At 38.1% G+C, this 120020-nt stretch overlaps 1 protein-coding gene across 1 annotated transcript; it reads left to right on the forward strand.

The window, feature by feature from the left end:
- Positions 1 to 1609: 1609 nt before the first annotated feature.
- Positions 1610 to 111867, forward strand: Efcab5 (EF-hand calcium binding domain 5). Its single transcript, XM_074046512.1, has 20 exons — positions 1610 to 2129; positions 13556 to 13712; positions 14783 to 14831; positions 16060 to 16130; positions 34976 to 35131; positions 65276 to 65375; positions 66956 to 67984; positions 68739 to 68816; positions 68916 to 69008; positions 71253 to 71467; positions 72598 to 72754; positions 77207 to 77496; positions 83025 to 83194; positions 83753 to 83981; positions 85512 to 85664; positions 91547 to 91650; positions 93936 to 94189; positions 95695 to 95972; positions 96630 to 96726; positions 111349 to 111867. Exons 1-20 carry the CDS (start codon positions 1747 to 1749, stop codon positions 111540 to 111542), a joined length of 4257 nt encoding a protein of 1418 aa, XP_073902613.1. The 5' UTR covers positions 1610 to 1746; the 3' UTR covers positions 111543 to 111867.
- The last annotated feature ends 8153 nt before the right edge of the window (positions 111868 to 120020 follow it).

Consider the following 120020-nt stretch of genomic DNA (forward strand, 5'->3'; position numbering starts at 1 on the left):
TTCCCCCTAAAAGTGGTTAATTTATTTGCCAATACAACTGAGAGGTGACAGAGAGCCTTATAGTACCCTCTTCACTTTCTCCTTATCAGATTTAAAAGAATTGGCCAAGGAGGAAATGAAAATGTGGATTATCCACTGTTTGACTTCAGATGTTCTATAGATGACAGGTTGCCTTTTCAAGGGTTTCTTCATTGAGTAATTTTTCTTTTGGGAAGAAAGATGGGTACTAGCTAGAAATGATTTATTCTTCAGAGTATTTGTTTTTCACATTTTAAATTTTTGTTTGTTTAGTTTTCTTATGGCTTTTTTTTGGGGGGGGTGGGTAGGGCAGGATCCAGGGTCTCTTTATGTAGCCCACGCTGGCCTCAAACTCTCACACCCTTCTTCCTCAGCTTCAAGTACTGGGATTAAGGAGTGTTTAAATGCCCAGTTTTAAAACAACTTTTTGAAGCAGCAAAACCTTTTTTTCAAATCTCTTCAATTATGTAAAATAAATTGAAGCGTAGCTGCTCTGGCCACAAAGGGTATAGAAGTTTAGAGTATTATGCTGCCCTCAGGACCCTGAGAAGCATAGTTCCAAAACTACCGCTCCACAACAGGAACTCTTACTATTGGTGATGGTGATACTGCATTTTTTGTTTTTGTTTTATTTTGACAGTACTGAGTTTTGAACTCAGGGCCTTGTACTTGCTAGGTAGATGCTCTACCAATTGAGCCATGCTTCCAACCTGGTGATGGGATATAAGTTGGTACTAACACTCTGGAAAATAATTGAACACTCTCATCAAATTGAAATTCTTATACTTAAGACCCTGTGTTTTAGTTTGTTTTTGCTGCTATAACAAAATACCAAAGACTGGGTAGCTTATAAAGAGTGTAAATTTGTTTCTTACAGTTACAGAGGCTGAAAAGTCTAAGATCAAGGTACTGGCAGGTTTGATGCCTAGTGAGGGCTCATTCTTTGCTTCCAAGATGGCATCTTGAATTCTGTGTCCTCTGGAGAAGAGAATACTGTGTCTTCGTGTGGCAGAAGAGATGGAAGGATAACAAAAGAGCTTAAGTAGTTCTCTCAGGCCCTTTTATAAGGATACTAATTCATCCTTGAGGACAGAGTCCTTGTGACTTCCCAAGGGCCCACCTCTTAGTACTATAGCATTGAATCTTAGGTTACAATATATGACACAAACATTCAAACCATAGCACTCTGAAATTAAGATCTTAGTAATAAAGCTGGATATGGTGGCACATGCCTGTCATTCCAGCTATGTGGGAAGCAAAAATAGGAAGATTGTGGTCTAGTGGATAACATCTGAAAAGACCCAAAACTACTTCATTTTGTCAGACTCTGTCACTTTCAGCTCATGGTATCCGAATGCACCATGTAAATGAATGTAAAACACTTGTTTGTAATAATATTCTAATGACCCAAACAATGTACGCACATGTGAATAAATGAATAATAAAAAACAGAAAAGAAATAATCCTCTACAGTTAATGTGGATTAAAATCTGCTTCTAATATTTCTTACATTTCATTTTTTTCCTCTTCTCAGAATTAAACCTGGAAGAGCAGCCAAACACCTCAACTGGTTCAGCTAAGGACTCTGATGCCAAAATCTCAGGAAATGTTGTGATTAGAAAACCTGCAAAAGTGATTTTTGGTTTAGATGAATCTGAACTGAAATCAAAGCTAGAGCAACCATGGAAGAAAAATCTTTTTGAAAGAGTGGAGGCAAGAGCCCAGGCAATGCAACAGAAAATAATAGAGAAGGATAATCTGAAGAAAGAGCTAGAAAAAAAGGCTGAAAAAAAACTCCCTAAGGATAGTTTGGCCAAAGAATGGTTTAATACTGAAAGCATGACACTGACTACCCGTGCATATTTGCTGGATAAGCTCCTACCCACCTTGGTTCCTGGGGTTGAAAAAATGTTAGTACAATTAGAAAAGAAGACTCTTTCAGCAAAAGCTGATATTCCAATCAAGTTTGACCCAATTAATTATTTGGGGGAATATTTAATGAGAAACAATCCTTATTATATTAAAGACCAAAGAATGTCTGGTTACCAAAGGGTAATGAAAGATGTCACAGAAGACCTGAAGATACATGTTCCCGATACTATCTGCAACAGGTACAAGTTAATCATATTTTCAATTGATGATCTATCTCCTTACATTGAAAAGCTAGCAGAACAATAATGTGAATACAAACAGGACTCAAAGTATTTATTGAGGGGTGGGGACAGTAGAGTGCTTGCCTAACAAGGTCAAGGCCCTGAGTTCAAACCCCAGTACCACCAAAAAAAAGGGTTTTGAATGGTTTATCTTTGCCCCGTTGGCTTGAGATGAAACTTTGTACTAAGTTCCTGGGTATTTTAGAGTGTATTTCTGGATTTTCCTATTCTTGTTCCATTGACTATTTCCCTTTCACACACTAATACTACACTGCATTAATTATTGAAGCTTTTAAATATATTTCAATTAATCTGACAGTGCTGGTGGCCACTATTCGGTCTTCTTTTTTTCTGATGTCTCCTGGCTAATCTTGTGTGTTTCCTTTTCTTATATGAACTTTAAAATTAACTTCTACTTGAAAAAAAAAAACGTGAGAGAGAAAACCAAAGCAAACAGAAGAATTTTTATAGGAATTTGATTATATTTACTAATTGACTTAAAAAACAAGCGTATTTTGTTTGGTTGGTTTTTGGTTTTTGATTTTGTGAGACAGGGATTCATTGTTTATCTTAGGCTGGCCTCAAACTGGCAATCCTTCTGCCTTATAACTGCTGGGTTATGAATACCTGGCTAATGAGCTTTAATAATGATAAGTATTTCTTTTTAAGAAGTTGTGTCTTTCCATTTGCTTGTCTCTTTTGTAAACATGTGTTGTCAGAGTTTTTAAAATGTACTTTTGCATTTCTCTTTTTAGATTTCTTAAAATTATTTTGTAAATTTTTGTTGCTATTGTAAGTGGGTCTTTCTTCTTTTATTGCGTTTTCTGTTTCAATGTAGTCTGAAGAGATGAAAGCTATCAATTTCTACATATTTTTGTTCACTGGTACCTTACTGAGTTCTCTTACGGTAAAATTTAGTTGCTGTATTGGAAAACAACCATTATTGTTTGCAAATTTTTCCTCTTTCCTTTTCAGTTTTTATACTTCTAACATCTTTTTCTTACCTAATTGTATTAGCTGTAGTGGCTATATGGGCATTCTTGTCTTGTTGACTACTTTAGTAAAAATGCTTCTTGTGTTACTGCTCCACCATGAATAGTTTCTTTTCTGTATTAGTTTTACTCCATTTGATTTTTAAAAACTTATTTTATCACAATAAAAACTCACATAAGTGCTCCAAAATAATAATGCCAATAAGTCTATTAATAATAAAGATACTAGGGCTGGGGGTCATAGCTCAAGTGGTAGAGTGACTGACTAGCAAGTGAGAGATCCTGAGTTCAAATCCCAGAACAACAACAACAACTATAATAACAAAGATGCCAAATGAGGGTTTAGTATTTATCTGAAGCTTTTTGGTCCTTAGAATATATCCCACTAAGTACATATAGTTGAAAAATGAAGCCATACAAAACCTGAAGAAATCTGGGTTTAAGTTCCTTTATATCAAAGAAAATATTTTTTGTCAGCATACAGAAGGCAGTGTCACTGAACTTAATAGATAGCTTAAGGAACATATCTGCTATGTTCTATTCTTATCGAGTAATATATTAGGTTGAACTTTGACATGTTTTCATAAAAATTATTTACAATTTGGGAACTGGAGTCAAGGCTATAAACCAATATCAAACCCTTCCTCCTGTAGGAGGCATGCGAATCTCAAGTGATACATAAAAGTCTGGGGATTTATCACTATCTGTGATAACAGTGGGAGTACTAGGACTCTGGTCTAGGTTCCATTGCCAACCAGTGACATGACACAAGAGGATTAGGTTGTTTCACTGATGTTTCTGAAACTGGAAGTTTGAATATTTAGGGTCATTTGAGGCTTGATAAGAACCTAAGTATCTATTGAAACAATACCATTATTAGGAATTTCATGAAAGGAGGTAAAGTAATCAAAGCTTTTGTTTACCTGGATTGTCAGGATTAGAGCTTCATCTGTCTCTGGCAAAACTCCAAGGTCTACATGTCAACATATGACAGTGTCAGGCATTTGTAGAATATTCAGAAGTCCTGAGGATGCTTTATAACTGCAGGCTCTACTCCCAATGTGTACAGATATAAAGCTTGTATACCCAGAAACCTTCATAAAAAGTCTTGCTTTTAAATTATTTGACTTATGTCATCCACTACAAAGCATTGGAGAAGTCCTTTCACTTTAGGAATGTTATCAAGACTTATGATAATATTTTAAAAAGTTGTTTGGACTTGATTCAAAAAGTTTCATCTATATGCTTCCCAGGACAAAAAGGATTCATTCATCTCTGGTCACTCACAGCAATAGGTAGAGAAAACACTCCTTACTTATTTGAAACAGTTTTTATAGTGGTAGCCATTTACTTGAAAAATACAATATGACTGCTATCTGTATGTTTTACATATGCAATATAATTTACTGCTTTTCATCTAGTTCTCGAAAGACGGGCATAGAATCAAAGTGAACTTTAATCCTTACATGCAAATTTATAAAACTGTAAAGGAGTTTAGGTTCATATCACTTGTTTTATATTTTCTTTTCCTTAGTACCTTTTTCTCTTTTTCTTTTCTTTCTAGCATTTTTTTGGTACCTTTTCATTTGACTCTGATTCCTCTAATACTTGGGAATGCATATTTAAAAGTGCTTACCACCTTACTGCTATGAATTGATAATGAAAAATATTTGCTCTTAAAATAAGATTACAAACTTTAATAGCCTGATTATGGCAGCAATTACACATATGTGGTAGAATCTGTAAAACTAGGCACCAAAGGGGTCAATTTTACTGTAAGATATCTTTTAAAATAAAGAATTTTAAACATTAAAAAGGAAAGGTTATTGATGTTAGAATTTCAGACTATTCCAAGAAGCAAGGTCTATGATGCTATAACTTTCCTCTCTTCTCTCCATTAGTCCTGACTCATAAGATCTTAAAATGAGAATTCAAATGAGTCATGAAATAGATCTTAGGGGCCTAACATAAGAAGTTGGATCTTGTATGATGCATACAGTACTGGCATGGTAATGATCTCTGATCTTTGAGTCTGTTCATTTCACAGTGACTATGGGATCTGTGTTGTACCTAGAGTTATTGTTTTTTTTTTGTCTTTATTAGCCTTATGCATTAATAGTGGAACATTTAATTCAGGAAGAGAAAGAATCATAAAGAAATGTTCCAACGAATTACTTTCTGTACCGCAGCTACATGAAAGGAAAGAGCAAGTCAGTATAAATGCTCAAGCATTAAAGATACACAAACCAAGTAAAATTTAAAGCGGGAGGGACAAAGGCCTTTATTTTATTTATTATAATCCTCTGTAGATTCATTTGAGTGCAGTGTTCAAGGAATGTATAAAGACTTCATACTATGTACCAAAATTCACCGTGTATGTTTCTATTGGGTTGTGGTATCTGAAAAAGGTTCTAAGATTTACATCAGAGTACTTACATTTTTCTAAAAACTTCTAAATGTCTAACATCCTTACAAGTTGCCAGCACTAGGACTTGGCAAGACAGAGGGTATATTTCATCCTTGATATGGGTTTTCCTCGGTTGCCAGGAGACAGTGGCTTCCTAGACAGCTGTCTGCTCACACTGCACACCAGCTGCCACCGCTTTACTGAGCCAAACCCTTGTGCTTACATTATGCTAGGAAATCCTGCTTTTCCACAGGTGATATTAGTAATATTAGTCACCTTGCCAATCTGCATTGAATATCAGATCTTAACAATCCAGTAAAGCAGATTATGCTAAAAGTGAGTGGAAATACTTTGTATAAAATTTGAATGACTATTATACCTAATAGTATATGGTTGGACTTTATCCAAACAAGTTCTAATTTTGTTCAGTCTGAAGCGTAATACTTTATATACCTTGGCTAGTTTAGTATGCACCTCTAAATGACATTCTGGGGTGTGTATGTGTGTGTCCCATTATTACTTAGAAATTCAATTACTTATGGACAGAGAAATTATAGTCTTCTTGGATGTTAGTCTAATATTCTATACCTCACCCTGCATCTTGATGTGAAATGAGTCTCTGGTCTGTTTTTTCAGTGGCATAGAACATTCCTAATGTTAAAGAGACAGAAGCAGAATCCAGAGTCAAGTTCTCTCCAGCTAGAGCTGGATACCTACCATAATGCCTGATAAGAGTAGAAACACCTAAGACTAACCAAGATGACCAGAAGATTTATTCTAAACTATCTAGTAACTGATACCCTTAAACAAAGATAGAATTTTCTTATGTGGGTTTTTTTGTGTTTGCCTGTTTTTTGGTTTTGTTTTTGTATTTTTGCAGTACTGGGACAGAACTCAGGGCCTTGCCCTTTACCACTTGAACCACACCCCTAGTCCTTTTATTTTTGAGATAGGGTCTCACTAGTTTTGCCTAGATTGGCCTCGAACTTGTGATCCTCTTGCCTCTGCCTCCCAAGTCACTGGGATTATAGGTATTAACCACCATGCCCAGCTAGAATTTGCTGGCCTTCTGGTTCTGGCCTTCTAATAGCAGAAGACCTTAATGTCCAGTTTTCTTTGCCTGAAACACCTTTCTGTTTGCTTCTTTAGCAGGCTAAAATCTCCTTGTCCTTCAAGAATCAGCTCAAGGTATCCCACTTCCTTGGGGATACCTTCTGTTACATCTGGTATGGATTAGGTACTCTTTCTATATATTCTTTAAGTACCTGTAGGCTCATGTCAGCCTTTAGCACACTGTCATATAGTTGTTATTTGCCTCCCCATATTCTCTTTGAAGACAAGAGCTGTTTTCCATCATGCCAATATTTGAAACTGGGAACGTGGTTGATGAATTGGGGCTCAACATGTTTTTTAGATGAACAAATTAATAAATTGGACTTATTGAGGAATCTTTACTCAATCAGTATGTATTGCTTATCTATTGAGAGTTCGCAATGTTGAGCTATATCTTATGAGAAAAAAATACAAAATTTGGTTCTTATCATAAAGAACTTATATAGTCCAATTGAGGAAATATAACTAAACCCAAATTTATTAAAAATGGTTGTCCATCTACATTCTCCCATGTTTCTCAGCCTCTTCTAGTGGGCTCCAATAAATGGAGCAATAGTCTTCTTCTAATTGTTTATATCCACTCTTGTCCTATTCCAGTCTATTCTTTACCTATAACTGCTGTGATTTTTCAAATAAAAGTATTCTTGGGCTGGGAGATATAACTCAGTGGTAGAGTGCTTATTTAGCATGCGTAAGTCCTTGGGTTCAAACACTAGCACTGAAAAATAAAATAAATAAAAAGATAATCTTATGTTGTTCCCCAGTGGAAACTTTTCAATCAGTATCTTTTACCCTTAGAATAAAGATCAAAGTCCTTAACTAGGACTATAAGCTCTTCCTTGTCTGACTTGGCTCTTAACTCTCTCGTCACACACTGTACTCCAGGCACACAGGATTTATTTCAGTTCTTCAAACATCCTGCGCTTCTTCCCACCTCAAAGTCTTTTCATATGCTATTCCCTCTACCTGCATCATTCTTATCCTACTAATCCGTTAGAGTTCAGCTCAAATACTACTTCAGTGTGAAATAGGGCATGTACTTTTGCTTATGTGTTCTCACAACATCATGTGTTCTTCCTTTTCGCACTAATCACGATTGAAATGGCTCTTTCCAAGCATGAGCTGTATCTGTCATGTTCACCACTGAACCACCAGCAATCCACACCATGTCTTACTACTGATGCTCAGTAAATATAGGCTAAATAAATTAATCTATTTCAATCTTTTTTTTTTGATTTTATGATGCAAGTTTTCTTTTTAAAAAATATTCTAGTTTTTGGGCTGGCGGAGTGGCTCAAGTGGTAGAGAACTTGCCTTATAAACGTGAGACCCTGAGTTCAAGCCCCAGTACTGGCAAAAAAAATTCTAGTTTTTAATATTTTTAGATACATAAGTTGTGTTTTTTGGGAGGTGGGAGTGAAGACAGGGTGTTGCTATGTAGCCAAGGCTGTCCTGGAACTCACTGTGTAGCCCAGATTGGCCTCAAACTTGCATAGATACATGCAATTATTATGAGATATGCCTTAATGCCTGATGACTGTAGGAAGGCTGCCTCATTTTCACACTTACCCTTAATTTGAAGTAATTGAATGTTAATTTAAAAATCTTTGGAATTAATCGACAGTATTTAATGAGGATGTTATGCTAAAGGATCTTTATGATTTCATAAAATTCCAAATAGGTCTAATAATTTGTTCAAATATAATGGATTAACTAATTATTTACATTTTTCTCAAGTCATTATATGTTATGTCAGGAGCCTCATTTTATAGTAAGATATCTGTAGAATAAATAAAATAAGAATTAAGTAAGTATAATTCAGCAGACACATGTCATGTATGGATTTTTTTTTTTTTTTGGAAAAACCCATCAAAGGAATAATATAGGCATGCTCCAGGAATGACAAGAAGTCTAGTTTAGCTTTGTGAAACTCAGACCACCAGAGCTTAAAAAGTAAACAAATAAACACTGAGTTACTAACTTGCCAGGAAGGGAATAAATTCCAGTGAAGCTTTCACTGAATAGTTTTTGGAGAGGGAAAATTCAGAGTTATTAATTGTTAGGAAGGGAGTTTTATGATGGTTATACTTACAAGAATTGAAAGCTGTAACACGATGAGAGAGAGTGAGTCCATAGGTCTGTACAGGATTGATTAAAACAAGTCCAATTGTTCAGCAGTCAAGGAAGAATCTTCATTTAGGTTCAGTAACAGTCTGGTGTATTCCAGGTTCGTGGCAAGTTGTCCACATAAGCTGTTAGAACTAGTTTTGATGAAATACAACATTCAATTTTGATATGACCTAAGCCAATGTTGCTGTAAGTGGAGGATTTTTCTTGTACAGCTTGAATGAATTAATGGATTTTGTCATTACTAGGGTAGAGAAGCATTTTTGCTTCTACTCTTTAATCATTGGACTTATACTATTTTTCTTAAAAAAAAAAACCTCAAAACACTTGTTCCTATGTAGAAGGTTTTATTAGTTAGCTTTTGCTACATAACAAAATATTTCCAAACTTAGTTGGTCAAAGTAATACTGTTCATTTGCTCATAATTTTCTAGGTTGGTAACTTTGGACTGAGTTCATAGTTCATCTCTACTTCCTGTGGTATACCAATTAGACTCACTCATACATTGCAGTAAATGGCAGTTGATGGCCTTAATCACTTTTCTAGTGGTTGGCTTACTATTTTCAAGAGCAATAGAGGTAACTAGATCATCCAGCAGTCTAGCCTAGGATCATTTCTAAGGTGTGGTAGAAGGGCCCAAGTTTGCCTGTTTGCTCACTGCCCATTGCAAGTCACATGGCCACAGGCAGACAAGGAATACAGAAACTGACTACCTCTTCATAGGAGAAGCTGTAAATCTACATTGCATACAAAGAGACATGAATATAGGAATGTAAAGAATCTGCTACCTTTTTTTTTCAACTAGTTTTGGGGATTGAACTAAGGGCCTTGCTTGCTGGGCAAGTGCTTTACCACTTTATCCATGTCCCAAGTCCTTTTACTTTTTTATGTTGTTTCAGATAGGGTCTCATGCTTTTGCCCAGACAAGCCTCCACCTCCTAAATAACTGGGATTACAGGCACACCTCACCTCCCTTGGCCTATGATCATTTCTATAATTGACCATACTGTCTATTTCCCTTCTTTCCAGTCCCTTTAAATGGGGATTTTTATTTATTTATTTATTTATTCTGCCATATTGGGGCTTGAACTCAGGGCCTTCACCTTGAGCCACTCCACCAGTCCTAGTTTTTTTGTGTGTGTGAGGGTTTTTCCAGATAGGGTCTTGCAAACTCTTTGCCTGTGGTGGCTTCGAACTGCAACCCTCCTGATCTCTGCTTCCTGAGTAGCTAGGATTAGAGGCGCAGCAACCATGCCCAGCTTAAATGGGGATTTACATTTAAAATATGCTTGTAGGTTATGTCTACCCTATACGGCCCAAAGTGAAGAGTGCTGGATGCTATAGAATTCTGTTGATTGATGTAAAAAAACATCCTCATGAAAAACTGCAGGCTACAGAAGAGAAATGTTACTCCCTGAGTGAGTGACATAATAAATTTAAAATCCGTTTGAATTACATTTGCGAGTCCATATACAATGGCTCTAAAGCACAAAATTAGATTTTGTTTCTAAATATGGGTATCAGAAAGTGGGAAGAAATGATGTCTGAGTTGAGACCTAAAGCATGTAGAAGATCTAGTCAGGCAAGAAAGAGAAAAGAAAACATTTTTAGCAAATGAAAATCTGATCAAAAACAATTTTGTGAATCTATTTTTGTGTCAAATGAGAATCTGGAGACACTCAATATTTATTACACCATATCGTTTACCTATCTGTTCTGCCACTAAAGCTTAAGCTTTATTTATAGCAGAATACATAGTAAGTGCCCAATAAATGTGTGAGTGAGTGACTGACTTGGTTAATGCAAAATGAGGAAACGCTGGATCTAAGACACAGGTATAGAATAGAGAGCTAAGTAGAAATGAAGATGAAAATTGAGGACAATGCTGTAGAGAGATTGGAAGAGAGTGAAAACAGCAAAGGGAGAAGCAGTGAAAAAGCAGAGTGAGAGACAGACAGAAGGGACTGGGTGGTCCAGCTGCTTAGTAGGTACATCAGAAGAACTTAGCACTTCCATTAAAATATGAATTAATCTTTCAGCAGTTCCAGCACAAGTTCTTCTGCACTGTGAAACTGCTTGCCTGCTTTTATTTTCAAACTGCAAGGTTTATTTTTGAAGGCTTATTTTCCTAGAGAATTCTGAAGGCCTTTTATGGGAATAACAGTAATGGTTTAGGTTCAGTAATTTCTTTTGAATTATTAGAGGTATCCAATTTACTAGTTCTTACTGAAAATCCTTTTGCATTTCAAAATTTGTCAGATTGGCTTAGTCTTACTTTGAAAGCTGAAGACCTGCCTCAAACATTGTCAAACAAAATATTACACTTGAAACTTGCAGCTCTTTTTATTGTTTTGAGCCATGTGATTTGATTTCAACCAAAATCGATTTTTTTAAGTACTAACAGGGATGATTATTATAGAAACAATTAAAATCACAATTTCCCTGCCAATTCTCAACCTGGATGATGCATATCTGGCTGTATACAAGGTAACTGTTAGGCTCAGGACTTCAGCAGGTGCTGTTAAAGCATTTGACTCTGGCTAGATCATGGCAATAGGCCAATATGTACTCCTAAACAGATTCCTCAAAAGTTTGGTCCAAGGCATCAGAATAACCTCGAAAACTTATTATAAATGCGTCTTCAAGGCTTCTACCCTAGTCCTGGGATCAGAATCCCTCCATACGATTTTTGTGGTCAAGGAAGAAAGAGACTCACAACTTTAAGGCATGTATCCAGCCTTGCCTTTTATAGTAGTATGTAGAGCAGCTTTTCAGGCTAGTCTTATTGCTTCTTTTTTTATTGTAAAGTGACAATTTTTAAAATTATTTAAATATATATATATTTATGGATATTGTGTGATGCTATGTTTTTAAATACAATGTAGAATAATTAAATCAAGCTAATTAACATATCTATTACCTCAAATAGTCATTTTGTGGTAAGAACATTTGAAATTTATACAATTAGCAATTTTGAAATATACAATATTATCGTTAGAAATATCGCAGCGCTGCCATGATCACAAATCAGACACATGCTCAAAAGCTGATAGATAAGGCAAAATTTACTTCTGCAGAAGGGCATGTGTGCCTCTGACCTAAGTCAGGCAAGCCAGCACGCACTCAGGGGCAGAAGGATGTCCCAGTTTTTTTCCCTTACACAGGACTGTTCTAAGGAGGGAGCTCGGGTTCACAGTCTTCACAGTCTTTGCCATTGACTAAGGCGAAGTTTAGGGGAGGGCAAAGGGGAAGAGCAGACATAATTGGCAAGAATAGACATGAGACTTAATTTGATTGGTATACCCAATGACAAAGAGATAACCTTATAAGGTGGGAATTTCTAGAATTCTGGGGAAACTGAGGCCTGAAATGACTGTTTGACCTAGAATGGCAGCACCAAGTATATAATTAATCTGTGGGCCAAGGGGACCTTGAAGCAGAGATTCCTCTGAACAATGATTATTATAAGACTAGCAGTTTGAGTTTTAGGATATCCAATGACAAACAATTCTCTCCTTAAAGGCAAACACTTTACAGCCAGGCAACATGCCACCGAGCACATAGACAACTGGGGAAATCAGCTAATAGCCATACAATGACAGACATATTCCACAGTGTGAATATTAGTGTGGGGAAGGAAGGGGTTCAAACCCATGAACCTGAAATTGAGTCTCTTGCTCTATCGACTTAGCAAACTCTTTGACAGACAAGATTCAATTTAGTTGATTCTCACATTATTAACTATTATTGTTGTGCAATAGATACTTTTTAAAAAACTTATTTCTCCTATCTAACTGATATTTTATACTATTTGAACATCTCCTCATTTCCCCCAACCCCAGCATCTGTAATCACCATTGTACTCTCTGCTTCTAAGAATCTGATTGTTTTATATTTCACATAAAAGTGAGAACATGTGGTATTTATCTTTCTGTGCCTGGGGTTATTTCTCTTAACCTAATTCTCCAGTTCTATCCATGTTGTCATAAAGGGGAGAATTCCTTCTTTCTAAAGGCTATATAGTATTCTGAGGTTCTGTATACCATATTTTCTTTCTTTATTCCATAGCGTGATTATTGTGAATAGTGCAGCAATGAACATATGAGTGAGGATAATTTTTGACAAATTGATTTCAAATCTTTTGGGTGAATACTGAAAAGTAGGATTGCTGGATCATATGTTGATTCTATTTTTATTTTTTTTCAGGAATCTCCACATAGTTTTCCATAATTACTGTGCTAATTAACATTCCCTTTTTTTTTTTTTGGTGGCACTAGGGTTTGAACTAACTAGGGTTTGAACATAGTGCTTACTAGGTACGGCACTCTACCACTTCAGTCATGCCCAACCCTCACCAATACTTCTTATGTTTAATATTTTAGTTGGGTAAAATAAGGTTCACCTTTATAAAAAGTCAAATAACAGTACAAAGCATCCCATGATGAATGACAAATTTAGTACGTGCTAGAGAAGGAGAGTTCACTTGAGACTTGCATTAAGAAAGATTTCATGGAGAAAAAGACAGGTACAAGTTTAAATGAGGCTCTGAACTCTTATATTCTGCCATCTAAACAATCTGAGCCAAATCCAAAAGTCTTTTTTTGTTTGTTTCTTTGTTTGCAATACTGGGGTTTGAATTCAGGACCTTGTGCTTGCTAGATAGTCACTTAACCACATGAACCATGACCCCAGCCTCAAATCCAAGGGTCTCAACTCAACATGTTTTCTATGTCTACATCCTTCAGAATATCCAAGATGAAAGCGAATGTTAAACAGAAAAGAAAACAAAGAGAATACATTCACACAGTCAAAACCAAGGTGGTTGGCATGAGGAAACACGCTCTAGAGGAACAGTTCGATGAATGGATTCTAGACCCCAAAGGAAAAATTCCTATGATAGTGGTAAGAAAGGGGAGCATAATGTGCGAAGGGTAGTGAGGTGAGTGGTAAGAGCGCAATTGTTAAAATACTGAGTGGAAATGCTAAAAGCTTTCCTTGGAATGAACTATCAAGTCATGAAAAAAAATGGAAGAAACTTAAATGCATGTTACTAAGGGGAAGAAGCCAATCTGAAAAGGCTTCATAGTGTGTGATTCCAACTATATGACATCCTGGAAAAGGGAAAAATATGGAGCTAGTAAAAAGATCCGTGGTTGCCAGGAGTAAGAACAGAGGGAAAGATGAATAAGGGGAGCCCAGAGGATTTTTAGGGCAGTGAAAAATCTGTAAGATATTATAATGGGTGGATACCTGTCAAAACCCGTAGAATATAGAACACCAAAATGACCTCTAATATAAACTATGGATTTGGCTGGTAACGATATGTTGATGTAGGTTTATCAGTTATAACGAATGTGCAATTCAAGGGCAGGATGTTGGTAGTGCAAGAGTTTGGGTGGGGAGGGGCAAGGGTATATGGGAAGGCTGTACTGTCTGCTCAGTGAACCTAAAACTTCTCTAAGGAAAATAAAATCTATTTTAAAAAATGGTCCAAAAACTGAAATTTTGTGTATAGTAATCAGAGAATGAGGAAGTATAGAGGATTCTCAGGATTGCCAAGGCAGTTGCCAAATGGGCCTTAGCTCCATCATGCCCAGTGTCAAAGGTTGCTAGAAATGCACCCTGGAGTAGACAAAACAGGATCACTTTTAGCCTCCCAGTCCTTCTCACAGAAGGCGGGGAATCAATGAGGACATACATGTGAAAGTACTTTATATACCCTGAAGTATTCTCTAAACTAAATAGGAATCATTACTATTTCTGTCCTTCAATTAGAAAGACTAACCAGTACTTAAATAGAAAGACCACAGATGGCTTTTACTCTAAAATACTAAATATGTGGTAATTGAGGTAATGCATGGCTTTTTTTTTTTGTCTCCTCTCCTCTCCTCTCCTTTCCCCTCTCCTTCCCACCTCTCTCTCTCTTTCCCTCCATCTCTCCTTCCTTTCTTTCCTTCCCTTCTGATTTGCAGATTCAGAATGCTATTCGTGATTTTTTTCAGAAGGCAAACTTAGACCTCCGTAAGTATGCCTATTATTTTAGTATTTTTGTTTTTATTTCTTTTTTGTGAGGAGAACACTGAATTCATATGATGAATCGATATTGAGATCTACATTACTGGAGCTCTTATAGATGAAACTAGGCTCTTCTTTTTTTAGACAGAGAATGTAGAAAAGCAGAGAAGTAATCAATCATCCTCAATCCTACTCTTGGTTCAGAAATTCTTTGAATTTTTTTTTTTTTTGGATGAAAGATACAGAAGAAGTGAGCCACTCCACCAGCCCAAGACAAAAGATCTATGTATCAGTGTACACAGACGTATATGGAAATGTATATAAAGGTGGCTGAAAGGATGATGACAAATGATAGTGGTTACTTCCAGGGCAGAGAGGAATGAGAATGCTGATGGGGAGTAGAGAAAAATGAGGATATTCATGTTCAGATATCATTTATGATGTTACCTCCTCTAACAATTTTCTGAAATGATGAAAATTCTTTGAATCTTTTACTTAAAGAACATTTAAGTAAAAGCTGATTTAAGAAATATTAAAAGCTGTGCACCAGTGGTTCACACCTGTAAATCCTAGCTACTCAGAGGCAAAGATCAGGAGGATCACAGTTCTAAGCCAGGAAATAAGGGGGTGGAGTGGGTGGTAAGGGAGGGGGTGGGGGCAGGGGGGAGAAATGAACCAAGCCTTGTATGCACATATGAATAATAAAAGAAAAAAAAAAGCCGGGAAATAGTTCAGGAGAGCCTATTTTGATAAAAACCCACCACAGAAAAAGGGCTGTAGAGTAGCTCAAGTAATAGAGTGCCTGCCTAGCAAGCATGAGACCCTGAGTTCAAACCCCAATGCTGCCAAAAAACAGCAAAAACAAAAAAAAGTTAAAGGCTAAAGCAAGTTTTTCAAATGAAAGTTTTTTATAGAGGGGTTTTGATTTAGGATCTGCTAGCCTAAATACTAGCATAAAGTATACGAATGTTTTCCAGCCTTTTATAGTATTGTACATATTTGTTTCTGCTTTATCCTGACCTACGTATTAAAAATATATGTTCATTCTTAGTATTTTGGTTGCTTGATTAAATAAAAATCAGGAAAAAAAACTGTAATATTCAGAATGTTACCTAACTATGGATACACACTAGTTAAGAACTAATTTTATGTTCTTCTCTTAAGTATAATGTAAATAAAAATATGAATGCATTACAACCAAACTAATTACAAATAATTTTTATTGCAAAATTAGAAGCACATTGGAAAGAATTGAGTATTATTGAATCAACGGAACCAGGACTGAATAAATTGGAATTTACGCAAGTAAGAGGTTACATTATTTAATATTTGAATCAAATTATTTTGCCAGTTTCAATTGTCTTTTGGTGGATGACACACATACATTAACTTAGAGTTGAGTTAAATGAAAGCATAAAACTTATTTTACTGATTCTAGGATGCATACTTTAAAATATGTTAAACCCTCTGAAATTAAACTACATCTTACAACAAAGACATCTTACAATTTCTTTCAGTTAGTGTCATTCATGATATGAAAATGTGAAAAACTTCCACTGACACCTTCTGGTAAGATCAAGAAAAAGCAGCATCTTACGTTCAAAGGAATCTGGTTGTATGAATAATAATGAGATATGAAACTTACAAAATGTTTCCTATAGCTTATGGGGCAGGCACTGTCCTAAGTTATCCATATATGAACTCAGGTAATCCTCTCAGCAACTTTTTTTTGTTTTTGGCAGCGCTGGGGTTTCAACTCAGGGCTTCATACTTACTAAACAGCTCTCTACCACTTGAGCCACTTTGCCAGCCCTGTATTTTGTGTTGGTTATTTTTCAAGATAGGGTCTCATGAGTTACTTGCCTAGGCTGGCTTCAAACCCCAATCCTCTTATCTCTGGCACCTGGCAATTTCCTAGTTTTTGTCCTATCCTTTGTATAATTTGTAACACTGCTACCACGAAGGTGAGGACAGACTGAAAATGGCTCTCTCCCCAGTTTTGGTCAAAACTATAAACAAATCCATTTTTCCATTTATACATGTGTGTGTGTATATTGCTTCTTTTTAATATGGGCTAGCATCCAGACCCAGAGTTAGACCTTATGACTAATGGCTCTGGTGACAGTGAGACATAGGACGTTTTAGTTTTAATTTGGAGACGTTTCCTTATAGATTTTGGGTCATGCCTAAAAATATCATTGTATATCCCATTTTTGCACTTAATCTCATCTCTTGATTGTTTCTCTATGCCAACAAATATTATTTAAAACATGATTTTTAAACTTTCTATTATGTTATAATTGTACTTTTACAAGAACTTGCAAAAATAGTACAGAGAGGTTCACATTACCCTTCAACCATTTTCCCAAAAAGTTGTATCTTGCAAAACTTTAGTATAATATCAAAACCAGAACATTAATATTGGTACAATGTATATATTGCTGTGCTTTTATCACCTGTGTAGATTTCTATAACCACCACCAAAATTAAGATATACAACTTTTCAGTACCAAAAGGTCTATTGGTAAAGAGGCATCTTACCAGTTTTGAGTGAAATGTAGAAACTTTACCTCCCTTTAAGCTGTTCTGTTACAGGAACTCCTAGCCATAAAGTCTGGCTGAACACTTGCCCATATCAAGAGAAAATGGACACACACACACACCCCACCACCACCACCACTACCCACACACATATATATTTACGAAAAAATGAATTTATTTACAATTTTAGCCAAAACTTGGAAGATAGAAATTCCTAATCTGTCTCCGCCTTACCCATAGTAGTGCTACAATTTACAAAAAAAGATAAAGCAAAAGTCAGGAAATAGGCAACTGTAGATCTAGTGTGGGCCCAGTTACTAGACTGGGAGATAATCTTTCTCCTGGGATATCAGTCTTTCTCCTGATAGCAGAGCTTTTGGGGTGGGCCATTTTCATTCCCAGCATGATATTTTCTGCAGGAATCCTAATTCCTGCCCCTTCCCCTTTACCATTTTTGATACTATTGACCTAAATATTTCCTGTATATACATCAAATCAGGCAGTGTGACACTTTTTGTTTCAACCATTAAGTTTAATTTAAAACACTCCAGAAGAGAAGGAGAATTGTTGTATTTACCTGTATTTTCTGCTCTTTTCAATTGTTCTTTCTTTCTGATATTTCACAAATTCCCTTTTATGTATTATATTTAGAGAACTTTCTTTAGCCATTTTTTTGAGTAGGTCTTTTCTTGGTTTTGTTACTGTTTTTGTCTGCTCCCATTGACATTTCTGAGTTGCCAGCTTCTCCAGGACGCAGTCTGAAATATGTGTAGCCAAAAGAAATCCATGGTACTTATCACTGTGTAATCCCTTTTGTCCTGAGCTCTCTGGCCAGTCTGTAATCGCCTAACATTCAGTCTTCAAGTTTGTTTTACATTTACTGTCTAGGGTTTTAGCTTAAGTAAGATGAGTAGGGAAACGTGCATCCACTCCATGTTGGTCCTTAAAATAGTGTAATGGAAGCCTAATTATTTTTATGGTTGTATCATTACATATTCATATCATTATTATTGGACATTTACTTTCTCATTATTCTCAATAAAATAAGATTGGCATTTGCATATAAATCTTTGTTTACAGCTTGCCATGGACGAATTGTATCCCATGATTCTGCTGGCACCCTGATTTGGATTTTCCAGCTTCCAGAACTGTGGGAAAATAAATTTCAGATGTTAAAGTTACCTAGTATATTATAATTTGTTATAGTAGCCTGACACAGCTCCAGTAATTTCTTTAGAATACATTCCCAGAAGTGGAATGACTAGGTCAAACATAAACATTGGGGGGTTTTGGTACCTATTGTCAAATGGTGCTGCTGCTTGCATCGATTTTTGCCATCAATGCACCATATTCCCACCAACAGCAGGCATTACTAAGTGCAAGAAACCTTAAGAAAGCTCTGCAACATTTTTCTATGTTAAAAATATCTTCTGTGAATCATTCATTCATATCCTTTTCTTATCTGACCTATTGATGTTTATTTTTTCTTATGGAGTTATAAATGCTTATTATATATTAAAGATATAATTTATGATCAGAAATTACATATTTTTTCAAGATTTCTCAATTGTTTAAAAATTTTAAAGGTGTTTTCTAATTTATAGAATTTTTTTTTGTGTGTGTGTGGTACTGAGGCTTAAACTCAGGGCCTACCCCTTAAGCCACTCTACCAACCTCCCCCCTTTCTTTTTTGTGATGGGTGTTTTTGAGATAGAATCTCACTAAACTATTTGCCTGGTATCGAATCTCCATCCTCTTGATCTCTGCCTCCTGAGTAGCTAGGCTTATAGGTGTGAGCCACTGGTGCCTGGCTAATTTATAGAAATTATTGTTAATTTTTTGCAACCAAATCTATAGATATTTTTTAAAGGGCTTTTCCATTGCTTCTATGCTTATGAGGTTCTTTCCTCCTCAAAATTGGTTAAATATTCACCTTTATTTCTGGCTCTTTTATACTTTTGAAAATTAATTTGAAAATGATATCAATAAATGGTTTGAGAAACTCTAGCTTGATTCTCCTCCTAAAATGGCTAGTCAAATATACCATTCTGTTTATTAAACAAACCCTTCTCTTCCAAGTAGTGAATTTTCCAAATGAAAATTTCTCTACATCATGATTTTCTTTCTCGCCAGTGGGGGGAAAAAAAATAGAACATTTTATAAAATTTAAATGACCAAAATTTTTCAGTGCCCATATAAATTCAGTTTTTCCAAAAAGAAGAATATTCTTTATGATATGAATTTTCTTGTGTATACATTTTAATGCATGATCTATTCTCCTTTTTATATCAGATAAATCAAAACCAGAAGAAGGTTTACTTTATTTTACAAACTCAGCTCCAAATAGCACATCACGATTTTGGGTTAAAGTTTTTTAATCATTCCCAGATTTATTAGAGAAAGGAATGAATAGGTAGATAAGCAGTGGATGAATTAGGGATGGTGAGAAAACCCTAGTTCTATGTGTTCTTATTATCTTGCCTTCCTTTAACAAAGCTGTTACCTTTTCATTGTCTTTCCATGTTTCTTTGGAAAGGCCATTTAATTTGTCAGACTGAAATGAAAAAAATAAGTCTTCATGTGACTTTGTTCAACTGAGAATAAATTTGTTCTAGAGTCCCTATTTTACTCACAAATTGCCAAAATAACATCACTGGAAGAATTTTTAAAATTAAGATAACTTAAAAAATGAGCTCCCATTTTTTTCTCCAATTTACAGAGTGAGAGAGAGAGAGAAAAGAAAAATTTTCTCTCTGTGTAAAATGTAATTTCTTCCATTCTTCCATGTGGTTGGAGACGTTTAAAAAAATCATACTCCCCAAATTCTAAGATGAATAATTTTCTTTTTACATTTCTAAAGTCAAGATGCATCTTTTGGATAAGCAATATTTTTCTTCTCTTCCCCAACTCCCAAAATCTGTTTTAAAGCCAATAGTCCATCTGATGATTGGTGGTTTTTTGTAATGGGAGGAGACTATATATATTTTATATGTGAATTACCTAATATAAAGTGACAAAAAAATTAAGATAATGGCTAAAAGAATAGCAGATAAATGAAAAAAGCAAACAAACAAAACTGAGCAGTTTTCAAGATTAAAAATGTTTTATCTTGAAACAAAGACTATTTTATATTTATAAATATTAAAATGTTATTTTTGTGAAATTTAAATTAATAAATATAACAAGACTGTCTTAAGCTTGATGAGCTTTTTGTACATTGTAATAGAATATATTTAAAAATGCGTTAGAAATATAAATGAACAAAAAGTGCACAATAATTACAGAGATATTAAAAACTGCTTTATTGAGATACATTCACAGTGTATTTCCTATGGCTGCTGTAACAAATTATCACAAATTTAGTGGCTTAAAACAACGGAAATTTATTCTCTAATAGTTGTGGAGGCCAGAAGTCCAAGATCAGTATCACTGGACCAAAGCCAAGGTGTTGGCAATTCCTCTGGAGGGTCTGTGGGAAAATTCACTCCTTGCCTTGTTCAGCTTCTAGTAGCTGTTGGTATTCATTACTTGTGGCAGTATCACCAGTCTCTATCTTTGTAGCCTCTCTTCTGTCTGAGAAATATCCCTCTTATATGGATACATCTGATTGCATTTAGGTCTCACCTAGATAATTCAGGGTAATCCTCCCATCTTAAAATCCTAATTTAATCACATCTACAAAGACTTCTTTCCCTTGTAAGCTACCATTTATAGATTCAGGGATTAAGTCCTCATATCTTTGAAGGTCATTAATTCAACCTACCACACATACCTTATACCCATTAAAAAGTGTACAGTTAAAGGACTTTTAGTTTATTTACAAAGTAGTGCAGCCATAAAAACAATTTTAGAACATTTCCACTACCTGAAAAAGTCCTGTACCCATTAGCAGTCACTCCCCATTTTCCTCCAAACTTCTAGCCCTAGGCAACCACTAATGTATTTTCTGTCACCATAGCTTTGCCTATTCAAGACATTTCATGTAAATGGAATCATGCAGTATGTAGTCTTTTAGACTTCTTGCACTTATAGTGTTTTCTGGGTTCATCAATATTTCAGTACCTAAGTTTTTATTGCCAAATAAAATGTTGCCAATCACATTCCTTTGTATGGATATGCTTTTTTAAAAAATTATTAGCATAAATTAATTGTACAAAGGGGTTTCATTGTGACATTTACAATGTGCACACAGTGTACTTTGATCAAATTCACCTCATCTATATTACTCTTTCTTAACCACCCTTCTGGACACACCACTTTTTATGGAACAATTCATTGGTTGATGGACATTTGGAATGTCCTCACTTTTTGAATATTGTGAATAAGTGCTGCTATGAACATTTGTGTATATGTTTTTACATAAGTATATGTTTTTATTTCTCTTGAGTATATACCTACGACTGGAATTTCTGGGTTATATGGTAGCCTTACCTTTTAAGAAACTACCAGACAATTTCCCACCATGGTTGTCCCATTTTTCATTCCTACCAGCAGTTTATGATGGTTCCACTTGCCCCACATCTTTGCCAACACTTGTTATTGTTATTCTTTGTGTTTTGTTTTGCTTGGCTTTGCTTTTTATTACAGCCACCTCATGGGTATGAAGTGGTAGCACACTGTAGATTAATTGGGTTTTGTTTTTTGTTTTTATGAGACAGGGTCTTGCTGTATAGCTCAGGCTGGCCTTGAACTTATGATCCTTTTGCTTCAGCCTCCTGTGTGCTGAGATTATGGGCAGGAAAAACCATACCTGGCTCTTTCATCATCTTGGAATGCATTTCCCTAATGGCTAAAATTATGCTGGATATCTTTTCATGTTCTTACTGGTCATTTGTATATCTTCTTTGGAAAAATGTTTATTCTTTGACCATTTTTCAACTGAGTTGCTTGCCTTTTGGTTACTGGATTGTAAAAGTTCTTACATTCAATCTCTTATCAAAAATATGATTTGCAAACATTTCTTCCCATTCTGTGGGGTTTTTCACTTTCTAAGTGGTATATTCTGAAGCACAAAAGTTTTTAATTTTGATGATGTCCAGTTTATTATTTTTCTTTTGTTGCTTTTGCTTTTGGTGTCATATCTCAGAAACCATTACCTAACACAGGTCATAAGGATATATATTCCTGTGTTTTCTTCTGACTGTTTTATAGTTTTAGCTGTTATATTTATATCTACTTAAGTCCTTAATCCGTTTTTAATTTTTTGTATGGTGTGAAGAAATAAAACTTTTTTAAAAGTTTGATTAATAAAAGATGTAAAAAACAAAGGATTATCATTAACAACCTGTTAGTAGTGCTGGCAGAGTCACTCAAGCAGTAAGAGCACCTGCCTAGCAAGCATGTGGCCCCGAGTTCGAACACCAGTGCCACAAAAGAAAAAAAAAAAGAACCTTTTAATAAGGTTTTATTGTATATATTGAATTTTAATCCCTACAGTGACCTCGTTCTAGTTTTATTTTTCAAAATTTATCAAAAATGGGCTAGCAAGAAAACTTTGTAAGTTCTAAAAAGTAGAAATCAAGCATGTTATTGACTCATTATTATGTAATAAAGCTGAAAAATAATAAACTTAAAATTAAGTCCAACTATTTGGAAATTTCAAAAATACTCTCCCTGCTGGGTGTGGCAGCTCATGTCTATAATCCTTGCTACTCAGGAGACAGATCAGGAGGATTGCAGCCCAGGGAAAAAGTACATGAGACCTTATCTTAACCAACAAAAGGTATGCAAGATTTGTAAGTAGGAGGATCATAATCCAGGCCAGCTTGAACATAAACACAAACCTTACTCCCTCTCCCAAAATAAAGTAGAAAGTGGTAGAGTGCCTACCTAGCAATTGCGAGTGCCTGAGTTCAAACCCAGTACCACTCTCAATAAACGTTGGATCAAAATCTTATTATCTAATTTTAGGAATGCTAGCAAATGTGCATTCAGATGAGAGATTACAGTCTTACAACTTTTAAAAGTAGGTTTTCAACAATTTTGGTGATTGTGTATCATGCTTTAGGTGTTGTTCTATGTTCTGTTACCATGAAATGCAACAGAGAACTCAGAGTCTTCCTTTTGCTTATCTTGTAGGTGATTTCATTTATTAACCCAGACACCTTGAAGTTCATGTTCAAAGTTTAAGTGGCTGAGAATGTAGATCAGTAGTAGTGCACTTGCCTCATATGGCTCAGTCCCTAGCACCTCAAAGAGTTTAAGTAGACTATGTCTTAGTGTGAGTATTTTATTTTTGAAATGTCTTTTATTTATTTTTTATTGTTGTGCTGGGGGTACATTGTGGCATTTACAAAGGTTCTTACAATATTTCAAATATATCATACTTGATTTCACCCCCTCCACCATTCTCCTTTATCCCCCTCTCCCCATTCCTGAAGCAGTTTCAACAGGTATCACTTTTCCATGTACATACACGTGTACACAGTATTTGTACTATATTCACCCTCCCACATCCTTTCCCCACCTCCTCCTCCCTCCCACTGATACCACCCCTCCCCCCCCAGGTAGGACCAGTCCCACCTCCTGTTCTCCAATTTTATAAATGAACAAAAAATGACTTTTTAAAAAAAACTCAGGGCCTACACCTTGAGCCACTCCCCCAGCCTCTTTTTTTGTGGGGTTTTTTGAGATAGGGTCTCACGAACTATATGCCCAGGGCTGGCTTCAAACCTCTTTCCTCCTGCTCTCTGCCTCCTGAGTAGCTAGGATTATAGGCGTGAGTCACTGGCACCCAATATCATTTTTGTTTGTTTAAGATAGCTACACAGGGAGTTTTCTTGTGACATTTCCCTATATATATATAATTTCCACATATATATATTTCCATATACATATAATAGCCCAAATTGGTTCATCTCCTCTATTTTTCTTCTTTCTATTTTAGACCCCTTCTTATGGTGGCTTCAACAGGTTTAAAAATTCTATATTCATTCTTGTTCACCTTGTTAACTTCCTTCTTTTACCCTCCCCCTCTCATATGTGACCTCCCCTTAGTGTGACCTGTTTTTCATAATATTACTGTATTTGTGTTAGGTCTATCTTCTACATATGAGAGAAAATATGTGGCTTTAGGTCTCTGAACCTGGATAACTTAAGATGATGTTCTCCAGTTTCATCCATTTACCTGCAAACGACAAAATTTCATTCTTTTTTGTGGCTGAGTAAAATACCACATTTTCTTAATCCATTCGTAAGTGGTGGGGCATCTTGGCTGTTTCCATAGCTTAATTATTGTGAATAAACATGGTGTGTGCAATAAACATGCAATAAACATGGGTGTGCCAGTGCTTTTATTGTAACCTGGCTCACATTCCTTTGGGTATATCCCTAGAAGAGGTATTGCTGAATCATATGGCAGGTCTATTTTTAGTTTTTTGTGGTTGTACTAGTTTACATTCCCACAAGCAGTGTATGAGGGTTCCTTTTCCCCACATCCTCACCAACAATTCTTGTTTGTGTTTTTATGGTAGCCATTCTAAGAAGAATGAGATGGAATCTTAACATGGTGTTGATGTGTATTTCCTTTATGGCCATGGATATGGATGTTGAGCATTTCTTCATGTGTTTTTTAGACATTTGGACTTCTTCTTTTGAAAAATCTCTGTACAGTTCATTTGCCCATTTCTTCATTGTGTCATTGATTTTTTGGGGGAGTTTAGTTTTTTGAACTCCCTGTATGTTCTGATTATTAGCCCCTTGTCAGATGTATATCTGGCAAAGATTTTCTTATTCTTGAATATGATATGTTCTTTTGATATTAAGGGTTTTTTTTCATTATAGGAAACTTTTTTTGAATAATGCCTTGGAATACATCTTCTATTTTCTTTTGGAGCTATCTATATCAGGCAAAGAAATTACCCATAGGTAATACTAAACTTGTCTTTCATGTTTATTACCTCTTTCTAATTTTATTAATGTCCTTTTCTTTTTTTTTTTTTTTGCATGTATTCACTATACAACTCAGGCTTAAGGTCAAGATATCCCACACAAGAGCCCCCAGTGGAGATACTATGCCATATATTTGTCCTTGTGATCATTTGTAAGAAGCAATGAAAGACCACTCTGGATGGAGTATGTTTAGAGAAAATGAAGTCATTGAGAAATAATATGGGGAAAAAAGAGAAATGAGAATGAGTGCTCACAGATGCCTCTATGTGCCTACCATTTTCCTAGGGTATCTGTTTTCTGATAGTTAAGTAAACACGTGATGATCTCTGTTGACTACAATCTTCCTCTCACTTTTCATTTGGTTTATTCTAGTAAATGAAGATCCAAAGTCACCATTTTAGAATATTTACTCCTAGTCTCTCAGTTATTAAGCACAGTGCAGTAATGCATTACAACAACAATTCATTGTTATATGGGTATTTATCTGCAGGAATTTGTATGTGTGTGTGTTCCCACATGGGTATGCATACATATGCTGGATGGGTCCAGGGTAGAATCAGGAAAGGAGAGAATCAACATATAAGCAAATTAAGGATGGACTTACACAATGACAAAGTAATGAGCAAGCATTACACATTATCATATTCATTCCTGGGGAGGGATGCATAGCAAAATAAAAATGAGACTTCAATGGGGCAGGTTTCATGTAGAAAACGCACCTGGTTTTCATGAGTTTTAAAGGTCTTCTTGCCGTACCTGTTTCCTTACTTCAAAAGGAACCTCAAGAACAATGTTTTAAACATTCATATGTTGGCAGAAACAATTAAAAATGTAGAGTGTATAAGTTAATTTGAGGGTTTTTGCTTTGTGTTATAAGTCAAGTATTTTGAAACGTAAGACGTTTTAAGAGCGTGTTCGGTTTGTTTTAAACTCAGAACACTTTGATCCCCTAAAGGCAACTCATTCCAGGAGATAAAACTTACCATAATCATTTTAATACTGGTGCAGAGTTGTGGAAATGTTGTGCTCCCTATATGCCTTTGAAAAGACAGATTTCATTTGCTCTCATTAGAAAAATTAACTAACTGCTTTGCCTTTTGTTGAGGCCAGGAGTAAAACAGGTTCAGATAGGTGGATTCTTACTGAAATTCTTCACTTTTTTGAAGGTACTAGGGGTTGAACTCAGGGCCTCACACTTGTTAGGCAGGCGCTGTACCACTTGAGTCATACCCACAAGCCCTTTTTGCATTGGTTATTTTTGAGATAGGGTCTTTCTTTATGCCAGGGCTGACCTGGACCCCAACTCTTCTATTTATACTTCTCGCATAGCTGGGATGACAGGCACATGCCATTATGCACAGCTCCTATTGGTTGAGATGGGGGCCTCATAAACTTTTTGCCTGGGTTGGGCTTGAATAATTATCTTCCCAGTCGTTGTCTCCTGAGTAGCTAGGATTACAGGGTTGAGCTACTACACCTGGTCTAATGTTGAGCCTTATAGAGATTCTACCTTTTCATTTAATTACCTGGTTGGTTAATTTGTTTATTAATGAAATAAAATCATTTCAAATGTACTTGCTTTATCCAAAAATCATTCATGAGATTATTGAAAATTTAGTTAACTTTTTAGGTAGAAGGGTTGTTTTTTATAGTCTGGATTTTTTTTGAGTTCTGCAAATTCCCTTGTTTTGAAAGAGTTTCCTGATAATGTGCTTCAAGAGAAGTCTAAAAAGAGAAACATGTCTAAATTTTTCTTGGTGCATTTTAAGACAATGGTTACATTGAGTTGCTAAAGTACTCATGATTTTTCATTTTTACTTTGTGGTTCTAGGGATTGAACCCAAGGTGTTATGCACATAAAGCATGCACTTTTACCACTGAGCTATATCCTCCAGTCCTCAGGATTTTTTTTTTTCCCTTGGTGGTACTGGGGTTTGAACTCAGGGCCTCATGCTTGCTAGGCAGGTGCTCTTCCTGCTTGAGGCACTCAACTAGCTCATTTTTGGTTGGGTATTTTTCGAGATAGGGTCTCATGAACTATTTGACAAGAGCTGGCTTCCAGCTGAAATCCTCCTAAGCTCTGCCCCCTGAGTAGCTGGGACTACAGGCATGAGCCACCAGTGCTCAGCACTTACACCCTTTTAGGTAGCTTTTTATTTTTGTTTTTCGTTTTTTCTGGCTGGGCAAAAAATAAGAGAAAAACATACAAGTTTTATATGGAATAGGAGCCTTCATAAGGAAAAAAAGACCCAAAGACACAGTTAGAATTGAACACTTATATACTAAATTGACAAAAGAATAGTAAATTGTGAGAAAGCAACTTAATTATGTGGGGAGGCTGGAATATAAGAATTATTTGAAGAAAGTCTGTATAGAATTCTCTCAATCTCAACTTCCTGTCCTTGATAATAAGAATGTTGCTTTCCTTGGATAGGGAAGACATCTTTCACATGGGAATTTCATCTTCAACTTTTAAGAAATGAAGGATCAAAGTGATCTTCCTGCTCGGTTTTTTTTGTGGTTGTTGTGGTTTTTTTTTTTTTTTTAAGTGCCTTTAACTCAAATTAGTTCTTATGCCAAAATATCATGTTTGGGGTGGTGTGTTCTGAACTCCTTCAAATGCATACCATAGAATAAGAACTTTCTATGTTTCTATGTTTACTAAGAGTGATTGTCCCAATTGAGTGGTAATGGATGGGGATGCCTTGGACACAGCCAAAGGCTGTAAACTATCCTTTACGGCAAAGGAAACAGGTACTTAGAGAGATAGTTTGTTATATGGAGCAGGATTACAACACAGCATGCTTCCAAATGAAGGTTTCCAGAAAATTCCTCTCTGGGATTATATCATCAGCATGGAACAAGGTATAAAGGGCCAAACCATCCTGGTTTGCCTGAGACTAAGATGTTTGCTGGAACATGGGAGTATCAGTGTTAAAGCCAGGAAAGTCCAAGCCAACGTGAGACAGTCGTCCACCCTGAGGAGTGTGCTTTGCCATAATTACATCGTTTCCTGACCTTATTGCCTATCTGATCATTAAGGAGATTCTGGCCACTTGTCTATCTGCTCACCAGAGACAAGTGAAAACAGCCCATCACATTTCTGCTTATTATTAGACTACAAAGTGAAGGTCAGTTTCTCAGAAGTATCCTGCAGTAGACCCAGGCTTTAGGTAGCCTGAGAAGTCACTCCTGAATTAAATAATGAACTAATGCAAAAGTAAAAATACTGTACAGCAGGATTCTGATGTTGACTTTTGATTCTACCACACTGAGGAACTGTTGTATCCTTTGGCAGGAGTAAACAAGGGCCATGCCTCTACCTGGATTCCCTTCTTGTTTTTATTTTGTGTGTGTGTGATTTGAACTCAGGGCTTCATGCTTGCAAAGCAGGTGCTCTACCACTTGAGCCTCACCACCAGTCCTGGATTCTCTTCTTTAGGACCCATTCTCTTCTTTCTCAGTGATGGCCCATTCTGAGATGGTCACTTCCTATGGGAATCTTACAGGTGAGGCCTTCAAATTGACATGATTCCAAGTTTAAATTTAAAGAGAAAGGCTTTGCCCAAAGATTCTCTTTAATATATTTTACTAAATCCAGGCTGTGCATTTTTCCCACAATGGGATTTATCTGATGGGGTTTCTATTCTGCCTCTAGTTCACTTTGTCTTGTATTTTTTTATTATTTTGTTGTGCTTATTTTGTTTTTCATGTGCTCTGAGCTGTGGCAGGGAAGGACAGGAGAAAGGAGAATGTACAGCTTTGGGGGAGGTTAGAGGCAATATGATGTGAAAATATATAAAGAGATCTTGGGAAGAAGTGAGAGAATTTTATGGCAAAGAAGTGGGAGAAAACAGGTGGACTATCTCCCAAGCTTACCTGTGCCTTCCCTAGGTTGTCTCCAATTGTAAGGAATAAGGAATACATAAATCAAGGCACTGCCTGATTGCAACTCCTATTGCCTGTATGACTTTGCTAGTGCTGCCATCACAAAGTTCCACAGATGAAGTGACTTAAATAACAGAAATTTAATCTCCCATACTTCTGTAGGCTGGAAGTCTGAGACAAGATGTTGGAGAGGTTGGTTTCTACTGAGTATCTTCCTCCTTGGTTTGTATATGGCTGTCTTCACATAATCTTCCCTCTGTTTGTGTCCAAATTTCCTCTTCATATAGGACACTAGCTATGTTAGATTAGAACCTACATCTAAAGACCTCGTTTTAATTTAATTACCTTTTTAAAGATCCTATCTCCAAATATAGTCACATTCTGAGGTGCTAATGGTTAGGCCCTCAACATATGAATTTTGGGGGAATACAACATAGCCCATAACACTACTGAAGTTATACTTCACTAGTAGAGGCAAAATTGTGTTTTAGTCTGCCACCTTTTATTATTACTGAATAAGAATGAGACTTTTGTTTAATTCATTTTTAAGCAAAGTTTTGAAAACTCAGAAGAGTTAAAGTGTATGACTGCTTGGTTAAGTATATAATTAGCAATATTTGTTTTGTTTTTTACAGTGTGGAGAACTAAGCCTAGGGCCTTGCATATGCCAGGCAAGAGTTCTACTCATGAACTATACCCCCAGACCTCAATAATTATTTTTTAAAGGTCTCTCTCTTTCTCTCTAAAACTAGAAAACTGATTTTTTTTTGTTATATGAACACACCATTTCTCAATGACAGATAACAAATATAATCTGTGTACTTTAATATTCTGTACTCCTTAATTACAGACTCTTTATAGCCTACCAAAAGCTTACAAATACAGTTTGGAAGTTTATATCTAAGGTAGATTATTTCCAAACATAGTTTTCTTCCTATTGCTCTTATAGCACCTATTTCATCAACTCTTCTGCATGTCTACAATTAAATAAGTGTGAATCTCAATGGCACAGAGCTGTAGAGTCTTAATAGCACCTACCAATGTAATAAATGTGACATTTACCACATTCTCAGCACTAAGTCAGAAAAGAGAGGCCCAGAATTCATTTCATTGGAACCTAGCACATAGAGATAACTTGGCTAAGTGCAATTTGCATGTTCAGCAACTCACAGAGCTGTTAAACTGAAGGATATCAGTATCAGTAGTTATAGTCTTAAATTAATCTAACCAATTATTTTGATTCATTACTTAGGAGGGTATGAAAACACAAAGGCTGTCAGGTATTTTCACTTTTTTCTGTTTTTACAAGACACTGGCAAATTTCTTTCCTTCTTTCCTCCTTTCCTCCCTTCCTCCCTGCCACCCATACGTCCTCCCTTTCTTCTTTTCCTCCTTCCTTCTTTTGGTGGTAGTAAGTGTTAAACTCAGGGCCTTGCACTTGCTAGGCAGACACTCTACCACCTCAACTACTCCTCCCAGAAAATTTCAGTAATTGTTTCATTTGGAATTTGATCTGTAGTTGATGTTGGCAACTGGCAGTCTTTATGTCATATAACCCAAACTTACAAAATAATTAGAATATGCACACTTAGAAAAACCATGTTATAAATCCAGAATGTTGAAGCGTCTCTCAATGAAAGGTTTTCAATGAACTTGATTCAATACCATTTCCATAGTTGGAAAATTCAGTGTTGATGTCAGTTCCCAAAAGCTAAATGTAAAACAGGGGGATTTTCCCCATGAACCAGTATTTCTTTTTCTCAGCAATATTGCCAGAAAATGTCAATTATTCAGTAATTCTATCATGTGAGTCATTTAGAAAAATACCTAATACTTAAACAAAACATTAAGATCAAACAGGATCTTGGGCTACTAAACTAATTAGGACCAGTTACCCCAGATCATCTAGTTCAGTGATTTCCAAACTTTAATAAGCATCAGAATCACCTACAGGACTTGTTTGAAAAAAAAATGCAGATTGTTGGACCCTAACCCCAGAGTTTCTGAATCAGTAAATGGGGTGGGGATGGGGACTTAAAAATGTACATTTCTGACATGTTCTCAACTGTTAGTTGGCTAGAGATCACACTTTGAGAATCACCGACCTCATGGGTTTTCCCCTTCTAAAGATATGTCAGTTGAGAGGACTATTTTATTCTTTTTTAAATTTTCTTTTTTCCAGGACCTTGAGTTCATACCACTTGAGCCACACTCCAGTCCTTTTGTTTGTCTTTAAGATAGGATCTCACTAACTTTTCCTGTGCTGGCCTTGAACTCAGGACTCTTGCTTCCAAGTAGCTGGAATTGGGTGTGCACCACCATGGCTGGCCAGAACTGTTTTACTCTATTGTTGCAGGAGAGCTCAGACAGAGACTGAGAGGGCAAGCACCAGAGCTTTTGGGAAGCAAGTTTATTAGGCAGGCATGCAGCAACTCAGCAGACTTGAGTCTAAAGGCCGAGCCCCAAGAACAAAGGGGGCTTTCCTTATACACCATTTAGAGCAGGTTACAGAAATGGGGAGTGGTACACCTTGTCCCGTACATAATCACATGTTAATTCATTGGCTACTTTAACTTCTGGGGCAAGGTAACTGTTCTCTGATGTCCAGGTAACATTCCCCAACTCTGGTTTTTCTTTGTTCCACTGTAGCACTCATTAATCTCCCTTCCCCCTCCCTGCCTTCCTGCCACACTCTAAAGAAAAATTTCTTGGCCAATTTCTTAAACTACCTCAAGAGTAGACAAGAAGAACAGCGGCTATACCCCAATCCCACCAAACAAACAAACAAAAACTAGGCATTTGTGGCTCACACTGGTAATCCCAGCTACTCAGAAGATAGAGGTCAGGAGAATCGAGGTTCAAAGCCAGCCTGGGCAAATATTTTGTGAGACCCTATCTCGAAGATACCTAACACAAAAGAGGGCCGGCAGACTGGTTCAAGTGGTAGAGCGTGAGACCTTGAGTTCAAACCCCAGTACCGCCCCCCCAAAAAAGGAGTGACTATGGAGAACTTATGATGAAATACCCAGGTTCTGTACATACACAGATCCTCACCACAACCTACTGAGGTAGCTACTATTATAATACTCATTTCACAAAGGAAGCAACATGGGAACTGGGATTTGAACCCAGATGGGCTCCAGAATGTGGATTCTTAACCTCAACACCACACTCCTTCTCCAGGCAATAGATAAGAACTTAACTGTGCTCATTGATCCATCAATAATAGTGAAAATTGGGTGATTTGGGCAACTAAGGGAACCAAATGTTTAGAAAAGCTCTTTTGCTGGTACTATACATTTTCCTCATTTGCTATCTAAGCCAGTTGAATGTTGACTTATTCTCATGGCTACAAGCCTAACGTATCTCTTACACAATACATTCTAAATGTGCCTAGGTGATTTTAATGAGGACATGAACTATCTACTTCAATAATTATGCATCAATGAAATATGCCAAAAACATATTAAAACAAATTACCAAAGCCACATATGGTGGTGCATGACTATCATCCCAGCACTCGAGTGGTTGAGGCAGGAGGATTACGAGTTCAAAGTCTAGCCTGGGCTACACATTGAGACCCTGTCTTAATTAATTAATTAAAACAAATTACTATTCTTTAGGAGCAAATTACTAAAATGGAACTTTTTAACCAAACATTACTTACATGCTAACTACAATAACCTGAAACCAGCTGAGTTTATGTAGCTGAAAATGACATGTGCATTATCCAAAGGATTTAGGAACAAATTAGAACATGGAACAGGGACTTGGAAAGCATCAAGACTCTTTCTCTCTGCTTTCTATTTCCTCTCTCCCTCTCCCCACTCCTTTTTCTTCTGACTGTCTCCGCATTCTCAGTTCAATAGAAGAACTTGACCACCACCTAACAAGTCAAATTAAAAGTTTACTTTTACTTTTTTTTTTTTTAATTTTGCTGGTACTAGAGTTTGAACCCAGGGCTTCACACTTGCTAGGCAGGTGCTCTCGCACTTGAGCCACTCCACCAGCCCTTTTTTGTGTGCATGAGCATTTTCAAGATAGCGTCTCAAAAACTATTTGCCCGGCCTGGCTTCAAACCAAGATCCTCCTGATCTCTGCTTCCTGAGTAGTTAGGATTATAGGTGAGAGCCACCGACATCCAGCTTAAGTTTACATCTGAAGAGTAGCAAATTATGTCATCTCAAAATATGCCACTATGGCACTGGGATTACTTGAAAAACAGAAGACTCAAGAAGAGCATTTTAATTTTCCCTTTTCTTCCTGAAAACAGGAGATAAAAGCTCCCATGTGAAAGATGCCCTCTCTGTACCAGGAAAAAAGGAAACATTCTTCCATGAGGAGTCTGTTGAGAGAATTCTATGCAAACAGACCTTGCTAAAATAATTCTTATCTTCCTTTAGGCTCCCTACATAATTCAGTTCCTTTTCCACAATTGCCTGTCTTTGTTCAACCTAATATGAAAGTGTATAGCTTTGGCCACTTCTTTGGGTCTTCATTTCCTTATGAGGGCTCCATGTCACATAAAACTTAAGAGTTTTAGACCTTTTTTTTGTTACCTTATCTCATACCAATTTAATTCTCCCTAAAAGGGGAGACATAAAGTTTTGTTTCTTCTCCTTACACATTCACAAGTCCAGTCCCACTCAGAGACCAACTGGCCACTCCTGACTCCTACTCCTACTACCCAGTTCCCAAAAAAGAATCCAAATGGCCTTGCTTAGGTTAAGTGTCCTCTCCTGGTCCAGTCATTTATGGTTATGGAAGAGGTGTCCTGCCATATATATTTAGTTACCTTTGTTCTAGCAGGGAAGAAAGTCATTGACTAACTGGGCTAACACTTCAAAAGTTTTCTGTTCAGAAACTCTTCAGTGCTTGATCATTTCTTTATCCTGGGTACATTCTTTTTATTTATTTATTTTTCTTTTGGCGGTACTGGGGTTTGAACTCAGGGCCTTGAGATTGCTAGATAGGTGCTGTACCCCACCTCTTTTTGCTTTGGTTATTTTTTGAGGGAGGGTCATGCTTTAGCCTGGGCAGGCTAGACTGTCATCCTCCCATTTACTCTTCCTTCTGGTGCTGGGATGACAGACACACTCAGCTTTTATTGGTTGAGATGGGGAAATCTCACAGTTTGCTTTGGCTGGCCTTGAACCAAGATCCTCACAATACAGAAATAACTGCTCATACATAAGAGGTGGGATGATAAAAGGTACAAGCCCCACATCAAAATTACAAAACATGTAGACATATTTGTTTACCTTCTAGGCTAGCAATCTCTAGCCTAGATTGCTTCTGGAGATTGCAGTTCAATCAGGATCAAGATAAATTGTCCAAGAGCATAGGTGTTTTCAGTCTTTACACTTAAAAAAAATCATAGACAAAGGATGCTTTATTGCAATTTCAGAAGACAAAACGAACAAAAACCACCCAGGATCCCCAATAATGAAATGTAGCCTGTCTTAGAACACACATGCTCTTATATTCCATATTCCAATAGAGAAACTTTATTCAATTTTTAGAACTTTTAATTTATAGGTAACATTTTAGGACTGCTGCTGTTTCGTGTTGTGAGAAAAGTCTACCCCTTTCAATGCTGACGTAAACCAGAAGGAAATTGTTCCAAAAATATCTAGTCCCACTGGTGCATTGGTCACCTTTCTCTGCAGTACAGTCTGTAGAGAGGCACTTACATGAAAATACTTTCAGTGCTAAGCAAATAACATGGAAGGAAACATTCTCAGCCGGTATAATTCATGGATTGAATCCTTGAGAAAGCCAAATAAAGGGCATGGTTTTAAGTCATCATTAATCCTATTTTTTGTCTGCAGTACATCTCTTCACACATTGCAGATTTGAAAAGTGAATTTTTTGAGGAATTCCTTAAGCACCTCTGCCACTGTGCAGGTGAATTCCGGGAAGTCATAAAAACTGACATGCGGAAACAGATGTTTGCTGAACTCTTCTTACACTGTGACCGTGGGAAGGTAGGTTAAGACCCTTAAAGCGTGACTCCTCACCCCATTTGTTAGGGTGAGGAGTCGTATCTGATTAAGTATCAATTACTTCTTCCAACTGCTATCACCTTTGCTCCACGTACTCGGTGCTCGTATCTTTCTTGTAGACCAGCAGCAGCCTGCAGACCACACCTCCAGTGGCACTGCGTTCCCAAATACGCAATTGGTTTCTAAATCTATCTTTTTCCATTGTTAAGTCAGAGGGTGCTCAAGCTTGTTGTTGCTTTCTCTCTTCTGTTGGTGGCTTCCTGCAGGAAAGAGCTGCTGGTAATAGGAAACCTACCACTTTTATTAAGCTGGGCCTTAACAAGAAGAATTTATATGAGAAGTGTTTCTAAGAATGAGGTTCCAGAACACCAAATGGACTTACAAAAGTAGATATGAACTTTACTGAACCATGTTTATGAACGTTATGTTTATTTATTTGTATCTCTGTGTTCCACAAAGGATTTAAGGAAACTCACAACAATAGAAAAAGAGAGAGAGGATACTGAATGGAGCTATAATTTAACTATAACAACCTAAATAGTTGTTGGGTGTTAGTTTACAAGTTTGAGTCTAACCTTCCTGGCAGTGAATATGAAATAAAAGAAACATGACCAAATACACCATCGACAATGTTTTTAAATACAAACTGGTACTAAAATAAGTAGTTCAAAGTACAACTAGGCATAATTGGGCATGGTGGTACATGCCTGTAATCTCAGCACTTGGGAGACTGAGGCAGAAGTTGTGAGTTTGAGACCAGCCTGAACTACACAGTAGTCTAAAAAAATTAAACAACAAAAACCCTTAAAATACAACCTAGTGTTTCTCCTGAAGGTAGCTATTAAAGGGACCCTATGTCATAAGGTGAACATCTTTTATGATGGACTTGCAATAAATGAATCAATGATCTTTTTGTTGTTGTTGTTGGTACTGGGGATTGAACTCAGGGCCTCATGCTTGCTAGCTAAATGCTCTACCACTTGAGCCACACTACCAGCCCTTTTATTTTTAGTTTATTTTTTTCAGATAGGATCTAGTGCTTTTGCCTGGGCAGCCTCTAACCACCATCCTCCTACTTCTACTTCCTGAGTATCTGGGATTACATATGTGTGCCACCACACTCAGTCTCTTGAATCAATGATTTTTTTAGGGCGAGTTCTTACAATTACTTTAAGTGTAGGCAAATGATACCACACCTAACTGCAAATGAAAAAAGAATTTTGGCTTTGTAGTGTTGTTTTTGAGACAGGGTCTCACTATGTAGCCCAGGCTGGCCTGAAACTCACAATTCTTCTGCCTCAGCCACCCTAGTGCTGGGATTACAATGAGGTGCCACCACACTGGGCTCCAGAAAAAGCAATTCTTAAAGGAACCAATATATTATAATCTAGGTTCTCAGATCCCTCCTAGTTTGGCTTCAATCAGAAATATATTCTGGAAAATCTGAAATGTCTGTGTGTCTTTCACACAGTCCTCCTTGAATATTGTTTCTTTTGACAAAGCTTGCCATAAATATTGGTTGACATAGGTGTCAAGATTTTACTCTCTCTTGCCAGGAGCCAGTGGCACACACCTGTAATCCTAGCTTCTCAGGAGGCAGAGATCAGGAGGATAACAGTTTGAAGCCAGCCTGGGATAATAGTTCATGAGACCCTATCTCTAAAAAACTCTTCACAAGAAAACGGGGGCTGCGGGGGGGGGGGGTGGAGTGGCTCAAGGTAAAGGTCCTGAGTTCAAGCCCCAATATGGCCAAAAAAAGACTTTACTCTCTCATAAAATGCCTAAAGGACAATTACTATTTGTTGGTAAACTGTGTGCCAGAGCAAACACAGGCGGATAGTATTTAAAGAAACCACTAGGAGTTTGCTTGTGCTCTTTGTTTTTCTTCCTATCATTCAAACTGTAATTATGTAGTGCTGATCTTGGAGGGAAGGGAGAGTTCAGAATAAAGAAATTAACTGGCAGGTGCCAGTGGCTCAAAGCTGTAATCCTAGCTACTCAGGAGGCAGAGATCAGGAGGGTCTCAGTTTGAGGCCAGCCTTGGGCAAATAGTACTTGAGACCCTATCTCGAAAAACCCCATCACAAGAAAGGGCTGGTGGAATGGCTGAAGTGGTAGAGCACTTGCCTAGCAAATGTGAGGTCCTGAATTCAAACTCTAGTACTGCCAAAAAAAAAAGTCAATTGGGTTTCTGGATGGATATTTTTTTTTCACTACTGAGGTTTTGAACTCAGGGCCTTGTGCTTGCAGGTTAGATGCTCTACCAATTGAGCCATGTCGCCAACCCTGTTTTGCTTTAGTTATTTTTCAGACAGGATCTGGCAATTTTGCCTAGGGCTAGCCTTGGACTTCAATCCTCCTACCAAAGTCTCCTACATAGCTGGGCTTACAGATATATACTACCACACCTATCTTGTTTGTTGAGATGTGGTCTCACTAACTTTTTGCCTGGGCTGGCCTTGAGCTTCAATCCTCCTCCCTGCCTGAGTAACTGGGATTACAAGCATGAACCACCATGCCTGGCCTTCAGAATGGATATTTTTAACCAATAGCTGAAAAAAGAGTTTGGAAAGCTTACAGTTTAAGCAGGCACTCTACCTCTTGAACCATGCCCCCAGCCTAAAGCCTGAACTCTAAATTGAAAATGCTGGGCTAATGAGAAAGACTAGGAAGAATGCAAAACATAGCATCAAAGCAGTATTTGTCTTACTGGGAAACTAGGACCAGCTGATGGCAGGGGTGGGGGGTGGAATCTGGAAAGTGTGTGACTATAACCTAGAGGCTGTCTGGGTCTCTAAATCAAGGTTAGTACCTGATTCCACATTCCTGGGCCCCAATCATTATTGGATGTTGAAGGCATCATTACAGACAATTGGAAATTACGAGCAGCAGGCATTTATGCTTCATTTTTGGATGCACTCAGAGACTGAAAGCTTATAGAGAAGTCCAAAAAAGAAGTGCCAGGAGGATGGGCCCCAAGGTTCTCCCACTCATTCCCATGGCCAGAGGAAAGGAGACAAGTGCTCCTAAAGCCCTTTGTGTGAAGGGGCACGGGTGTGTAGAGATGAAGGTGGCTGTAAAAGTTCTGGGAATATCTCCAGAAGACACCTGGGGTTGGAACGAGAAGAACCACAGGCTTAATAGGTAAATACTGAAACAAAACTTCCAAATGACTGAGCAAGACCATCTCCACATGCCCTTACTGTGGCTATCCCCACACTAGAGTCTTCTTTTTCTGATGACCCAACACCAGGTAAGCCCCCAAAGAAAAAGGGACAAAAGATATGAACACACAATTCATGGAATCACTATGTACTCAACAATGCACAGAAATATTCGTCAATGATAATACCTATCATATCACTCCTACTATGTAGGGATAGAGGAAAAACATTTCATTGAGTATTCCTGGTGAAAATTTGGTTGTAGTATTTAATAGTTGCATCTTTGTAAAGCAAATTTATTTAAAAAAATTTTTAAAAATTTAAATTTTTAAAATTTAATTTTAAAATTTTTTAATTTTAAAATTTTTAAAATTTAATTTTAAAATTTAAAAAAGCAATTTTATTAAAAAAATTTTTTTTTAAATAAAAGTGCATATGTTTCCACCAAGTGAGTCCATTCCTTAAAAAGAAAAACATCAGTGAATAAAAGTATATATGCAAGGATGATTCTTGTAGAATTGCTTATAAACGAGAGTGAGAGAGCGAGAGAGAGACAGAGAGAGAGAGAGAGAGAGAGAGAGAGAGAGAGGTATTAAGGGAACGCTTACCTATGTAGGGGGATGCTTCAAGAATTTTCATATAACTACAGGTTAGGATACCAGGTAGTCTTTATTTTTTTTTGTTTTGTTTTGTCATGGCCCTCCATTCTCCTGTCTCAGCTTCCTGAATGCTATGATTACAGGCATGCACCACCATACCTGACATCATGTAGTCTTTCACAGCATGACTAGGTCTATACCAGTCAACTTGGAGGATTTTTATACATTATTATTTAGTGGGAAAAAGTAAAATACAGAAAAATGTATATAATATGATCTCACTTTGTAAAACAAACAAAAAGAAAAGACATAGGTGTACATGTATAGCTACGCATTTGTGAATATGAGCCTTGAGAAATATTCATCATAAAACATGTGCGTAATTGGAATGAGGTTCAGAATCTACGAACTGGAGTCATCCTTGGAGATTTCTAAAAGCAAATCTTTTCTGAAATCCTTACTTAATTGGAGTTTTCAGAACTAGCAACACAGCATGAAATATCAATGTTAGCTATACTCTGAGAATTCTATAGAAAAATATCAGAGGGCTTGCTTTGTTGAGCTGGGAATGGTGATCTTATCAGTGTTAACCAGCTTCTGGAATCCATAGTTCCACCCACTAGATTCATGTTTTGACCAACTATGTGACAAATAGAAATTACAGTTAAAATGCAATATGTGAAAATAAAAACCTTCTACATGGGATTAGCATCAGGTTAGACACTGAAGAATAAAAAATGAAACAAACATGAAAACACAACAATAGAAACTATTCAAGCTGGCTGGGCATGGTGGTGTATGCCTGTAATCCCAGCAATTTAGAGGCCAAGGCAGGAGAATTTGAGGCTAGCCTGGACTACACAGCCAAGACCCTTTTTCAAAATAAAACAAAAACCTATTCAAATTGAATCTGAGAAAGGAAGAAAGAGAAAATGAAAATATGTGGATAATTTTGAAAGATTTCCCCCTCATTAAAAAAGGTTTTTTTAATGATAATCTACTTTTTGAAGCAAAATTAATAACACTAGTTTTTAAACCTCACAATAGAAGTGAAACGTATGAAAATAAGAGCAAAAATGATGAAGAGGAGAAAATGGAAGTAAGTTCCTTACATTAGGCATAGTGTTTCATAGTATTTCAAGGTAGACTGTGATTAAAGATACGTAAAGTCCAGAGCAATTACCAAAAAAGAGAGATAGCTGTTAAGCCAATTGTGGAAATAAAGTAGAATATTAAAATATAGTCAGTCCAAAAGAAGACAAGAAAAAAAATGGGACAAAGAAAAAACAAACAAGATGGTAGATTTAAATCTAACCATAGTGATAATTATATTAAGAACATATCATCTAAGCAGTCCACTCAAAAGAGATTATTTAGCTGGATAAAATGCAAGAACCAATATAAAGACACAGACGGGCAGTGGCTCACGTCTGTACTCCTAGCTACCCAGGAGACAGAGATCAGGAGGATCATGGTTCGAAGCCAGCCCAGAAAAATAGTTCTTGAAACCCTATCTTGAAAAAAACATCACAGGAAAAAAGGGCTGGTGGAGTGGTTCAAGGTGTCCTGAGTTTAAACCCAGTACTGCAAAAAAAAAAAAAAAAAAAAAAGTAGAGGATGGAAGTGCTACACCATGGCGACACTAATTCTGAGCAAGTAGGATTGACTGCTCTGATGTCAAAGGAGCTTTCAGAACAAGTAACATTAACAAGGATCACAGAGACAGTTCGTATTGATAAAGGAGTGATAAGAAGACATAATTCTAAATGTGCATGCACCTAACAGCAGAAACACAAAACGTAAAATGCACGAAGCAAAGATGACATGGAACTGCAGTTATAATTAAAGATTTATATATATATATATATATATATATATATAAAAAAAATATATATATATATATATATATATATATATTTTTTTTTTTTTTTTTTTTTGGTGGCACTGGTGTTTGAACTCAGGGCTTCATACTTCCTAGGCAGGCACTCTCCCACTTGAGCCACTCCGCCAGCCAATAATTACAGATTCAACACTAGTCTTTGAGCAACTGACAGAATGAGTAATCAGAAACTCAGTAAGGACATGAAAGCCTTGGACGCCATCATCAATGAACTCAGCTTAGACTATGACAGTCTACATTCTACTCAACCTCAGCAGAAAATCACAAGCACACTTGAAATGCTCATCCAGGTGATGATGTGTGATAACATGAGAGCATAGCTCAGCAAATGCAAAGAATTGAAACTGTGCTGGGCATGCTCACTGACTGAGGCAGAGCTAAGTTAGAGATCAGAGACAGAGGTAGATGAAAATCCCCAAGTACCTGACAATATAAAAATATATCTCTAGATTACCAAAAAAATAATCAGGAGAAATTTGGAAATATTTTTAACTGAATGGTAATTAACATACAATGTATTAAAATTGGAGGAGGGCAACTAAAATGGTACATAGAAATAGATATCTTTTAATACTTACAGAAGAGAACAAGAGTCAGACATGGTAGCTCACACCTGTAATCCTAGCACTTGGAGGACTGAGGTAGGAGGATGGAAAGTTCAATTACAGCCTGGGCTGCATAGTGAGACCCTACCTCAAAAAGAAAAGAAAAGAAAATTAGAGGGATCTAAGACCACTGGTCCTTAAGCTTTCATCTCAAGATGCTAGAAAAAGAACATCAGAACAAATAAATGAAAAGTAAGTAATATACAGGCAGAAATCAATGAAACAGAATACAAAAACAATAGTGAAAAATCAGTCCAAACAAAAGCTGGTTCTTTTTTTTTTAATTTTTATTTTTTTATTATTCATATATGCATACAATGCTTGGGTCATTTCTCCTTGCTGCCCCCACCCCCTCCCTTACCACCCACTCTGCCCCCTCCCTCTCCCCCCTACCCCCTCGATACCCAGCAGAAACTATTTTGCCCTTATCTCTAATTTTGTTGAAGAGAGAGTATAAGCAATAATAGGAAGGAACAAGGGGTTTTGCTAGTTGAGATAAGGATAGCTATACAGGGAGTTGACTCATATTAATTTCCTGTGCGTGTGTATTACCTTCTAGGTTAATTCTTTTTGATCTAACCTTTTCTCTAGTTCCTGGTCCCCTTCTCCTATTGGCCTCAGTTGCTTTTAAGGTATCTGCTTTAGTTTCTCTGCATTGAGGGCAACAAATGCTATCTAGTTTTTTAGGTGTCTTATCTATCCTCATATCTCCCTTGTGTGCACTAGCTTTTATCTTGTGATCAAAGTTCAATCCCCTTGTTGTGTTTGCTCTTGATCTAATGTCTGCATATGAGGGAGAACATATGATTTTTGGTCTTTTGGGCCAGGCTAACCTCACTCAGAATGATGTTCTCCAATTCCATCCATTTACCAGCAAATGATAACACTTCATTTTTCTTCATGGCTGCATAAAATTCCATTGTGTATAGATACCACATTTTCTTAATCCATTCGTCAGTAGTGGGGCATCTTGGCTATTTCCATAACTTGGCTATTGTGAATAGTGCTGCAATAAACATGGGTGTGCAGGTGCCTCTGGAGTAACCTGTGTCACAGTCTTTTCGGTATATCCCCAAGAGTGGTATTGCTGAATCAAATGGTAGATCAATGTCTAGCTTTTTAAGTAGCCTCCAAATTTTTTTCCAGAGTGGTTGTACTAGTTTACATTCCCACCAACAGTGTAAGAGAGTTCCTTTTTCCCCCCGCATCCTCGCCAACACCTGTTGGTGGTGGTGTTGCTGATGATGGCTATTCTAACAGGGGTGAGGTGGAATCTTAGTGTGGTTTTAATTTGCATTTCCTTTATTGCTAGAGATGGTGAGCATTTTTTCATGTGTTTTTTGGCCATTTGAATTTCTTCTTTTGAGAAAGTTCTGTTTAGTTCCCTTGCCCATTTCTTTATTGGCTCTTTAGTTTTGGGAGAATTTAGTTTTTTAAGTTTCCTATATATTCTGGTTATCAGTCCCTTGTCTGATGTGTAGCTGGCACGTATTTTCTCCCACTCTGTGGGTGTTCTCTTCAGTTTAGAGACCATTTCTTTCGATGAGCAGAAGATTTTTAGTTTTATGAAGTCCCATTTATCTATGCTATCTCTTAGTTGCTGTGCTGCTGGGGTTCCATTGAGAAAGTTCTTACCTGTACCTACTAACTCCAGAGTATTTCCTACTGTTTCCTGTATCAACTTTAAGAGTTTGTGGTCTGATATTAAGATCCTTGATCCATTTTGAGTTAATCTTGGTATAGGGTGATATACATGGATCTAGTTTCAGTTTTTTGCAGACTGCTAACCAGTTTTCCCAGCAGTTTTTGTTGAAGAGGCTGCTTTTTCTCCATCGTATATTTTCAGTGCCTTTGTCAGAGACAAGTTGGTTATAGTTGTGTGGCTTCATATCTGGGTCCTCTATTCTGTTCCACTGGTCTTCATGTCTGTTTTTGTGCCAGTACCATGCTGTTTTTATTGTTATTGCTTTGTAATATAGTTTGAAGTCAGGTATCGTGATACCTCCTGCATTGTTCTTTTGACTGAGTATTGCCTTGACTATTCATGGCCTCTTGTGTTTCCATATAAATTTCATGGTAGATTTTTCGATCTCTTTAATGAATGTCATTGGAATTTTGATGGGAATTGCATTAAACATGTAAATTACTTTTGGGAGTATAGACATTTTTACTATGTTGATTCTACCAATCCATGAGCATGGGACATCTCTCCACTTTCTATAGTCTTCTTCAGTCTCTTTCTTCAGAAATTTATAGTTTTCCATGTAGAGGTCGTTCACATCTTTTGTTAGGTTTGCATGTAGGTATTTGATTTTTTTTTGAGGCTATTGTAAATGGAATTCTTTTCATATATTCTTTTTCAGTTTGTTCATTATTGGTGTATAGAAATGCTAATGATTTTTCTATGTTGATTTTATATCCTGCTACCTTGCTGTAGCTATTGATGGTGTCTAGGAGCTTCTGAGTAGAGTTTTTTGGGTCTTTAAGGTATAGGATCATGTCGTCTGCAAATAGGGATATTTGACAGTTTCTTTACCTATTTGTATTCCTTTTATTCCTTCTTCTTGCCTAACTGCTCTGGCTAGGAATTCCAGTACTATGTTGAATAGGAGTGGAGATAGTGGGCATCCTTGTCTGGTTCCTGATTTTAGAGGGAATGGTTTCAGTTTTTCTCCATTAAGTATAATGCTGGCTTTAGGTTTGTTATATATAGCTTTTATAATGTTGAGGTACTTTCCTTCTATTCCTAGTTTTCTTAGAGCTTTTATCATGAAATGGTGTTGGATCTTATCAAAGGCTTTTTCTGCATCTATTGAGATGATCAAGTAGTTTTTGTCTTTGCTTCTGTTAATGTGGTTTATTACGTTTATTGATTTTCATATGTTGAACCACCCCTGCATCACTGGAATGAAGCCTACTTGGTCGTGGTGAATAATCTTTTTGATGTGTTGTTGAATTCGGTTTGCCATTATTTTGTTGAGGATTTTTGCATCAGTGTTCATTAAGGAGATTGGCCTAGAGTTCTCCTTTTTGGAGGTATCTTTCCCTTATTTTGGAATAAATGTAATACTGGCTTCATCAAATGTGTTAGGCAGTTTTCCTTCCCTTTCGATTTCGTGGAATAGTTTAAGGAGGGTGGTATCAGTTCTTCTTTAAAGGTCTGATAGAATTCAGCAGAGAATCCATCAGGTCCTGGACTTTTCTTTTTGGGGAGACTCTTGATTGCTGCTTCAACTTCATTTTGTGTTATAGATCTATTCAGGTGATTAATTTCCTCTTGGTTCCGTTTGGATGATCATATGTATCTAGAAATCTGTCCATTTCTTTAAGATTTTCAAATTTATTTGTTTTTTTTTTTCATTTTTCTTTTATTATTCATATGTGCATACAAGGCTTGGTTCATTACTCCCCCCTGCCCCCACCCCCTCCCTTACCACCCACTCCACCCCCTCCTGCTCCCCCCCCCTCAATACCCAGCAGAAACTATTTTGCCCTTATCTCTAATTTTGTTGTAGAGAGAGTATAAGCAATAATAGGAAGGAACAAGGGTTTTTGCTGGTTGAGATAAGGATAGCTATACAGGGCATTGACTCACATTGATTTCCTGTGCGTGTGTGTTACCTTCTAGGTTAATTCTTTTTGATCTAACCTTTTCTCTAGTTCCTGGTCCCCTTTTCCTATTGGCCTCAGTTGCTTTTAAGGTATCTGCTTTAGTTTCTCTGCGTTAAGGGCAACAAATGCTAGCTAGTTTTTTAGGGGCTTACCTATTCTCACCCCTCCCTTGTGTGCTCTCGCTTTTATCATGTGCTCCTAGTCCAATCCCCTTGTTGTGTTTGCCCTTGATCTAATGTCCACATATGAGAGAGAACATACGATTTTTGGTCTTTTGGGCCAGGCTAACCTCACTCAGAATGATGTTCTCCAATTCCATCCATTTACCAGCAAATGATAACATTTCGTTCTTCTTCATGGCTGCATAAAATTCCATTGTGTATAGATACCACATTTTCTTAATCCATTCGTCAGTGCTGGGGCATCTTGGCTGTTTCCATAACTTGGCTATTGTGAATAGTGCCGCAATAAACATGGATGTGCAGGTGCCTCTGGAGTAACAGTCTTTTGGGTATATCCCCAAGAGTGGTATTGCTGAATCAAATGGTAGATCGATGTCCAGCTTTTTAAGTAGCCTCCAAATTTTTTTCCAGAGTGGTTGTAGTAGTCTACATTCCCACCAGCAGTGTAAGAGGGTTCCTTTTTCCCCGCATCCTCGCCAACACCTGTTGTTGGTGGTGTTGCTGATGATGGCTATTCTAACAGGGGTGAGGTGGAATCTTAGTGTGGTTTTAATTTGCATTTCCTTTATTGCTAGAGATGGTGAGCAGTTTTTCATGTGTTTTCTGACCATTTGAATTTCTTCTTTTGAGAAAGTTCTGTTTAGTTCACATGCCCATTTCTTTATTGGTTCATTAGTTTTGGGAGAATTTAGTTTTTTAAGTCCCCTGTATATTCTGGTTATCAGTCCTTTGTCTGATGTATAATTGGCAAATATTCTCTCCCACTCTGTGGGTGTTCTCTTCAGCTTAGAGACCATTTCTTTTGATGAACAGACGCTTTTTAGTTTTATGAGGTCCCATTTATCTATGCTATCTCTTAGTTGCTGTGCTGCTGGGGTTTCATTGAGAAAGTTCTTACCTATACCTACTAACTCCAGAGTATTTCCTACTCTTTCTTGTATCAACTTAAGAGTTTGGGGTCTGATATTAAGATCCTTGATCCATTTTGAGTTAATCTTGGTATAGGGTGATATACATGGATCTAGTTTCAGTTTTTTTCAGACTGCTAACCAGTTTTCCCAGCAGTTTTTGTTGAAGAGGCTGCTTTTTCTCCATCGTATATTTTTAGCTCCTTTGTCAAAGATAAGTTGCTCATAGTTGTGTGGCTTCATATCTGGGTCCTCTATTCTGTTCCACTGGTCTTCATGTCTGTTTTTGTGCCAGTACCATGCTGTTTTTATTGTTATTGCTTTGTAATATAGTTTGAAGTCAGGTATCGTAATACCTCCTGCATTGTTCTTTTGACTGAGTATTGCCTTGGCTATTCGTGGCCTCTTGTGTTTCCATATAAATTTCACGGTAGATTTTTCAATCTCTTTAATGAATGTCATTGGAATTTTGATGGGAATTGCATTAAACATGTAGATTACTTTGGGGAGTATCGACATTTTTACTATGTTGATTCTACCAATCCATGAGCATGGGAGATCTCTCCACTTTCTATAGTCTTCCTCAATCTCTTTTTTCAGAAGTGTATAGTTTTCCTTGTAGAGGTCTTTCACATCTTTTGTTAGGTTTATACGTAGGTATTTGATTTTTTTTGAGGCTATTGTAAATGGAATTGTTTTCATACATTCTTTTTCCATTTGCTCATTGTTAGTGTATAGAAATGCTAATGATTTTTCTATGTTGATTTTATATCCTGCTACCTTGCTATAGCTATTGATGATGTCTAGGAGCTTCTAAGTAGAGTTTTTTGGGTCTTTAAGGTATAGGATCATGTCGTCTGCAAATAGGGATATTTTGACAGTTTCTTTACCTATTTGTATTCCTTTTATTCCTTCTTCTTGCCTAATTGCTCTGGCTAGGAATTCCAGTACTATGTTGAATAGGAGTGGAGATAGTGGGCATCCTTGTCTCATTCCTGATTTTAGAGGGAATGGTTTTAATTTTTCTCCGTTAAGTATAATGCTGGCTGTAGGTTTGTCATATATAGCTTTTATAATGTTGAGGTACTTTCCTTCTTTTTTTTTTTTCATTTTTCATTTATTATTCATATGTGCATACAAGGCTTGGTTCATTTCTTCCCCCTGGTACTTTCCTTCTATTCCTAGTTTTCTTAGAGCTTTTATCATGAAATGATGTTGGATCTTATCAAAGGCTTTTTCTGCATCTATTGAGATGATCAAGTGGTTTTTGTCTTTGCTTCTGTTAATGTGGTTTATTAAGTTTATTGATTTTCGTATGTTGAACCACCCCTGCATTCCTGGGATGAAGCCTACTTGGTTGTGGTGAATAATCTTTTTGATGTGTTGCTGAATTCGGTTTGCCATTATTTTGTTGAGGATTTTTGCATCAATGTTCATTAAGGAGATTGGCCTATAGTTCTCCTTTTTGGAGGTGTCTTTGCCTGGTTTTGGGATAAGTGTAATACTGGCTTCATAAAATGTGTTTGGCAGTTTTCCTTCTCTTTCTATTTCATGGAACAGTTTAAGGAGGGTTGGTATCAGTTCTTCTTTAAAGGTCTGATAGAATTCAGCAGAGAATCCATCAGGTCCTGGACTTTTCTTTTTGGGGAGACTCTTGATTGCTGCTTCAATTTCATTTTGTGTTATAGGTCTATTCAGGTGATTAATTTCCTCTTGGTTCAGTTTTGGATGATCATATGTATCTAGAAATCTGTCCATTTCTTTGAGATTTTCAAATTTATTTGAATATAGGTTCTCAAAGTAGTCTCTGATGATTTCCTGGACTTCCATGGTGTTTGTTGTTATCTCCCCTTTTGCATTCCTAATTCTACTAATTTGGATTTTTTCTCTCCTCATTTTAGTCATGTTTGCCAGGGGTCTATCGATCTTGTTTATTTTTTCAGAGAACCAACTTTTTGTTTCATTAATTCTTTGTATGGTTTTTTTGGTTTCTATTTCGTTGATTTCAGCTCTTATTTTTATTATTTCTCTCCTTCTATTTGTTTTGGGATTTGCTTGTTCTTGTTTTTCTAGGAGTTTGAGATGTATCATTAGGTCATTGATTTGGGATCTTTCAATCTTTTTAATATATGCACTCATGGCTACAAACTTTCCTCTCAAGACTACCTTAGCTGTGTCCCATAGGTTCCGGTAGGTTGTGTTTTCATTTTCATTGACTTCTAGGAACTTTTTAATTTCCTCTTTTATTGCATCGATGATCCATTCTTCATTAAGTAATGAGTTATTTAGTTTCCAGCTGTTTGCATGTTTTTTGTCTTTACTTTTGTTGTTGAGTTCTACTTTTACTGCATTGTGGTCAGATAGTATGCATGGTATTATTTCTATTTTCTCATATTTGCTGAGGCTTGCTTTGTGCCCTAGGATATGATCTATTTTGGAGAAGGTTCCATGGGCTGCTGAGAAGAATGTATATTGTGTAGAGGTTGGATGAAATGTTCTGTAGACATCTACTAGGCCCACTTGATCTATTGCATATTTTAGATCTTGGATTTCTTTATTGAGTTTTTGTTTGGATGACCTATCTATTGATGATAATGGAGTGTTAAAGTCTCCCACAACCACTGTGTTGGCGTTTATATATGCTTTTAGGTCTTTCAGGGTATGTTTGATGAAATTGGGTGCGTTGACATTGGGTGCGTACAGATTGATGATTATTATTTCCTTTTGGTCTATTTCCCCTTTTATTAGTATGGAATGTCCTTCTTTATCTCGTTTGATCAATGTAGGTTTGAAGTCTACTTTGTCAGAGATAAGTATTGCTACTCCTGCTTGTTTTCGGGGGCCATTGGCTTGGTAAATCTTCTTCCAGCCTTTCATCCTAAGCATATGCTTATTTCTGTCGGTGAGATGAGTCTCCTGTAAGCAACAAATTGTTGGATCTTCTTTTTTAATCCATTTTGTCAAACAGTGCCTTTTGATGGGTGAATTAAGTCCATCAACATTAAGTGTTAGTACTGATAGGTATGTGGTGATTCCTGCCATTTAGTTATCTTAGTTGTTTGAAGGTTTGATTGTGTATACCTAACTTGATGTTACTCTCTACTGTCTTGCTTTTTCTTATCCTGTGGTTTGGTGCTGCCTGCCTTTTCATGGTTAAGTTGGGTGTCACTTTCTGTATGCAGGATCCCTTGCAGAATCTTTTGTAATGGTGGCTTTGTGGTCACATATTGTTTTAGTTTCTGCTTATCATGGAAGACTTTTATTGCTCCATCTATTTTGAATGATAGCTTTGCTGGGTAGAGTATCCTGGGGTTGAAGTTGTTTTCATTCAGTGCCCGGAAGATCTCACCCCACGCTCTTCTTGCTTTTAATGTTTCAGTTGAGAAGTCTGCTGTTATTTTGATGGGTTTACCTTTGTATGTTACTTGTTTTTTCTCTCTTACAGCCTTCAATATTCTTTCCTTAGTTTCTGAACTTGTTGTTTTAATGATGATATGTCGTGGAGTAGTTCTATTTTGATCTGGTCTGTTTGGTGTCCTGGAGGCCTCTTGCATTTGTATGGGAATATCTTTCTCTAGATTTCGGAAATTTTCCGTTATTATTTTGTTGAATATATTACGCATTCCCTTCGCTTGCACCTCTTCTCCTTCTTCGATGCCCATGATTCTCAAGTTTGGTCTTTTGATGGAGTCAGTGAATTCTTGCATTTTCTTTTCACAGGTCTTGAGTTGTTTAATTAATAGTTCTTCAGTTTTTCCTTTAATTACCATTTCATCTTCATGTTCTGAGATTCTGTCTTCTGTTTGTTCTATTCTGCTGGATTGGCCTTCCGTTTTGTTTTGCAGTTCTGTTTCGTTCTTTTTTCTGAGGTTTTCCATATCCTGGCTGTTTTCTTCTTTATTGTTGTCTATTTTTGTCCTGAGTTCATTTATCCATTTATTCCTTGTGTTCTCTCTTTCACTTTGGTGTTTATACAGTGCTTCTATGGTTTCCTTTATTTCTTCTTTTGCTTTTTCAAATTCTCTATTTTTATTGTCTTGGAATTTCTTGAGTGTCTCCTGTACATTTTGGTTGACCCTATCCAGTATCATCTCTATAAAATTCTCATTGAGTACTTGTAGTATGTCTTCTTTTAAATTATTCTTGTGGGCTTCATTGGGTCCTTTGGCATAGTTTATCTTCATTTTGTTGGAGTCTGGATCTGAGTTTCTGTTCTCTTCATTCCCCTCTGGTTCCTGTACTAATTTTTTGCTGTGGGGAAACTGGTTTCCTTGTTTTTTCTGTCTTCCTGTCATTGTCCTTGGTGTTGTTACTGTCCCTGTACTGTGTGTAATTAAGTATTTTCTAGCTTGTAATAATAACAATGGTATTATTGAGAATGGAAGAGTGAGCTGAGATGGAAAGCAAGAAGTTAAAGAAAAGGGGAAAACAAATATACAGACAAGAGGGAGAAAGCAGAACAAGGTATCAGACAAGAGAGTTTCAAAGGTATAAACAGGGAGTGTTAGTGTACTAATCGACAGTAAGCTGAACAGACAATAGAGAGACAGAGAGAGGATTGAAAATCAAAGATAAAAAAATAAAAAATAAGTATTTGAAAGTAATATCTATTTATAAAAATGAATTAAAATAAAATGGAAAATAGAAAATTAAAAAAAAAAAAAAACCAAAAAACTTCCAAGTTTATATGCAATGCAATTTCAGTCTTAATAATTTGGATGTCCATCTCAATCTCCAGTCCTGGAGTTGGTGCCTCAGATGTTGTTCTGTAGTTGTCTCATCAAAGGGGATGCATAAAGTAGAACAAAACTACACTCACACACACACAGAAGAAAAAAAAAAAAAAAAGCCCCACCAAGTGTCCCCAGTTCAAATGCAATACAGTTTCAGTAAGTTTTTCGGCTTGCAGGTGTAATTCGGTTGTTCTCTCATCAAAGGTAGGGAGAAAAAGAAAAAAAAAGCATCTGGAGGCAGTTCTGAGAGTGGTATCTGCAACTGTGGCTTGCCTGCCTGCTGCTCTCAGCCTGTAGCTGGCGGTGTTATTTATGCAGATCTCTGGGGTGAGCTAGCGCTCACCTGGTCCCACAGGCTTTGTTTGCTCAGAGTTCTCCTGTGCGGGAGCCTCTGCTACAGGCTTTCCCCTTTCCAAGCACTGGGAAAGGTGACACTGCCCCGCGTTGTCAGGCCTGCGTGTTTATTTACAGTTCACGTGGGAAGTGGGTCTTCCCTCCTCTCACAAGCTTCCCTGCTTCTGGTTGCTGGGCGCACCCGGCTCCCGCCAGAGCCTCTCCTGCCCGCCCGGCTTGTTTATTTACAGTCCCGGGAAGGATTCCCTTCCCCCAATCTTCAGCGTTCAGGGCGCCCCACCCTCTTTCCAGCGTGTCTTAACTGTTCTTATTGCTTAGTACTCAGTTTCTCTTTTTTTCCCGGGTGGAGGTCAGTCTGTCCAGGGGGCTATGCTGCTCTGGCCCAGGCTTGTCTGTGGGGGAACCGCGGTACCGCGAAGCTCACCTGGTCCGCGTCTTCCCAAACCGTATGGGCGCCGGCCACTGGCGGCCCCGGGGGCCTCCTCGGTTCTCCGTTTAACGTGAAGTGGAGATTCTCTGCGCCGGCTGGAGGTGTGGAGGGTTCAAAGTTATGCCTTTTCTCGGTGATTATGCCTGCAAAGTGTGTCTCCAGCGTCTCTCCAAGATTTCACTATAGGAGGCTCGCTTTCTGCTTCCTCCCTCTAGCCGCCATCTTGGAATTCTCTCAAATTTATTTGAATATAGGTTCTTGAAGTAGTCTCTGATGATTTCCTGGACTTCCATGGTGTTTGTTGTTATCTCCCCTTTTGCATTCCTGATTCTACTAATTTGAGTTTTTTCTCTCCTCATTTTAGTCATGTTTGCCAGGGGTCTATCGATCTTGTTTATTTTTTCAAAGAACCAACTTTTTGTTTCATTAATTCTTTGTATGTTTTTTTTGGTTTCTATTTCATTGATTTCAGCTCTTATTTTTATTATTTCTCTCCCATTTGTTTTGGGATTTGCTTGTTCTTGTTTTTCTAGGAGTTTGAGATGTATCATTAGGTCATTGATTTGGGATCTTTCAGTCTTTTTAATATATCCACTCATGGCTATAAACTTTCCTCTCAGGACTGCCTTAGCTGTGTCCCATAGGTTCCGGTAGGTTGTGTTTTCATTTTCATTGACTTCCAGGAACTTTTTAATTTCCTCTTTTATTCCATCAATGACCCATTGTTCATTAAGTAATGAGTTATTCAGTTTCCAGCTGTTTGCATGTTTTTTGTCTTTACTTTTGTTGTTGAATTCTAGTTTTATTGCATTGTGATCAGATAGTATGCACGGTATAATGTCTATTTTCTTATATTTGCTGAGGCTTGCTTTGTGCCCTAGGATATGATCTATTTTGGAGAAGGTTCCATGGGCTGCTGAGAAGAATGTATATTGTGTAGAAGTTGGATGAAATGTTCTGTAGACTTCAAGTAGGTCCATTTGACCTATTGCATGTTTTAGATCTTGAATTTCTTTATTGATATTTTGTTTGGATGACCTATCTATTGATGAGAATGGGGTGTAAAGTCTCCCACAACCACAGTGTTGGAGTTAATATATGCTTTTAGGTCTTTCAGGGTATGTTTGATGAAATTGGGTGCGTTGACATTGGGTGCATATAGATTGATAATTATTATTTCCTTTTAGTCTATTTCCCCTTTTATTAGTATGGAATGTTCTTCTTTATCTCATTTGATCAATGTAGGTTTGAAGTCTACTTTGTCAGAGATAAGTATTGCTATTCCTGCCTGTTTTCAGGAGCCATTGGCTTGGTAAATCTTCTTCTAGCCTTCATCCTAAGCCTATGCTTATTTCCTTTGGTGAGATGGGTCTCCTGAAAGCAACAAATTGTTGGCTCTTCCTTTTTAATCCATTTTGTCAAACAGTGCCTTTTGATGGGTGAATTAAGTCTGTTAACATTAAGTGTTAGTACTGATAGGTATGTGGCGATTCCTGTCATTTAGTTGTCTTAGTTGTTTGAAGGTTTGATTGTGTGTATCTAAGTTGAGGTTACTGTCTACTTTCTTGCTTTTTCTTTTCCTGTAGTTTTGTGCTGCCTGTCCTTTCTTTGTTATGTTGGGTTTCACTTTCTGTGTGCAAAATCCCTTGAAGAATCTTTTGTAGTGGTGGCTTTGTGGTCACATATTGTTTTAGTTTCTGCTTATCATGGAAGACTTTTATTGCTCCATCTATTTTGAATGATAGTTTTGCTGGGTAGAGTATCCTGGGGTTGAAGTTATTTTCATTCAGTGCCTGGAAGATCTCACCCAACACTCTTCTTGCTTTTAATGGTTCTGTTGAGAAATCTGCTGTGATTTTGATGGGTTTACCTTTGTATGTTATTTGTTTTTTCTCTCTTACAGCCTTCAATATTCTTTCCCTAGTTTCTGAACTTGTTGTTTTAATGATGATATGTCATGGGGTAGTTCTATTTTGATCTGGTCTGCTTGGTGTTCTGGAGGTCTCTTGTATCTGTACGGGAATATCTTTCTCTAGATTTGGGAAATTTTCTGTTATTATTTTGTTGAATATATTATGCATTCCCTTTGTTTGCACCTCTTCTCCTTCTTCGATGCCCATGATTCTCAAGTTTGGTCTTTTGATGGAGTCAGTGAGTTCTTGCATTTTCTTTTCACAAGTCTTGAGTTTTTTAATTAATAGTTCTTTGGTTTTTCCTTTAATTACCATTTCATCTTTGAGTTCTGAGATTCTGTCTTCTGTTTGTTCTATTCTGCTGGATTGGCCTTCTGTTTTGTTTTGCAATTCTGTTTTGTTCTTTTTTCTGAGGTTTTCCATATCCTGGGTCATTTCCTCTTTAATGTTGTCTATTTTTGTCCTGAGTTCATTTATCCCTTTATTAATCCTGTTCTCTGTTTCACTTTGGTGTTTATACAGTGCTTCTATGGTTTCCTTTATTTCTTCTTTTGCTTTTTCAAGTTCTCTATTTTTGTTGTCTTGGAATTTCTTGAGTATCTCCTGTACATTTTGGTTGACCCTATCCAGTATCATCTCTATAAAATTCTCATTGAGTACCTGTAGTATGTCTTCTTTTAAATTATTCTTGTGGGCTTCATTGGGTTCTTTGGCATAGTTTATCTTCATTTTGTTGGAGTCTGGATCTGAGTATCTGTTTTCATTTCCCTCTGGTTCCTGTACTAACTTTTTGTTGTGGGGAAACTGGTTTCCCTGTTTTTTCTGTCTTCCCATCATTGCCCTTGGTGTTGTTGTTGTTCCTGTACTGTGTTCAATTAAGTATTTTCTGGCTGGTAATAATAGCACTAGTGATATTTAGAATGTAAGGGTGAGAGGGGATGGAAAGCAAAGAAGTTAAAGGAAAAGGGAAAAACAAATAAGTAGAAAAAAAAACAAAACAAAGAAACAAACAAAAAAAGTTTCAAAGATATAAACAGGGAGAGACAGTGTACTAATCAACCGTAAGCTGAAAAGGCATTAGAGAGCCAGAGAGAGGATTGAAAATAAAAAAATAAAAAGAATAAAGATAAGAATATAAATAAAAAATAAGTAAATGAAAGAATATATATATATATATATATATATATATATATATATATATATATATAAATAAGATAAAAAAAAAAACTCCAAGTTCAAATGCAATGAAGTTTCAGTCTAAATAATTTTGGTGTTCGTCCCACAGCCTCCAGTCCTGGAGATGGTGCCTCAGATGTTGTTCTGTAGTTTTCTCATCAAAGGGGAAACATAAAATAGAACAGAACCGCACAAAACAAAAAAACAAACAAAAAAACCCCACAAAGTGTCCCAAGTTCAAATGCAATACAGTTTCAGTAAGTTTTTCAGCATGCAGGTGTAGTTCGGTTGTTTTCTCATCAAAGGTAGGGAGAAAGATCTGTGAATGATCTGTGAATGGCTATCTACGGCTGTGGCTCGCCTGCCCACTGCTGTCAGCCTGCTGTTGCTGGAGGCATTATTTATGCAGATCTCTGGGGTGAGCTTAGAACTCACCTGGCCCCACAGGCTTTGTTTACTTAGAGTTCTCCTGTGCAGGATGCCACTGCTACAAGCTTTCCCCTTTCCAAGCACACTAGGGAAGGTGACACTGCACCCACTTTCTCAGGCCTGCGTGTTTATTTAGAGTTCACATGGGAAGTGGGTCTTCCCCCCCTCCTGTGGAGTTTTCCTCCCTCCACCACTCTCACAAGCTTTCCTGCTTCTGGTTGCTGGGCGCATGCTGCCGCTCCTGCCCTCTCCGGCTAGGCCCAGCTTGTTTATTTAGTTCTGGGAGGGATTCCCCTCCTCCCCTCTTGGGCGCTCAGGGCGCCCCACCCTCTTTACTATGTGTCTTTATTGTTCTTATTGCTTATTACTCAGTTTCTCTTTTTTTTCCTGGGTGGGGGTCAGTCTGTCCAGGGGGCTATGCTGATCTGGCCTAGGGTTGTCTGTGGAAGTACCACGTACCACTTATCTCACCTTGTAGTCCGCGTCTTCCCAAGCTGTCTGGGTGCGGGCGACTGGCAGTGGCCCAGGGGCCCTCCTGGTTTCTTTGTTCAACGTGAAGTGGAGATTCTCTGTACAGGCTGGAGGTGTGGAGGGGTCAAAGTTTTGCCTCTTCTTGGTGGCCTTGCCTGCAAGGTGTGTCTCCAGCGTCTCTCCAAGATTTCACTTTAGGAGTCACACTTTCAGCTTTCTCCCTCTAGCCGCCATCTTGGAATCCCCAAGCTGGTTCTTTTTTGTTTTGTTTTTTGTTTTGGCTTTTGGCTATAATGGGGTTTGAACTCAGGACCTTCCCTAGCAAGCACTCTACCACTTTAGCCATGAAAAAGTAAAGGATCTTATGCCTTTTGCCCAGGTCAGCCTCAAATTCTGATCCTCCCCAATCTCTACCCTCTTGAGTAGCTGGGATTTACAGGTGTGTGCCACCATGGCTGGCCCAAAAGCTGGTTCTTTGAAAAGACTAACATAATTGATAAACTTCTAAATAGACTAATGAAGGAAATAGAAGATGCAAATTATTAATATCAGGAAAGAAAGAGAGAACATCGCAGAGCATTCAAACATTAAAAGAACAAGGAAACATCACACAAAACTTTATGCCAATACATTTGCAGCATGGTAAATGGGCAAATTTCCTGAAAGGCACAAATTACTAAATCTGACTTAAAAGGAATTAGAAAAATTGAGTATCCTTATATGAATAAAGAACATTTTAGTCATTAAAAGCTTTCTACATACAAAACTCCAGGCCCAGACAGCTTCATTGATGAATTATATTAAACACTGAAGGAAGGAATAACTCTAAACCTACACAACTATTCCAGAGAATAGAAGAGGAAAAAACATTTCCAATTCATTTTATATAGCCAGAATTATTTTGTTATTAAATCCAAAGATATTTTGAGAAACTGTAGACTAATATTTCTCTTTGTCATAGACAGAAAAATCAGTTAATTTTAACATGTTAGTCAAGTAGTGTATTAAAAGGTTAATGTATCCGGATCAAATGGAGTTTATTCCAGGAATGCAAAGTTGGTTTGGCATTCAAAACTCAATCAAGGCAATTTACCACATTAAGATAACAAAAAAGAAAAACTATATAATCATCTGACAAAATCCAACCCATTTGTGAAGAAAAGAAAGTAAAAAAGAAAAAACCTCTCAACACCTGAGAAATAGTTTCTTCAACCTGAAAGAGGGCATCTATGAAAAACCAACAGTTATAACTGATAAAAATTTCTTCTTTAAATCAGGACAGTGCAAAGATGTCTATTTCCCATTTTAATTACACATTATTCTGGCAATACTAGCCAATGAAATAAAGCAAGAAAAGAAAAAGAAAACTCTCTTATCTTAGACTGCATGAAATTCTATGGAGAAAATCCTAAGGACCCTAAAGAAATAAATTGGATTCACTAAAAGAAACATATAAATTTATCAAGGCTTCAGGATATAAGATTAAGACACAAATGTCAATTGTATTTCTATGTACAGGTAATGATAATTTGGAAGATGAAATTTTTTTCTTTTTTTCCTTTTGTCTTTTCAGTGCTGGGGATTGAACCCAGGGCCTCACACATGTTAGGCAAGCAATCTACCACTGAACTATACCATCAGCCCCAGAAGATGAATTTTAAAATGCTATTTACAATAGCATCACACATATGAAATACTTAGAAATAATTTAACAAAGTATGTGCAATATCTACAGACTGAAAATCACAAAATATTTCTGACAGAAGTCAAACCTAAGTAAACAGAGAAACTATTTTTTATTTCTGCCAAAGACCAGATTCATGAATCAAAAGATTGTTGTTACTAATTTCCCAAACTGACCTATAAATTCAACCCAATTCCAATCTACATCTCTGTGGACTTATTTATAGAAATTGATAAACTTATTCTAAAACGTATATGAAATTTCAAAAGACTCAGAATAGTCAAAACAATTCTGAAAAAGAACAAAGTTGTAACATTCACATTACTCTAAGGTTTTAACATCTATCTACAGCAATCATGATAGCATAGTACTGATGTAAGGACAAATAGATCAATGGAATAAGGCAGAGACAGGCATATACCCACATATAGATTGTCAACAAATGTGCCTCTGTAGTACAATGAAGAAAGAATAGTCTTACCTAAGAAACTAGATAGCATTTGTTGCCCTCAACGCAGAGAAACTAAAGCACATACTTTGGGGCAACTGAGGCCAATAGGAGAGGGGGACCAGGAACTAGAGAAAAGGTTGGATCAAAAAGAATTAACCTAGAAGGTAACACACATGTACAGGAAATTAATGTGAGTCAACTCCCTGTATAGCTATCCTTATCTCAACTGGCAAAAACCCCAGTTCCTTCCTATTATTGCTTATACTCTCTCTTCAACAAAATTAGAGATAAGGGCAAAATAGTTTCTGCTGGGTAGCAAGGGGGTGGGGGAAAGGGGGGAGAAATGACCCAAACATTGTATGCACATATGAATAAAATAAAAATTAAAAAAAAAAAAAAGAAAGAATAGTCTTTTCAACAAATGGTGCTAGATAAACTGGTTATCCAAATGTGGGAAAAAGTTACATCTAACACCATGTACAATACTAAGCTTGAGCCAGACACCCGTGGCCCATGTCTATAATCCTAGATATTTAGGAGGCATCAGGAGGACTGCACGTCAAAGCCAGCCTAAGCAAATAGTTCAGGAGACCGTATCTGGAAAATAACCAACACAAAAAAAGGACTGGTGGAGTGGCTCAAGTGGTAGAGCACCTGCCTAGCAAGCATGAGGCCCTGAGTTCAAACCCCAGAACCACAAAAATTACAAAAAGCTTGAAATGAATTTTAGACCTAAAAGCTCCGGGCACAATCACAAACTTCCAGAAGAAAACATGAACCTTAAAAGAAAATTTGGTAGAGTAGACTTCACCAAATTAAAAAAGTCTACTCTTTGAAAGACATTATTAAGAGAATGAAAAGATAGCTGTAGACTGGGAGAAAATATTTGCAATGCATTTAATGACAAAAGTCTCCTATTAGCCTATAGTCCCAACTCCTCAGGAGGCTGAGTAGAGAGGATCATTTGAGCCCAGGAATTTGAGACCAGCCTGGGCAACATAGCATGGCCCCATCTAAAAAAAAGCCTTAAGCCTGGTATGGTGGCTCATGCCTATATAGAATCTCAGCACTATGGAGCCAGAGGCAGGGGAAGGGTGAATTCAAGGCCAGCCTGGGCTCTGAGACCCTGTCTCAAAAACGAAAACAAAAAGTTAAACATACACTTACCATGTGACCCAGTAACCAGAATTCCACTCCCAGATCTATACCTGAGAGAAAAGAAATGAGAGAAATTAAACTGTATGTACACTATGTGAAGTTCCGTGAAAGTTCTTAGCCGCCTCATTCACAGTAGCTCCAAATGACCCTTGACTTGTGGATAGATAAACATATCATAGAATATCCATACACTGAAATACTACCCAGTAGTAAAGAATAAACTACTGATACTCTCAGTAACATTGATGAATCTCAAAAATATTATGCTAAGTGAAAGAAGGCATGCCCAAAAGAATACACTATGATTTAATTTATATGAAATTATAGAAAAGGGAAAAGTAATTTGCCATAGAAAGCAGATTTAGTTAGAAATAAGGGCAAAATAGTTTCTGCTGGGTATTGAGGGGGTTGGGGGAGAGGGAGGGGGCAGAGTGGGTGGTAAGGGAGGGGGTGGGTGCAGGGGGGAGAAATGATCCAAGCCTTGTATGCACATATGAATAATAAAAGAAAAAAAAGAAAAAAAAAAGAAAGCAGATTTAGAAGTTTCCTGGTGATTTTTTGTAAGAGGCACAAGAGAACTTTTTTGAATGATAAAAATGCTTTATATCTTCACTGTGTTCCGGGATGGGGGAGCTTCCTCTCACTACATTAGAAAGATGATGGAAAGTCAGACCTGGGGACGTGGCTCCATTGTACAGCAGGTGCCTGGCATGCAGAAGATTCTGCGCTTGATCCCCAGTACCACAAAAAGACAAAAAAAAAAAAAGACAAGTTCAGGACTTTAAACTCTCAGCTCTAATTGTCGTCAGAACATCAGAAAGTTTCCCTTTTTTTGGTGGTACTAGGGATTGAACTCAGGACCTCTTACTTGCTAGAGAAGCTCCATTATAAAGAAATCTCTATTTCTTGTAGCTTCAGGATCTATTTGGATGAAAAATGAGTCCCAAAACTTAATGTGACAGAATTAAAACATAAGTAGAATTCATTGACTTGCCAAGTCTCTTATATGACAATTAGCACATTGCTTAGAAAATAGAGGAACCCTGAAATTTGGAATGGCCACATTTGGGTGGACGCAGAGGAAGCTGAGACTCCAGCCACCAATCTTCCTAAGCCTCCTTTGACAACTCCTGGCTGAGAATATTAGCTATTTTCCCAGGAGATAACTGTTTTCCTCAAGCTCCACCTATATAACATTTATTGTTTAGGCCCCAGTTTGAAGTCAGATTTCAGTATGCCCCAGGAGTACTAGCTCAAAGTCTGTCTTGAGAGATGACTATTACTACTCCAAGAGAACAAGTTTTTGATAATTCATAGCAATAGCAACCTGGGGAATGTATGTGGGAATTGATTGTAGTTCTTTTAAACTAAGGAGAGGGATATAACATTGGATTGCTCCAAATTTATTAATATAGTTATACTAGGCAGAATTTCTTAGCAGTAATATTTTGAGTACCTTGGAATGATTTTAATAGTTTGCTTGGTAGGTTAAATGAAACCATTTACCAAAGATGGCCTACATTCAATGAGGGTGAGATGGCAGAACCTTCTTGATATACTATAAAGAAAGAAATGTCAACAAGACTGCTGCCGTTGATTTCTCATATGTACCTTCATATGAGAGTCCAAATGATACTCCCTCAAGACACACTCAAGAAATTAGTGAGAGGACACCAACATTGCTGAAAAAAACCTGTAGTAACTGATGGTGGGAAATACTGCCCTTGAGGTGAACTCTTTAATTTCAAGGGAATTCCAAAGTGACAGAAGACTCATGGCATTTAACTGCCAGAGTCAAGTCTGTTAGTCAAACTTAGTGCTCATAAGTATTATTTATAAATAGTATTTTGACCCAATCCCCAAGGCCCACAGCCATGTTTTAGTGGGATCCAGTTTGTCTAGGACTCACATTGTGGTTATTTCTCTAGTTCCTGAATATATAATTAGAATTACCATAATGAACAGTGGGAATTAAACTGGCCATCTTAGTGTTTTGATATACATGGATTTTCTTGGTGGTCATGGGTTTCTTACAAATTAGATAGAATGTCTACTAAACTATTACTGGATCTATTTATAGAAAAGCACTAAGTATGGGTCCAGAAACACAGTTGAGACACCACAATGAAGGACCTTGGCCTCTCATCGAGGTCCCAGACTGAAGTCAGTTTTATACCCAAAAGTCTTTGTCTGAAGGGGAAGATGCATCCATTTACCAGAGTGAATAGGTATTGGGAAAGGGGAACTATCCTGACTTTCAGGAATTACCTGACATTGACTCCAAGTTAACACTAATCCCTAGGATCCTAAAACACCCTAGAGGATAACTGTTTAAAGTTAGGACGTCTGGCTGCCAGGCCCATGGTTAATCTCCTGGATTTAGCTCTGGCTATTTCTGATTCTGGATATTTAATTGGAATAGACATGCTAAACAACTAGCAGAATTCTCACATTTGTTCTCCAGATTGGGGCTGAGGACTACTATGTAAAGAAAGTTTTCCTGTTTGCCAGAATGGCAACAACCAAATAAACAGATTTTAAAAACAAAATGATTCCACACAGATTGGGTATGAACATACATGAAGGATACAGGGAAAGTTATCCTGTCACTTTCTTATCTAATTCTCCTGTTTTGGATACCTAGAAAGTGGCTAAATCTTGAAGGTCACTATGACTGTTTGCAGCCACTATTGCAGGTGTGGAATTTGTATTTTGACCAGTTTTCCATAGTCTGTCATTCATAACTACTGGTTTTGGCATGTGCTATTTTTTCTGCAGCAGTTTATGAGGACCAACAGAAGAAGTTTAATTTCATGTGTCAGAAAAAAGTAATATACTTTCCCTGTCTTGCCTAAGGGCTAAAGCAGTTATCCTTTTCTATATTATAATCTAATTGTGCAAGACCTTGATTGTGTTGACATATCACAGAACATCACTCAGGTCTACTGCCTTGTGATGTCCATCAGGGAGATTAGACTTGGTGAACCAGAAGTCACATTAGACGCCTTGGTAAGACACATACGTATCAGAGTGTAGAACATAAAAATCCAGGGTTTACTTGCTATCTTGGTGAAGTTTTTAGCAATCCAGTGGTTCCAAGAATGAGGTAAATTGCTATATCCTGTGCCATATACCACTAAGAAAGAGGCACAATTCTTATTGGGTGGTTCTTATATTTTAGAAACAACCTTACCACATTTGCATGTATTGTTCCTAGGAATTAACTGAGCACATCTCCGTGCATTGCTCTAGTGCATTAACTGAGCCATCAGCTGACAGGGTGAGTCCCAGAGCAAAAGAAGCCTTTGCAGGTTTTTCTAGGCTGCTGTAAAATCTCTTCTTTGCTTTCTGCCTTATTTCCCAGAAGGCCCTAGGGTATTTGGAGTGCATATGGTAAATTGGAATGCTGCAGCAAGTTGCAGTACTACAATTGCAGTGGCAATCCCTTGAGTTTTAGAACAAAGCCCTGCCCTCTACTAAAGTTTTCTGTTCTCCTTTGAGAAACAACTCTTGTGTGCATTTAATTCATAAAACCATACACTTATGATGTGTGCACTTTTCTATGTAGATGTTGCTTTTTTAAAAAAAAGATATAGTTCAGGGGGCTGAGGGGGAGAGACGATGGGGGTAATGTAAATAATGTACGGTATAAGTCTAATTGGAATTGTCAGTAGGAATCTCCCCCCGTATAATGAATAAATTCTAATAAAAATGTATAATACTAATTTAAAAAACATAGTTGAAAAATTTAGATGGGAAGGTCTAATTTACAAATGAGAAGATCAAATACACACATGAAGAAAAAGCTGAGGACAATTACCCTGATTTTTAAAATAAAATTATATTGCTGGTTGTGGTGATGCACACCTACAATCCCAGTACTTGGGAGGTGGAGGAAGGAGATTTGTGAGTTCGAGGCCAGTCTGGGCTACATAACATGACACTGTCTCAAAAAACAAAAAGACTTTCTGTCTCAGGCTTTGTACATTTGGGCCTGTCTCTGTAAAGTTCTTTACAGTGTAAAGGAGGGGCCAGATCCTGCAGCCCAGGCCCTGGACTGGAAGTTGTACCAAAATGATTATGGAGTTTAATGGTCACATAAGAGCACAGATATTTTCATTTAACTTCCTGTTAGGCTGGGTTCCTTTCTGTGCTCAGCCCTATGATTTGTAATGTTTTTTCTTACTTTTGGCTTCTTTTTAAGGTAATTATTGCCCTGAAGCATTCATAGGCACCCAACATTCTATTGTTTTTATGTAAATCCCAGTGGAACCATAAAAGAAGGAGCCCAAAGACTTAAAAAAGGTAACCTGGCTCCATGAGCAAACTCTAGCCATCTTTGCCCAAGATATTTGAAAAGTGATTAAAGAGACCCTATCAGACATTACCTGGTTTTTGCCCCGCCAGGGCTCCCTAATAACTATCCTGCTTCTCCTGATCTTTGGCCACACATCTTCTACTACCTGGTCTCATGCATAAGTAAAAGGTTGGAGGCCATAAAGTTACAAGTGACAGTCACTCATGGGTATAAACAGCTAGGACTGTGGCCAGGCAATTACCAGACCTATTTCAGATTAGCTAGGGAAAATTTTCATTTCTCTAATATGCCCCTTAAGGACATCCAAGTTGAGCTTGAAGAAGTTATACAAACTAATCCTTGTCCTGTGAGACCTCTCAAGAATAAGAAGTGAAAGTAAGACAGGGAAGATTTGTTAGCCTTAATCTTGTTTTGTTTTTTGGGGTTTTTTGGCAGTACTGGGGTTTTAATTCAGGACTTCATACTTGCTAGGCAAACACTCTAACACTTGTTTATCTTTGAGGACAGGATATCTGTAGGCCAGACATCCCTCTTCAGGTAAGCTAGCCAAAACTGGTGAGATCTAAATGACTGCCAGAGTGACCAACAGATGACCTCTAACTTCATTAGAATGTCATTCTAAATGACATACCCCTCCAGCATCATGACAGTTGACAGTTGCTAAGATGATGAAAGACCCATAAAAGGAGTGAAAAGTGGTGGTGCCTAGAAAATCTCCACCCATTCCAGAAAAGACATGAATATTCCCTCCCCCTCATAAGCCTATTTCTCCCCTTCATTTCTTTTACCCTGTCTCTATAACCTGCTGACATCCAAGGGTTGAGAGGTTGATTTGGGAGTTAATGTCCTACTTTTCTTATTCTCTGCTGTGATAAATCTCCTTCATTGCTTAATTGGTGCTCAGTTGTGTTACTGATTCCACAATTCTGAGAGGGAAAAAGAACCCAGTTTAGAAGCAAAAGCTAGTAACAATTCCACTTATTGACATTGGAGAAATGGGTTTTTTTGTTTGTTTTTGGCAGTACTAGGGCTTGAACTCAGGGCCTCATGCTTGCTGGGCAGGTGCTCTACCAATTGAGCCGCTTCACCAGCCCTACTTTTGTGAAAGGTTTTTCAAGATACCATATAACAGTTAAAAGGAATTAAATATATTTCTTTATATACATGAATTAGATATCAAGGTTGAATAAATAAAAGCAACTTGAAGACCAAACCTGGTGGGGCTTACCTGTAATCCTAGCACTTAGGAGACTGAAGCAGCAGGATCTTGAGTCTGAGGCCAGCCTGGGCTCCATAGCGACACCCATCTCAACTGACTCCCTAAAAGAAAAGCATTTGAAGAAGGATATGTATACTATATCAGTTTTGTGTATGTACATTTTTTGTGTGTACTTTAAACAATCATTATTTCAGGTAATAGGATCACAAATGTTAGTTTTGTCATATTCTATATTTTCCTCTAATTATAATTTTCTCAAAATAAAATAATGCAAAAAGAGCAAGTAGGGAGCAATTAACTATGACATATTCAGGTGTGAATATTATATACATTGAACTCAGACATTCATAAGTCATTAACAACAAATATTTGTTAAACACTATGTGCAAGGCATTTTGATACATTGCAGAATGGAGAGGTTGAATGTAAACGGAAAGGCAACATACAGTTATCTTGATCCTGATAGTGCAACTTTTATTTGCATGATGCTGATGCTGATGGTAGTGGTAAACAAACAAACAAAAAAAGCTCCAAAAAACCATGTTCCATGCACATAAAAAAAAATTGGCAGTATTGGTGTTCAAACCCAGGGCCATCTACTTAACTAAACAGGTGCTCTACCAACTTGATCCATGCCCCAGCCCTTGTAGCATTTATTTTTCAGATAAGGGACTTACTCTTCTGCCTGGAGCCAGCCTCAAACTGCAATCCTCTTACCTCTATATCCTGAGAAGCTGAGATTACAAGTGTGAGCCACCACACCTGGCCTACACAAAAATCTTACATCTTCTATAACTGCTAATTACACCTTTCTGCTTAGGTGGAGCGTTTGGATCGGCAGAGGACATTGGCCTTGCTGGAAGCATTCTATGACAAAAGTTCGCAAATGGTTAGGAGTCTTCTACGAAACCCAAGACAATGTAAGTGCTTTTTGAACATACTCAAGCTGGAGTGTCACAGTACGCCCATAAGATAGGCAATATCATTCCTCTCCCATGGAGTCCCTTCACTTAACACCCTGCCTCAGTCATGATAGCTGGAGCTGGATCTACTTGCTCATTCTTTCACAAAATTCACTCTTCATTGTGAGGAGATACATTTTTCACTATAGTGTAATACTCAAACTTGTTATATCAAAACTCACCTGGAACTCAATTTTAAATTTAGTTAAATGAAGAGAGGCTTTGGTGATAATCTGAATGTTTTAGAAATTAAGTTGATAATGGTTTAGCACCCAATTTAAAATTCTAAGATTTCTAAGAAAAATATTTCCTTCACCCAAGAATTTTATTTATATGCCTTTACTGTAGTTATGTGGTAAACTATCCTCTTATATTTCTACCAAAATAAATAGCATTACAGGTTTTATTTTTATTTGTTAAAGAAAAAAAAGTCTTTTAATGGTTGGAGTTTGCAAACAATGTTAATGTGAAGATTTACTACTTGTAAACTACCCCACTCAAGAATCTGTGAGTGTTATACATGGAATATTTCCTAAAAATTGTAGGAAATCACAATTTTATAGATTAACCACTAAATGTTTTGAGGAGGAGGGGGACAGTCTTGCGGAATGAATCCCACTGTCTGTAGTCCTAGCCACTAGGGGTTGAAGGTTGGTTGTTGGTTTTTAGATTTCTTCAGACAGGGTCTCACTATATATCCCAGGCTGGTCTCAAGCTCTTGATCCTTCTGCGTTAGCCTTCAGAGCACTGGAATCATAAGGAAGCACACTGCGCCCTGCAAGTTTTGTTGTTTTATAGCAGTGGGATTCTGGTGAATGCTATCCTGTCTTTGTGCCCTGAAGTTCTCTCTCTCTCTCTCTCTCTCTCTCTCTCTCTCTCTCTCTCTCTCTCTTTTTCTCTCCTTTCTTTCTCTTTCTTCCTTGAACTGGAGATTGCATCTAGGGCTCACACATGCTACTAAGCACATGTCCTACCACTGATCTACCGCAGTCTCTTTCCTTAGAATTCTGAACCAGGTGTCCATCTAAATTGTGAAAGAAAAGAACTGAGGAATAAAGAGGAATAGATGAAAAAAAAGAAAGGGAAAGTGAATAATGGAAAAATACAGCCCCAATGAAAGAGTGTCATGGACAAAAACTTTACTTTGATTTTTATATTGCAGATATTTAAAATATATTTTTTAAATATATCTGAGATAGAAAGATGTGTCTTCTTCCCCATTTCTATGCTCTGCTCATTGTGGGAGGCCATGAAGTAGACAAATTTTATTTTCTAAATAGCAAAAGAAGAATTATGTTCATTTCCAAAGCTGCATCTTTTAGGAAGGAATGATTAGTGAATCATAGTAGTGAGCATTTTTATGTTCCTGTGAGTACTTTTTTCATGGGATTACAACAACAGGTAACTGATGTTTGTTTAAAATAATAGGTTTGTATTACAATTACTGTGCTCAATGCCTTTTTATACATTAATTTAATAGCTCTGATTCAGCACAATAAGGTCAATTGTTTAGGTAAACGTTTTGTTTTCTGTTTTAGGGCCATTCCTTGAATTCAAAGAGATAGATTTGTCTGAGTTCTGGGGAGATACAGATATTCAGAGACACATTTATGAAGACTTTGACACAGTGCTTTTAGAAATGAATTCTAGAAAAACCCAAAGTAAATTATTAGAAAATCCAGAAGATCAGCAAAAAAAACATGATAAATGGCAAAAATCAATACCACCACCAAACTCTCCAGAACAGGAAATAGAGATGACTGTAGAACAAGAGTCACAAAGAATTTCAACTGAAGAACAAGGCAGAATGTCAACTGTAGAACAAGAACTGAACATAGAATCAATAACAGAACAAGAAATCCTTGCTAAGTTAACTCCAGAACAAGGATTAAGTAGAGAGTTAATAGAACAAGAACCCCACAGAGGATCAATTACAGGACAAGGACAACGCAAAGGGTCAACACTAGGACAAGAATCACACAGAGTGTCAGCTTCAGGACAAGGCTCACACAGAGGGTCAACTGTACAGCAAGGGTTCCACAGAGACTCAATAATAGAACAAGAACCACACACAGAGTTAATTGCAGAGCAAGAGTCACAAGGAGAATCAATGATAGGACAAGAACCACAAAGAGGGTCAATTGCAGAACAAGAGTCACACAGAGAGTCAATTTCAGAACAAAGACTTCAAAAAGGATCAATAGCAGAAAAAGGACAGCACCAAGGATCAACAGGACAAAGTCAACGCAAAGGGTCGACATCAGGGCAAGGACCACACCAAATGTCACCTTCAGAATATGACTCAGAAAGAGAATTGATAATAGAAGAGTCAGAAAAAGAATCCTACACAGGGGCATTTTCAGAAGAACAGGGCATAGATGAAACCTCACTATCAGGAGGAGGAAGTATCTTAGGAGAAAGTGCACAATCTAGGGACCCTACTCTCTCTGAGGACAGTGAAATTGCATCACAAGAAGAGAGGTCTTTGGAGAAAACAGATGAAGAAGTACACAGAAGTTCTGAAATGCAAAAGGCAGTTCCCACATCACGTAGAAAAGATCTTTCAGGTAGTAATTCAATTCTCCTATGACATCAGCTCCCTGTATTGTGGGGTGGTTTTTAAAGTCTTGAAATTAGGATCTTTTCTGGCATATCAGTTCATGTAAACCTCAGACATATCTTAATTCTCAATGTTGACTTTAGACCTTGAACAATCAGTTAAATGCAAACCAGAATGTCTCTGGTGTTAATTTACTTAGAATTTCATTTGTACTACAAGTCCTTTACTGAGGAACAAATCTAGCAGTGGTATATGTAAAAGCATTTTAGTTGGGTTTCTGAAAGGCATAAGAAGCACTTTTATTTTAAATGTGGTATCTGATATTAGAAAACAATTTAAAAATTTCTTTTATTTCAACTATAAAATGGGTTTTGTTTCTTCCAGCTTTATATTTTTTTCTAGAAGTTTCTAAAAGTCATATTTCAGACAGAAAATACCCTGCATTTCAAGTACTCAATTATGTTTCATTGGTCAGAATTTAGGCATATAGCAATACATGGCAGCGAGGGAGGCTGGAAAATGTGTCCCTCGTTTTACATGGCCAAACTGGGATATAACAAACAGCTTTTGCCACAGAGCTGCCCTCAACAATTAAATTTATTAAGAGATTTCATTGTGGTTGATTACGACACAACATGTGGGAAAGTACTTAGAGTTTTTAAAGTTGTATATGCAAGGAATTTCTCCCATTCATTAACCTCGGAATACTTAACAGAATATATTACATCTGATCCTTAAGCATTTTCTTTGTGACCTCTCAGAATCTTCAAGAGCTGGCACTAAGAAAGACAAATCCTGTGAACCAAAGTCTCCAAAAATAGAAGGAAAGTCATGGTCAGGTAACTCCTCATTTAATCATCCTTTCATTTATACCCTAGAACAAAAACATTCTAAAGGTGAAGTTAAATTGGTTTTGTCGTGAAATGTATTTTTCACAGGTGAATTTTTTAATTGTATCTGGAGGACCAAATACGTCAAATTTGAAGATGAGGAACAGGCAAAGTTAATCTATGGCAACTCCAGGTTCACAGGTACATGTTAACAAAGAAATAAGAGAGCATCGGTAGTAGTTCAATAGATGGCTTTAATTTACCATAGTACCCCAAGAAAAAGACTGGATTTACCTAAGACACAATGGGATCCTTACATTATTTTGCCCCTGAGAACCAATGAATTTGATGGTGCTAAGGTTTGAACTCAGGACCTTGTGCTTGCTAGGCAGGCACTCTACCTCTTGAGCCATGCCTCCAGCCCTCAAGATAGATATTTTTGGTGGTAGTTTGCTATTGCTAGTGTTGTGTGCAATTGATGAATACTTTTCTGCTTTAAAACCTATGGAATTGGTGTACTTTTTTAAAACCAGTACATTACCTCCAGCTGTTTGAATTTGTTCCAAGCCTACAAAGGAATCAGCTATTAGTTATTAGAACTCACTAGAAATCATTCCCGCTTTCTCTCCCTAGTAAGTCCACACCCAAACACGTGAGACAAGTGAGAACCTATTTTGTTTTTGAAGACTTGCAAAGAAAGGTCTACTCAACAAAGAACTGTTTTTAGCTTTCAGATAAACCATGTGTTTAAGTATGCTTGTTCTAAATAGTACTCATGTTTACTAAAATGCTATTTTTTTATTTACTTTTTTATTATTATTATTCATATGTGCATACAAGGCTTGGGTCATTTCTCCCCCCTGCCCCCACCCTCTCCCTTACCACCCACTCCGCCCCCTCCCTCTCCCGCAGCCTCAATACCCAGCAGAAACTATTTTGCCCTTATTTCTAATTTTGTTGTAGAGAGAGTATAAGCAATAATAGGAAGGAACAAGGGTTTTTGCTGGTTGAGATAAGCATAGCTATACAGGGAGTTGACTCACATTAATTTCCTGTGCGTGTGTGTTTCCTTCTAGGTTAATTCTTTTTGATCTAACCTTTTCTCTAGTTCCTGGTCCCCTTTTCCTATTGGCCTCAGTTGCTTTTAAGGTATCTGCTTTAGTTTCTCTGCGTTAAGGGCAACAAATGCGAGCTAATTTCTGAAATGCTATTTTTTCATTTTTCCCTTTCATATCAACAAATAGTATAACTAATTAGAACAAAATTATTTTCTTTCTACCTGCATTTTTTTCTTGCATCGAAGCCTGGATAAATAGAAAACTTTCTATTCTCAATATATTCTGGTGAAAATGTACAGCATTGGTCAAGTTCTTATGGTCTGCTAGTTTGTATTCTTCTTTTTGTTTTTTGTTCTGGTGGGCCTCACTCTTGCTAGTCAGGCACTCTATCACTTGAGCCACACTGACAGCCCTTTATTGTGTTAAGGTCTCATGAACTATTCAAACCACAGTCCTCCTGATCTCTGCCTCCTGAGTAGCTAGGATTACAGGTGTGAGCCTGGCTCTTCTTTCTAATCTTTATTTCCATTTTTGCTTTATTATTTTTTTCAATTTGCTTTATTATTTTTAAGCTACAATAAATCTCATACAAAAGGCCTAAGGGCATGAACGATTGAGTCAATAAACATGTCGAACATGAGTGACTGAGCTGACATTTTATGAGATATTCTTTATGTTGTAACATTGAGCTTCAAGATAAGTATGTTTGTCAACACTCCCAGGGTGAGGAGTTGCATCTGTGATATTCACTAATCTATTTAACTAGGAAATCCAAAGTGTGACTACCTTCAGCCACACCTGGATCTAACAATAGCAGGATACTGTCTCTTGGCCTCTCAGCTCTGTTCTCTGCGTCACTTTTGTTCTGCATCAATTGTAGGCAGTTTTGTCCATATGGTGACAAAAGTGGCCAAAAGAGATCTCGAAACTTACATCTTACTAGTTCAGCAGAATACAAAAAGACTGATTCTCCCTTGATAGTTCCCTCAAAAGTTCTGAGACTAATTTTCATAACCCATGAAACCTACAGTGGGTTAGGTTAATGTCATAGATGAATCATTGGCCAGAACTTGTATCACACATACATGGAACAAGGGTTAGGAGGCTTAGTACCACCTGACTCCTCTACACTAACAGTTGGGGGAAAGTGTTTTCTCAAACAAAAAAAATGGATGTTGTCTTCATGAAAAGAACATGTATTCCTGACAGGCAAAAATAGTAGATGTTGGGGCTGGGAGTTTAGCTCAGTGGTAGAGCACTGTTTAGTATTTGGAGGCCCTGTGTCCAATCCCCAGCACTAAAACCAAACAAATTTAAACAATAGCAAATTGCTTTATTTTCCCTAAGATTTGAGAGAATTGTTTGTTATATGTTTCCTGCTTCACAGAGCTACATTCAATTATCAGAAACATTCAGTCTTACAAGGAAGTGAAAGGTAGAAGTGCCTTCAATGGCATTTCCTTCAATCTGCTCCAGTTTGTGCAACTCCTGGAGACATTTGTTGGTGAAGATACCCCATTGAGTATCAGCGAGGCCCTTGTCTCCTTTTTTAAGAGGGGCTATGTTGAAACAGAAGAAGAGAAAATGAGTGCCTTGGAAGAGGTTGGTAATATTATTTATCAATGAAACAAGTGAAATCACTATTATAAGGAAAACTCTCAACCTTAGTTGCTCATAATGTGAATTTTCTTTAAAAATTTACAACCAAACTTAATTTATTACAATAAGCACAGCCACTAAATGTCTTGCTTTATTGGCAAATGTTCTAAGATCACACTCCATAGAACTCATTCCTCTAATAATAACATTGCTTCTGGAAGGAGATACAACTTTATTTTCTCTCCTCTGAAGTTTGAGGAGCAGATAGGCATATGTGTGCTGCGTCTGCTGAGTGAGCGCATTTACAAATGCACATACCTGGGCCCATGATTAGTCCTTGAATATATATTTTTACTCATGGGCACTCAGGTAGCATATTATTTCCTAAGGACTCATTATTTTCTTGGGTGACTAGATAAATGCATACATATTTACCTTATATAAAACAATTTATTCTCTCGCATGTGGTATCTGGGAGTTAGTTTCACCTCAGCTTTGAGTCTTCACAACCTAATTCTGGAGCTATATCTTTTTTGCCTCCTCAATCACAGTTTTGCCCACTAACTAAAAGGTATATATCCTCTTTTTTTCAATTAAATTCATCTAGCTATTAACTCAATTATTATCTATTTAATAGAATTAATCTAGTGAAAAATCTAAAAGATATATAAAACCAATGTCAAGTTAAGTCAGTGTCAAATATAAAAGAGAATATTTTAACACAGCCATTTTTTTGTTTGAATATTACCATTCAGACCCTGTTACTACAAAACATATCCCTCTAAGAAACCAAACAGTGAACTCTGTGTTTATCCCATTTTTGAACAATCAAGAAGGGAGTGGAAAGAAATAATTAAAAGATTCTCGAGGAGGACAATACTCTCCCTAAGCTAATGTGTTTTAGTCCAGGGCAAAGAATTCCAAAGGGGTAGTTTTGGTTGAGAGATGAGACAGAGAAATGACATTGGGGGGTTGAAAAGTTAATCATTACATTTTCCACTAATATTACCCTTAGCCCTAAAGTAAGGCTGTTTCTATAAAAGATGTTGCACTTCATTTTAAATAAATGTAAGATACCAGCTAGCCAATGAACATCTTGTCTTATGTGCTTCGTTATTCTATGTGCATCCTAGGTTAGACAAAATGCTTTCCGAATCCGACGGGGACTTCTTTTAGAAGCCCTATTTCAGAAGTGGGACAGTGATGGCTCAGGCTTCCTGGATCTCAAGGAAGTTGATAAAATCTTGTACTCATACAAGGAGGGAATGGAAAAAGAAGCTATGAAGAAAGGTAAATTATAACAGCTTGGCTTCAAGTTTTTCTCAATACTATGACATATATACAGCTGAAAAAAAATTGGTTGTTCTAAAACCTATCAGATACTACTTAACACCTGCTAGTATGGTTATAATTTTTAAATGGAAAATAACAAGTGTTGCAATGATGTAGAGAAATTGGAATCCTTGTGCATTTGTCAACAGGATCAGGTGAAGTGTGTTGCAGAGGCTTAGTTCAAGACCTTAACTCTACAGAGATTCTTTCTGTGTACCTAGTTGCCTTTACTTTTGAGATTAAAAGAATCTAAACCATGCAACATTTCTGCCTGATTTATTTCTCTCTCTACGTTTACAAGATCTGGACTACCCCTCAAATTTAATGTGTTCATTTCTTATAAATAAAATCTAAGAGTGGAATTTCTGAGTGGCAGGGTAGATAGGTATTTTCAGTTTTTAAAGATACTGTCAGGCTTGGAGTGGTTGGCTCGTGCCTGTAATCCTAGCTACTCGGGAGGCAGAGATCAGGAGAATTGAAGTTCAAACTAGCCTGGGCAAATAATTTTCAAGACCCTATCTGGAAAAAAACCATCATAAAAAAGGGCTGATGGAGTGGCTCAAGATGTAGGCCCTGAGTTCAAACCCCAGTACTGGAAAAGAAAACAAACAAAACCAAAAAACACTGTCAGACAGTTTCCTCTCTCATTTTAATGTTTCCATCATTCCTTGTGTGCTTTTGCTTTCTGCTATAATGAGACCTTCTGGGTTCATCTTTTCCTGTTTCCATCCTGAAATAATTCATTTTCCAAGGGAACCATGGTTTCTTTTAGTGGAAAGTAGAACTTAGAAGCTAATATCTGGGCTATTCCTATGCTCATTTCTCACAAATCTCTGCTCCCAGTTTTCTCAGAACACACAGGTGGGAAATTAGTGTGTATATGTGCATGTGTGTGCAAAAAGATTTACATCTGTACATATCTGTCTATTAATACTAAAAATCGTAAGCTCACACCAATACCTCCGTGTCCAATCCAACACAATAAAAACATTCTAGTTTTCTTCCTTTCCATTTTTGTAGCTCCATTCTCTTTGACTCATGTTATCTTAAATCTATTTATTTGATCAATTAATCCATTTGTGTGTATGGTACTAATCTCCCATCACTGCTGCTGTCCTCTCTCCCACACTTGATCAGTCTTTCTTACTATGCGTAAGTTCCAACACCCTGCACTGATGAAATACCCTTCCCACGTGACTGCCCTCCTCACTCCGCTCAGGCTCTGGTGTTCCACACTAGTTCACCCTTGCAAGTGATGCTTTTCATGTATTTCTTAGGTTCTGGTAATCTGTGCCAAGGTACCTTTCACATAGATGCTCTCCTCCATCCATTCAGGCTCTGGCTACCTGTGCTGAGCTGAGCCCTACCTGGTATCCTTTTTACTTTGCTTGTGATGATTTCCTATGCTGGATTTCCTTCCATAGACACCCACTTTACCTTGTTTAAGTTATGGCTGTCCCTAAACCTGTTTAGGTTTAGTTCAGGCTATCCCTCCATTTGGATGCCCACTTCACTCTGCTCAGGATTGAACATCCACTCAGGGTTTAGACACCCCAACCACCTCTGTGTAGAGCCACCCTCTTCCCTGAGATGAGCTGAGGGTTGTCTTTACACATGGATACTCTCTCAGCTAGCTCAGACTCTTACAACCCATGCCAAACCACCCCTCCCAGATGCCCTCCTTAAGCCTGTTCATTTTCACTTTGGCTTCCCCTGACTGGGAACAGACACTTCTCTTGCTCTGCTCTACAATCACTTTAGGACCAAACTGTTCCAGAAAAGAAACAAATAGAAGGAGAAGAAGTAACAAGAAATGGAAGTGGAAGAACCCACAAAACACTGTTAATCTAGTTGGTGACTGTATCACTTAGTACCCTTTTGGTTCAAATAATAGAAAATGCAACCCATAGCAGTTAAGGGAAAAAAAAAAAAAAAGAAGCTGGGCACCGGTGGCTCACATCTGTAATTCTAGCTACTCAGGAGGCAGAGATTAGAAGGATCATGGTTTGAAGCCAGCCTGGGCGAATAGTTTGCGAGACCCTATCTCAAAAATATTCAACACAAAACAGAACTGGTGAAGTGTCTCAAGTGATAGAATGCCTTCCTAGCAAGTGCAAGACCCTGAGTTCAAATCCCAATACCATCAAAAGAAAGGAAGAAAATTTGTTCATGCAATAGAAAAATTCAGGGCTAATTCAGAACACAACTAGGTTTGGGAGTTCAAATAATGACATTAGGACAGGTATCTGGTTCTTTCTCTTTATTTCAGCCAGTCCTCCTCTCTTCCATGTTCTAACTCCATTGTTATACACCTCTCCCTATAGGGACCAAGTCCAGTTTCATATCTTAGGTTCATTTAAATCCGATAGGAATAAAATGCAAAGTGTCCTCTACCTAATCATGCAAGCAAAAAGTGTGGCATTCAGTTGTACTAAAGTAACCACTCTGGGTTAGGACTTGAATGTCCTGACTGGTGTAAGCCTAAGATGCATGTTCTACCTCCAGAACTATGATTGGAACTCCACTCGAACACATGAACTGAGAAGGAAATGGAGTGGTTTTCTCAAAGCAAAATTAGAGCTACCACCACCAAGAGAAAGATAAAGTGGATGCTAAAGAGCAGAAATCAATAAATGTTCCAATACAGAAATGATGGGAGAAGAGGGATAAAGGAGAATGATGGAGGGGGTAAATTCAAGTATGATATATTGTAAGTACTTTTGTAAATGTCACAATGTAACCCCACACAGCACAGCAATAAAACAAAAATACCATTCTTACTTTAAAAAAAAAAAAGAAAACAATAACGAAAAAAGACAAATACAGAAATGAGAAGCTTATACATGATAAAAATGATTGCAAGTTCAATGGCGCACATCTATAATCCTAGCTACTCAAGAAGCAGAGATCAGGAGGATCATAGCTCGAAGCCAGCCAGGGCAAATAGTTTGCAAGACCCTATCTCAAAAAAACCCATCACAAGAATGGGCTGGTGAAGTGGCTCAAGGTGTAGGCTTGAGTTTAAATTCTGGTACCTAAAAAAAAAAAAAAAGATATAGAAGGGATACTATTTCAGGGAAGGAGAAATCACAGTAGAGGACTTTTTGAGGAAGTAGGGACCTAGGAACCATACTTTAAAGAGAAAGGGTGTGACTTATTAATTTCTAATAAAAAGTTAAAAAAAACTTGCACATATGCAACAGGAGACACATATAAAAATGTTCATAGTGTTGTTCTTAAGGACAAAATATTGAGTCAACCTAAACATCCATTGCCAGGAGAATAAATAATCAATGATACTGTATTCACACAATGACATACAGTAGCAAAAAGGAATGAATCACAGCTCCAGGAACTGCATGGATAGCTCATACTCTTGGATTAAAAATGCAAGTTACAGAAATCTACATATGACTTAATATCCTTTTCTAAAGTTTACAAACAGGAAAAACTAAACCGTATATTGTTTAGAATTATGTGTGTGGAACACATGCATTTTTATGCAACTATAACACTATAGGGGAAAAAAGAAGAGAAAAAGTCAAATTTCAGAATATTAGTAAGGGGTGTGAGAATGCAGGGGATGGAACAGAGCAGAACAGTGTGGAAGATGGAAGTTACTGGTAATGTTTAGGTCTGATGGCAGATTCATCATTGCACAGTTTAAAAAAGAGAGGTGTGGATGCAGAAATCTGCAAGACATGGTCAGAGACTACGAGTAGAATGGGCATACTGGAGCAAATAATTCCTACGTGGTATTAGGACAGATATGATTGGAAACAGACTAGATCAAAATATGGTAAGATTTCAAACCAGTGAACTGTATAATGCAAGTTGTATCTTTTTATTAGGATAAATTATTGCACAAAGGGGTTTCACTGTGATATTTCCATATATGCATGTAATGTACTTTGATGAAATTCACCCCTTCCACAACTCTTTCTTAATCCCCTTGCATGTTATGTTTTAATTTAATTTTACAAATGTATATTGAGCATTTACTACTGGTAAGTCAATTATAAAGTGGTAAAGCTGGCTTGGGGTTATGACAGTAGTAATGGAAAAGAGTGGCCACAAGATGCATTGCCAAAGAATAACAGGACAGGATTAAGTGGTTTATTGGATGTGGAAGACTAAATGTAGAAAGGAGCCAAAGTAGACCCTGGGGTTTCACCAGGCTAAATAGTATAATTAAAACAAAAACAGAGAAGATGACATAGGAGTCAAGTTGAATTTAATATAGGAAGTCACTGTAAAATATTTCACTGGGCTCAGAGATACCTTTAATATATTCAGTTTTCTGCAGAGAGCAATTGTTAAGGTCTTCAGCTTTCCTGTAAGAGGATAAAAATTCCCATACCCATGAGTAAACTTTTGATAAGTTCTTGGTTTCGCATTTATATCTTTTAGCTAAACTACACATCCAGTTTCCAAAGCCACGTCCTGATCAAGAAGTGAGGTTGTCTTCAAAGCAATTTCAGAAATACATAGAACTAGTTGTGTCTGAACTCAGGGGCAATGAAGAACAAAGTCTAGAAAGTGTTGTGGAATTTCTGATGGATACTTTAGAAAGAAGCCATATTGAGAGTCTGAGGGATTGTGCGAGACGGAAATGGCTACATCAAATCCAATATGCTGCAGAGACAAGTGGTGTGTCCCTGGAGCCAGTGTACACTGAGACCTTTAAGGTCCTCACCCAGGTATTTCTTCTAAAGTGATATGTAAAAAAAGAAATTTCCTCATAGTAGATGATATTTCAAGGGCTGCAGAGGAGGAGCACATGTAATTCTCTTTGCAAAAACAAATCACTGGGTGCTGAAACAATGTTTTATTCATTGTAACACATTACAAATGACCCAGAGCCTAAGTGATACGCACCTGGAATGATTGCTGGTTTGCAAGATAGAAACAGAGAGGAAAGGTACAGAAAAGATGTTTTGGAATTTCTTTTTGTGTGTGAGTGGTACTGGGAATTGAACCCAGGGCCTTCTGCAAGCACATTTTTATTTTGTTTTTGAGACAGGATTTCATGCTACCTTTACCTGGACCAGTCTCAAACTCCCCATCCAAGTGCACACCACTACATTCCAGCTTGGAATTTCTAATTTCATTTGGGATGACAATCAAATAAAACAAGAATAAACAATAGACTGATAGTGAAAAATAGCAGTAAGAAGATGTGTAAACAGTTTTGTTTATATTTCCCTTGCATAATGTTTGGGGAGTTAGTTTTAAAAGGCACTTTTTAGGACTACGGGCATGGCTCAAATGGTAGAGCACTTGCCTGGCATGCTCAAAGCCCTGGGTTTGATCTCCAGGAACCCAGAAACTATTTTTTTTTCATTTTTCTTTTATTATTCATACGTGCATACAAGGCTTGGTTTATTTCTCCCCCTGCCCCCACCCCCTCCCTTACCACCCACTCCACCCCCTCCCTCTCCCCCCCAATACCCAGCAGAAACTATTTTGCCCTTATTTCTAATTTTGTTGTAGAGAGAGTACAAGCAATAATAGGAAGGAACAAGGGTTTTTGCTGGTTGAGATAAGGATAGCTATACAGGGCATTGACTCACATTGATTTCCTGTGTGTGGGTGTTACCTTCTAGGTTAATTCTTTTTGATCTAACCTTTTCTCTAGTACCTGGTCCCCTTTTCCTATTGGCCTCAGTTGCTTTAAGGTATCTGCTTTAGTTTCTCTGCGTTAAGGGCAACAAATGCTAGCTAGTTTTTTAGGTGTCTTACCTATCCTCACCCCTTCCTTGTGTGCTCTCGCTTTTATCATGTGCTCATAGTCCAATCCCCTTGTTGTGTTTGCCCTTGATCTAATGTCCACATATGAGGGAGAACATACGATTTTTGGTCTTTTGGGCCAGGCTAACCTCACTCAGAATGATGTTCTCCAATTCCATCCATTTACCAGCGAATGATAACATTTCGTTCTTCTTCATGGCTGCATAAAATTCCATTGTGTATAGATACCACATTTTCTTAATCCATTCATCAGTGGTGGGGCATCTTGGCTGTTTCCGTAACTTGGCTATTGTGAATAGTGCCGCAATAAACATGGATGTGCAGGTGCCTCTGGAGTAACAGTCTTTTGGGTATATCCCCAAGAGTGGTATTGCTGGATCAAATGGTAGATTGATGTCCAGCTTTTTAAGTAGCCTCCAAATTTTTTTCCAGAGTGGTTGTACTAGTCTACATTCCCACCAACAGTGTAAGAGGGTTCCTTTTTCCCCGCATCCTCGCCAACACCTGTTGTTGGTGGTGTTGCTGATGATGGCTATTCTAACAGGGGTGAGGTGGAATCTTAGCATGGTTTTAATTTGCATTTCCTTTATTGCTAGAGATGGTGAGCATTTTTTCATGTGTTTTCTGGCCATTTGAATTTCTTCTTTTTTTTTTTTTACTATTTTTTTTTTTTTTGAATTTCTTCTTTTGAGAAAGTTCTGTTTAGTTCCCTTGCCCATTTCTTTATTGGCTCTTTAGTTTTGGGAGAATTTAGTTTTTTAAGTTCCCTGTATATTCTGGTTATCAGTCCTTTGTCTGATGTATAGTTGGCAAATGTTTTCTCCCACTCTGTGGGTGTTCTCTTCAGTTTAGAGACCATTTCTTTTGATGAACAGAAGCTTTTTAGTTTTATGAGGTCCCATTTATCTATGCTATCTCTTATTTGCTGTGCTGCTGGGGTTTCATTGAGAAAGTTCTTACCTATACCTACTAACTCCAGAGTATTTCCTACTCTTTCTTATATCAACTTAAGAGTTTGGGGTCTGATATTAAATCCTTGATCCATTTTGAGTTAATCTTGGTATAGGGTGATATACATGGATCTAGTTTCAGTTTTTTGCAGACTGCTAACCAGTTTTCCCAGCAGTTTTTGTTGAAGAGGCTGCTTTTTCTCCATCGTATATTTTTAGCTCCTTTGTCAAAGATAAGTTGCTTATAGTTGTGTGGCTTCATATCTGGGTCCTCTATTCTGTTCCACTGGTCTTCATGCCTGTTTTTGTGCCAGTACCATGCTGTTTTTATTGTTATTGCTTTGTAATATAGTTTGAAGTCAGGTATTGTGAAACCTCCTGCATTGTTCTTTTGACTGAATATTGCCTTGGCTATTCGTGGCCTCTTGTGTTTCCGTATAAATTTCACAGTAGATTTTTCAATCTCTTTAATGAATGTCATTGGAATTTTGATGGGAATTGCATTAAACATGTAGATTACTTTTGGGAGTACCGACATTTTTACTATGTTGATTCTACCAATCCATGAGCATGGGAGATCTCTCCACTTTCTATAGTCTTCCTCAATCTCTTTCTTCAGAAGTGTATAGTTTTCCTTGTAGAGGTCTTTCACATCTTTTGTTAGGTTTACACGTAGGTATTTGATTTTTTTTGACGCTATTGTAAATGGAATTGTTTTCATATATTCTTTTTCAGTTTGCTCATTGTTAGTGTATAGAAATGCTAATGATTTTTCTATGTTGATTTTATATCCTGCTACCTTGCTATAGCTATTGATGATGTCTAGAAGCTTCTGAGTAGAGTTTTTTGGGTCTTTAAGGTATAGGATCATGTCGTCTGCAAATAGGGATATTTTGACAGTTTCTTTACCTATTTGTATTCCTTTTATTCCTTCTTCTTGCCTAATTGCTCTGGCTAGGAATTCCAGTACTATGTTGAATAGGAGTGGAGATAGTGGGCATCCTTGTCTCGTTCCTGATTTTAGAGGGAATGGTTTCAGTTTTTCTCCGTTAAGTATAATGCTGGCTGTAGGTTTGTCATATATAGCTTTTATAATGTTGAGGTACTTTCCTTCTTTTTTTTTTTTCATTTTTCATTTATTATTCATATGTGCATACAAGGCTTGGTTCATTTCTTCCCTCTGGTACTTTCCTTCTATTCCTAGTTTTCTTAGAGCTTTTATCATGAAATGATGTTGGATCTTATCAAAGGCTTTTTCTGCATCTATTGAGATGATCAAGTGGTTTTTGTCTTTGCTTCTGTTAATGTGGTTTATTAAGTTTATTGATTTTCGTATGTTGAACCACCCCTGCATTCCTGGGATGAAGCCTACTTGGTTGTGGTGAATAATCTTTTTGATGTGTTGCTGAATTCGGTTTGCCATTATTTTGTTGAGGATTTTTGCATCAATGTTCATTAAGGAGATTGGCCTATAGTTCTCCTTTTTGGAGGTGTCTTTGCCTGGTTTTGGGATAAGTGTAATACTGGCTTCATAAAATGTGTTTGGCAGTTTTCCTTCTCTTTCTATTTCATGGAACAGTTTAAGGAGGGTTGGTATCAGTTCTTCTTTAAAGGTCTGATAGAATTCAGCAGAGAATCCATCAGGTCCTGGACTTTTCTTTTTGGGGAGACTCTTGATTGCTGCTTCAATTTCATTTTGTGTTATAGGTCTATTCAGGTGATTAATTTCCTCTTGGTTCAGTTTTGGATGATCATATGTATCTAGAAATCTGTCCATTTCTTTGAGATTTTCAAATTTATTTGAATATAGGTTCTCAAAGTAGTCTCTGATGATTTCCTGGACTTCCATGGTGTTTGTTGTTATCTCCCCTTTTGCATTCCTAATTCTACTAATTTGGGTTTTTTCTCTCCTCATTTTAGTCAGGTTTGCCAGGGGTCTATCGATCTTGTTTATTTTTTCAAAGAACCAACTTTTTGTTTCATTAATTCTTTGTGTGGTTTTTTTGGTTTCTATTTTGTTGGTTTCAGCTCTTATTTTTATTATTTCTCTCCTATTTGTTTTGGGATTTGCTTGTTCTTGTTTTTCTAGGAGTTTGAGATGTATCGTTAGGTCATTGATTTGGTCATTGATTTTTTAAGGAACTATTTAAACCGTGTATTCATTACAAAGTGGAATCCAACATCACACAGTATATCATAGCCATTGCCTGGAAGCAAGCTAGGCAATCTAGGTACGCTAATACTATTAGACTCTTAGAACCTGCCACTTAGAATACACAGTTATGAGGAGCCGCTGACCACAGCCTTGCCATCTCTTCAGAAAATGCTAGGTTGCTACTCCTCTCAGGCAGAAACAGCACAGCTGTCTTCTACATACATCACAGATTCCATTAATCCAAGAAACCTGTGCCAGTTATCTCAGGTAAATAGCAACACTTTCTCATTGGAATGAATCATCTCCTGAATGGTTGAAATTTGCAGTGTTGGAAATGGTACAACCAGGACTAGGAGACCACTTAAGAAAAAGAGGCATGATTCTGCTTGCTTCTGAGCTCTGTGGCACTTGAAGAGAAACCTTACTACATATTTGTTAACTACTTCATAGATCTCTGAAAAATAAAGGCAAAAGAAAAAAAGAAAGGCATGAAAAGCAAATCCAAATACATAGAAAGAAGAGAAAAATATCAAGGAATGTGTCTCTCATGTCCCCAGTTTATGGATGGATATATTGAACACATGTGTTAATATTGCTCATTATGTAAAGTTAGGTATAGAGATTTTTCAGTTATTTTAATTAGAAATTGTAGTTTCAGAAAGTCTGCAGTTTTAGGCCCCAGGAAATTCTTTCCTGAAGTGACATAGAGCAAATAGCCAAACTATGTTGAGTTGCTTGACAGGATTTTTTTTTTTTTTCACATTCGCATGTTTAGATGACCAAGAGACAAGTGAAATGAAGACACCTTCTGGATGGGGATTTTAACTCAGGGCTTCACCCTTGCAAAGCATGTGCTCACAAAGTAGGTGCTCTACTGCTTGAGCCACACCTCCAGTCCATTTTGCTCTGGTTTTGTTGGAGATGGAATCTCTCGAACTATTTGCTTGGGCTGGTCTTGAGCCTCTATCCTCCTGATCTCAGCTTCTGAAGTAGGTAGAATTACAGGCATGAGCCACCAATGCCCAGTGAAGGTATCTTCTTGCTCCATCTCTTTGAAATCAATACTTTTTATTGAAACCCAGAAAACATGATAATGGTTCAAAGGAATCTAAATTTTAAGCCTCTAAATTTGACTAGACTTGAGATTTTGTTTTGTTTTGTTTTTGTTTTCAGTAAAGTAGTCTAGTTGCATAAAGGAAAATCCATTCCATTCCCTGAAACTCAGGTTTGGAGGACAACTGTGTGTCACCCTCCCTTTGTGCCCCACCATGAATGGTAATATCTGCATTCAGGAAAATGAAATTATTGGTTAGTGAAGGGATTGGCAGATTTCTTTGTTGGCAAATACACAGTCGGAAACATTCTGCCACAGGATGCTGAAGCCCATGGCAATAAGAAGATCAGTGCTCACATTTCCCTCTTAGAAGAAAACCTGCTACTGCAAGAGAGAGGAAATGTTCTCTTGAGGAATGTGGCTTGTACCCTAGATGATGCTCCATTTGTACTAAATAAAGTGCTCTACCGGGACATGAAGGGAATCAGGTAAGAATGTCTTGAAGAGGTTGGTTTCATCTTTCTAGAAAAGTAACTCCCCTTCTGAAGTAAACTGGCATACAAATCTTAGTGGGCTGTTCCAGAGAGAACTGTCTCAAGTCACCAGTGCTTCTAGAGTGGGAACTTCTGAGCTTCCAGTCCTAGATGATTTTATTTGATCTTTCTCACTTTGGCAATGCTTTGCCATGTACGGACTCAACTTCACAATATCAGCTCATTATATCTCTTGCATCTGGCTTATATGTGTTCCCTCTTTAAGAGCTAAGATTTTTTTTGTATTTGTTTTTCTTTTGTAGTACTGGGGATTGAACTCAGGGCCTTCCACATGCCAGGCAAGTGCTCTGCCACTGAGCTACATCCCCTAAGATTGTTTTTAAATTCTTTTTCCTCAAGTTAGGCCCTCCAAACCGGTAATCATATCTGAGTCCACTTCTCTTACATATAAAGCCCATTATTGTGGATGAGAATTGATCTAGTTTAGTGCAGGGTTTAACATAAAGCCTCCCTCTGTGTCTTTCCCCCCATCTCTGTATTCCTTTTCCTCAGCTTCACAGTTGTGGATGAAGGTGTGCCAATCCATGTTCCCCAAGTTCAGTACCATGGGAACATCTTCTTCTGGAACAATTCCCGCAATGAGGATGATCGTAATGGGTCATTCCTGGCTCTGCCTCTTCAGGATGAACACATGAGGATCTTTGGGGTCTTGGCTGTTGATACTCTTAGAGATCCCCGTGAAATAAACATCTTCCTTCCTCATGAGATCAGATTCTATCAGGTAAGTAAGTTATACAAATCTTCAAGCACAATAATATGATGACCTCTCCTTCTATACTTCTTCAGAAGTGAAACCTAAAGCCAGAGGCAGTCAAAGCTACGTATATAGATAATGTCCTTATGCTGGCTCCTTGTTCCCTGTGTGTGTGTCAGTCTTTGGAGAGATTCCGCATTTCTTATGAAAGGATTCTCAGCCTTAGTTGCATATCTATGTTAGTGTGTCTCATAGCATTACTCATAGGAATAGAATTCCAGTGATTAAACCACTAAGACCAACAAAGTAGTTAAAAACCCTTAGAAGGGATATTAATATGTTTTAGTAATAGTGCTACCTATAAATTCTCTATGTTTTCCACCAAGGGTGCTAAATATGACATGCTTCCCCACCGCTCTTAATTTTAATGTTATAATTTTTGAGGACAAAGAATAAGGAAAAAAGTCCAAATTTTTTTTGGGTATTTATGTTTTCAAATTAGATCACAAAAAAAGATAGGGACTTTTAAAACTATGAAATAACTAGACCATTTCTACAAGCATTTTGATTTCATTTTGTGGATAGAAATTGCAATGAAGGAAGAAGTAAAGCCTTTACAGAGTCCAGTGAACTGTGGAGTGGCAGCAAGTCAGAAACTTGCTGTGCCCTTGTCATTTGTTCCCCGGTAAACTTTGGTTCTTTAGGCTCATTTATCATTATTTTTAATTTTCTTTTTTCTATTTATTGGGTGGATAACTGAGGAAAGTGAGAGACTTTCTTTCTCTGGACATCTTCCTATTAAGATTCATTCTTATGTCAAATGAATATGAGACAAACATTTAAGGAATAAAATGGAGGAGTATGGAGTTATCAGTAGGTGAACATTTATAGTCTTGTTAGTAAACATGTCCAAATGAATTATAAATTGGCTCTCTAGCACTTGGTGATAAAGGCTCCTGGCCTGTCCTTAGATGACTGAAGTCCTGAGTGAGGTGTGTATGTATGTTATAGGTGTGTGTATATGATTTTGAAGAATTTGTGGTTCCTAGAGTTTCTTGACAATAACACAGATGGATGGCCCATCACTTCTCCATGAAACAAGGTCTCTTTATGCCTAAACGAAGACCATTTAACTAGCATGGACCTTGGAAGCAAGTATGTCCTGTACTGTTGATCTGATGGCAGTGGCCATAGATGCAAAAATTAATATTGGGCATTTCCTAGCCATCTTCCCAGAGCTAGAATCTTGACTTTTAAACTACTTTTTCTCATTTCAAAGCTTATCTTGTTGTTCTGACTCTATTCTATGATAGCACATATCACATATTTTACTGGATGATTATCATAAACCATAAAAAGTTACATGAATCTCTCTTTATACTGTTGATTTCTTGATGATCCTTTTTGCATAGTAGAACCTGGAACGCTACCTTTTGAGAACTGATTTGAACTAAATTGCAGGAAGTAGATTGTTATGAATTTAAAGAATAATTAATTAATGCATTATCAATTACTATTTTAAAAAGAAAATGCAATTTCAATCTTCTGTCTTTACAGGGTGTTGCCAGTGTCTTTAGCACTGCCTATCATTATGTCCACAGCAGAGAGCACATCCTACATACTGTGGTCACTGGCATTGGCTGGCTCTTCAACATCACACCTGCAATCACCTCCATCACTACATACTTTGTTGAGCCCAGCCCAGACCAGGTAGGCAAAGTTAGGCAGTATTAGACTTCTTCAACATAACAGAGTTACTGGAAGTTAATGCCTTGTTAATATTTAAAAACCATATTAAGGGGATGTGCCTCAGTGGTAGAGCACTAATCTTACATGCTCAAGGGCCTGGACTTGATTACCTGCACTGCAACAACAACAAAGCAAACCGACCATATTAGTTAGACATTGAGGTAACTAGAGGCATATTTCCCATGAACCTCAACTCAAAACACTTTACCATAAGTAATAGGAATTCATCTCAACTGCCTTAGGCAAAAAGGAGAACTGACTGGCTCTTGTGACCAAGATGAAGAAAGAACAAGAGTTAAGCTGGTTTCCAGGATGACTAGATCTCAGGGTTCAAGATCATGAGGGCTCTTTCATATTTTCTGTCTTCCCAGTTTTACTTTTTTTTGTGTGTGTGTGTGGTACCAGGGTTTGAACTCAGGAACCTTGAGCCACTCCTCCACCAGCCTTTTTGTGTTACGTATTTTCAAGATAGGGTCTCACGAATTATTTGGCCAGGCTGGCTTCAAACCGCAATCCTCCTGATCTCTGCTTCCTAAGTAGCGAGGATGACAGGTGTGAGCCACCAGCTCCCACTTTTCATGATAGCTTCCTTGCACACTGGCTTTGTCCTTCTAGCTGAAGATGGTTTTTCTCCTCAGGGCTTTCTCTGCAGATACTTAGTAATGCTTCCAGTAAAAAGTTCCAATTTCGAAAGCCAAAGAAAGAAAAAAAATTTTTTTTTGACTCATCCTGAGGTATAGCCAAAGAGGCAACACCTACCAGAATTATAAGAGTGAAGTGGAAAGGGATGAGAGGCTGCTGTTTCAGAAGGACATAATTACATCACAACAATATGGGGTGTTTTTTAAGTCTTTCTGTGTATAATATGAGGAAGTTTTGCTGAATGTTTACTTTGCTTCTTTATACTTTAACATTACTTGTCCATATGATGAGAATGGATGGAAAGATGTCTTCCATTTTATTTATTTATTCATTTATTTATTTCTGCCCTGTCGGTGATTGAAACCAAGGCCTGGCCCTTGCTAGGTCAGAGCTCAACCACATGAACTACGCCTTCAGCCCTTTTGTTTTCATTTTGCTTTTTTTTTTTTTTTTGCAGTACTGGGGCTTGAACTCATGGCCTTCACCTTGAACTCAGGGCCTCCATCAAAACCAGTAAAAGGTTTTTCATGATAGGGTCTTGCAAACTATTTGCCTGGGCTGGGTTTGAACCTCGATCTTCCTGATCTCTGTCTCCTGAGTAGCTAGGATTATGGGTGTGAGCCAATGGTGCCCGGCGTTTCATTTTGCTTTTGAGACAATCTCAAAAGCCTCTAGCTGGCATTGAACTTGAGATCCACATGACATCTCTGAGATTACAGTCATGTGCCTTCATGCCTGACTGGTGTCTTTTCTTTTTAAAGAAGCTAAATGACTGTGAGGTGCCTGATCATGTGGTGGCATCACCTTGGTTGTCTCCCAGTCCCTTGAAGCAGGCATCCCTCCTCTTCCCTCCTTGCTTCTTCTTTTCTCCCCTCCAAGGCCTCTGCTTCCCTCCCTCAGTGACTGCGCCAAGTTGATGAAGCCCTGGCCTTAGAAAGTAGAATCACAGAGGTCTTGTAAGGTGGCCATGTTTGGTAGGAAAGCTGAGAATACCTTGTCATTGACATTGTTTGTGAGGGCAGGATGAGTTGGGAGTGACAGTGAGAGCCTCCACATGTTCTCATATCTGGAACAGTCCATTCCATCCCATGGACCACTGCTGCAGTGGGACCACAGTGTGTAGGGTCTGGGGAGAATTCGGAAGCAACTTTGAGGGCCCTTAATGAAAACAACACCTAGGGCACTGTGCAAAAGGCCAAAGTAATACAAAGCAGTCAGCCAGAAGCATGACTTCCATGGCATGTAATTTCAGAATTGTGACAATGTGGACAAAGCCTAAGGGTCATGGTCCACCTGACCCAGGGCTTTCTTATGGTGGTGAAGAAGACCATGTTGAAAGGTGGAGAGGGAGAGGCAGTCCACTTAAAAAGCCAGAGTTTGAGTGAGGTCTCTGTGGAACAGAGACCAGAACAGCCTACCCACAGCTATAGTGAGGGTTTTAGCCTAGGGACAAAGCACTATGGTGAGCTCTTGGTGTTAAAAATAGTTGAATGTGGCTATGGGATAACTTTTTTCAAGCATGAAGTTATCATAACTTCCTAAGCCTCCCCCTTACCCTTCTGCAGCCCCTTCAAATCCACTTTCCTCTATTCTCATCTGCCCTGGACCTCAAACTGTAAACAGTATCAATGGGCTACTTGACCCTGTGGCTTCTGTTTGGTTTGTCCAGTGAAAGTCACTAACAGGAAATTGAAAGGCAGAGGAGACTGAGTTTGAATTATTTGAGCTCTGGCTCCCTCCTGCCAGGTTGCTATGAGCTGGCTGCGTTCTTCTAAGGCCACCTCTTCTCTAGTCAGGTGTCCTCCCCATACAGCTATCTTCTCTAGGTTCTGGTCTTTGCTTCCTCCCCTTGCCTCTTGAGGCTAAGGGTGATAACAGCTACTAGATCAGGATTCTAAACACTGCCCAAACCTTCATAAATAGTGCCTTTATAAAAAGCTCCTCAAATTATTGAGTTTTGACATGCCATCTGTTTCTTTCTGCTACCCCAACTGATACAAATTATAAAGTACATTCTGAGATACTCTACCTCATCTCATGCCCATATTCCTATAACGTACAGAGTCATGGAGGAAAGGAAGTATCTTGCTCTATTGATAACCATAAATGAGGGCAATAGGACATTCGAATTCTCTTAAAATTGGAGTTCAGGCCCAGCGCCAGTGGCTCACGCCTGTCATCCTAGCTACTCAGGAAACAAGAGATCAGGAGGATCGCGGTTCAAAGCCAGCCTAGCAAATAGTTCTACAGACCCTGTCTCAAAAAACTCTTCTCAAAAAAGAGCTGATGGAGTGGCTCAAGGTGTAGGCCCTGAGTTCAAACCCCAGCACCAAAACAAAAAAAAAAGAAAAAGAATAAAGTTCAGGCTATTTCAGTTTATCACTCCAAAGCACCTATGTCTAACTATTCCTTTGAGTAATGCACTTATTAAATAGGTAACTATGCTAGGCAGAATAATGGCCCTTCTACCTCCATGTCCTAATTCTTTTTTTTTTAAATGGAGTAATTATTTAATGTCATAGGGGAAAAAAAACATGGTATGAAACAAGCTATTGAAAGTATTAAGCAGAGGATGACTTCACATTTGATTAAAAAAAATTAATAATAAAAAGTATACACATGCATACAAAACCTGGAATGTAGCCAGACATGGTGGTTCACACCTACAATCCAACATGAATTTTTAAATCTTGACAAAGGATTTTAATCTTCATAGAGTAGCTAAGAACATAAGGGTTAAGAGAAAATTTACAGTTTGAGTGTGGGAAATGATTGCTATGCTTACACCAAAGGCTGGAACAATTAAGGAAGTAATCCCCATTACCACAAAAATAAATAAAATTGCTATGACAATCTGGGGAAAAATTTCCATATACCTGACAAAGTGTTAACACTGTAATATACAAATCAATAAGTTTTTTTAATCCAAAAGGAAAGTAAGCAAAGGACAAGTCTATTTTAAAGCAACAATAAAAAATTTCATGCAAACAATACATATACATGAAAGAATTCAATTGTTCTCAATGAAATTAATACAAAGTAAAATATTTTTACTACTAAATTTTAAAAGATTTTTAAAAATATAATTTGAGGACTAGAGGCGTGGCTCCAGCACAAGTGGGAAGTCTAGGGTTCAAACCCTAGTACACCACCAAAATGTGTGTGTATGTATGCAATTTCACATGTCTGTTAGCCATCCCAATGAAGATACTGGATAGGCAGTTGGGAGTTGGTATATGAGCTGAGTGTTTGGGGGGGAAATCCAGGTTAATGAATTAATGATATTTAAAACCACGAGACACACATGTTGTGTAACACATGGTAGTATGTCTGTAATCCTGGCACTCAGAAGACTGAAACAGGAAGACTGAGGCAAGTTGGAGGTCAACCTATACTACATAGTGGGACCCTAATCAAGAAGCAAAAATAAATAAATAAAAATGTGAATGTACTCAGTGCCACTGAATTCTACACTTCTGATTTGTTAAAATGACAATTATTATGCTCTGTATATTTTATCATATAAACAACAAAATAGGGCTGGTGGAGTGGCTCAATTCGTAGTACCTGCCTAGTAAGCATGAGGCCCTGAGTTCAAGCCCCCATACCGTCAAAGACAAAGAAACAAACAAAAAAAAAAGTAGTGAGCTACCAACCTCTCCCCTAAAATTAATAAATAAATAAATAAACAACAAAATAAAACACAAAACCCTGAGACTGGATAGGATGTTTTATTTTGCTGTTGTTCATTATGACAATATACAGAGAATAATATTTGTCATTTTAACAAATCAGAAGTGTACAATTCAGTGGCACTGAGTACATTCACATTTGTATTTATTTATTTATTTTGCTTCTTGATTTGCTTGTGTTTGAGACAGGGTCTCACTGTGCAGTCCAGTTGACCTCCAACTTGCCTCAGTCTTCCTGCCTCAGTCTTCTGAGTGCCACATTTAGGCATATTATGAGTCCCTTATTTTCTAATTTGTGCTTCTGATCTTACAGTAGGAGTGGCCAATATATTACCATTTGGGGATGGAAAAACAGGAAAGGAATTTGTTTTAGCTAAAGATTTAGACCAGACCTAGAAACATAGCTAGGGTAAGATGTTTTTTAAAAAATCTTTTCAGTCTAGTATGTATAACATCAAATAACAAACAATGAAAGAAACTCAGAAAGAAGCCAGAAGCCTACTTGCCAGTGTGGGATGATCTTAACAGTTTGCCAAGTGCTTGTTGTTAGAATGTATTCAAAAAAACATGTGTTAGAAACTTAATCCCCAATGCAGGGATTGTTGCAGGCTAGTGGGAAGTGTGTAGGTCATGAGGGTTTCACTCTCAAAATGGATTAATGCTGGTTATAAAAGGCTGGAGGCTACAAATTTAATCCTAAACCCCCTCACACCCTTTTGCCTTCCACCATGAGATGATGCAGCAAGAAGGCCTTTGGCAGATATTGGACTTCTCAGCTTCCAGAACTTGAAAATAGATTTCTTTTCTTTATTCTGTTTTGGCAACAAATCAGACTAAGACACCAAGCATAATGTTGAAAACACTTTTCATCTAAAGAGATTGGTAGAGCACCATTCAGCATATAGCCCTGTGGATTCCTTTGTCATAGTTTCTCTTTTATTCCAACAGTTATTTTATTTTAAAGGGAGTACATAAAAAGCTCACTTTACTTCTCCAAATTGAATTTGTCTCTGCTATAGTTTAGCATGGTATTTTACAGACTATCTTAATATTGTTTTCTTATAAATAAACTGGTCTCTACTAAAAGAAAAAAAAAAAAAAGCCTGTTGACCAAGACTTACTTAGCTGGGCATGGGTGGCTCACAGCTGTAATCCTAGCTACTTAGGAAACAGAGATCAGGAGGATCGAAGTTGGAAGCCAGCATGGGCAAATAGTTTGAGAGACCCTATCTCAAAAAAAAAGCATCAAAAAAGGGCTGATGGAGTAACTCAAGGTGTAAGTCCTGGGTTCAAACCCCAGTACTGCAAAAAGAAAAAAGATAAAAGAAAATTTTCTGTTATGGAAAACTTTGTTCCTTAATAATACTGAGTAAGTACAATGTCAGTGTCTTTAAAGCTAGAGGTCATCTAAACATTCCTAAATTTCCTCTATGTATCTATCCCCAAAAGCTTTAATGAGGAGAGGAGGTGTAATTATTCCTGCCTAATGAAATCTCTTTCTCTTTTAAGGTGACAGACTACATTTTACGTGATATGATGGTTACAGGGCAGATGGGTCTAACAGAAATCCACACAAATCCCCCTGTCATCTCCAGGAAGTTATGCATCTTCAGGTAGGAGACATGTCCATTTTCTCTGACTGCCAGAACACATTCCCTACTGTGATAGGAAATCTGAAAGGCACAGCTTCTGTCTCTTGTTAGTACACGCTAACACTGTTTGAAAGAGGAAGGAAGAGAGAGGGGGGAGAAAGGGAGAAAAAGGACATATAATGGAGTGTGTGAACTTGTTCAAAGTACACTGTATGAATGTATGAAATTGTCACAATGAAATACCCTCATGTTATTAATGTATTACAAATAAAAAATAGCCAGGCACTGATGGTTCATGCCTGTAATCCTAGCTACTCAGAAGCCAGAGAGCAGGAAGATCTTGGATCGAAGCCAGGGGAAATAGTTTGAGAGACCCTATCTTGAAAATATCCAACATAAAAAAAAGGGACTGGTGAGTGGCTCAAGATGTAGGCTCTGAATTCAAGACCCAGTACTGCTAAATAAATAAATAAATAAACAAAATTTTAAAAATTTTAAAGTTTTTTAAAAAATGAGTACATGCTGACTCATTCTAATAACTTATTTAATATTTTTAAATTTACATACAGCAAAAAATCACTTGTTTTTGTTTGTTTACAGTCCTATGAGTTTTTATTTTGTTTTGTATTTTTGGCAGTACTAAAGATTGAACTCAGAGCCTAATACTGAGTAGGTATGCACTCTACTACTTGAACTACTCCGCCAATCCTTTTTGACTTGGTTATTTTTGAGACAGGGTCTCACACTTATTTCTGGGACAACTTGGACCATAGTTCTCCTGATCTATCTCCACTTCCGGAGTAGCTAGGATGACAGGCATGCCCCTCCATGCTCAGCCACTGGTTGAGATAGGGTCTCTCAAACTTTTTGCCCAGGCTGGCCTTGAACTGTAATACTCCGCTGAGTATTGAGGCTGATCTCTGCCTCAATACTGGAATTACAGTATTACTGGTTTGGTAGCTCAGCTGTGAGCTACCAAACCAGGAGCCCTGTGAGTTTTAATAACTCATCTATTCTTTTGTTGTTGTTGTAATGCTACTACAGTTGGAACTCAGGGCTTAAGCTTGCGAAGTAGGTGCTCTATCTCCAAACCCTTTTTGCTCTGGTTATTTGAGATAGAGTCTCTCTTTTTGCCCTGATCCTTCCTGCTCTGTGATCTTCCTCTTTATGCTTCCTGCAGTAGCTGGGTTGACAGGTGCTGGCTGGTCTGGAACTGAAAGCCTCCTCATCAGCCTCAGGTGTGGCATGGATATCGCGTGTGAACCACTATGCCCAGCTATTGGTTGAAATGAGGTCTCGAGAACTCCACAGCTACCCCCTCTCGAACTGCCATCCTTCCAACTTCTGCCTCCTGGGTAGCTAGGATTACAGGGATGAGCCACCTGTTCCAGGCTCATACATTATTATATCACTAACACAAACAGGATTCAGAACAACTCTAAAAGGAATGTGTCTATTCCTCACTAGAGAAAACATCATCCGCCATACTTCCATGAAAACCTCAGTCTCTCACTGAAGGACGCTGTTGATGCCCTGTCTGGACACCCATCACACCTTCTGCCAGCTGCTGTAGGTGCTGCTACAGGCAGCAATACCTCACCTGTAACAAACAGCTCACACTGTAACTCCCTGGAGGCTTGCTCAAACCACCACCACACATCCAGAGCAACTTAGATCCGATGATGCAAAAGACCTCCCTTGCCTTAAGGTCAGCAGATTCTTTGGTACAATTGATCTCCCAGCTCTCCCCTTTGGGCTGAGGCTGAGGCCAGGCTGAAATTACATTTGTACTTCACTTCTTCCCTCAGTCCCTCACAGGTTTCTTCAGCGACCACTCATGCCTTCAATAAATTACTTGCATAAGTATCCTTGTCTCAGGCTCTGCTTCTAGGGAACCTGACCTAACACACTCGTCGTTCCTTCTGGCATTCAATTAACCCATGTTGAACAACAAGCAAACAAAAAACCAAGTGCCTTCAGATACGTATAGCTATAAATAAAGACAATGAAGCAGAACCTCATGATGCAGAGTGACATGGGTGCTGCTACTTTATATTAGGTGGTCAGGAAAGGCTTCTCTGCAGAAGGGATATTTGAGTTGAAAAGCACCCCGCTGAATTGAGCTGAGGGACAGAGTTACATGAAATCAAGGGGCACAGTGTTCCGGGCAGATGAAACAGCAATGGCTGCCATGGTGGAAGTGAGGTGGGCACAGAAGTGAGTAGGTTCAACACAGTATGTTTGGGTGGAATGTTGTGAACAGGCTGATGTTTAATACCCATGTGCTTATCTGGGTTGAATTTCAGAGATTTCCTCTTCAAGTGTACAGACAGTTCAGAAGTTGTTCTGGCCTCTACCTGTGGAGAAACCCACATAGTAATTCCACTTCGTGAGAGAACAGGAGAGGCTCTGGGGATCCTCGACGTTAACATTGGCCACACGAGAATGCTGCTGTATCAGGAGTATAAAGATCTACAGAAAATGATAAAGATGATCCAAGCTGCCTGTGATGAACTACTGGGTGAATTCTCTGGAGAGATAAAGAAAAACTTTGTCTTAGGTACTGTGAATGTGATGTCAGTCTGGATTAATGGGTTTAATAGGTTTGTGGGAAATCACAGACACTAGGATGAAGGATACATTTTTCTAAAATGAATTATTTCAATAGATAGATCTTTCCATGTGAAAGGAATTCCATTATCCAGTCTTAGCCAGATGACTATAGTCTACAAATTAAAGCAAAGAGCAGGGAATAACACTGTCTGGGTTAGAACCATATAGTTTTAGAACTGGAAGGGCTCATGAAGGCAAGGTAGATCTAGCATGCTGAAATGCCCCATCATGCATTGGGTTCTTCAAATGTGTTCTTTCATTCAATCTTACTATAACCTCATAAAGCAACTGTTGGTGTATTTAAGTAAAATACCCCATTTTACAGGTGAAGGAAGCGAAGTTCAGAGAAAGTATGCAACAAATGGTGGGAGCTGGAGGCCTAGCTCAAGTGGTTAAGCACCTACCTATCAAGAAAGCCCTCCCTGAGTTCAAACCCCAGCACCACCAAATAAAGAAGAAAGGGTGAAAGCTGGATTTGAATGTAGATTCAGGTGCTCTTTCCACAACATTAAGCAATCAGATCGTCTCATTACAGGTAACAAAGATAAAGCTCACAAAAGGAAAGTGGATTATCCAAGGCCCAATAGCAAGCTAGTGGCAGCACCAAGATAAAACCCCAGTTGTTGAGATTCCACATCCCCTATGCTACTCTTAGCACAATACCAGCTTGGAGACAGGGAAAAGGAGAAGGGATGGAAACCCTTAGCTACAATGAAGTGAATAGATTAAGCAGAAAGATTTCTAGCCATTACATAGATTGGGATAAGAAGAAGGAACGCTGGGCATAGAGAGAATCCCAGCTACTTGGATTTTTTTTGCTTGTTTGTTTGGTGGTACTGGGGTTTGAACTCAGGGCTTCACATTTGTGAGGTAGGCACTCTACCACTTGAGCCACTCTGCCAGCCCCATACCAGCTACTTGGGAGGCTGAGACAGGAGAATCACTTGAATCTTGGGAGTTTGAGACCAGTGTGGGCAACATAGCAAGACACCATCTCAAAAACAAAAGAAAAGAAAAACAAAAAGAAAAGGAAATGCGTGTCTTGTGGGTATTCACTAAGTCCTAAAACTAAGCACTTTTATGTATATCATCTCATTTAATTCCCACACCTCACCAGGCAAGTAGGGATCAGCCCCATTCTTACAAAAGAGAAAAAGATATTCAAAGAGACAATGGAACTAATAAGGGAGAGAGTATGTATTCAAACGAAAGCCTAAATCTAAAACCCAAGGTTTTATCTTTTCTCAAAGCCTCCTTCCTAAGGGCTGCACTAGTTGTAATTCCATCTCTCTTTTGATTTCATGGCTAGAGAAGCTAAGATTATTTAAAAGCATAGTACAAAGTCTTCGTTTGCCTGAAAAAAAAAATGTTTACTGTCATATGCTCAGAATCTTATGGAAAGGTAATGCATGAGACTGAACAGCAATGTGAGATGTCATCCTGTTATTCCAGAGATGGAAAAATTAGGGGAAGTCCAGCGGGCAGGAATTCTCTTCTTCCGAACCATGCTCCAGGAGCTGCAGGACGGCCTCCAGCGACTTAATTCCATGGATTTTGTGTCACTGTTGCTCTATGACCACAACCTCCAGACAGAGCCTGAAAATACCAAGTCCCAGGAGTGGGAGGCTGACGTAAACCTAGTGCATGATGTGCTGAGAGCAGTTGTCTTATTCTTTCATCCAGACGTGGAATTTTCAAGTGACTTCAAAAATTGGGATATTTGTAAATTTGTACGTTTTTTTCTAAATCACTTGTTAATAGCCTTACACAAATTGGGTACCCAAGTCATAACAACACAACTCATAAGTGTACAAATGCAGGAATCTTCACATAATGAAGACATCCACATGACCCATACCTAGGCTAAGAAGCAGAACATAGCTGGGCGCTGGAGGGTCACACCTGTAATTCTAGTTACTTTGGAGGCTATGATCGGGAACATCACAGTTCAAGGCCAGCCCAGGCAAATAGTTCTCAAGGCCAGTACTTGAGAGGTGTGGCTTAAGCGGTACTGAGTTCAAACTCCTGTCCCACCCCCCACACACATAAAAACCAGAACACTAGTGACATCTTACCCCTGTCCCCCAACCCACACACCTGAAACATAAACATGAGATTTCCTTCTAACACCATACATTGGGATTCTTTCTACATTTTATTAGCACAAATTAATTATATGATGTGGGAGATTTCACTGTGATATATACATGCTTATAATATACTTTGATCATATTCACCCCCCTCTAGTACTTTCTTCTCCTCCCTCCCCAACCCTTCAGAAACTGGTTTTGTTTGTTTAAAAATTGATATAAATGGAATTATGTGAACTAGTGACCATTTCTATTTGCTAGTGATCCTATAACTTTTCTTTTGTTCTTTGTTCACAGTATATTAACAGATATTTAGTTGAGCATATCTGTGTCTTTGATCCAACTGCTCTCCAGGAGGAAGTGAATTTACAGCTCATTAATGAACATATCAGAGGTAAATTTCTACTTAATCATAGTCTAAACCTATACCAGCAGCAATAAAACACAATTGTAATTAAGAGACTCTTCCTACAGTAAAGCAAATGACTCATAAATTGAATTTTAGAAGAAAATAGAAATGATTTTAAATTTTATAAAAGGAGGGACACAGTCTATAATCTACTATATTCCCCCCAAAGATGCTGTCTGTACCACACATGAGAATTCAAAAGTGTGTCTGTCTCCTACTTATTGATTACATGTGCACTATTCATTAAAAAAAAAAAGAAACTGGGTGCAGTGGTACATACCCATAGTCCCAGCTTCCTCAAGAGGCTGAGGTGGGAGGATCACTTGAATCCAAGAGTTCAAGACCAGCCTGGGCAACATAGCAAAACCCTGTCTCAAAAAACAGACAAGAAGGGTGAATATGGTCATTGCATTTTCTATACATACATGAATATAGAACATTGAAACCTGCTGAAGTCATTTTAAGAAGGGAGAGGGAGAATAGCGGAAGGGACAAACATAACTGAGGTACATTGTATGCATACATGGAAATGTCACAATGAAACCCTCTGTACAACTATTATAGGCTATAAAAATATTAAAAACAAATAAGCAGGGGCTGCAGTGAGGATAGCATTGAGCAAAAAGGCTGAATACTAGGAGGTTGGAACTCATGATCTTGCTAAGCAGAAGCCCTACCACTTGAGCCACACTTCCAGCCCTTTTTGCTTTAGTTATTTTTCAGATAGTCTTGTGTTTTTTGCCCCAGGTTGGCCTCATACCAAGATCCTCCTATTTATGCCTCTCACATAGCTGGGATGACACCACCATACCAACTGTGATGGGGTGATTACCTTTTTGCCTGGGCTGGCTTCAAACCTCAATCCTCCTGATGGCCACCTCTGGAGTAGCTCGGATTACAAGCACAAACTACTGCACCTACCCTCCTCTTCTGCCCTCCCTTCGGGTGCTTTTATCTTTAGCTTCAATTAAGAATCAAAGGAACCAAAAGATCACTAGTGTATATAGACCAGTAATGTAGGCTTTTTGGAGGAGGAGAATAAGCAGGACTGTAGAGCAGTGAAGCTCTCAGGTTGAAGAAGGTGATAAGCAATTTGGCCACAGAAGTAGGCCACATCTGAAAGTAAACAGACAAGTCTAAGCCCACTTCCTCCACTGATGTGTATTCCCTCACCAGACACCTTGGGCTACTGTATATGTGAGTGAACCAGTAAGGATGCATTCAAAGTCTGTTTCTTCTTTGCTACTTAGGAAAATCTAATCATTAATTGAGAAAATGACTTCAGAAATAGCTCCTTAAACTGATTCCTTCACTTCCCCTCCCCCTCTTGTACTCTCTGTGGAGACTCCAGACCAAACCAGAGGGTTGCAGGTTTCTGTGATGCATACATTAGACTGAGAGGCTCAGACCCAGAGAGAGTCCTAGGACAAGAAAAAGGAAAAGGCAACCCCAGGGAAGATGGCTTCACTCTTCAGGCAGTGGGCACATGCAGCACAGGAGTGGTGGAGCAGTGAGCCAGGTAGATGGATGTGATAGATCATCTGCCTTAGAAAGGTGACATGCTCCCAGAAATTTGGGAGTGCTAGAGAATAAAGAAAACACGAGATTCACATATGAGCTAACATGAGACAATGTGGATCATGAGTGAAGTGAGTCATATTTAGAATTCCTGTTTGGAATAAGACTTCCACTGTAGCCTTGTGGCTCTGAGCTCATTCATGGGAACCTCTGGTCCATAGGTGCTACAGGAATACCTTCTTCAAAGGTGCCATTCCAGGGAATCAATACTAACAACAGCAACAAAAGTGAGTACTTATTCACTGCTCACTGAGGACTCAAAAGCTTGGAAGAAATCTTTCTATGTTGTGTTCCTGACCTGTCTAACTCCCAGACTCAGCCCCACCTAGTTGCTGCTCTTCCTTTTGGGGTACATTTAGCTCCTGCCACGAGCCCCAGCATCATCAGCATCCCCATGTGTGACCAGATTGTTTAATTTTGGGGGAAGTTTTAGCAAGGACTTATTTTAGCATAACAGGATAAAAGTAGGAAAAATTTAAGAAAAGAAGAAAAGCACCTTCTGCTAGAGGTGCAGGGATGGGACCAGTCTGCAAAACTGATAATCTTCCTGAGTCCCTACTCCACTTAGGTCTCCACCAGCCTGCCAGCCCTTCCACCTAGAGCCAGATACTGTTGCCAAGGTTCCTCATGTCCTTTCAGAGTGATGTTCTTCTGGCAAGGACTCAGACACCCACCAGTGTCCTATCCAGTCCCTCTGTCAGACAGGAACAGAGGCTGAAAGCAGGATTCTCCACTCTCCACCTTGCAGGTGTGTATAGGATTGGACACACCTCTGCCCTTAGTAGGCCCAGCTGTAGCTACAGAAAGGCCAAAGGCACCTTCTGTAGCATTATACCAATGCCTCAAGGGACTCTCTTTGGGCTCTGCCTCCAATTTGCCTAAAATAACTACCTTCTGTTATCAAATACTGCTCCTCTACTTCAGAACACATGCAAATTTCTATTTCTGGGCTTGCTCCCACTTTGAACTATCCTGGCTAATTCCTGAGCACCTTTGACTATCAAGTTCACCCGCCATTTTCTGCTTTCTAATAGTGCCCTCAGGTGGCAGGAATTATAATTGCAGTTAGCAGCAGGACTGAGCCAGAAGCCAATAACCCGTGGGCTCCCCTATCACTACCAGCAAGCCCTTAACGTGATCTGTAGCAATCAAGAAAATGTTTAAGCCACCAGATGTCAATTCTCTCTTCATTAATATGCAATTATATCAAAATTTCTAAGCTCCATGTTTGTCAGGGCAATCTGTTGCTGCTCTAAGTTTGCCTGACCTTCTAGCAGCTGTAGGGATGGCTCCTACAATGACCCCACCCAGCATGAAATGCCACCAACAGTAGCTATAGGTTCTGCTGGACTATATGGCAGAGCTCCCAACCCACCAAGCCTTCTAAACAAATGATTTTACCAAGAGAACAGAACCAAGGCTGGTGTATGCCTAATACTGTATGTATTAGCGTTTCTACAGTCAACTCAGCCTCTTCACCCTAGTTCGAGAAAGGAGTACTTTCTTTTCTGGCAGCACTCCAGGAAGTGTATCCTGCCTATAGATTGAGGCAATCATCTGAGAAGGTGCCCTGGGCAGCTTTGCTCAGCAGGCCTGGTCCTCAGGCTGTGCCTTTGTGTATGCATGTTGCTGACTTACTTCTCACTCGCAGATATTAATAACCTACTATCCTCTGTTACCTTGCCTTGGGTGCTCTTCATAGTTGGTCTCTTCTACCTGGTGGATGATCTGACCACCTTCTGTAGGTTCTGTTGTCCCCACCCCCTTGGACCTCTGCTGCCAGCCTCACCTGGTCTTTCTGCAGGATGCCTCAGATCTGTCCCATGGCTCCCTCCCAGGAGGTTTGGATGGATGTTGCCTGATGGGAAATGTTCTCAGGCCTAGAGGCAAGAACAGCCATCCCTCATTGTTGTCTGACCAGAATCACTTTGATGTCTAGAATGTGTGTTTCTGCCACATGGCCATACCTTCTCTTCAAACCTAATTCCAAGCACCTAAAAATCCACAGACCCTTAGTTATAATCATCTGTCAAGAAACCCACCAGCTTCCTCAGTAAAACACCAGCTCTTTTTTTTAATTGAGATATAAGTCACATACCATAAATTTTGCCACTTGGAAGCACACAATTCAATGGTTTTGACTATGTACACCAGGTTTGCAATCATCACAACTATCTAATTTTACGACATTTTCATCACTCCAAAAACACTCTTTACCCATTAACAGTCACTCCTCCTGTCTCCCTACTCCCTGGCAACCACTAATCTGCTTTCTGTTTCTGTGGATTGGTCTGTAGCAGATATTTCATAAAAATGGAATCATGTAGCATAATGTTCTGAAGCCTTGTTTATGTTCTAGCTTATAGTAGCACTTTATTCCTTTCTTATGGCTGAATTATCTGTTCTGTTTATTAGTTGATGAACCTAAGGGTTGTTTCCACTTTTTGGCCTTTGTGATTATACTGCTATAAGTATTTACTTTCAAGGGTTTTTTTTTTTTTTTTCTTTTTTTTTTGTGAGTATGGCATTTGAACTCAGGGCCTACACCTTGAGCCACTCCACCAGCCCTTTTTTGTGATGAGTTTTTTTGAGACAGGTTCTCTCGAACTATTTGCCTAGGCTGGCTTTGAACTGTGATCTTCCTGATCTCTGTCTCCTGATTAGCTAGGATTACAGGTATGAGCCATGGGTGCCCAACTTATTTACAAGTTTTTATGTGAACATATGTATTCAGTTCTCTTGAGTATATACCTTAGGAGTGGAATTTCCAGGTCATATGGTAACTCTGTTTAATTTTTTGTGGAAATGGCTTCATTGTCAAGGTTGCTGTTGAGAAGTCTGAAGCCTTTCTAATTTCTGATTCTGTGCATGTTACCTTTTTGCTTGATTTGTTTCTCTTCAGAAGCTGTAGAAGTATTCCTTTATCCCCAAAGTTGTGAAATTTCATGGTATGTCTTAATGGATCTATTTTTATCCACTGATCTGGATGCTTGCTGAGGCTTTTCAATTGTGAAATTCAGGTATTTATATCCTAGATGATTTCCTCCATAGCATCAAGGTTACTACTTAGGACTGTGTAGTTGCACAAAGGTGCCCTGCTGAGGAGGCGGATGGGGCCAAAGTCTAACCTGGATCCCATTCACTGCACTGTTCAAGTCTTAGCCTGATGCGGTGTCTGCTTGGAAGAGAAGTGTCTTTTTCTGCTCCTCATACTGTGTGCGCAGCATGCCTTCACCCAGAGTAGATGTCTTTTTCCATTCACACAAAGCTGACCTAGAGACTGGAGGTGGCCCTTTCCTGTGTCCCTTCTTTGTAGCTTTTATTATTTAGACATTGGATCGCTTACATTCAAACTTTAAAATCCTGGTTTTTTGAGGGCTGGAAGTGTATCTCAGTGGTAGAGCACTTAGCTAACAAGCATGAGGCCCTGAGTTTGATCCATGACACGTAAAAGAAATTACTTTTTCTCCTATTTTCCACCTTTTTGCCCTTTTACTTTACTTTCTAAGAAATTCTCTCAACCTTATCTCTTAATTCTTTTGATTTTTTTTTTAAATTTCTACATGTTCTGTTTATTTTTAAAATCATTTTTGATGGTACTGGGATTTGAACTCAGGGCCCAGTGCTTGCTAGGCAGGTGCTCTACCATTTGAGTCACAGCTCCATCCCAAGCTGTAGTTATTTTTTGGATAGGGTCTCAAATTTTTGCCCAGGATCAGCCTCAAACCACAATCCTTTTAACTATGCCTCATGTGTAGCTGGGATCACAAGTGTGCACCACCATGCCTGGCTTGTTTGTTGAGATGGGTTTTTGCCTGGGCTAGCCTTGAGCAACGATCCTCCCTATCTCCCGATGTTTGTATGTTTTAATGTCTAAGAGCCCCTGTGTTGTTCTCTAAATATTTTCTTTCTACAGCATCTTGATCATATTTCATCTTATCTCTCTGAGGTTATTGATGATAATTAACTTGAAGTTTTCTTCTCCCTGTTGCTTCTCCTCTTGCCTCCTGTTCTAGTGTATGGGTCTCATGTTAAAAGTTTTTCTTCAGATGTCTGGAAACTTGTGGTAGTTTATATTTAAGAATGAAGAGCTGGGTGCCGGTGGCTCACACCTGTAGTCCTAGCTGCTCAGGAGACAGAGATCAGGAAGATCGAGGTTTGAAGCCAGCCAGTGCAAATAGTTCATGAGACTATCTCAAAAAAAGCCCATCACAAAAAAGGGCTGGTGGAATGGCTCAAGGAGAAGGCCCTGAGTTCAAATCCTAGCACTGCAAAAAAAAAAAGAATGAAGAGGTGGGTGTGGTGCATGCCTTTGGTCAGGAAGTGGAAAAAGGAAGATCTCCATCTGAGGATAGCCCAGGCAAAAGCATGAGACCCTATCTGAAAAGGTGAACTGAAAGCAAAAGGATCAAAGTGGTAGAATGCTTACTTAGCAGACTTGAGGCCCTGAGTTCAATCCCCAACACTGTCAAAAGAAAAGTAAAGTAAAGAGACTAAAAATTAAACTGAATCTTCAGCATCTGTATCTCTGGGTTCTTTACCTTGGGCTATTAGCTTCTTCTGAAAAGATTCTTCTAGGACCCTGCCTGGAGAGAAAACAACCTGTCTTTGAAAGTTCCAGGGGCCCAATGTGGGAAGCCTACCTGGTCTCAGTATTTAGTATGCATACTCACACCCTCCTTGTTTTCTATGTGGTACTCTCCCTCTCATCTGTGTTTGGTGTCCCCCAGTCCAAAGACTTTCTGTGTTACCCTCTCTGAGATATTTCTAGAGTTGGAGAGGGGGTAGTTGCCCAGTGATGTGATGTGGGGAAGATTTTCTAGGGATCTAACACTTCCTTAAACAACTTCTACAAACTCTTGTGATCCCTTTGAGACTTCTTTGATGGTTTAGGATTCCATTTTTCTCCTATCTACTATCATTATTATGCCTTCATCTGCTTTTCTTTCTTTCTTTTTTTGGTACTAGGGCTTGAACTCAAGGTCTACACCTTGAGCCACTCCACCAGCCCTTTTTTGATGGGAACTATTTGCCCCAGCTGGCTTTGAACCACGATCTTCCTGCTCTCTGCCTCCTGAGTTAGCTAGGATTACACACACGAGCCACTAGCACCGAGATCTTCATCTGCTTATCACTTCTAAAATGTTGTTGCTTTGCCCTTTATTTAACAACAACAAAAAAAAATTAATGCTAACCATGTGCAAGCATAACTAACTCTATTCTAGGCTCTTGTGGTATAGTTGTGAATAAAGCAGCTCAAGATCTCTCCTCCAAAGAGGCTTCCATTCTTAAGAGGAGAGAATAAGCAATAAACATAATAAATAAGTAAAGTATATACTGTGGTAGAAAAATAGGTGCTTTGGAGGAAAAAAGCAAAGCAGTAGAGTACATGGGGAGGAAGCAGGGAGGAAGTATGAGCTGAAATTAATTTAATTTTATTTTTGGTGGTCTGTAATCCAATCCAGGGCCTTGTGCATGCAAGGCAGTGCAAATTTAAATAGTCAGATAGTAGACCTTATCAAGAAGGTAAGGTTTAAGGTTGGTGGAGTGGCTCAAGTGGTAGAGCGCCTGCCTATCAAGCGTGAGGCCCTTAGTTCAAACCACAGTACTATCGGAAAAAAAAAAAAAAAGAAGGTGAAGTATAAGCAGATACTTGGAAGAAAATAAGGGAATCAACCATATAGATACCTGTGGAAAGAGCACTCCAGGCAGAGAAAACAGCCAGTGCAAAGGCCCTACAGCAGGAATAAGCAGTGTGTTCAAATAGCTAAGATGTCACTGTGTCTGGAGCAGAGAGTACAGGAGATGAGCAGGAGATGAGGTCAGGTGGGATTGAGCAGCTGAATAATTAGGGTCTCAAAGGTTATCATAATGCCTTATCTTTTACCCTAAGTGGGAGTTTTAAGAAGTGTTTCAAGAACAGGAAAGTCACGACCTGACTTATGTTTAAAAGGAGTGTTGACAATAGCCAAGTTATGGAAACAGCCAAGATGCCCCACCACTGACGAATGGATTAAGAAAATGTGGTATCTATACACAATGGAATTTTATGCAGCCATGAAGAAGAATGAAATGTTATCATTCGCTGGTAAATGGATGGAATTGGAGAACATCATTCTGAGTGAGGTTAGCCTGGCCCAAAAGACCAAAAATCGTATGTTCTCCCTCATATGTGGACATTAGATCAAGGGCAAACACAACAATGGAATTGGACTTTGAGCACATGATAAAAGCAAGAGCACACAAGGGAGGGGTGAGGATAGGTAAGACACCTAAAAAACTAGCTAGCATTTGTTGCCCTTAACGCAGAGAAACTAAAGCAGATACCTTAAAAGCAACTGAGGCCAATAGGAAAAGGGGACCAGGAACTAGAGAAAAGGTTAGATCAAAAAGAATTAACCTAGAAGGTAACACACACGCACAGGAAATCAATGTGAGTCAATGCCCTGTATAGCTATCCTTATCTCAACCAGCAAAAACCCTTGTTCCTTCCTATTATACTCTTATACTCTCTTATACTCTCTCTACAACAAAATTAGAAATAAGGGCAAAATAGTTTCTGCTGGGTATTGAGGGGGTGGGGAGGAGAGGGAGGGGGTGGAGTGGGTGGTAAGGGAGGGGGTGGGGGCAGGGGGGAGAAATGACCCAAGCCTTGTATGCACATATGAATAATAAAAGAAAAGAAAAAAAAAAAAAGAATCCTTTTCCCAAGGAAAAAAGGTAGCTTCAATAAAAGTAGATGGATTCTTGATAGTTCTCTGGGGGTGTCTTCCAAGACTTGGTGAGAAGGCATGCTGTTCCTTTTTAAACTTTTCTGCTCAGAATTTACTATGTGTGGTGCTTTACCTTCCATCTTAACCTGTCTTCCTCTGATTATGTGTTGGAAAACATGAACTGAATCTAAACAGACAGAGCCAGTGTTTTCTGGAAGATTTGACCTACTTCACCCTTGAATCCTTGTTTACTAGATGAAATCATCTAGTGGGATTAAATTTCTACCTGTAAAAAAATAAATAAATAAAATAAAAGGAGTGTTGATGATGTCGGTGCAGTCTGTGATCAGAAGACTTCCAAATTCTTTGTGTCCCTCAGGAAGAATCCATGGCAGGACCCATGGGTGTAAATGGAGTTTATTAAAAATTAGGAACGGGAAATACAAAGGGAAGCATGGTGGGGCCCAGGTGGGATCTGGATGCAGAGAGAGAGAGAGAGAGTAGCCTGCCTCAGGAGCACTGTGCTGCTGTGATAAAAAGGTACTTTTGGGATCAAGAGTTGCTGGAGAGAGATTGATTAAAGGAATTCAGATGAGAGTGGTACTAGCAGAGGTGGTGAAAAGTATTTGTATTATATATGGCATACATGATAGATAGAACCCAAATAAGTCTTGACAGTTTGGGTGTGGAATGCAAAAGAAAACATAGGAACCAAGGTTGACTCCATGATTTAGAAGGACGGAGTTGCCATCAACTAAGACGGAGAACATTGTAAGGTGAGGAAGGCTTTGGAGGGAATGCTTCAAAATCTGAAGCATTCAGATTTTGACATGCTCAGTTTGAGATGTCTATTAAATATACAAATAAAGATGTGAATATGTAGAGAGAGAAATCAGAAATTTTGGAGAAAGCTCTAGGTTGGAGATATCATACTGGGATTCATTGGTAATTTGCAAAAGGAAGAGAGGAGGCTGAGTAGAGACAATTCTTTGAATGTCTTGCCACAAAAAGCCATAAAAGGGAGCAAGGAGATGGTGCCATAATTGAAGAGAGAAATGGAATCAAAGGTTTTGTTTTTAAAATGAGAGAATAATAGCAGGTTTGATTTTGATGGAATAATCCTGTAGAAAGCAAGAAGTTGACAGTGTTGGAGATAAAGAATTCCTGAAGCAATGTTTTCAAGCACATGAGAGAGGTGGATCTTGTTAGAATAACCATGCATTCTGTTTGCCTTGGGGCAATTCCAGTTTTGCTTATTGTCCTGGTGTTCAGTTTCTCTCTCTCTCTCTCTCTCTCTCTCTCTCTCTCTCTCTCACACACACACACACACACACACACACACACACACACACACACTAGTTTGGGCAATGAATTACATGACTACCCTAGGTCGACCAATGGGAGGAACTGGCTTAAGATGACAGCATAGAGTAAGTGGGTACAGATGCAACAGGTAGATTTGCTAGTGAGAGATTATGGAAGTTATCTTCCGATTGCTTCTTTTATTTATTTTTATTTTACAGTGGAGTTGGAAACAGGGTCATGATCTAGAGTGAGGATGGAGAGAGTGTTCTTGAGGCTCTGAGGAGACAGGAGTAGGAGCAAAATATTGGTATCCCTCTTTTCCTGATCTCTCCCCATCCTTGTGATTTCTGCACTCTTCTTTAATTCATTTGTATTAGTAGGATTTCAGGAAGGAGCAAAACTGAATTTATGTTAAACATTTAGAAAAGGATTATCTATTCCATATCCTTCATAGTTTAACTTGGTGGTCTCCAAAGTTAATTGCACACATCCAGAAGGCTTGAAAAATACTATCCTTTAGGATGCAAGAAAAATATCACAGGACTTTTATTCATAATGGTTTTATCTCATCGGAGTCTAATTTCTATTTTTTGTTTAAAAATAAATAATTTATAAGGATATTGGGGTACATGGTCAACATTTGTTACTGATAGGGGTACATAGTCCAAAGCTTGGAGGTATTACACTAAACTCTGAATTTTTGTAAAGAAAAATTGCATTAATTTCAATTCACACATTTTATAGCTACATTATGAAAAAAAAAAGGCAGTACATGTGATAATTCACAGAAGTTGCTCTTGCAATACAAATGAAACTAATGTGCCTGCAAGAGCTCAGTGTTCATCCTGGAACAAACTTCCACTCGAACTTCGATAATTCAAGAGGAAAGTGTTTTCACCTCCACATTTAACATTGATTCTTTCTTGATGAACCTTACAAAGCCTTTGGGACTACATTCAATCAGCTGTGACATATTAAGTGTCTGACTGTCATGTCAAATTTGAATTCCCCTGTCTACATAAAAAACCCTGAAATTTGCATACACATATCCTTTGAAGTATATGTTATTGGATAGACCTTCAACTCATTGTGTATAGCAGTAATATTAAGTGATTTGATCTTAGAGTGTTTTAGGGAGTGTGACATAATAGAAAAAAGAGCAAAAGCTAATAGAACTAATGATGGAGAGGAGCATTCAGGAAATGCTGATGATCTTAGGTTAGTTGGCAGTTTAAAGGAGCAGTTGCATGCTAGCATTTGGATTTGAGCTTAAGTATGTATTTCTTTTTGTTTTGCCGATTTTTACTAATTGTCTACAATTCTCAGAGGATTTAACTTAATTAATCCAGTGTTAAAGCAGGGGATCTATAAGTGGAGTTTTAATTTAAAAACATTCTTTTTATAGTTTAATGTTTCCAGCATAATGAATTCCCTGTGTAATTAAAAGTTTGATTAAACTAGAACCTATAAAAATACTGTAATGAAAGGTTTCCGAATAGATTCCTGAGCATATTCAAAGAAATCTAGCATGAAAAGACCTAGAAATCTTTATTGCTTAGATGTAGTCAAATAGTTTACTATAAGCTTTGCTAAACTAAAGCAAAAAAAAAAAAGCACAATTTCTTATGGTTAGAAAAACGAAATAAAAGTAGCGTATCTGCTTAAAAGAATTGCCACCCTGCAAAGATCTGGCATCTATCGACCACTAGAGGGCAGTAGCAGCCAATCGTTAAAGCATAACCCAACAGAGCACTGGAGGCTTCCTCTGAGGAATCCTTTGAGCTTGTTGCAATCAATCCCTGCAAAGGACAGGGAAACAGGAACTACCTCCCAGACTGGTTCGGAGCTTTTGTCTCTGGTAACAAAAAGACAGGAAATAAGCAACAGGGGCTTGTGAAAGGGAGCGCCCTCACTCCTCAACCTCATGTCCTTGAATCACCATGGAGATGGGACTAGCTTAATAACAGCTGCAGCTAGGGGGTCTGCTTATTTGGATAGCCAGCTAAGAACAGGTGCAGGCATCATGGAACAGAGCTCTTAATGAGTAATCGGGAAAGGCAGAATAAAGACGTGGGGAGCAGCAGAGCTGTTTTATCTCAGAAAATTAGTTAGGACTGGTTTTAGGAATGTCCTAAGGTGAACCTTTATTTAATTTAATTTAGATTTATAACACTGGGACATTAAGATAATCAAAATAATCTCTGGAAACCTGTAACACTACCTTGTAAAGTTTCCAGGAAGCTAATTAGTACAAAAGAGGATCAATGACAACAAATGCACCCTCAATATTCTAAGTATGTATTTTGATTGGTCTAGTATTGCCCACAAAATGGGATGAATCCAGTATTTTTAATGTGTTCTTATGACTCGCATCTGTTTTGTCTTTATTCATAATTGTCACTAATGTTATTGGGCTATAATCTGGAAAAAAATTTAGTATTTGAAAAACCAAATTAAATTATTCCTTAATTGAATGTTATTTCAATTCAACATTTATTAAACACTTACAATTGAATGAGAAAAGACAGTGCCTCTGTGCATGTGTGTTAAGAGAGAATCTTGTAAAATTAATGGCATTCTTATGTTTTAAAGTCAGCTTCAAATAAAAACTGAGATTTGTGAATGTTTTCCACATTTTATGTGCCTCATCACATATTGTAGCTTTTTTTGTAGACGTACCTTCAAAATCATAGGAAAGCTAAATCTAATTCAGGAAACATTGTGTTTTGTTTTGGTAAAAGACAGGGAAGTAAAATATATTCTGTTTTTAAATTCTAGTAGATACTTGTGATTATTGTTAATAAGTTATTAGAAGACTATATTTATATACTCAATTGTTTGTATATGTAACAGTTTATTCAACTCAAATCATCAGATATTTATTGGGGTATGCACTGAGTTAGATACTAGAAATAACAAAAATTAATAAAAATAGACTTGGTGGTGGGAGGTAATTGAATGGAGGGCAATTAATATTTTGGCACAATTATTCTGACAGATCTTTTCATATATATTCTCTTTAATCCTCATGACAATCCTGATGTATTGTTCCTTTTTTTTTTTTTTTTTCGCGGTACTGGGGTTTGAACTCAGGGCCTTCAGCTTGAGCCACTCCACCAGCCCTATTTTTGTGAAAGGTTGTCTCGAGATAGGGTCTCACAGAACTATTTGCCCCTGCTGGCTTCAAACTGCGGTCCTCCTGATCTATGCCTCCTGAGTAGCTAGGATTACAGGCATCCTCTATCTCTCTCTCTCTCTCTCTCTTTTTTTTTTTTTTTTTTTTTGCAGTACTGGGATTTGAACTTAGGGTCTCAGGCTTGCTGGACAAGTACTCTAGCACTTGAGCCACTCCTCCAGCTGTTCCTAATTTACAGAAGAAGAAACAGGCTCAGAGCAATTAAAATTGCTTGTTCAAGGTCACAGAATTAGTTGGGGTAGAGGTAAGATTGGAACCCAGGTCTGTTGAACTCTAATATATATAGTTTTCCCATTGGATCATTCTTTCTGAGTATTAGTCATTGACTCCTAGGGAAAAAATAATTTTTATGCATGGCAGTCCAACAGTTTTCAGTTTAACAAACTCAAACATAACAGTGGACAGTAACTATATATTTTGAAAATTATTTTATTTATTTAGATTTTTTGACACAATGTATCACTATGTAGCTCAGTAGCCTAGGCTGGCCTGGAATTTGAGATCCTTCTGCCTCTGCCTGTCAAGTGCTTGAGATTACAGGCATGTATCGCTACACCCGGCATATTTTGAAATATTTTTAATTAGGGAATATTTCAAACATAGAAGTATAGAGAATAACACCTGTGTAGTTGTTACAAACTAATATTCTATACACAACTTTAATACTATGCCATGTTTAAGTCAGACTTTTTTTTTTTGGCAGTGCTTGGGCTCAAACCCAGGGCCTTGCATATGCTAGGCAGCGCTCTTCCACTGAGTTATATCTTTAGGCCTAAACATTTTTAAAGAAATAAAATATAATAGGAATATTGGAGGCTTCTTACTGCTCCCTGATCTCATTCTCTTTTCCCATAATAGTATTATAAATTTGGTGTTTATCAATTTCATGCTTGATTTCTTCCCTTTACTATGTCTTTATGAATTCATAAACAATATAATGCTATTTTTCAGGTTTTTAAACTGTTTTTGTTTGTTTTGGTGGTATTGGGGTTTGAACTCAGGGCCTCACGCTTGCAAGGCAGGTGGTCTTACCAGTTGAGTACCCTGCCAGCCCTAAAATGCTTTTTTTTTTTAAGTACTGGTGTTTGAACTCAGGGCCTACACCTTGAGCCACTCTGCCAGTCCTTTTTGTGTTGGGTTTTTTCGAGATAGGGGCTCATGGAACTATTTTCCCTGGGCTGGCTTTGAACCTCGATCCTCCTGATCTCTGCCTCCTGAGTAGCTAGGATTATAGGTGTGAGCTGCCAGTGCCTGGCTAAACTGTTTTTTAATTGTACCCAAATGTACATAATATACAACACTGTACTTTTTTGGACTCAAGAAATTCTTGAGATTTATAATATATATAGTTCTAATTCTTTTATTCACTGCTGTTATAATGAATATATCAAAATGTATCTATCCAACTGTTTTTTAATTGTACCCAAATGTACATAATATACAACACTGTACTTTTTGGACTCAAGAAATGCTTGAGATTTATAATATATATAGTTCTAATTCTTTTATTCACTGCCGTTATAATGAATATATCAAAATGTATCTATCCATTTTCTTGTAATTACATATTTGAACAAAATTCTGCTATAGTTTTGGTCCAAAATGTAGCTAATGAACTTTAATCATATTGTTGTAACTTACTATTGTCATAAACACTAACTTCTTTTTTTTTTCTGACTTGTTCTTTTTGGTTTTTTGTTTGTTTCTTTCTTTTATTCATATGTGCATACAATATTTGGGTCATTTCTCCCACCTTCTCCCCGCCCCTTCCCTTCCCCCCCCCACCCCCCTGCCCTCCTTTTTTTCTTGATGCAGATCACTCCCGAATCGAAGTGTGGAAATTTGGTCAGGTTGCCATCGAACTCCTTTACCACTGGATACACGTCTCCTTAGCTCTCATGGAGCTAAAGAAAAAAGCAAATACTGGTATTATACCTCCACTGCCCTCCAAGTGTGACAAGTATATATACACAGAAATGCCAGGGAGAATCTTGCCAGGGCAAAGCTAGTGGGATTGATACTGTATTTAGGATACTTTCATCACGTTCAGTATATTCGCAACTGGAAAAGAATGCCACTTTTTATCTTTTGCTTCTAGACACTTACATCAGCACTTTCGAAATGCAGAATTGCAACTTAAAAACTTATCTAAAAAAAGTATCCAGCTAAGGGAGCCATAACCAAATGTATTTAAATATGTCATAGAATATATTTGAAAGTTCCCTTTTGGTGTGTGCTTTGTAGCTGTTATAAGACTGCTTGGCTGATTGAGTAGTTATCATTCTTTTAAGGTAGAAAGTAAAGAAGACTGTATTATCAAATAAAAATTTTAAGATGTGGACTTTGGAATTGTTTTTCTAATTTTTTAAAGATTTATCTGAAAATCAGGTCTTCCCTCTTTCCACCCCCTTTTCCTTAACAACTTAAAAGTCCTTTTGAAACCAGAGTTTTGGACTCTAAGCCCAAACTCCTGGGCTTTCACATGCCAGTTTTGGCCACTACGCCAAATGAAGAAGCATGGTGAAAGGCAGAGACAGATTTATTACACGGCCCAGGACGTGCTCTGGGAAGAGGCAAAGTAAGCACTCAGCCCATGTTTGGTTATCTTTGGGCAAAGATATGAACTCTAGATTTAAATAGAGAAGGGGGCAAAAAAGTCTTCATAGGTAAACAGTCCCAGTCACAGGCATGTTCTGGTTGGTCTTTTATATATGTCCTTGTTTTGGGAGGGGTTCCAGAGAAGTGGTTATGACTGTCATCATTGGTCAGGATAAACAAGTCATTATTACCTGGTGAGTAGTCTGTCTTGTGGGTCTTTCCTGTTTCTTAGGGTACTTTCAGTCCCTTGTCATAAAGATGTTATTGCTTAGTTCTTATCTTTCTTGGAACCCAAGGTGACTGCAGAGAGAATGAATGGCTTAGAGCAAAGACACATACAAAATGGAGGCAAAGATGCCAAGCTTTTCCTGTTTTAAGTCAATTTGTAGGCTCAAGTTAGGAGTCAGTACTTTTCAGCAAAAGCAGTTTAGGGGCCTCTTGCACTTTTAATGAACAGAAATTCTTGTGGGAAACTGACTCATGAAATAAACAAAACAGCAATTTTTTTTAAAAAAAATGCAAAACCACTCAAGTTTGAGAAGTACAAAAAGAATTTATAGTTGCCTAAAACTTGTTATTATGGCAAACTTTACTGCTCTGTTATGAGATTTCATCTTTGCAGTAAGATATCTGATGACAGAGTCCATTTTTAATAAAAATTTGGGAAATTAAACTTTATTTTCTTTGACAAAATGTGATGTGTTGCAAACATCTTATAATTGGAGATTGGCAGTCCCTTTTTAACCTTTTCTGATAAGATGGCAGTGTTATTACCAGTCCTCATCTCTTGGATGATCTCATGCCCTGTTTTAACCTATCAGCCGTTTCATATTTACAAAAGAGCATTTTGGGGGACTTGCAGAAATATTGCTAAGAACGATGTTCTTAAAGATATTAAACTGATAGCCATGGATCCCAGTGGCTTCAGAACAAGCTTAGAAAGAGTTTGTTGTGAATACTGATGGTATTTTAGACAGCAAGGAAGGAATATTTTGCACAATGTTGTTTTTAATGGTTATCATAGGAATTAAGTTAGTGAAATGACCTCTAATGAATATCATACACTTTCAATGCACTTTAACATACTAGCTCACTTGATCCTCCCAATAATCTAGTAACATAGGTAGTCTAGGTTTTATTTCCATTTTATAAATAGGGAAATAGGTTCAAAGGATGAATAAGTTGCTTAGTTCACAGCAGCTAGAAAAGAGCAGGATGGATCTAGTAGTCATGCATCCTAATTAGAAATTATTGACCTTGTCAGCACACCAGACATCTCACTAATACTTTTCAGATTTCTTACTAGGCTTATGACCATACAACCAATCTTTTGAAACTATTTTAAAATGAAGCAACCAAAAAGCCAGAATGACTTAATTTATTTAACCATTATTCAAATAAAATACTATCCCTTAATATTTTTTTAGTGAAGAGGATGTTATTTATACTTGACCAAAAATGCTATATAGATTGTATCTAAATCCATTTATTTCACTGTTAATAGATATACTGATTGACTTATATTCACAAGCTTATATTTGATTAATATTTTTTATTGGCTCTTTCCCAAAGCACACAAACCATCCATACCATTTTCTTTTATAATTTTGGCTTTTCATGGTCCAGGAACAATGTGATATTTCAAGACAATGACGGTGGTATCTCAAAAATACTCCAGAGGCTGGGGATGTAGCTCAAAGGTAGAGAGTTGTCTAGCAATACAAGGCCCTGGGCTTGATTTTCAGCACAAGAGAAAAAAGGAAAAAAAGTTTTAACTGGCTCCTTTAACAGCTTCATTGAAATATAATTTGCATATCATACAACTCACCCACTTAAAGTGCACAATTAAATGGTTTTTAGTACATTCATAGAGCTGTGCAACCAGTGCAACAGTCCATTTTAGAACATTTTCATCACACCAGTAAGAAGCCTTACCCCATTAGCCATTCCTTTTCACTTTTCCCACCTCCTGCCCTAGGCAGTCACCAATCTACTTTGTTTCTCTGTGCGATTGCCTATCTGGACATTTCATACAACATGTGGTCTTTTGAGACTGGCTTCTTATTCTCTCTAAGTATGATCAAGCAATCCATTTCCTTGAATGTCCACAGACATCCCTGATCCACTAACTCAAAAGACTATTTGTAGGTAATTCAGGGAATTTTCCTTGTTCTCATAGGAGAGGTTGTATGCAGTCCAATTTTGTCAAAGCCCCACCCACATCATTAACTCTGTGTTCTTACTCACCCCTGTATAATCTTATTATAAAGACATCTCTCAACTGACATGATCAATTACTTAAATACAGAAGGCCTATTTCTCTTTCCTTAAGCATGAACAATTAGCCTTGGCAGGTGTTTTACCTTCTAGCCATTAACCATATTTTAGCTCCCCTTCATCTACTTCCTAAGTTTAGACTATTTGTCCACAGACATCAACTGACAAGCCACTTCTAGATGGTCATAGTTTGTTCCATGTGACTCTAGCTCTCCAGCCACAGTTCTTTGGAGTTGACCCTCTACCAAAGTGAGACTGAGGCAGGGTAGATCAGGAGAAGCAAGGCAAGAAAAAAAGGAGACAGGAATTCAGAGACAAGGGAACAGCTTGATTAAAAGCACATAGGCACTGTGGTTTTTGCTTTGAGCTTCACACTCCCTCACTAAACTGCAACACAGTAAAAAAAAAAAAAACAACTCTCTCCCTCTGACCTTGCCTGCTTGTCCAGATGGTTACTGTACTCAGGGAAGTGATCAAGAATATCTTAAAGAGAAACACTTATCCTGGGGAAAAAACATTTGGTAAAAATATTTATCTTAAGGAAGGATGCCCTTCTTAGAAGGAGCAGCTGATAAAACTCGTCCTTTGTTTAAAGGAATGCTCAAGGAAAACAGATATCTGTGTCACAATGACTCAAATTTAGTAAACCAACTAGACCTGATATCTCTTGGCCTAATTGATAATGTCCAAACACTGTAACAGCAAGAATGATTGAATGTACCAAGTGTACAAAATAAAGGGAAAACAATTATCCTAAGCTGAGTTTAAACCAAACCCCATCTCAGTTTTTAACTAAATATACTCTGATGTTAGAGCACTCAGTATGCCTCTTACCAGATGTGCCTGCACCCATTTTGGGATGTGTACTATCCTTTCCTTTGCTTTAGTAATAAACTTTCTTGGTACCTACCTTGATATGTTCTAAAATTCTTTTTTAGTGACAACATCAAGAACCTGGTACCCAAGGCCCAGATAAAAGCCTCTTCCCTTTTGGAGGCCTCCCTAGAGCCTCACTGGTTCCAGTAACAAGGCCAATTTGTGAGATGGCCTAATATAAAAAGTACCCAAAGCATGGACAAACAAAATTTGGAAATTACTAGTGGAGCATTGTCCAAAAGGATATTAAGTGTTTAGAAAGGCCAAAAGCATGATGACAGGCCTTAAAGGAACTGAAGTGTGTTACTGGAAAGTTTAGCACTATTGAATACCTGGGTTCTTGCATCCAGCAAGAGAAGAATTCAGGCAAGATACGAAAATGTAGTGAAAGTAAAGTTTATTAGGAAAGGAATTTCATACAACAGGATAAAAGTGGGAGGAAATGAAAAAAGAAGAAACATTTCCTGCTTCCTATGCAGGAAATGGGAATAGAGACTCAAAATGGTGGTCCCCATCTCTTAGTCTTATATTTTCCAAGCTGGAGGAATACTCATGGTCATTACAATATTGGATCTGGTGGCTAAGATGGGTGCTAAAACAGGGAGGTGTCATCAGTCCTACTCAAATCACATGGGCAATAGGTGTGCTTTACAATTTCCATTTGCTAGACATGTCTTTTATTCTTTTTGTCCCACCTACCATCCAAGGATTCTTGGAACTTGTTACCATCTCAAAGAGAAAGGCAGAACCCCCTGGAATGTAGACAGCCCTGTTCTTGTATCTTAAACATCTAAAAGGAGATGGGGGCGGGGTGGCTAACTGGTCTGGCTTTTTAGTTTTTACTTTCTAACTTCAATGGCGGAATATGGCTCTTTTACTATTTATTAAAATAATATAATGTCCCTGTCTCCTCATTTATCTACCCTGCCTCATCCATCACTCATCACTCATGGCTAACTGCTACCTAACAAAGTGTACTACCTTCCAGATGCTACAAGTTAGCAGAAGCTACAGGCAGCAAAAAGGTACAGGGAGTGAGTTGTTGTTAGGGGAAAAAGAATGGACACAGAGAAGCACAGGCTGAAAGTGAAGATAACGTTAGTAATATTAAATCAAAAGAATGGAAAATCTTTTGAGTTTGGGTGCTGAGGTTCCCACAGTTGTCTTGGACTTCGTGCGAGGTAACTGTTTTCTGTTGTTGTTTTGGCAGTACTGATGTTTGAACTCAGGGCCTCACACAAGTGTTCTACCACTTGAGCCATGTCCACAGCTCTTTTTGCTTTAGCTATTTTTCAAATAGGGTCTGAAGCTTTTACCCAGCTTGAGTCAGTGATCCTACTTCTGCCACCGTGAGGCAGGCTAGTAAACAGGAAGAGGGGCAATGGGTCTCAGGCACCATGAGACTTTTCTCAGTGCATTTTATGCTAAATTTTTATCTCAGCCCAATGCCATCCTTTGCAGTTGTAAATTTCTTTTCAATTGTAAAACCCACGCAGTTGTAAGTTTTGCCAAGGCAGGAAACCTTTGGGAAGTTCCACCCTAGATTACCTCTTAGGTAAAAGCCGTCTCCTTAAAACATGGATATTGGCCAGGCACTGGTGACTCACACCTGTAATCCCAGCTACTCAGGAGGCACGGATCAGGAGAATTGCAGTTTGAAGGCAGCACAGGGCAAATAGTTCAAAAGACTCTTTCTTGGAAAAAACAAACAAAAAACCCATCACAATAAAAGGGTTGGTGGAGTGGCTCAGCAGTAAGATGCCTGCCTAGCAAGCCTAAGGCCCTGAGTTCAAATCCCAGAGCCACCAACACCCCCCCGAAAAAAACCCCATGAATATTGATCATACCTCATACATGTAAGTAAAACACCTGAGAGCTAACATATAGCATTGCAGAGTGCCCCACGTTGTATGACAAGAACTTGTCAATCACCCTAGTCCATCCTGCAAAGACTGCCCAGATTTTTCCTGCCATTTGCCCTTTCATTTTATAAAGGCCCTTTGAAACAAAGACTGGCAAGCTTCTGTGCCATCTGGTTGGATTCCACTGCTTTCTCTTGCAGTGCAGTCCCTTACCTTCAACAACCTTTACTATCACTTTCACTACATTTTGAGTCCTGCCTGAATTCTTCTCTTTCAAGACACAAATACTTGAAATCTTTTGACCAGGGTCTCCTTAGATCACCCATCAGGTAACATCTGGAATAGCTGGGACTACAGTACAAGCCACCACACCCAGCCATGTTTTGTTCTTGAAATCCTGTTTCTGGAAGTCTGAGACAGTAGGACCATCCGTTGTATAGTAATCAGGGGTATGTTAGCATATGAACTGTCTTTTACTGGTTTACCTGCTTCCATCCTTACATTTCCAGTTCAAGTTCCCAAACCTATGTTCTAAAGTGTTAGGTGATTTCTCTGTGTGCTAGATTCCCTGTATTAACTCTGCAACATTGTATCTGAAAAACCAACATTCTAGCTTTGTGAAAACCCTACCATTGCTTCATTACAATATCCTAAAGGCAATGAGAGACTACAGAATTCAAATCACCAACTAAAAAAACAAAACAAAAAAATGCATAGCATCTAGGATATTGAGCTCTTCACTGGGTAATTCTGTGTAACCAGTCACCACCCCCTCCCCCTTCACTCCTTTTAAGCAAGGTAGACAACCCTGGCAGGTGTTTTTTGTTTATTTTAAAATTTTAAGCAGAGTAACACATGCAGTTGGTTGAGTCATCCTGTTACACAAGGTTTATTGAGACCGGAGCATTTCCCATTCCCACCTCATCCTATTTTCTTTATATCATGTTAACTACTTTCAATTCTTTTAACTCAGGAGTTGGTAAACGGCCCATGGACCAAATCTTGCTAACTTTGTCATGGTAAAGTTTTTTTTTTTTTGAAGCAGAGCATGGTAGCTCATATCTGTAATCCCAGATTTGGGGATGAGGATCGTGTGTGTGAGGCCAGCCTGGGCTATATAATGGGCTATATAATGAGATGACCTCTTAAAAAAAAAGCGTTTCATTGGCCAGTCTTGCCTATGGCTGCCTTTACACTACAAAGGCAGAGTCGAGTAGTTTCCAGAGACTGCATCCTACACTTCAACACATTTACTGTCGAGAGAAAGTTTGCCAACCCTACGTTGTAATTTTGACACTTACCACCCCATTGCTAACGGATATGTGTATGTGGTTACTAAGGGTTGTTTGGTTGGTTTATGTTGTTTTTGAAACAGGGTCTTGAACTGGCAATCCTCCCACTGTTGCATGAGTGCTGGATTATAAGCGTGTACTATCACATCTGATCACTCCTCTCTGCCCATTTATTAACATTACAGTATGAAATAGATTTAGCTTCTTCCTAGGGTTTGCCTGGAAGTGAGCACACATGTGCACATGAGCATAAACACACACACACTTAGAATCTCTTCATTCTTCCTACTATACATAAAGTGGTATATTCTTTTCTTTCTTTTTTCTGGTGCTGGGACTCAAACTCAGGGCTCCTCACATGCTAGTCAAGCACAAGGAGCTACATCCCGAGGTGGCATATTATTATGATTTGAAGGGAGACCGTGCTGAGTTAAAGATGTATATTAGAAACCCTTAAGCAATACCTTAGAAAAATAACAAAGAAGTATGGCTAACAAGCCAACAGGGGATTGGATCATAAACTGAATCATAAAAGTGTTTTTATAATCCAAAAGAAGGACAAGGAAAGGGGGTGAGAAAGAGAAGGAAAAACAGGCGATGAAAATAGAAAACATATATTAATCATACTTATAATCACTCTAATGAAAATGTTTTAAGCACCCAAATTAAAAGTTGTCAGACTAGATAAAAAGGAAGACTCAACTGTATGCTACTGATACCCATTTTGAATATAACACAAATAGATTAAAACAGGTTAAAAAGATGGAAAAAAGACATGCTAATGTTAATCAAACGAAAACTAGTTATATCAAAGTAGACAAAGAAGGAAGAATAGATCATTTTTTTTCTTTTTTCAGTGCTGGGGATCAAACCCAGGATCTGGAGCATCTAGACAAGCTTTCCACAGCTGAGCCGTAAACCCAGCTCTGAGGTCACTTCCTAATGCTAACAGAACATCACAATCACAACACCCAACCTCAACACATGGAACGAAAACGGACAGAACTGACAGAAGGTTATAGAGATTCCGACATCCTTTTTATAATTAAAATCACTTCCGAGGTTGTTCTAAGACTAGTTTGGAATGGGCCAAGAGCAAATAGGTGTGCATATGGAATGTGACCAGAGTTTAAGGGAAAAAGATAAGAAGCCAGGTGTGGTGGTGCCCACCTGTAATTCCAGCACTTGGAGGCTGATCATGAGTTCGAGGCCAGCCTAAGCATCATATATAAGTTTGTTGACTACCCAGTGGCACCACGAACAGTACTACAGTACTAATAATTTCAGTTCTCTCACGAAAGTAATTTTTTTTTCCGGTACAGAGGATTGAACTCGGGGATTGAACATTTGCTAGGCAGGCATTCTACTACTTGAGCCACTCCGGCAGCCCTGTTTTGTGTTGGGTATTTTAGAGATAGGGTCTCGAGAACTATTTTCCCAGGCTGGTTCAAACCGCTAGAATTACTGGCATGAGCCTGGCACTCGGCGAACTGCTAATCTTAATCTACAGATGTTCGTTTTGTGCCTAATTACCCTAGGCCAGTTACATAGAGCAAGTCAAAAGAAAAACAAAATCGATCGT

The sequence above is a fragment of the Castor canadensis genome, chromosome 11 (genome assembly GCF_047511655.1).
Source record: "Castor canadensis chromosome 11, mCasCan1.hap1v2, whole genome shotgun sequence".
NCBI lineage: Eukaryota > Metazoa > Chordata > Mammalia > Rodentia > Castoridae > Castor > Castor canadensis.

Bases quoted from the DNA above. Each gene is read 5' to 3' on its own strand.
- Efcab5 (XM_074046512.1), top strand. From the start codon at position 1,747: ATGCAACAGAAAATAATAGAGAAGGATAATCTGAAGAAAGAGCTAGAA. The intron at 16,131-34,975 runs GTAAGAGGTTAC...TTTTGTCTGCAG, and splicing joins ATAAATTGGAATTTACGCAA to TACATCTCTTCACACATTGC. The intron at 65,376-66,955 runs GTAAGTGCTTTT...TTTCTGTTTTAG, and splicing joins TCTACGAAACCCAAGACAAT to GGCCATTCCTTGAATTCAAA.